Source organism: Prosopis cineraria, unplaced genomic scaffold, assembly GCF_029017545.1.
Source record: "Prosopis cineraria cultivar Desert tree isolate PC_DT_omini unplaced genomic scaffold, ASM2901754v1 PC2, whole genome shotgun sequence".
Taxonomy (NCBI): domain Eukaryota; kingdom Viridiplantae; phylum Streptophyta; class Magnoliopsida; order Fabales; family Fabaceae; genus Prosopis; species Prosopis cineraria.
Genome location: NW_026555333.1, coordinates 6999160 through 7143338, shown reverse-complemented (window position 1 = coordinate 7143338; position 144179 = coordinate 6999160). Strand labels below are relative to the sequence as shown.

At 34.7% G+C, this 144179-nt stretch overlaps 9 protein-coding genes across 19 annotated transcripts; 2 read left to right on the top strand and 7 right to left on the bottom strand.

Annotated features, from left to right (window-relative positions):
- Positions 1-1421: 1421 nt before the first annotated feature.
- LOC129303777 (gibberellin 3-beta-dioxygenase 2-like) lies at positions 1422-3604 on the bottom strand. Its single transcript, XM_054943294.1, has 2 exons — positions 3071-3604; positions 1422-2288 (listed from the first exon to the last, which is right to left on the bottom strand). The coding sequence occupies exons 1-2, from the start codon at positions 3568-3570 to the stop codon at positions 1784-1786; spliced, it is 1005 nt and encodes a 334-aa protein (XP_054799269.1). The 5' UTR covers positions 3571-3604; the 3' UTR covers positions 1422-1783.
- Positions 3605-8222: 4618 nt separating this feature from the next.
- LOC129303094 (protein TIFY 8-like) lies at positions 8223-14394 on the bottom strand. 2 transcript variants are annotated; one of them, XM_054942133.1, is made up of 6 exons: positions 13982-14394; positions 12987-13174; positions 12429-12871; positions 12242-12329; positions 8757-8985; positions 8223-8671 (listed from the first exon to the last, which is right to left on the bottom strand). In XM_054942133.1, exons 1-6 carry the CDS (start codon positions 14220-14222, stop codon positions 8574-8576), a joined length of 1287 nt encoding a protein of 428 aa, XP_054798108.1. In that variant the 5' UTR covers positions 14223-14394; the 3' UTR covers positions 8223-8573. The 2 variants fall into 2 exon arrangements, with proteins under 2 accessions (XP_054798108.1, XP_054798110.1); XM_054942135.1 differs by having other exon boundaries at positions 12429-12799; positions 13982-14392.
- Positions 14395-18929: 4535 nt separating this feature from the next.
- LOC129302374 (pentatricopeptide repeat-containing protein At5g11310, mitochondrial) lies at positions 18930-23115 on the bottom strand. Of its 3 annotated transcripts, none has more exons than XM_054941201.1 (4): positions 21784-23115; positions 20112-21443; positions 19725-20024; positions 18930-19436 (listed from the first exon to the last, which is right to left on the bottom strand). In XM_054941201.1, exons 1-2 carry the CDS (start codon positions 22367-22369, stop codon positions 20215-20217), a joined length of 1815 nt encoding a protein of 604 aa, XP_054797176.1. In that variant the 5' UTR covers positions 22370-23115; the 3' UTR covers positions 18930-19436; positions 19725-20024; positions 20112-20214. The 3 variants fall into 3 exon arrangements, with proteins under 3 accessions (XP_054797176.1, XP_054797177.1, XP_054797175.1); XM_054941202.1 differs by having other exon boundaries at positions 19725-19850; XM_054941200.1 differs by having other exon boundaries at positions 19725-21443.
- Positions 23116-23259: 144 nt separating this feature from the next.
- On the bottom strand, positions 23260-26926 carry LOC129302375 (serine/threonine protein phosphatase 2A 57 kDa regulatory subunit B' kappa isoform-like). Its single transcript, XM_054941203.1, has 2 exons — positions 25184-26926; positions 23260-24127 (listed from the first exon to the last, which is right to left on the bottom strand). Exons 1-2 carry the CDS (start codon positions 26363-26365, stop codon positions 23792-23794), a joined length of 1518 nt encoding a protein of 505 aa, XP_054797178.1. The 5' UTR covers positions 26366-26926; the 3' UTR covers positions 23260-23791.
- A 14778-nt stretch (positions 26927-41704) lies between these two features.
- LOC129302441 (E3 ubiquitin-protein ligase At1g12760-like) lies at positions 41705-50749 on the top strand. Of its 5 annotated transcripts, XM_054941332.1 has the most exons (7): positions 41705-42022; positions 43151-43275; positions 43356-44001; positions 46257-46382; positions 47371-47650; positions 49071-49146; positions 49930-50099. In XM_054941332.1, exons 2-7 carry the CDS (start codon positions 43152-43154, stop codon positions 49956-49958), a joined length of 1281 nt encoding a protein of 426 aa, XP_054797307.1. In that variant the 5' UTR covers positions 41705-42022; position 43151; the 3' UTR covers positions 49959-50099. The 5 variants fall into 5 exon arrangements, with proteins under 5 accessions (XP_054797307.1, XP_054797308.1, XP_054797304.1 ...); XM_054941333.1 differs by lacking the exon at positions 49071-49146 and having other exon boundaries at positions 41706-42022; positions 47371-47654; XM_054941329.1 differs by lacking the exon at positions 49071-49146 and having other exon boundaries at positions 41710-42022; positions 43081-43275; positions 49930-50749.
- Positions 50750-55810: 5061 nt separating this feature from the next.
- On the top strand, positions 55811-62647 carry LOC129302436 (uncharacterized). The gene is given in 6 exon segments (XM_054941321.1): positions 55811-55948; positions 56748-57800; positions 57803-59147; positions 60785-60905; positions 61464-61523; positions 61599-62647. Coding segments are annotated over 5 exon segments (3420 nt in total). The 5' UTR covers positions 55811-55948; positions 56748-56809; the 3' UTR covers positions 62502-62647.
- A 1529-nt stretch (positions 62648-64176) lies between these two features.
- Positions 64177-119068, bottom strand: LOC129303448 (protein TIC236, chloroplastic-like). 4 transcript variants are annotated; one of them, XM_054942768.1, is made up of 24 exons: positions 118595-119067; positions 116507-118522; positions 115849-116047; positions 115690-115749; positions 101654-101758; positions 101350-101490; positions 100894-100956; positions 100247-100477; positions 100069-100152; positions 99520-99677; positions 98852-99359; positions 94894-95064; positions 94698-94757; positions 88094-88216; positions 84097-84366; positions 76191-76256; positions 75771-75899; positions 74871-75686; positions 74456-74736; positions 71497-71750; positions 69856-70094; positions 69538-69729; positions 64767-65039; positions 64177-64632 (listed from the first exon to the last, which is right to left on the bottom strand). In XM_054942768.1, exons 2-24 carry the CDS (start codon positions 118405-118407, stop codon positions 64492-64494), a joined length of 6465 nt encoding a protein of 2154 aa, XP_054798743.1. In that variant the 5' UTR covers positions 118408-118522; positions 118595-119067; the 3' UTR covers positions 64177-64491. The 4 variants fall into 4 exon arrangements, with proteins under 4 accessions (XP_054798743.1, XP_054798744.1, XP_054798746.1 ...); XM_054942769.1 differs by having other exon boundaries at positions 101350-101487; positions 116507-119068; XM_054942771.1 differs by lacking the exon at positions 84097-84366 and having other exon boundaries at positions 116507-119067.
- A 1483-nt stretch (positions 119069-120551) lies between these two features.
- LOC129297916 (uncharacterized) lies at positions 120552-123474 on the bottom strand. Its single transcript, XM_054936263.1, has 3 exons — positions 122648-123474; positions 121434-121689; positions 120552-121148 (listed from the first exon to the last, which is right to left on the bottom strand). Exons 1-3 carry the CDS (start codon positions 122960-122962, stop codon positions 120760-120762), a joined length of 960 nt encoding a protein of 319 aa, XP_054792238.1. The 5' UTR covers positions 122963-123474; the 3' UTR covers positions 120552-120759.
- Positions 123475-129779: 6305 nt separating this feature from the next.
- LOC129304131 (syntaxin-32-like) lies at positions 129780-134645 on the bottom strand. Its single transcript, XM_054943791.1, is given in 6 exon segments — positions 129780-130115; positions 130118-130137; positions 132595-132783; positions 133112-133278; positions 133459-133709; positions 134049-134645. Coding segments are annotated over 6 exon segments (1002 nt in total). The 5' UTR covers positions 134287-134645; the 3' UTR covers positions 129780-129978.
- Positions 134646-144179: the final 9534 nt, after the last annotated feature.

Here is a 144179-nt window from a genome sequence, read left to right as displayed (position 1 = left end):
AGTTGAATTGATCACGCAATATTATGGAGCCAGCGAAATGTACTTCATCACATGCCATTAATTCAACCTTTCTTTTCTTTTTCTTTTTGTATGAGAATGTGGCTTTTAGATCATGATTACAAGCAAATGTACGCTAATTCATCGTCAGCATACCATTTCAAATATACCTATGTGCATGGAGTTTTATTTCCATCAGGCTATAATCACAAATATTGAGTCAGGGCCCAGGGGCTACAATTACAAGGATAAATGAGCATGCTTTAATTTACTGGAATCGGGAATGTTTAACTATGCCCAGTGGTTTTAAAAGGCTTATATGGTAAGTTATTACTTCGCATATATCGGAGAATTACCTAGGTTGGTTATTAATAATATTCATAATAAAAATTTATCATAAAATAAATAATTTATAAATAATACACTTGTTTTGATTTAATAGAAAATAAATATTTTGAGTCCATGCAAGACTAAATATATAAGTTTTTTTCTTTTTATTTTAAATGTAAGGCATTAATTCATTTTATTTTATCTATTTAATTTTTGTCAAATTATTCCTATCAATCGAAACTCCCTCAAAACAATAATGAAACACAATAACAATAATTCATTTTATTTTAAGATGAGAAGGAGTATTATTTTAAACTAGGAGTTTCAAATTCGGAGTGTGTATACACACACACGCACGCACACAGAGGTCGGTTGTGGCTAAGAACACAACCCGGAACTTTTTAACTCGCACAGGTATATGATTCTTGCAAAACAATATCACGTAATTGAGCAAACTATGATGGTTCTAAAAAAAATAAATATAATTCATTTCCAATGTTTTTGTAAGGTTAAAATCGCGCGCGCGCGCATGCATAGCATGTATGTTATGTACAAATCATGAGTTAATTGCAGTACTTGTGAATTGTGATAATGCATGTATGCCTTTTGAAATAATGAACACGTCCTAAATAATTATCTGCAGCCCTTAATTATCACTTGCGTCGTCAGTGCGCCCCTATTTAATTTTTACTCAAACAAGGAATGTAGCTGCCAACACAAATGAGAGAAACTAAGGTGTGAATTTATAATAAGCAGGAGACATGCAAAGATGACAAGGGTAATTTAAATAAAGAAAAGAAAAGTAATAATTATAATGCGAATATAAATAAATTTAGAAATATTTTATGCTGGAGAATATTATTCGTCATCATAACTTTCAACGAAAAGCAGCAAAAATAAAGGGGGAACGTGCTGGGAGGTCATTCAAATGTACGATGAAATTATTAAACAAAACAAAAGCTAAACTTTATTATTTCATATCATACAATAATTCTTTTTAATTTAAAAACACCCACCTCAGTGCTAGCTAGTGGCTACCGAATTAATCCTGTAACTAAAGCTTTTCTACTTTTTGGTCCACAAGAAGAAGATCAAAAACTGAAAAAACCATATAGTACTCCTTGTGTATAAAAGCTGAGCTGTGATGACCACAAAGGATAACCTTATCCATTTGACCTTAATCAAATTAATGTCTATGGCATATTAATTATTACCCGCTAATATAACTTGAGAAGATAGAAAATCTAACTCATTGTATCTTGATGAACAAATTAAAGAGTCCGAGTCAAATGGATATAACTAAAAGAGAGACAGCAAAGAAAAGGAGCTAAAGGGAAGAAAAAGCAGTGAAGGGGACGAGATCAAGAAATAAGTAAAGAAGATGATGAGACGATTATTAGTTTAATTTAATTAATTTGTGCTAATCAAGGAGAGTGCTTTCCCTAGATTATTGGCCTTAATCCCGATATACTCTTTCACTGTGACGCCCACGAAAACGTGCTTGCTCGGCCAAAGGCGATAGTAAAACGTAATCCAGAGGTGGCCCGTAGAAATAAGCCACCGAGTACCGGTGCTGAACCCTATCCACTGTTACTCTGTGAAGCACGCAAGGGAACCTCGCGTTTGATATTATGTGAAGCAGATCGCCGACGTTCACCACGAGCGCACGCGGGTCCGGGTGCACCGGAACCCAACCCACTCGGTCCTTGAAGATCTGCAGGCCCTTGGTCTGGCTCTGGTGGAGTATGGTCAGGACCGATGTGTCCGTGTGAGGGGCCAGACCCATGGCCCGGTTCGGTTCGGGACACTGCGGGTAGTAGTTCAGCTGAACCGCTCCTGTGCTGCCACTTGACCCCACCCACTTGGCTTCTTCCTCCGAAATCCCCACGAATCCCAACATCATGCGTGTTAGCTTCTCCGCCAGCACCTTCAGTTGCTTCTGATAATTTTCCATCAATTCACTGCCAACAAACACTTCATTACTGTCTAATGATGGTTTTATCATGTAGTATTGAAATCCGAGTGATTAAAATGCTTTGTTCATGAATTTCAAATTAGCTTTTGAACTGATTTTTAGTTCATATTCGTTTTTGTTAATTATGGTGAAGTCTTTCTTGGGAGAGATTAATATTAACTAATACATACAAGAGAGAATTGTTTGAGGGGCCATGCCTCAGCTTCTCTCTAGCATGCATGTGGGGTGTGGATGGTTTTAGAAGATGTTTAACTTGGCTACTTAACATTCATTAATTTTTCAAGGACAACGGCTCAAGCTAAATATCCTAACAATATCTATCCTCAACTCTCACCATATATATATATTCAGGAGGTTACGTCGATATGCGCAACAGTTCAACAGAAAAATATTGCGTATAAGGACAAAACGAATGAGTCTTCTTTTTTCTTCTCTTCTTCATTTCATTCATATATATTAACTTGGTGAGATCACTGGTGAGTATAGCATTTGTTTAGTATGTAAAGACACTGTCCAATGCAAACAAAATTCATTTTTTTAAAAAGATTAGTCTCTGCCCACATGCATCTGATCGATCCAAACACCCGAGTTAAAAGCCCCGGTACGTCATAGAAAAACAAAACTCAGAAAACAACTCTCCCAAAAACATAAACTTAAGCCTATATATATAACATATAAAAACTTAAGATAGTATTAAAAAGAATTACTCAAGCTTAATTCATGAATATAATCAACCTACGTGCATGAAAGTGCATGAGAAGAACATACCAAAACGGTGCGCAGTGATCAGGCCAAATCTCGTTGGCATCGTGGAAAGGAGAGCCCATGATTGTAAATCCTTCATGCCACATATACTTAGGGAAGAAAGGCGATATTCTTGCTCGACCATACCCGGTGGCTCCGTCCGGCGATCTCAAGGCCTTTAGCTTTTGATTCGCCGGCAGGGCAAAGAGTCGCTTTGCCTCTGCCTCTACCTCTTCCAGAAGACTCAACCCTACCCCATGGTTCTTCAATTGGAAGACACCCCACTCCTCACATGCGAACCCTATCTGCTCCACGGCATTCGGATCCATCAGATCGATCACGGGTATCGACAACCCGGATCCTTCCTCATCGTCGTCATCCGCCGAGCAACGGCCAGCACCGTCCATAGTTTGAGGCCATGCATGGGAATCGGGTAGGCTCCGGACTGAAGAAAAGTCTATGGGTATAATATGATGAAGATATTGCGGGTGGTCTCTATACGCTTCAGACAGAGTACTAGCCATCTTTCTAGCTTGGCTAGATTGATAGATTAATTGATTAGAGCTTCAAGTACGATATAATATATTTATATGTGCGTTTATTGATTAAACATGTATGTATGTATGTATGTATGTATGTATGGAGGGGGGGATTAGGTTAAAATGATATCGTTGGGTGAGGTTGGCTATTTGGAATTTGTGGTGTCGGTTTATGGTTTTGGAAGAGAGCAAAGTTTGAATAAGACAAAAGCACGAACAAACGATTCAGAAAAGTTGTGTGGCATCTCAAAGACTTGTTTCTTTTTTCCATGATGAGGGCTTTCGGGGCAACAAAAGAAAATGATATGGGATCGCTTTTGTTTTTCTTTTCGCTTTTGCGGACACAATGCAATTTGGCCGAGCTTTGTCTTCTAGCAGAGAGAAAATAAAAAAATAGGTGAGGGATGGTATCGAAGGAAGATTAATTAATAGGTTAATTAGATTTAGAGTACAGCCTGATCCATGAGATCAGTCTATATGGGACAGAAAACTTACAAGTGTTCGATGTTAAAAAAATCCATTTGTTCTTCCCATATGCTAACCTGTAACGCACGCGAGGTCACGATCTCTGGACATGTGCTAAAACTCAAAATTTTGGAAGGATTTGTTCCGTGTATATATTTTTGAACAATTTGATGATCATGGATCTGTGCTTGGAAAAGTCACAGAGATCTGGGGAAATCTTGGAAAATTATGTGAGTGGACCATATTTTTTATATAATTGAATATATTATTGAAGGCTGCCTCTGGCAGAGAAGATTTTTTGCATGAGATAGTCTTAAAAAGACTGGTAAAAAGTTGAAGTGGAAATGCTTTAAGGGGTTATATTATATTTATATCATATCAATATGTAACATGTAATATTAAATTTATTAAAAATTCGATATTATTTATGAGTTATGAATAATGAATAATGAATAATGTGATTATTATAGTCTTTTCTTGTATGCATAATGGGTATGAAAACGTGTGTGATAATAACATAAAATGACAGACATTTGTGGTTGAATAATGTGTAGGAGTTTCAGGTCGACAAGATTTGTGCAGAGCTTTTTCTGCAGGTCTAAAAGATGGAAAGCGAAATTATTTGAACGAGGGAAATATATATACGTCGTGAGACTCTAGTCAAGTAATGAATGATGGATCGAGACAAAGAATTTCAAATTATTGTTCAAAGTTGTGCATTATGAATTAAAATATTAAGCATTAATCGCACTCTCATTTTCCATGTTTGACTAGTTTTCCATGTTTGACTAAAACTAGATAGATTTTCCCCCCTTTTATTTCCAGCTTCATTCTTTCGTGTAATTTTAATATTCTAATTAAAGTATCCTTTACCAATTTAAAGACTACATTGTTTCATACAAATGAAAATAAAAATGCAAAGTTTAATAAGACAGATGTAGTATTTAATATAAGATAGTTATATAAAAATAATTTGTTTTCGTTACATTAAATTATGCTTTAATTTATTCATTATTTATTCATGAACAAATACAATGGCAAATTTTTCTTCACCTAAATATTAGGATATTTTATCAGCAGCTCTATTGAAGGAAGGCGTTTTAATTTTGAAAATTATAAATTAGACCAATACGCAATGTAACTTCTAGTTTAAAAAGAGATCGAAAGATATATATTTCAAAAAATTATATATATATATATATAAGAAAAAAGAAGTACAAGCGGAGGAACCTAATATGATAATTCCGTAACCTATCAAAGTTGACCATTATCGTGGAAATGCGAGGAAAGATGATTCCTTTTTGTGGCAGATCATATGTTTTCACATGTATGAAACGCATCAAAGATGTTCCTTTAATTAGACTCTGAATGTAGAAATTAGGAGGTGCTCTATGATTACAAGACTGAATTTTTTTGATATATACAACTGCCTGAAAGTTTGAAATTGAGATTGCATGGGCACAGAATATATATATATATATATATATTGAAAAGTTTATAGATAGCTTTTTGAATATATTGACGTGATTCTGTAAGAAAATTCTACATGAAAAAATTAATAAATAAGCACATGAATAATAAAACACAACTTTGTTTTGGTCCAACACAACCACTAAAAATACTCCAGTACTTCGTAGAACTATAAATTTACCGACTTAATTTTGTCAACCCAAACCCTTAGGAGATGCTATTGCCTTTCAAAAAGATGAAATAATAATTAAAAAAAATAGGCTAAATCAGTGGCACCCACATTGTATTTTTTTAAAACTTCTTTCCACTGATTGTAGTGGTTTGAAGTGGTATTTTTTTTATTTACACAAAAATCAAGATGTAAGTATTTATCATATTTTATTATTTAACAGTAATTATTTTTGTTATTTCACCAACAAAATCACTGTTTCTTTCTTTTTCTCTGTTTTTTTCCCCCATTATTTGATGTCACTCTAGGCACAAATAATTAAACGTAATGAGAATGTAAGAGCAAATGGGGAATGCTGGGAGTGTAAAACGCAAACGATAGTCGGTGGTTCCTGAAAGAATTATATTTAAATGAATGAAAGCAATTACAAAGTCAAATAAAATTCATTATCAAAATCATCAATGGTGTGCATATTTTAAGCTTAAATTCAAAGTCATAAGGAAAGTAGAAGTACGTCGGTACCGACTCTCTGTTCCTCTCCTTCACATAAAATGGAATCTCAACTTCATAAATCCAAGGTCTTAGCATGTGTTTAGATTAGAATTTGTAAACTTAATTTTAAAGCTATTATATTTCACTAAATGTGGAATGGAGAAGCAAAGCCCATGATGATTGGATTTGAATTTAATGACGGTACTTAGGTATTAAACACCTGTATCATTTGAGTTGTTAAAATTCAGATTAACAATTTAAATAAATTAACTCATTAATTAATCTCAAATAGAATATAAATTTAGAACTATTAATTTAAATTTTAACAGTTCATGATGAATATTTGGCTATTAAATACAGTTATTGAATTTAAATTAATAATTTGGCAAAGAGAATCAAAGATTAAATATGTTTAAATATGTCAATTATATTTAATTATATAAAAGGCGAAGTTCATATTTAATTATGTCGACACCCACTGTCTTCTCTTCCGTCTTTCCATCACGGAACCAAATACTACAATATCCAATAATAAAGGGGAAAGGATCAACATGACCATGTTATCATAGAATTTAATAATAAACACTTAATTATGCTCAGGTTTGTCCAGAGAGAGCTTCAGCCGGCATTCGAGCTACATGAGCTTGCATCAATAATGGTCAATGGACATGGAAATGTCAAGAATAAAATTTAAGCAAGTTCTTTTTAAAGGGTATTAGGATTTTTTTAATCAAAATAAGACTGAAAATAAAAATTATATCCAATATGTTTTTTTTTTCCTTTTTGAGTGACCTAAGAAATTTTTTAAAATGGTTATTAGATGTTGGTAACAGAAATTTAAACTTCAAAATAAATGACAAATCAAGTTAAAAAAAAATACTACAAATGTTGGCGACGGCTTCAAAATAAAAATTTAAGCAACCTCCAAAGTCATTGCAAATAGATGACATCAAGATAAGAAATTTTTCAAAATGACTATTAGATGTTGGTACCCAAAATTTAGGCTTACCACATGACGGAAGAGCTAAAATTGATATTAACCCCTAATAACAAAATTCGTTAATCCATTGCATGCAATTGTAAATGCAATATATACAAATTTATTAGATAACTTACTAAACAATACATACTTCAATGAGAGAGCAATGCTTGCACTTACTATTCAAACAATTAATAACATGAATATTATCTATGTTCTTTGTTACCTGATAAACCAACTGAATTCTTGAGTTGTGATATAATTTACAAATCAACACAAAATGTAAATAGCTTTGATGACTTGTATTTTACTAAATTTTTAAATACCATTATAAGGGCAAGGTTACCTTTACACAAGTTAATCTTGAAAATTGATACACCAATAATTCTTTAAAAAAAAAAACGTTGACCAAACTTCGAGATGACACAATAGTAGGTCAAGGATAACTAGATTTGGGACAAGTGTCATTAAAGCCATAACATATGAAAAAAAATACTCATGCATCGAATAGATATGAATCCTTCCAAAAATAGGCAGTCATTTCGAATGCAAATAAGACAATTCCTTATTAATTTTTTATTTGCCATGACAATTAACAAGAGTTAAGGTCAATCTCTTCATCATGTAAGTCTATACATGCCAAAACCAATATTCACATATGAGCAATTATATGTTGCAATTTCTTGAGTTAGGAGCATCGAAAGCTTGAAGATTTTGACACACGACAAGTACAACTTGCCCAAGTCTACAACCTCAAATGTTGTGTACAAGGAGATATTTCATGAATTAGATTGAAACTGAATCCCCAACTTGCACCTTCATGTACCGCATCTTTAGTCTGCCATTGAATTCTTTGAATATCGTGTATGGGATGATTTACTTAATGACACTTAATGGGAATCAATGCCAATACATGAGTTATGGTTGCAAACTTAAAGTAGGCTATTGCTTATGAAATGGTGATTACAACCTGGCTTTGAGAATATGCATCGTGCTCAATTCCTAAAGCACCATGCTTCCCGTGCGTCAGAAGGGGAGTAAATGCTAGTTGGATTAAACATGAGAACATAACCTATGAATAGTATAACTTAATATACTTTTATATAACTATTGACTGCACCAATTTTTCACAGCAATGGAAAAATGGCAAAGGAGGTCTTGGGAACCTCAAGATTCAGATATCATCGACTACGTAAGTTTTACCTGAGAGTGAATCTGATATGGCTGTTGAGCCCATTTAAACTATCATTGGATTGCCATCGTACTCTCGCCGATCAATATACTAAACCAACATTTCAGAGTAAGAGCAGTCTAACAAAATCAAGACAGTATTCAGAATACGAGCAATCTCTGTTCTCCTCAGGGCTTATAATCAATGGGTACCGACAACAGTTACAGAGTATAGACTCAGATTCAATGTGATTGCGTCCTTTTGTCCTCACAACGGGGATCTGCTGCTTTAACTGAATTCCTGACATCTTCATTGGCTGCAACGCTTCCCTGACGTGCCCCTACAACCATTTTTTACCAATCACAAACAAATTGGACAGTTTAAAAGGCAAAAGACAAGAAGAAAGATTGTGTTTGAAGAGTTACCTGCTTGAGTAGACAATCGATCGCCAGATTTGATGGCAAGACTAGAAGCACCCGCGAAAGATATTCTGCCATGAGGCTCCTGTGGGGGTGTGATCTTACTCACTGTACCAGTTTCACTATCCCCACACAACCTGTTACTGTCATTAGTGAGCTTCACAGCAGGTTTTGGGGAGTATGTTGTGGACCAACATCCCCCATTTGACCCAGCTAAAGCCATTATAATTTCTGCCTGCACAAGTCATACAATATGAACACGCAACAATTCTGCCTATCTGGGAAGGACTAAATTCATTAAATGCTGTTACGTTTAAACTTTTATGCTGAAATTTTGAAGGCTCGACTAACACGAGTGAAAGGCCAAGTGAGATGAATGATATCAACAAAAATGGCTAAGTACACAGGGAGATAATGGGTATCAAGTAAAATTACCCAAGACTTCCTGTAAAGCAGAATAATTTACCAAAAACGGGTCGCATAATGGACCATAATTATATATAAATTGCAATTTTTAATACATTTAAACAAATACATACAAAGTCCAAGAACTTTTAAACAATGAACATAAAATTATGATTATGCATCGCAAAAGCTCAAGATAAGGAGCCAATCAAAACCTTCTGCAACTGCCTTTACCAGACATCAAAGGGCAAAAGGAATCAATTCACAAAATTCGAGCGCGAGAACTATTGCAAAGTCAAGTCAATTCAAGAATCGGCAACACATGGGCATGGTTAACAGTTGACATTTCAGAGTTATTAAGCAGTGCCAAAGAAAATACAATCAGCATTTCAATGCATTGCAAGCAGATTTCTACAGAAATCCCTATAATCAGGGACTAGTCACCTCTAATTATATCAGGATCCCAGCATTGTGCTGATCTGATGTATTGGATTATATTGCTGATTATTAAGGGATTTAGCCACTGATTTTTTGTTCTCTCGGTGTATATATGTGAATCCCTGTGTCCAGTGGAATACATAAAGAATAAAGATTCATCTTCCAACTCTATAAACCCACATGGCATTAGAGAACAGATCCAACTAGAATCACGCTCACTGAAAATGGGGGATACATCTGATAGCAAGTTGATTAAGGAGTCAAGTGCGAGGCCAACTGAAACCATATACACTCTGGGTTCCGGTCTGGACAGCTCCACCTTCCAACTTGCAGCCAAGAAGTTAGACGAGAAGAAATGTTGTGAATGGGTTCGAGCCAAGAGGCTTGCCATCAAAGGCAGGGATAAGATGGGATACCTTACCAGCAAAGCTCAAGCAGCCAGAATGACTGACTGAGTCACGCTGCTGCCTATCTGTGTTGGCAAACAGGAGAACTTGCCGGTTGCATCATGGTTTGCAAATTTAATGGTACCTTCAATCTATCACACCTTCATGTTCCTGGCACCACAGAAGATGTCTGGGCATCTGTGTGTAAAGCTTTTTCTGATGGAGACAACACCTCACAAGTCTTCAAAAACAACACTAAGTTGTTGTGGCAAATGAAACAAGGTGAGAGATGTGAATGACTATTATGTGGAAATGAAGGCTTGGCTGGAACCTGAGGCAAACTATGAGGAGTGGAAAGTTCATGAATGTTGTATTCCTTCCAAGATAGGGATGGAGAAAGAAAAAAAGGTATGAATTTCGGGTTGGCTTGAATAAGTCTCAATGATGTTAGTGGAAGGATACTAGCTCAAAATACCATTCCTTCAACCATTGAAGCCTTCACTTAAGTGAGGCATGAAGAAGCAAGGCAAAAGGTGATGTTGAAGAAAGAAACAAATGCTACTCCAGATATCTCTGTCAAAGATGTCACGAAATTCTGTCAGTGAACTAAATATTGAGCAGCAGAAAAATCATCTGTGGTGCATGCGTTGCAAGAAACAGTGCGTTCTGCTGATACTTGTCGGGAGATACACAGCAAGCCTATGCATTGGAAATATTGAAACAATACAAAAAATCATGGGTATCAAACTGCCACTAAGAAATCCACAGAAAAATAGGAGGAAGGTAATAAAGCTGCCTTAATGTAGCCATGATCAATTGGGAAAAATTTGGAGCCACAAACCTCTGATCAGTTATCCAAAATTGTTCCCAATAGTTCATTATCCCAAAAAGGTAACTTTCTTCAAGCTCTAAAAACTTCCTGAACTAACAATTTCTTTTTCTTTTGGACAAGCAAGCAGACCTTATTTCTAGTTTTTAACTGAATTTGCTACTAGAGAGAAAGAATGATGGAGGTTCAGCAAACAAATTTTTCTTTTTCCCCTACTTACAGTATGCTTTGCATCCAAGCATCTTGGTACAGCATATAACACCTGCTACTACCTTCATAAATTACCTTATGCGATTCCAAACTGTGAGATATATCTTGCCTAAATTAACATGGTGCCAAATTTATAATTCTCGCCTGTTTAAACACGCGACAACAACTATGGTCTAATATCCTTAAAAGTCAATGCAAGTGAACAGACATGCCATGTCACAAGTCCGTAGCAATGTCCAAACAGATCTATGGTGAAACAACTAAATAAAAGGTAGCACTCCAGAACACCTTATGCTGCCAAATCAGTAAACACATTGACGTCAATGACAAAATGTAAATGAAAAGACATGACCAACATACAAAAAGCTAAACATAATTTAAGCAAAATCACCAAACATTTGATATCTGTTAGCTTATCATTTCAGGAGAATGAGCATATAAACGCTCACCCATCTCTCACTAAGAATTATCACCAAAATCCAGATACAGAGACCACTGGACTTTCTCCAATTCACATAGTACATCTATGCTTCAGCCATAATAAAATAGCATAAGGACTTAAATGCTTTAACTTCTTTTTGGAAGATCAGCTTCGAGTCCAACTACAGTCAAAACTAGGCCCCAAAGTTCTCTTGACAACTTAAAGTTTGTTGCAAACAGCTTGAGAAATCAAGTCCATTTGCAAAAGTTCTGCTCCATTCAAATAAGTGAATTTGTTCTTATTGTCCTAGGCCAGAAGGACATTTTCTGTATGCAAGTGTACGGCAAGACATATATTCAGTTGCTTTTTAAAAAAAAAAATCACCTAATGCAGGTGGTAACCAAAAATATGTAATGAGTTAAATAACAATTTATAATGGTAATATTAAATTGGTATGAAATACTAAGCAAGTGCAATATCAGGTGCCCTATCTTCCTTAAGCAGCAGTTGTATACTCAGCACAGGCATCATGGTGCATAAATTAGCTAAGTATAGTCATGTCAACAATACCATGACACCAGTTTCCTCACAGAGCTCAAACCTTTTCATGCTTTGGTGCTCAAAAGATACTGTTGCCTTCAATATTTCACTAATAGAGGAAAAAACGCTCACAGAGATGGATCTGAGTAAATTACAAAGCACATTTTTCCTATTACGATTAAAATTATAAACCTTTTCATAGATCATGTAACATTAAATGCAGTAAGTATATATATATATTGCTAACAACAAAATACCTAACCTTATTGGGGTGTACATTATCAAAAACGTGAGCTTGACCTCCATAAAAAATAGTCATCTGGCAGCTGGCAGATGCTAACCCTTGTTGACTGCAATCAATACCAGAAAACACATAAACATCCAGCCTCCTTTTTAAAGTAAATAGGAGGAAAGTGCAGAGGGCATAAACAGTTGTTTATAAAAGCTACCTTGGAGGCATGGAAGATTCTGGGTCTATTAAACCAGTCACTGGCTTTGACCTGCTTCTGCCAGGTGCAGACAGAGTTTTCTCGTAAGCAGCAGTGGTGGTGTTCATAGAGCTCAAGATCCCAGGGCTCTTCATTCCTGTCCTAGATCCCTCATCAGCAGCAGATTGAGAAATAAACGAAGGACCAGTATTAGCATCCCTGCTCTTGTTAGAAGGTATCTGGTGCACAAAAGATGCTAATTGACCCCCATGTGGGGGATGTTGCATGGAAGAGCCAGTATTCATGAGAATAGATCGGTCCCATTTATTGACATCAGTCTTGCTGCCCATGGAAGGCTGATATATGTGAGAAGCAACAGTTGGCTTCCTTGACTGCATACCAAGAAACACATAATCATCATTAGACCTTCTAAGCTGCTCTCCTCCAGCTGCATTCCGGAGGATCTGTATATAATAAGCAGAACTAAAAAATAATTAAAAGGAGAGATAAGAGCAAAACAATTTTTCAGCTGTCATAAAATGTGATTATAGGAGAACAGGACCATCTGATAGTTCACACCTTCATCAAATGCAAATTTTGAAGAGAGTCAGGAACCATTTGGAAGGCATCTCTGGAGGAACTCATAAAACTGGAATCAGAATTACTTCTCTTGTTTCCTACTATTCTGTTACTAATCTCAGTGCCAGAAAGATCGCTCCTCGGGCAATAGAATGGGACTCCCTCGAGGTGATTTCCTAACTGTCTTTCTATCAAATGGAAGAGGGAAATTAAGCATTGAAGTCAATGTCGACACATGTAAGACCCATACAAGACACAGAAGCTTCCGAAAATACTTCGCACAACTAAGCACTAAGAGCGTCCATTTTGCACAATGAAAAACCAGTGCAAAAGACGATCTAATGACACAAAAATCAGGGGGATTAAATATCATCATTAACAAATGCGCAGGCATTGGAAAGCATGTCAATGACCAAAAAACCAGTTCAAGTCATAGAGATTCTACATAAGCATTCAATTTCTGACTTTCCGCTATCCTCAATAGGTAAACAAAAAAGTGATTGAATTGAAGAGTCTCTAACCATCTGCAGTGAATGCAGCTCCGACAGTGTATTTACAAGTAAGTTATCCTACTAACTAAAATAGTAGATAAATGATTGAGAATGAAAAAAGTAAGAATATACTGTTTAAGAAAAGAAAGTAAAGCTAGATGAAACACAAAAAGAGGGGAATGCAGAGTTGACGAAAACCAACCGAACCCACCTAACCTAATAATATTTATCTCGCTAAACAAATCAACCAGAAGATAAACCACAACGAAATAGTGCGAGAGAGAGCAGGGGCAGAGAGTACAGTCCATCAGTGGAGGAGAGTCGATACAGAAAACAAATCTCAAGTGCCCAGCGCTTCTACTGAAATTTCAAGCAGAGTCCGCCCTTCAAAATGCTTGAGAAAGAGTAAATGCATGTAGTACGTGGGTATAATTTAGCATGCCAATGGGCCATTTTTTTTTTTTTTCTTTTACAAGGCCAGACGAAGATCGCATGTTCACTCACCGGAAGCGATATCGGAGGTGGTTGATAGGGGACCACGAGCACCACCGGAAGAGGCGCCAACAGAGACCGATACCGACGATGGCGACGCCTCCGACGGATTCGCACCAGCGGTTTTAGGGGCCGCAACGATGGGAGAATCAGTGGGCTTCATGCCCATAAAGTCATGAAAGACTGCTTTTACTGACTGTTGGCTCGAACTGTGATTGCCATTGTTATGCTGTGCCATTCTCAGCATGGCCATCCGGTACCCATCTTGCTCAGCATAGCTAAGATGCTGCTACTCCACACCCACACTCACACACATACGGGAAGAGTGAGAGCAAAGCAGAGCAGAGCACGATCTCTACGAAAGGTAAAAGAAAGGGGCAAAATAAAAGGAGGAATCAGGGTCCCCTTGAGGTAGAGAATGAAAGCAATAAAAGCAAAAAGTCGTCTGTCCATTTCATCCGCTTTGTTTAATAGACTGTTCTCTGTATTCTGAATTCTGTATTTACCCTATCATATCGCAGTAGTAAATGTTATGGCAGATTGAATAACTTCGCGTAATGTGGCTCCGGCAAATTTTCTTGTCACTTCTTCTTACCAGGGGTGAAAGATAAACAATACTTCTAAATTTTTTTTATGAATTATTTTTATCAATTTTATTAATATTAATATAAAAAATAAAAGTATATAAATTTTAAATATATCTTTATATAATAAATTTAAAAAGTAATATCATATTATTTTTTTTATTTCATTAAAAATAATTTTAAAAATATATATCAAATATTCTTAAAAAATTATATTATAATTTATAAATGAGATCAAATAAATAATTTAAAATTTAATTTAAAAACGAGATAAAAGGAAATACTTTAATAAAAATAAAAGATAAATACTTCATGAGTTATATAGACGAATTAAATTATTCCTTCTTGATTTAAAATAATATGCATGATTCATCACCATTCTCATGTTTATTTTAAAAAGTTACTCCCTCTTGTCTAAAATATTAGCATTTTTTAAATAATTTTAATTCAAAATATAAATAATTTAATACATGTAAAAAATTTCTCAATTTTATCATCTGTACTTTTTAATCTAAATATCTGTATAAAATTATCTCTTTCTTCTCATGAAATGCATTGATGATTGAAACTAAGAGTAAAAAATAATAATATATATTTTCATGAGAATTGAAACTATGTTGACCAGTTAATTTTTTTTAAACTACTTATATTTTGAATTGAGAGAATATATATAATTATACTCCTTCTATTTTTAAATATAAGAAAAAAATAAATTTATACTGATTAGAGAGATTGGTTAACTATCATAGTTGTGTTTAAAATTAAAAAAATTGAACTAAACTATCTCTATAATAAATTAAATAAATTGGTCTAATGAGAATATATATTGAGTTTGTGATGAACAACTTCAAAAAAAAGTAATAAATGCTTCTTAAAATTCATAATCTTATTTATAAATAAAAATAAAAAATACATGATAATTTTTCTCATATTTAAAATAATAGGAGGTGCATTGTTATTTTTCATTGCCTGGCGGTAAATATATCTATGAGCATTTAAAACTGTGTCACAATTATTAAAAAAGTTATTTCTTATTATTAACTATATTTGAAATTGATTATTTTTCAAATAGCCCTGTAAGTTATAATCATTTTGTTAGAATTACACAATTAAAGTATAGTTTTAATCTTTTAATTTTATATAAATTTTTAATTTAATCGTTTAATTTTATAAAATATTTTTTTAGTTCTTCAATCATAATATCGTTAGTGTCAAATGATTCTTTTTTGCATCAATTATTGTTACTTTGAAAAAAGTAAACTTAATATATCAGTATTTAATATTATTGTTAATATTTAAAAGTTTAATGTAAAAATTTTTTGGGATAAAATTAACTTTACAAAGTTAAAAGAGTAAAATCAAATGTTGTATGAAGCTAAAAGATTAAGTATATATTTTAACTATTACTATTTTGAATTTTGAATGAGGGGCAAAAATGAAAATGTCATCAAGTGCATATAAATTTGGGTAGTTCTGTTTATAATTAAGATGAAGGAAATTTGATTTTTTTTTTGCTTATAATTGAGATTAAAAAAATTATTTATTTAACTTGGTGTGTGTTTAGATTAAAAAATTTATAATTGATTTATTAAAAAAATTGTAACTAAAATTAACAAACTAAAGTTAAAAAAATATGTGATTTTAACATAATTTATATTTAAATATCTTTTCTTTTAAAAGTTATTTAGGCAAACTAAAACTTATTTAAATAATTTAAATTAAAAGCTAACTGAGATATATAATGATAAAAATAAATATGAGTTTTCTTGTATACATTTTCGTGACTAATTTGACATTTTTAGGGGAAAATATTAATCTAAAAGTTACAATTTTTTAAAAAAGAAGTTACAAATATAAGAAAATATAATTAACATTTATTTAGATAAATTGATTCAAAAATCAATTTAAATGTATACTGATAAAAAAAAGAAAATGAATTTTATGATATATATTTTTAATATTTTTTTGAAAGAAAATAAACTCTCATGTATAATGTATAAAAGAGCATGAATTTTTTGAAAAATATTTTTTTAATAAATTAGTACCTTTTTAAAAATATTGAAATTTAAGTTATAATTTTTTAAAAAAGAATCTATATTTTCATCAAGCTTATTTTGATATTTTCTATAAACTATTTCCAAAAAAAAAGTTCTTCTTTTACATTTTCGTGCTTTCTTGCCAATCATATACTAGTTAGAATCTTTAAACATTGAAAACTATCGAAAAAATATGTTTTTTGAAAGCTTTTGTTTTCGGCTAGGTGTCTAGTTTAAATGTTTTGTTTTTTTTAATAAAAAATAAAGTTAACAGCTTCAATTGGTCCCCAGTGAATCAAATCAAGGTATATTTTCTCTCTTGGCAAGAGAAAAATAAAAAAAAAACGGAAGAAAAATTAGGAGCATGTTTATTTTCTATTTTTAAAAACTGTTTTTTGTTTTTGAAAATAAAAAAATTTTAAAAATTTGTTTGATTAAGTGTTTTCTATTTGCATGTTTGCAAAACTGTTTTCATTTTTTGGTTTTAAAAATCAAAAAAATAAAAAAAAATTTAAATTGTTTTTGTTTTATTTTTTAATTTTTTTTAAATATATTACATTTGATTATTGAAATGTATAATTATGCTGATCAATTTTTATCATAAATCATCATCATTAACCACCTATAATCATCACTATCAATTTATTCTTTAATTCTAAAACTCTTTTAAATTAATATAATCAAATGAATTTTTATTTTGTTTTGTTTTAAAAAATAATTTTAAAAGCTATATTATAAAACATTTTTTAAAAATAAAAAATAAGAACAAAAACCAAACAAGTCCTAAACAGTTAGACTCAAGAATTCATCCCCTTCCTCCTCTCTCTACTCTATCCAACGAAAAACATCCGGCGAAAACGAGCAAATTTGGCAACCAGAAGAATGCAAATTTGGCTACACAATCTCAAAGCAAGAAGAAGGACAGTGTAGTCTGGATGGCAAGCAACACTGACCAAGGAAGATGAGCGACGAAGTCTGGACTGGTGCACGCTTGAAGTGAAGACAATGCAAAGAGTAACAAGTATTGGGTGAGGTGAGAGAATAAAGGAAAGAGAGAGTCTAGCATTGCGTTAAAAAGCTCCAAGACTTGACTTCTTGAAAATGTTCTTTTGGCCCAATGCCCGTCCACTTTTTTTTTTTTAATCTAAACAAGAATTTTAATTTTGCAATGGACTTTAAACATTTGAACTATCCGAAACTCAGTTAAAATATAATCCAAACATGTTATTAATCAATTTCAGGTACATAAATTTTCTTGTAGACTTTTTTATTTTACAATGAGCTCTTTTCATTAATATTATTAACATTTTAAAAGTCATTTGTTTTAATTTGATTGAACAAAAACTTATTAAATATAGAAAATTAAGTATACAAGTCTTCTTTAAAAGGTATCACTTATAACAATCTAGAAGCTTGAGAGCAATGATTAAAAAATTAAATCGAACTGGATGGTTATTTCGACCTTTGTAAAAATTATTTTAGTAGTTGAGCTGGGTTGGGTTGTTTTACATCAATAGTTAGATCAAAAATTGAAATCAAGTTGAGAACTGAATCTGATTTTGAAAAGCTAGACTGTTCAAATTTTTTTTGTTTTTAATCAAATTTTTTTAAAAGAATGACAAATTTGTTTAATCATTTGATGTTATGTTATATCATATGATTTGTTAAATCATGATAAACTTAAAATATTTTATTTTATTTTTAAATTATATAATAATTTCATATTTATTTCTTATATTTAAATTATTATATATATATATATATAATTTTTTAATTTAATTATTACATGGTTTGACTATTGATCCAACTCAGTTAAACCATATGATCCGTGACTTGCTTACCTTCCTAATTTAATATCCAATCTAGTTTTAAAAACATTGCTTGAGAGTATGATTTGATAAGAAATTCTTAAATAGATCAAATACACCGTGTCATTTATAATTTATCCAATAAAAACATAACATTTATATTGTATTAAATATAAATTAATTTTAATATTAATGATAGTAAATAGAGATAAGACAAGAAATTAATTTTGCTTTACGTTATAAGAATAAAATCAATTAAAAAAGTCTCGTACAAGATTTTATTCAGATTATTTAAAATATTTTAATTAAATGTACTACAATTTCCCAAATTCAACAAACATCCCATTCCTAGGTTGACTTATTGCCACCAAATGCTTTCCTAAATTTATAATCTCAATCATTTATTTTTTAAAAGAAAAAAATATTCTTGGTGGTTGGTCCAAAAAAAAAAAAAGTTACACATAAGTCACGGTCCCCAAGCATAACATCGATATTAATATTGTTGTTCTATGCAAAAAAGATATTGATAATGTTGTTGGTAAAAAAATCAATATTAATAATGAAAAGCCATTTCATGACTCAATGTAGATGGCGATATAGACACCAACGGCCCGCTAATTTGTAGTAATTCGTGCTTTGCCAAAAATACATCTAGAACATAGATGGCCTCTCTAGGTTATAGCCGATTAATAGAACCCGCTATGACAAAGAAGGATTATTCTTCGAACAAAATAAATTAATAATAGAGGCTCCAAGCACTCTTCCCCACGAAAATCACATAAAAAACTTCACCAAATTGCTCTGCACTAGGACCGCCCCAGTTATGTAATAAGATAAATAAAAAATAAATTCAAAATAATTAAATTTAATTGCTGTTTAGTTGTCCCGACCTGAATAAACTATATGCCATCATCCCTCACTGAGCAGACCATGGGAGACCAATGGTGCAGCGACTTTCCTCCAAATAGAGAGCTTCACTTGTTGGTCCGCCCCAAAGCTGAAAGCAACTGTTCCGGCTCAATAAAAAATTCCCAAACCCCTGAATATATTAAAATAACTGATCATGATTCACAAAGTCCATCCGCCTAATATAATTTTGCACTGGAATAAGAATATACCAAAAGGGAAAAAACCAGAAGTTTATAATGTGATTCTCCATTTCCATTTTAAAAAAAAAAGAAAGAAAAAAAGAAATCAGCATTTAACATGAAGGGGCACATAAAATAGCCAATACATTACTTAGAGAGCCTTCTCCATTGATCCATCAAAAGATTACTGGCATTTTAGTCAACCTTAAAATGAAACACAAGTAAGCGAAGCAACTTACCGCGAACTCCGATGACGAACTCCAACGTACTGTGAAATCTGGAGAAAACTGACCAGCAATTATCCGTCCGGATGATGTTGAGCTCTCCCAACTCCAGCTCCAGTCTCAGGCCCAGCAGCAAATTACCTACATTTGTTGAAAGAAAAACCAGGAAGATCGCCCTATCAGGATAATCCATCGCTCTAAATCCTGACCCGTTTAACTTCATTCTCTGCCAAATCCGCCAGTAAACTGACACTATTTAGCTCCCATTAAACTCTGTGCCGCGCATAGACCACTGAGTTTGCATTTTTGCACATGCTGTTGTTAACAAATAGCATGAAACGGTTTATTGACCCACTGACTAACAACAGGATGGCTAGAGTAGAACATATATTGAGAAGGTACCTAATTCTCTTGTGTGGAATAAATGTGAACTGATTCACAAATATTCAAACTGTCTGTTACTGTTACTGCTCCTGCTGGTAATCAGATAGCAGAAAATAACCCTTCATGGCTTCTTTATCCTCTTCTTAATATTATCCATCAAACATTCAGCGCTGCAGACAGCATTTTCTGATGAGCTTCCACATTGGGCAAGTTCTCTGGGGTCCTTGATGTTTTTCAGCATATCAGAAAATGCTTTGGCTTTCTGCATTATAGATTGTCTCCGGGCATGTGCTTCATCTATGTCTTCAACATATGAGTTTGGCAAATTAGTAGAATGAGGGACAGAAGACATCAAGCTGCATAGTTTCCGTGCCATTTCAATCATCCCTCGCTTCTTTAATGCATTGTTCATTCTCTGAAATGTGAGATACTGTGGAACTATACCCCTCCGTATCATGTTCTCAAACTCTGCAAAAGCCTCTTCCAACCTATGCATTTTGCAAAGCAAATGAACCAACATAGTACATGTGGCGAGGTCCATGTCATATCCCTTGTGCCTCATTTCCTTACTGACTTGAACTGCTAAGTTCAGCTTCCCCTCTTCACATAACATCTTCAGTAAAAGATGATAAGTAAGCCGATCAGGGGTATAACCAGATTCAATCATCTTGGTATAAAGGTTCATACCCTCATCAACTTTCCCACATCTTGAGAAGTACCTAAAGAAGTAGTTATAGGTGGTGGGACTGGGCATGAAATCCCTACTTATCATCATCTTAAGAATCTTACTGGCACCAACAAGATCTCCTGCCTTGCAAAATCCCTTCACCAAAGAATTGTAAGTTGAGCTAGTTGGGCCAGTTTCTAAAACAAGAAAGCGCTCCAGCATCCCCAAAGCCTCTCTGAATCTCCCAGCCTCTGCTAATGCATCGATTATTGGATTATAAACAATTGCATTTGGTTCAATTCCTTGTTTGGTCATAGAACTAACCAATTCAATGGCCTTTTCAAGACGACGCATCCGGCAATATCCTTCCACAAGGGTGCCATAAGTCACCACACTTGGTCTTACATTCTCCTTCTTCATCTCTGCCCAAAATCTCTCTGCATGTTTGAGTTTCCTTGATCTAAACCATCCATTTAGCATAATATTATATATCCGAACTGATGGGACCCATAATGGGTCCATCTTCTTCCTCCGTAGGAAATACTCTGAAGCTGCTCTGACAGACCCTTCTTTACAAAGGGAATCCAACAATATCTCAAACAATCTCATTTCTGAGTTCGAATCCAGAATTGGCTTTAAATTTCTAGCATACTCAAATGTTCGAATTGCAGATTGTGACATGCCTGAAATATGTCGTTAAATATGGAATTCTAATTAATCAAACTTATGCTGGATCAAGCAACAATAGAGCACTCTCATCATCCAATTTCCCCACACAGACAAGTGACAACATGAAGAAGAATAATTTGGAAAATACAAACTATTTTAAAAACTAGATTATGCTTCGCAATGAAGATATAGATTACAGGCATATTCGAATTCGAATTTTCTAAGAACACGTGTAAAAGAAAAATGCAAGACTACAAAGTCAGTTGCAACTTAAATCGATGACACAAAAACACGATAGTAAACGTCCGATACGGCCTAAATTTACATTTGAACAATTCTGAAATGGAATGTTACCTGCAAGTGCGTAACGTCTGATCATTATAGCAAAGGTATCTCCGGAAACGAAGATGGCTTCCTCGTGGCTATCAATCCGTTCAAGAAGCAAAATCCAAGCGGAATCAAACTCCCTCGATTTGGCAAGAACGTTGATCATAGAGTTGAAAAGCGTCACACTGGGCTGGAACTCTGGTCGCTTCTGAGCCCAAAGAAACAGCGTGTGGAGTAACTTGGGGGAAGAATCGAAATGATTGATTACCGCTTGCAGCAGAGTCGGATCCGGCTCAATTCCTGCCCGATCAAGTGCATTATCCAGAGCTGGACCCGGAGAGATAGAAGGATCGGCAAAGAGAGTGGCAATGGTGGAAAAATCATCCCGCGAGAAGTTAGAGCCTGCATTCGATTTCGGGTTCGGGTCAGGGTTGCGTTCTTGGATTGGTAGTGACGGCCAATCGATGATAGAGTTACCCGGCATAGATAGCCATGATTGTGCCGAATGGGAAAAGAAGCGTTGTGTTCGAACTCTAAGGAATGGAAGAAGCTTTGACCTTTGCAACAGAGGACGAACTAGGAAGACCAAATGACGAGGGTTATGGAAAAGCATTTGAGCTCAGAAGGAGAGAAGCCGATAGAAGCAGAAATTGTAGGGAACAGATGAACGATGCCAACGCAACAGTCTCGTAAAACCCGGCACCCAAACGACATGTCGTTTCATTGAGTGAAGCCCTGAAATGCTGTTTGCTTTCCGCCTTCCGCCTTCCGCCTTCCAGAGTGGTTTCCATGGAAGGCCAAATTCAAAGGTGTATTAAAAAGTACAAATATAATGACTAAAATTAACGGAGTGGAAGATAGGGAAGAAATGACTTTGATTAGAGTTGAACATGATATAAATAACAAGAAGCCTTATGCTAGAGTTCAGTTATGCAGATTATAGTCTATTATTAACTGAGTTTTTAGAATATTGTTAATCAAAAACTCTCATTTAACAGTTTTTATAAGCATTTTTTTTTTATCTTTCTTAACCTCCTTTATCTCTCTTTACGGAATTCAAGATTTGAACATATCATAAAAAAGAATGAAAAAAACAACATAACCTAAGCCATAACAGAAAACGACTAGCCTCGACTATAAAGATGAAGGATCACCAAAGTCGACCATCTGAACTGCGCTTAAGTGTGCACAAAATGTAATACTAAGCCTATTTAAACTGGCCAGATATTTAAATGACAGTGAATTTTGCTTCCTTTCAACACTGTCTCCAAAATGGGTACTGCTGCTCCAACTCTTCCAGGTTTAGGCGGAAACGATTCAACTCTAAGTGATAGGGATATCACTGGTTACTATACCGTTAAAGTTGTTTTAATAGATCATTATTTATTTATATTTTATTTATTCATTTATAAAAGGCCTTTTTTTTTCACCCTGATCAGAATGCTAATATAGACATCCACACAAAAGAAAAACAAGGACAAGGAGAACCACTATATTTTCACATGTGTGGAAAAGGCACAGTAGAAGGGTCTTCGTTTCTTTGGTCAAAACTCAACCGTTAGAGAATATCAATTAGGTTTGGCCGGGGAAAAAAAACAGAGAGAGAGAGAGAGAGTATCAATTAGGAGTGTTAGATAGTCGAGGAAGCACTATACATATTTAATGAAAGATCAAGTGATCAACTAAGCTGCAAATCCGCCTTCTCACCTACTGCCATAGCCTTGGCTTCGGATGCTCGCACGCACAGCAAGTTGAGAAGATTTTGGAAACTAGCTTATACAGAAGAAAATCATTCCATCCACTACAGCATGATCCTTTTCATCACTTACAGGAGGAGGACGCAAATTGTATCTCTCTGTCACAATCAAAACCATGTTACAACATCAGGCTGAAAGCCAGATTGCAGAAGGCATATAATGCAGGGGAAAAGAAATGGCAGGCCCAACAACAGCCATTCCCACATTCATCGCGGAGAATTTTTCCTCCATACAGGAAGAAAGTGAAAAGGACTGGGAAATCATGAAACCCTGGTTATTTAAGGAGAGACCAACACTGCAGTATTTCCAATTACAGGCTGCAGACTGGCTGCATGCTCTAATCTTTTCCATGCTTCCTTTCGCTGCTCAGCTGCTAAGCTTAGAGTTGCCTCTTCCTCCTTAAAGCTAGAATGACAGGACATGAAGAGCTTCTCATCCATCTCCAAGAACATCTTTCTAATATTAAGGGTTAAATTGAGCACTGCATGATTCCAGTGGTTCTGAGAGTTCCTCTCTAAAGCTGGAAATATGATAGGAAGGATCACCTGACGATTATGTGCAATCAAGTTGATGATATGGTCGTTATTCCATAAGAAAAGGGCTCTTTCAGCTACCTGCAACACTCCAAGTTAAAAAGAAAATTTATAACCTTTAGAAGGTTACCTAGGACAGAGTGCCAGAAGCATGTCGAATGAAACAACTGAACCTCAATATTGTTGAAGTTACAGTGTAAAGGGAGCAAAAAAGCAACAGACATGTAAAGTAGAGAACAAATTGAAATCAGGAAGCACAACCAACAAGGAAATTGACAAGTTACTTTTTCCAAAGGGAAAAAAAAAGATATGGAAAGCTCTGAATCAATTGCGGTGTAACATTATTTTCACATTCAATTGGGGGAACAAGGCCAATAGTCTCGGTCTAACAGAACGCATGCACAGAAGTATCTCCTGAGAGTTCCAATAGATTTGACTTTGAACCTGAAGCAACATGTCAATTCAAAAAGACCCCTTCTAGTTAATGGAAATCTGTTGAGATGTTAAAAAAACACTTGCCCAGATGCAAATTAAAATCTGGTGCGTGACCAACCAAACACCAAGCTTTTGTGACCACCATGCAACCAATTAATAATCAACCTATGATAAGCACCGATTAGACTTCCAGTGACCAGTGACCACCATGCAAATTCCATCCATGTATCAAATTCACCACACGTAACAAAACTATTTCCCAAAAACATCAAGCCTGAGAAAATTTGATCAATAGTAAAACAACTCATCGAAATTGGAAAACCATATCATCTCTTATTTAACACAGTCCTCCTCAATTTGCCAAAATTGTGATGTAGGTATATCATGATAGCAAGCATATCCTAAGCATCATAAAGCAGCAAATCAAGCCCCCTTGTCAAGAATCTTTGCCTATAACGTGGACATCCAATGTAAATGACACATAGCAATGATGGAAGAATGGTTCATTAGCATGAGAAAAAGGCTCGTGATCTGGGATTAATTAAAGACTTTTAATTGCTGATTTTATCATGCACGTGAAAGCCAATAACTGAAATGTGAGCACTTCTGTCAAAAAAAAAAACAAGTACAGAAAGTAACCAACTAATCATGGGGTTAATTCTTTAAACTAGCGCAGGAGTATGTAAATTACGAAGATTGTACCTGAAAGTGCAAGCTGTTAATACAGCACCCAATCCGCCAAAACAATGGAACCATGACCCTTTGGAACTCGATCATGTTGATTGCCTCCAAAATCTCTTCCAATTCGCTCAAGAACATCACCTCTTTCTGACTATTTGTTATTGGCCAATATTTTAATAAACCTCTTATCACAGTGCTTGCTAACTTCGGCTCCTTCTCCATAAACTGTGTGACGCAGTAGGACAATTGCTGAAAATAAAGCCCCACGGATTTTGGCTTGTGCAAGGGGATCAAAACCCTCCACAAGAAAATCTTGTGTTCCTCTTTCAAAGGTAAAGCAAAGCCACTAATTATGCTCCCAAAAATCTCCAACAACTCAGAAATTCCATTGTGTTTTTCCGTCTCAAACACAAACCGATAGAAGATATTGTTAAAAGATTTTCGAATATAGGGCCTATGCACCATGAACTTCCCATAAACCCTATGCAGAATTGTCTTTAAGCAATCTCTTTCCCTTGGATCCTCTGAGTCGAACAAGTCAAGCAACTTCGAAATAAATGAATGGTCGAAGTATTTCTTCGCTACCTTAGCATCAAGGCAAGAAGAAGTAATAAATTTAAGTAGCAAGTCATACAAAATCTGTAAATGTGGCCAAGCAGGATCGAATGTTGGCTCATCATCATCATTCTCGCCACCCGCACTACGCTTCCCATTTGACCGACAATTAGGCGGGAAAACTCTAAAGAGATTAATGGCACACATTTTGCACATAGCAAAGATAGCATGTTCACTAAACTTCATCGACCCAGAATCCACAAAATCGACAAGTTCGAGCAAAGTTTTCCTCTTGACATCTTTCTCAACGGTATTTGTAACAGGGTCTGTAAAATCAAAAGTAACACAACAAAGGCTCAATTTGCTCACAAACAGGTTCATCTTCTCCGCATTGGGTACATCTTTGAAAGGAACTAAGGGTTCGATCCCAGACACGATGCTCGCTGGAAAAACTGCCGACGAAGAAGTGCGTTTGGCAGTGTTGTATCGACCGGAAGAACTCCCACCGTTTGATCGATTACTCCTCCCGGAAATGCGTGCTGAAGTGTCCAGCGAGGGGCTCGAATGAGAAGAATCACCACGATTTGACTCGTTGGAGTCGGATTTGGATGACTTCCGAGGAAGCCTGCTGAGAAATTGCTTCAGCATAGCGATGAGTAGCTAAAATCTATACAAGCTTGTTTAGATTGAACCCATAAAGAATTAACCTAGCCCTTGGGACAAAACTCTGCACAAGCCAGAAAAGGGGAAGCAAGCTGCTGGATTAGAAACCCTAAATCTCACTCACGGAAGCAAGCACAAACTTTTTACAATGTGGGATCCGCATCACAAAAGAAGAATGGGTTCGGGAAATTTTTGCGAGATTGCAAGGTGCATTGATGAAAAATCAAAGCTCCAATGAGGGGGTTGCAGCAATGAATGCTGAAACTTCAATGCAGATGAATGGAAGAAAATTTGTTCCAGGAGGAGCGAATAATTACAAGGAAAAGCCCCCCATTTCTATCTTTCTCGGGAATATAATCGAAAATTAGGTTGAGCTAACAAAAAGAATTTCCAGGGCCAAGAAAATGAAAGAGAAGTTGATAATTTTTTGCAGATCAGGGAGCTCTTTTAAAACGTTGGTTCATGATGAAACCTGAGCTGTCCGTACCTCTTGTTAGTGCTCGATCTCCATGAAGCTGAAAATACGACACAGGCTATCAGGCTATGGCCGGCCTTTCATTTGTTTTGTGGCTTTGTCTTGTAATTTTTTTTTTAAAAAAAAAATCCTTTGTCCAATGGAAGTTGGCTTTTCAGCTTTGAGAAAAACCTCATCTACCTCTCCTTTAAACAGAGGTTAAATTTAAACGATTTAAATTTATTATTTTTATTTTTATTTTTATTTTTTTTTATATTTTTAAATTAAAAAATGTATAAAAATTCTAAAAAAATTTTAATAAATATATTTATTAATTTGAAAATTCAAATTTGATATAAATGATCTAAAATTAATCTTAAATTATTTTAATATATTTACACTGTCCAGAATATATTTAAAAAGTTAATTTAAATTTTTTATATTAAATTTAAAGCATCTATATTAAATATGAACTTTCAGATTGATTAATATATTTATTAAAAAAAATTTAAAATTTTTATACATTTTTAATTTAAAAATATAAATAAAAAATAAGAATAATAATAATAATAAATCTGAACGGTCCAGATTTTTCTTTGCCTCAAAGGAGAGGCAGAGGAGCCTTCTCTCAAAGGAGAGAAGCCGACTCCAGTGCAATGTGTGGGTGTGAGAGAGAGCTTTTCTTTTCTTGTTAATTTGGTTTATAAGACAAACAAGAAAAACTGTCAGGTGAGCATTGACCACAGGGTAATCACTAATCACTCAATATAAAAGTATTAATATATCAATATTTATATATATAATTTATAAATTAGAAATAGAGTACTTTACTATTCACCATCATAGAGTACTTTATTATTAATTTGTATTAATTGTTTAATTATTTTCTTATGAGGAAAATTGTTTAATTGTTTGTATTGATGCGTAATGATGATTGATATTATTATTATGTCTCATTATTAAATAGATAAGGAAAAAAAAAAAAGAAGGACTTTGTATTTTAGAATATGGACTAAGGGTACACATGGGTTAGATTGGGTAGGCAGGACTCTGCTTGATGCCCAACCCGAAGAATGAATGGGCTGTAAAATGCAGCCTGATGCCCAGCCCTACCCACAAAATGTCCTATTAGTTTGGGCTGAGTGGGGTTGGTTGGGCAGCTTTAGGCCGCTTAGCCTATCAAATAATTGCCTTGCCCATAAAATCACAACCTTCTCATCATTTCAAAATAAAACTATCACAAATAAACAATAATAACTCTATATATCAACTCAAAATAGCATTCATAAAGTTATAAATTATAAATTTACAATAACAACCATAATATCTAGTTATTCTTAATTCAACATCTAACTTGAAATATAAAACTACCACAAGTTTTGGCACAATATCAAATTATTCATAATTCAATCCAAAATAATAGTTATAATCTAAAATAACAAAAGCTCGGAGCATTATATGAGAAACAGCAATTTCAAAGAGTAGGCTCCAACTCACAAAAAGTCTCTTCCTAATTTCCAACTTGCATGAATGGAAGAGAAAAAATATGTCATAACTAGACAAAAAAAAATGCAAGAACAAACATGAAAACTTGAAGAAAAATGGGAACCAAAATATAAGAAATTTAACAACAATAATATATAAGTTTATTGAAAAATTGGCAAGAAATCATAGAAAAGTTAGCAAGAAAATAACAGAAAAATTACCAAAAAATCTACTTTTAAAGAAACATTTCAATCAGCACTAGCAGCTGCATTCTCCCTTCTAAGTGTAGTATCTAAAGACAAAAAAAAAACTAAAGTAAAAGGTGTACATGTGCATATGTGGATTATTAAACTTTAGAAAAAAAAATATTACTTGTAAGCTGAATGATATTTTTTGTCTCATTGAAGTTATCAAACTCTTGAGCTTATCAACCAACTCAGAGAGCGATTGCCCATTTTGCAACCAATTTTACCCACAAATTAGTGCTTCTATCATTTTAAAGGATAAAGAACTCCTATATAAATCAACTACACGCCTACTCGTACTAAGTGCAGACTTAGAAGCCACTGTAAAAACTAGCATAGCTAATATATCTCATGCCATGTGGGAGAAAATTTTATATTTTTTAGAGTTTGCTTTCCACCATGATAATATGTCAAACTCATAACTAGATGATAAGATTTCAGCTTTAGAATGAGTTACAAGATATCTATCCAACTCACTTTGTGAATCTATTAAAGTTCTTTATTTTAAAGACTCTAACCACATTGCACCTGGATCTTTAATGTCATCATCATCAAGAGAGGGCAGTGAAGTTGTAGATGCATTACTAGCATGGGTAAGCCCTGATTCAATAGAAACCCTAATAGAATACTCATCAAACAATCGATACAAACAAGTTTTGACCTTATCCATCATCAATGCACATTCTTCAGGGTTATTGAAGATGAGTTCAAATATGTGATTTGCATAAATTAATTTGAACCGAGGATCCAAAATCACAGCCACAATCAACAATAGATTCATATTATCTTCTTGACCCTAGCACTTGTCAAGCTTTGTATGCATCTTAAAGCTTATATCTCCTAAAAAAGTATTACCATTGTTTCCAATATGTTTCTGCAACATCTGCTGAACACGAGCAATTTGGTGAAAACAATCATTTGATGTTATAACAAGAAAGCTTGAAAATTTTAATGTTATATCATAAAAGACCTTTGAGAATTTGATGAAGATTTTAGCATGTTTTCAATCATCAAGAATAAGGCCAGATAAAACACCTCCCTCTTGTCTAAATCTAAAGAATGCAATATAGTCATCATCTTTATCACACATTCGCTCAAACATCTTTTGAAACTTCATTGCAGCTTCCAACATCAAATATGTCAAATTCCATCAAGTGCTAACATCAAGGCAAACAAGGCTCTTAGTTTCTATTTTTTAAGATTCAACCTAATTTTTAAACTTTAGAAACCGTGAAAGAGAAGATCAAACATATCTCACAGTACTTTAAGTAGCTTCAAAACTATCTTTCATGTGTTTGGTGCCTTTATTAACCACCAAATTAAGAATATGTGCATTGCATCTTAATCGTAGATTGTCTCCTCCACAAATTGAGCCCTTCCAACTTCTTAACCTCCTTTTAAGATATCCCAAAGCTGTGTTATTCGATGAAGTATTATCTGTAGTTATTCTAAACACCTTATCAATACTCCAATCTAATAAGCATTTCTCAATGATCTTCCTTATAATCTTGCCTTTATTATTTTCAATCATAACAAAACTTAGAATCCTCTTATGAAGCTTCCATTCATTGTTAATAAAATGTGTCATCAAACACAAGTAATTGAAACTTTAGTTTGATATCCAGCAATCTATCACAAGACAAACACGCTTAGAACATTACTTCAAGATCTTCTTTAGCACTTTACTTCACCAAGATATAGCTGCCACACATCCCTTGCAATTGTTGTTCTTGAAAGGATTGGAAAGTGAGGTTCAAACTCATTCAACAATTTCTTAATTGCAGGCTTCTCAACAATTCTGAACGACTACTCATCACAAATAATAAATTCAGCAAGAACTCTTCTATACCTCTTCTTATAATATAAGTAAGTAACTAAAGATCTTCCTTGCCCATTATCCCACCAGATAACAAATTATCATTTCTTGTTTCTTATCTTTAGTGGCATTGTGAGGGTTCTTTGGACACTTTAGGATGTGTCTTAACAAAGAATGTGTCCTATGGCGTGATGGATTAGAAGCATAAGTTGTGTGGCAATACTTGCATGCTGCTCTATGCTCCCCATTAGTTTCTTCTATAAGCACCCTAATAAAGTAACCCCACACCTCCGATACATGCATGGGTTCATTTTCTTTCTTTTTTGACCCCTTCTCTCAGCATCTGTCACTTGCGTGACATGTTTTATGAGTGTTTAGGTAGGAGAAGCATGGGATCAAGTGACTCAATGGTACTGGGGTTGGCCACAACTTTATTAAGGTAGAAGAGATTGGGGGCTTGATCCCTAAAAAGGTTCCAAAATACCTCTTTAGTGGGGTGAGGAATAACTTATGTATTACCATGAGGAAAGTCGCATGTGAGCCCGTAAGGGAACACATGCTAGCACCGCATTCGCCAGCATAAGGGGCTGGGAGTCATGCTGTTACATTATCTATAATAATTGCTTTATGGTTTGTAATGCTCTAAAATTTTGCCTCAATTTTTCATGAAAATACAATTAGTTAATCAAACATTAATCATTAAACACCTACCATGGTAGAAAAGTATTGCCATAGTAATAAAGAATAAAACCATATTTTTCGAGATACTAACATGGTAATAAAGGTTTACCACATTAAAAAGAGCTTTTCTTACAATAAAATATTTCACGAAATAAACAACTATGATAGAAAAAGATCTACTAATAATAGAAAAGGTTTAAACATTACAAAATAAGCCTACTATAATAATTTAGGAACTAAATAAGGTAATTAAATAGATACCAATGAAATCAATATTAAATAAAGGGTACCAAATGGGATCATATTGAAGGCAAATATTTAAAATCTAATGTTTTGCTAAAATTCACAAGCACAAGAGAAGCATGTTTTCCAAGGATAATTTTAAGTAAAATGCCATTTTTGTCACTCACAAATAGATAGCAAGGTAATACCAGTGTTCACCTAAACTAATTATGTTGAACTCTAGTAGGTTGAACAATATGTCCCAAACACAATCTCAATAATCAACCTAAAAATAGGTCCGAACATCACTTTTCACAAACTATTAACATATTCTAACCAAAGCCCACATAATGGTCTACAGTTGACTACAACACAACCAAACCTACATTACTTCGCAAACACATTTTAAGCATGAATAAACAAAGCTATAGTTAGGCTACTACCATCTAACAGAGTTGTGCAATCCTAATTAGTTAATCAACATTCAAAGTTATATCATTTCATAATGTTCTAGATAATTAATAAGGGCTATGAGGGACAGACAGAATCTTCATTGTAATATGTGAAAAGTTAACCAAAACATGGAGTCTACAAACTTAAGGTATTTAAGAATCACCCTAGGTTAGCCAATATACACTAAATTTAAGCCTTCAGCAGGACCTATTCTTATAAAAATATTAACCATAGAGAATGAGATTCAAAGGTCCCAATAACTAATACTAAAATGCTACAATGCATGTAATGCAATTAATCATGTGATTACTGAGTGAGCAACAAGATAATTTTTTCATACATATAATGTCTATACAATATGAACCGAAATAAATGTGCATGATGACACCTTATATCGATTCGTATATCGTGCCCAACACTAAGTCACTAGATAAAAGGTGAGTCAATATAAGCTACTAAACATTCATTAGGTCTAATGATGGCCTACCACATGATATGTAACATTGTGAATTCTTAATCAAAAAACTAATAGCTAATTAAAGGTAAATTAGTAGATTAATTAAATAATCAAGATTTGGGATGGTGAATTAACTTTTTGAGTTAATAACCGATATTATGATCAGGATTGAGTGGATGAATTGTGGTTTAGGGTGAAAAAGGTGTGTTATAATGAGATTTTTCTCATTGTTCCAAGCACTGTGACGCATGGAGCATCTACCGCAGATGTGACACAAAAATTTAAACCTAAATGCATGGACCAACTCATGGCTTCAAAGGGAAAGGGGAAAACACATGAAAGAAAAGGAGAAGAATATCTGCTCTACCAGGGCATCAAGTTATGAAGCATCAAGGGTTGGTTCTAACTTGTTACTTATCAGGTAAGTTTCATTACTTCATACTCTCCTATTATGTCCTAATTTCTCTTAGTTTGAAATATAAAGAAATTGAATTGGGGAGTTTTAATAGGTTATTTTCTTATCCTTTAGCTATAAAAAGATTATTGAAAATTAAACTAAGGGTTCATGACTTGTTTGATAGTTAATTGTTGAATTTAAGGTTACAAGCTCAATTTAATCTAAATTGAGAAGTTTAAAATAGTAGAAAATATTTCATGGTTTGTGTGGTGTAACACCCTCAACTTTAAATCAAGATTAATTAAGTTTAAATAGACTAATTAAGTAGATCTGTGAGGTGTGTAGCCAAAAAGGCCTAACAGGCGTGTTTAGTCTCAATTTTAGTTCTAAACACAAGTTTGAAGAAGAATCGGGTCGCCCGGAAATGGAAGAGGAATAATTTCTAAAGAAATTGATTCTATACCACGCGCCACAACTTGCGGTTAGTTCACCACAGTGCATACATGACAACATGCCTGGAAGAGGCTTTATGTGCCATGCGCCGTGATGCATTGTGCATTCATCGTGACGCATAGTCAAAATTTTGCAATATTAAGTTACGAACTAGAAAGAAGAGAAGGGAAAAACAAAAGGAACTAAGAGAGTAACGAAAGAGATGAGCCAAGACTTGAAAAAATTGATTATTGGGAATAAATTTGAGCTCATAAACACCAAAGATAAGAGTTCTTGCTTAAATCCTCTCTCTTCTTTCATTTTCTTGATAGTAGAGGTTAGGGTTTGATTGTTATTGGTAATTTTTTATCTATAAAAGTTATGAGTCTAAACCCACTAATCTAAATAGAATTAATAGAAGTAGATTGAGAAATAAACTTAATATTTATGATTTTATAATAACTGATGGTTTGAGGACATTAAATGTCCGAAATTCCCATAAATTTAGTGGTTGGAAAATAATGTAGTTGCATTAATATCCATTTAAGAGCTCAATATTATTAATAAGAATTAAAGGAAGATAAGAAGCCTTATAGGTACTTTTACATGAGTTAACAATAAATTTTGAGTATTAATAAATGATGAAATGTTAGTGAAAAATAGCTTAAAAATGAATATTGATATTTTATATGGTAAATGCTTGTAGTATAACTATCATTGGCACCATTCAAACTTCTTGGAAGCCTTATGAGTGAGTGGTTGAGGGGTAAAACCTTTGACCTCTCAAAAGTTTGAGATAATTGAGAGAATTCTATCTTATACTTGTGTGTGTTTATTAGTTTATTGATTTATGATTTATCATTAAAATGTGTAAAATAAAATAAATGCAAGTGTGGCTTAATTTGTTAGGAAATGTACTAGATCAAATTTATGAGTTCTATGCCTTGGGTTGTAAAATTTCCTTAAAAATAATAGTGGTGGATTTTTATATTTATGTTTATTAGGAGTTCAATGATTTTGCAAATTGAGAAATAACATGAATCTTGTTTAAGAGAAGTTTAATTATGTTTTAAAACGGTGGAGTTCAATAATTTTAGAAGTGTGAAATACAATAATTGTGAAGTTGGAGTTTAACGACTTATTTGTTTTAAAGTTTCATGAAATGTGATTAAGAAGTTCAATGATTGTGTAATGATGAAGTTTAATAAAAATTGATATGTGAAGTTTTATGAACTGTATATGTACTAGTTATGGCATGAATGTACATTGGATGATCTTGAGAGGTGGGAGTTCGCCTTAGAAATGGAATAGATGATGAAATCCATGTGGTAAGGCCCATCCGTGTGATGATTTACCTGGATTGATTCTATCCATATTGTCTCACTTGTTCAATAAAGGACTATCCTACTAGTTCAACGAGAAACTCGAACTTAACTAGCTATCCGTCGATTCAATGAGGAGGCTAGTCTAGGGTGTATGACACCCCATGGTGTGAGAAATAGGGAAAACAGTGATCCATAAGTAAGTTGGGTATGTCTTGGTTAGGTAATCTCCTTACAAGTATTTAGGCTAGGGAAGTTAAAGAATATAGACAATCCCATTAAGTTATAGCCTACAGTTTCATGTCAAGGGAATAAGAAAGATATAAGGTGTGATTATGCATATAGTGAGTAAAGGCATTTGTTATCTATATTGAGTCCATAATGATGACATCTTGAGTTGAGTCTTAATTTTTGTCATTATGTTTGTCAATGATTTGTATGACCAACTTGCTTATATAAAAAGTGCTAAAAGCATTGCTTGACAAGTAAATGCTACTATGTGAGCTGAATTGTGAATATCTAATTTTAATTATTTCACATGGGTTGAAGCATTAATATGAATTGCCATTTACATTTAAACTAATTGACATGCATTAGTATGAGTTAATCGGACCTTGGTTATTGAGTTGCTGTATTTACCCCGTCATCTTCAATATTATAGAGAATAGCTTAAGAGGTGTGGACAGAGAAAATCACCTAGATGCTTAGGATCACGATTCCTTGTAGTAGGCCTCCTTATTTTGAGTAAACTTATGTGTATGACAATTTTAATTACCAACTAGGACTTTTTTATTACTTGCTTGCATTATGTGAAATGTAAATTGTAATGGTATTTTGGGCCCTGGAGAAGGAGTTGATGATTTTGTGTTATGGTGATAGGGCCAAAATACTAATGTAAGTGAGAGTAGAGAATATTATGTGATGATCTGGGAGAACTTGATTAAAATTATGGTAAATTTTCCCTTTCTATGTTTTTGAGTTTAAGGGATGGAGTAGTGAAAATTTGATCTAAAAATATTCCTTGTGTTATGGTGCATTGCACGAGTTAGTTTTAATGATTTGTATGTGATCATATTGGTGTGAGTGACTATTGGTCCTTAGTATTTAGTTTGGACACTTGAAGTTGTGAAATCTGTTGCAAAAGTTAAGTTTTGAAAAGAGTGTCCAATTTTTATTTTAAGAACAATTTGAATTTAAAACTAATATCATTAGTTAGAGCCCGAAAAGAGTTTTCTGTAGACACCTAATTTGCTTTATTTAGATGTCAGACGGAGATTTAAGACACATCGAAAGTTAGCCTTAATCTGTCAAAATTGACAGCAAAATTTACTATCAAAATTCATGCAATTGTGCCACGGCGCATGGTGTCATGTGTCATGGCGCTTGTCACAGATGTGAATACGCCACGGCGCGTGCCTCAAAATTTTTCAAAATTTCTTTTGTTTCAAATTCTTAAATTAATGCACTCACTTACGCAATGATTTCTTGCTTTCGCGTAATTGCGAATTTTGATTTGTGTGATTGCAAGACTTGAAAATAATTTTAGTTTTATAAACTTGAAGTCCCTATTTTATTAACCAATGAGAATTATGTATTTTGAAGATTATTATAATTCCATTTCCTAACTATTTTGGGACTTGGATTTAATTTTGGGATTAGAAAGAGGAGGATATTACATGTGGAAGCTAATAAAAGTCATAACAAGATTATGGAGGATGGTTAGGACTTCAAGTTGCTAAGTGAAAGTTATTAAGTGGTTAATTGAGCTTGATTGTGTTAATTAGCAATTGTGGTCAATTTGGTAATTGACTTATAGTATTAAATTGTGTAGATTAATATGCTCATAAGTTATTATAAGTAGTTGATACATAACAATGTAAAAAGTACCACGGGTAACTTTTTAAAAAAATAGATGTATCAAAACAACTGAATAATTTATTCCATTTATTAGCTAGTTTAACTATTTATAAGTAAAGTTTTGTAGTGTAACCTTTATGTGATAATTCACTTGCATGATTTTGAAAAATCAAACTAGCTTTAAAATAATATGTGCATATTTAAAGAAATTGTTTAAGGGATTAAATGTGAAAGATATATGACATTATACGGTGATTATGACTATATATGTAAGAAAGGCATGACCATGATAGAGGGTGAGAATTTACCCTAAGTAGAGTAGTGTAAAAGTCCATATGACGGTGTTATATTCTCCTTAGTGCCCTAAAGAGTGCGGTGTTGGATGATTCATCTCCTTAATGCCAATACAGCTATGGTGTTAAAGATTATGTTCCTTAACATCTGTGGGATGCGATGCTAAAGTAACGACACTCTGATTCTATGTGATTTATAATGTTAAAAATTTAATCTCTAATTATTTATACTTTTTTAATTTATAATTTTAAAAATATGATAAAGATTTATAATTTTTATTATACATTAATGCTAGAAATTAATATGATTAATTATTCAATTTATAGTTTATAATGATCAAAACTTGATATCTAATAATTATTATTATTGAAATGATAATTATATTTATAATTAATTAAATATTTTTTAAATAAAAGTATAAGAAATTAAACTTAGAGTAATATAGTTAAATAATACCTCACTTTTCAATTTCATTTTTCAAAAGCTACAAAATGCAGCTTTCTATTTTTCACATTTGAACTTTGTTAGGAAGTGCTTTCTGAAAGCACATTTAATCTAATAAAATGATACCAAATAACTTTTCACATCCCAAAAGTAGAAAAGCACTGTTGGGATGTGAAAAGTAGATAAACCAAATGATGCCTTAATTATTTTATTGTAATTTTAGCTTTTGATATTTTTTAATAAATAGAGAGTAACAAATTATTTGAAAAAGAAAAACATTTTAAAGATGATACATTTAAGAGAGAAGTATATATAAGCCCCACACAATACATTTAAATACACAAGGTATATTGATAACTTAATAAAGAAAATGACAGCACATTTAGTTATTAATTTCCTTTGTTCAATTTTCAATAAATCTTATAATATTTAATTGTGTTGTTGAGAATTTTAAAGTAATTTTCCTTGCATTTAACAAGACTAAAATTTTGGCCCAAAAAACAAGGCTAAATTGAATCTTCTTCTTAAACAACAACAATAATTTAACAATCTCTTTTTAATTTTTGTGAAATAACAAGAAGCAAGAATATGAGGGAAAATAACATACACCCTCTATTTAATATTATAAATATTTTTAACTTAATTATATTATCAATGAATTAGTTAATTATTTTTAAAATTATAAACAATTTACATGTTTAACTTTATTTAATATGGTGCCTCAATTAAAAAAATTCATTAATTAATTAAATTCCTTAATGAAGGATATTTTTCAAAAAATATCATTAATTGTACTTTGAAAAACTTAAAAGTTTTTATATTTGTGAATATCTTAATTCAAAAAAAATATCTTACATTTTTGAATGTATGAAGTAATTTGAAAACTTTAAGATACTTTTTTAAAAAATTAGAATATATATAAATTAATTATAATTATTTTTTAGAAAAAATTAGTGAAAAGAACCAGGTTATAAGCTAAATTATGCCTAAAGACCAAAGTACATTGAAGAACCAATCTTATTATTTTATTTAGAAAAGTATGAAGGTAATGGATGAAGATGCCATTTGTTATTAGGAAAAAATGTTCTAGTAAGTCGGAGACGATTTTCAATAACACTGCTCTTCTAAGCCATCGTCTTCCTTGCTTTGCCATTTTCCTTCCATCCCTGTTAATGACTCTTGAGCCCATATTGCATTGTTTAAAGAAAAAAATTCCTCTCTAAATCCGCATTTCCCCTTTGCCATTCGCTCTCTTGTAGTAGCATAACTTTGTGTGTGGTTGGAGATTCATGTGCTACCCATTGCTTCTCTACCGCCACTTTCGATATCCAACCCCAATCCAATAGCAACACCACAGCTTCTTAATCTCAACCTCCAATTGCTATGCTTTCCTCTCGATCCTTCATTGCATGCCTCTCCTCTTCTGTCTGCTAAGGATTCTCCTAGCACTGCTTTTGGTTAAAGCTCATCGATAAAACTATAAGTCCTGACCAGATTCTCTTTTAGAAGCATATTCTCAAAGCTACAAGAACTTCTCTTACTTTCGCGTCAACTACATAACCATACTTGCCCTCGTATTAACTATCTCTCTCATCTCCCACCCGCTCTCGCTCCTTGTTTTCTTTGGCCTCTTCAGCTCATGGGACTTTCTATACCTCTTTTGGCAATATGTGAATATTTACTGATTTATGTTTAAATGACATTGCATGTGCAAAAGAATGTGCCACGATTAGAAAAGCTAAGAGTTTATCCTCCTTTGAAGCTTACAAGACAAAAGTTTCTTACAATACTAATATGGTGAAACTTCAAGCTCTTTATCTCTTTCCAGAGGTCTATAATGCCATTTGACACTTTTTGCTTCTAGTCTTGTTCTATTACTCCAGCACCTTATATTTGGTTAGCTATTATCATAGTGCAATTGATAGAGTTTTGACTATCTATTATTTTCCTTTAGTATTCATTTTCCCATTTTATGTCTCTCTTGGGTAAATGATTTCTAATCTTATACACAAAGTGATATCTACTTCTTAGTCTGCCAATTTCAGCTCGATAGTTCATATGTTGAAGTTAGTTGGTGGTCTAGTCTTAATTTTCATAAATTAAAGGAGAGAGAAAGCATATGTAAACATTTGCATTGATTGATGTTTTTTTTAATCTTGACTGATAATGATCTAATTTCTTTTCTTATGAAAATGAAAATTGTCATTCAAATGATATTCAAGATGATGCCTTTATTTGCCTTACTCCTTACATGTTATATTTAAATAATGGTTGTAATGGATTGATGTAGGGCCAACTAGTGAAAATGAGATGTTTTCTTATAATATATGCTTCAAAATAAAGTGCTTGAATATGAAAATTTAGAGGTCCTAAAGACCTATAAAGGAATGCAACAGAAGCAATTTTCAACATCTTTATCTTTTGTTTAATCTAAGTAAGATGATGTAATGAGCAATTTTTCTTTATTTCCCTCCTTAAATGTTAAGTATGTTTTTATTACAGTGTTTGATATTACATTACTTTATAGCATCATTTGTGTTGATATTCATTTTACCTTTTTATTATAGAGAGTATATTGCTGGAAGAAGGGCTGCACCCTTGTAGAAGTACCCTGATTACTAAACCCATGTCATTTTGAATAAACATCTTATACCTAAATGTAGTACGGCATGAATGACCCATTTGTGATGGCCACTAATTTTTATTTCAAGCATAATATTTTAGACGCACTGAAGCATAAGGTTTTATATGAAGATGAGAAAAAACAAGTTCAGGTTAAGAAGCTTTGGAAAATTCAACTTACGCATATCATAACTTAAGTAAACTACAAGGAAATGCTGATTAAGAGATTTTCCTGATAGATTGAATATAATTGTGATTGTACTTTGAAGTATACTTATGACTATCTCCCTTATTTGTTTTTTTCTTTGTATAGGATAAGATGTAGTTTAACATGGGTATAATGTTATTTTTAAGCCCTATGGTATATTTTTTTGATATGAAGCACTTTAGAGTCTTTATTTATCATTTTGATCGTACTTGACAAAAAGATAAGCCAAACATAATGGAATTAATATTCTTTAATTAAAATTATTATTGTTCATTCTCGCTTTTCACATTTTAATGTTATTTCACATTCTTAATGTTACATTATTGAATCCACATCTTTTACAAGTTAATGTGGCTTGCTATACAATGTATAATACTTAAAAAAGAGGGAATCTATTGTGAGTGTTCTCTTATTTATTTTTTATATAGGATATGATGTAGTTTAACATGGACATGATGGTATTGTTACTCCCCATAATATATTTTTTGATTCAGGGTACTAAAATCAAAGGGTGCAAGGATTTTAGCTTAAAGTACAAGGGTTTTGGCTTGGGCGCATAAGGTATGGCTTGGGTACAAGGTTTCTGACTTGAGGTGCATGTGTTATAGCTTAGGGTATAAGGGGTATGACTTGGGTGCAAGAGATTTGGTTTAGGGTGCAAAGCTTTTGGTTTAGTCATTTTCATGTAATTTAAGGGCACTGACAGTGATATGCTTTCTATGTGTTTGATTTACATGTAAGTCGCTAGATATTACATGTAAATCATTTCTTAGTCATACTCATGAGTTTTTTCACATATTGATTTACATATAATTCATAGTCATTTTCATGTAATTTTGGAGAATTGATAGGGGTGTACTCTTTGTGTGTTCGATTCACATGTAATCCTTTAAAATTACATGTAAATTATTCCTCAGGCATGCTCGTGAATTTTTTCCCATATTGATTTACATGTAATCAATGGTAGTTTACATGTAAATCCAAGGTACTAATAAAGGCATCGTTTTTGTGTGATTGATTTATATGTAATCTGCTGGAGATTATATGTAAATTTTTCCTCAGGCATGCTAACGAATTTTTCCCTATATCAAGTTACAAGTAATTAATAGTAGTTTACATGTAAATTTGAGGCACTAATAAAGGAATCCTCTCTGTGTGATTGATTTACATGTAATTCGCTAGAGATTACATGTAAATTATTCCTTAAGAATGCTCGTAAATTTTTTTCATATTGATTTACATGCAATCCTTAGTCATTTTCATGTAATTTTGGAGGATTAACAGGAGTGTGTTTTCTGTATAGTTGATTTACATGTAATCCAGCAGATATTACATGTAATTATTTATGTTAGAAGCTTTGTACCCTAAGTTAGAACAATTGCATCTTAAGCCAGATCCCTTGCATCCTAAGCTAGATCATTTGCACTCAAATCAGAAACCTTTCACCCCAAGCTAAAAGCCTTTGCACCCTAAGCCAAAAGCTTTGCACTTCAAACCAGAAACCTTGCACCTATGTCATAACCTTTTTATCTCAAGCTAGAAGTGTTGCACCAAGCCAAATCCCTTGCATCTTAAGTCAAAATCCTTGCACCTTCTAGTTATTGTGTTTACATATAATCCTTGATGTTTACATGTAATCAATAAGTGTTGACACTTTCTAATGACCTACCTATCAGAGCTCCGTCAAGTGCACTGTTACCTATAGGAACTTCAGTGACCAGAGCTCTGACGAATGTATTTTGTGCCTTTTTTGGATAAAAATTAATTAACACGTAGAGGCATTTTGATCATTTACTTAAATTATTTAATAAATAAAATATTAACCTTGTTCTTTCAACTGTATTTGTTTCTTAGGATTAATTTTTCTTTCAATAATATCCTGTTCACCAATTTTCTTTCTCTCTCTCTCTCTCTCTTTTTTTTTGTGAGCGAAAGCGCTCGCTCAAATTTGGAGCCCAACCTGGGGCGTAAACTTCAACGAGAGAAAAGGGCACAAAGGGAATAAAGAAAATGCTAATATGGAAAAAGAAAATTCAAAATTCGTTTTCAGGCAGGCTTCACCAAAATCTGCAAAGCTGTGGAGGGGAAATTGAAAGCAGTCTGACCGCATTCTTCCCTCCGTCACCCAGAGACCCCCGACGGCCCGACCATTCAACAAGCGAGCAACAGCGGCTTGCATACGGCGCCGTTTGGTATTTTTCTGCGGCTTGCCGAATTATTGCTTCAGTCGGGCTTATCTCTGGTTTCTACTTGGTATCGTCCTTCCTCCTTTTGTCTTAGCTCTCAATGCATACCTGTATTTGTATCTGTTATAAGGTCCTTAGCGTTTCTCATTTCGCTGGAGACTTTGTTCGCTTTGCGGTTTTTTTGGCCGATTGTTGGTTTTATGGGTTGAGTTGGATCGTTTGTAGAATTCAATTTAACGTTTCTTTTGTTTTCTGTGCACGTCGTTTCGGGATTTATATTCTGAGCATGAGGGGATTTTTTTATGCCAGTCAACGCTTGGATTCATGTTACAAAAATGCTCAATTCAATCTTCTGGATTTTCATGTAGAGAGAAATTGAGCTGAAGAAAACGAGAGGAGTAGATAATCCAAATTCTAAATTGATCCGTGAATTCCTTCTCTCGGTTCTGATTTTTTGAAATGGGGTCAGGAAAATATCCTTACAATTGCAGGCGGTGCTGGTTATATATATATATATATATATATATATTTTTTTTTTTTTCTATTTTTTAAGGATGAAACCAGGGAAACAGCTTTTTGTCATTTACTGTACTGAATTGCCAGTTTTTGGGATTCGCAGGTTTTCAAGTCGTCCATCCGTAGCTTTATTATAAATTTATAATTTGTCATGGACGAGAGACGTAAATTGCAGTTTACGTCATCTTTTTCATCTCAAGAGTTGAGTCAGTTCTGTCCGCTGTTTTCTTGTTATTAGCTGGCATACATAGTATTGATATTGTAGATGTTTTTCGTCTGTTGTGATTAAGGTAACATATAGAACCTAGACAAGTGTTTCCGACATCTCTGCATTATACGGAGGCTACAGTAGGACTAGTGCAAAGAAATGGCAGTTTCAATTTAATGATTACGAAAATATTATCCAATGTAGACCCCCCCCCCAAAAAAAAAGAAAAGAAAAAAAGAAAAACAAATGCATATGGGGGATATTTTCAAATTTATCGGTGGTATCCTGTTAACTAAGTCACTTATAAGCAGCAGCTAAGGCTCTCGCGTAGAGTGACTTCAATTTTATCAACTTATGACTTCTGGTATTGGCATAAGCAGTTTATTTCCCTGAATTGGCAGCTCAAATCAGTTCTAATTTCTTAGCATGGAAGTCAGAAAATCTGACTTTGAAGGTATTGCTTCTTCACAGAATGAAAGTTGCTTATTTTGCTGCATCCCTGTTTCCAAGTATACAAATAAAATACCACACAGTTGAGATACCTGAGGCACTGGAGTATTATTCATTTTGGCACCACTCAGGAGCTGTATCTAAAGGTGGTATACATTTTCTCCAATTCTATGATTACTTCCTGATCAGTTGTGTTGGTGGACTTAGATGGATGCTCTCTCACCAGAACTATATCTTAAAGGTCCATCCTACACTTGTCTATTGTTGATGGAGCAGACAGGGCACTTGAACTGTAGTCAGCACGTCATTGACATCCCTGGGAGCATTGATTCTTCACCATCTACTTCACCTCATGATAGATATTTTAGTAGCATAGACACATCCGAGCATGGAGAAGGCCCCACAAGTGCAGGATTCCCTGTTTCTCAGCAATCAGTTCCTCTCTCTAGTGTATCCAATGGATCAAATTCCAGGAATTCTTCATCAATGAGGCAGGAGGAAACCCGTCGACTCAGGAACCCATTGAATTCTGGCTTTTGGATATCAATTGAGCTATTCCTCACTGTAAGCCAGATTGTCGCATCTATTATTGTTTTATCTTTGTCAAGGCATGAGCATCCAAGCACTCCACTGTTTGCATGGATCATTGGTTATGCCAGTGGTTATGTTGTTCTCCTTCCTCTACTCTATTGGCGGTATTATCATGGCAACCAGATTCAAGAGCAAGATTCATCTCATCTGGGTGAGACTTCTCAGATGAATGTTTCTTCAAGGACCTACCACTCTGTTGCTAGAACCAGTGGACAAGAGGATGATCAGGCTACTGCTGCATCATCCATAAGCAATCAAGGTTCAAGTTTGATGAATACAAGGTATTGATTTTTAGTTATTATTCTTAAACAGGTCATGTCTTGATAAAATGGTTTTCCCTGTATTCCTTTTAATGTTAGAATCACACTTTACGCCTTGTGCGCAAGATTTTAGGTGCCATTTCAACAGCTTGCTAGCTTAAATAAAGAGGGAAAAATGTGAAACTAGGTTTTGTAAATGGTCGTTTCCCTATGCTCTGGCCAGAAAAGTAGTTTTAGTGTAGGGCAATATGGATATTATTTTGCAAATTTTGAAGCATTTAGCTGAAAGAATGATGTTATGCGCATTCAGTCATTTGGAGTATTTATTGCTTTTAATCAAAGGCCTTTTGATCCTTATATTTGATACACGAAAAACATGAATACTAGTATTCAACACATTAGACACATGAACATTCGCATACCCTCCTATTTACATTAATACAGGTTTGTATAGTTTCCTAACAACCCAACCCCCTTACTTAACTCCCTTAATCACCATTATTTCCATGTAACAATACTCACCCCAAATTAATCCTTGTCCTCTAGGATCATTACAACTGCAAATTTAAAAAAAAAAAAAATTTAGGGCATTACAAATGGTTTTCCTTGGACCTTAATTGCCTAAAACTGAAACAATTTGGGTTTGCACATTTAGCTATTGGCTAATTGAAGGGGAAAATTTATATAGTTCGGTCTTGTAATCATGATTTGAACTTGCTTGATGCTTCTGGCATGTAAGGTGCCTAATAAACTTAAAGGAAAGTTTTATCGCACTGCTATCAGACTGGCAATGTTATATAGTAGTGAATGCTGGGATCTAACGGGACAGCAAGAGCATAAAGTTGGAGTAGCAGAGATGAGAATGTTACGATGGATGTGCGGACATACACGTAAAGATAAAATTCGAAATGAGCACGTATGCGAAAAAGTGAGGGTGGCACCTATTGAGGAAAAAATGGTAGAAAATCGGTTGAGATGGTTTGGGCATGTACAAAGAAGACCAAGGGAGGCACCAGTGAGAAGAGTAGAACATATAACTTTGAGTCCGATTAAGAGAGGTAGAGGAAGGCTTAAGAGAACACTCTTGGAAGTTGTTGAGCGCGATCTCTTAATTAATAATATTCTAAAAGCTTGATAAATGATAGAGCACAATGGCGTCTTGCAATCCATGTAGCCGACCCCACCTAGTGGGATAAAGGCTTGTTGTTGTTGTTGATGCTTCTGGCATGTGAATCTGCCCAATTTTTACCCATATACTAAAATAACTGAGTTAAGACATGGAATTTATACCATCTTAGTGAACAATGGAACTCAATCCTTGCAAATCTTGGCTAGGGTTGATTTTCCTTCAAAATTTGATACGTCCCCAAAGAACACAGATAGGAATGGAAGCTTTGGTGACAAATTCTTCCACGCAAGAGAACTTAGAAATTGTCAGTTTCTCTTTAATTCCTGTGGAAATTGGTTTGAAAGCCTAGGACTTATTCAGATATTTGAACACTGTAGTCGTACAGGCTTTGAGCTGATGTTGACATTATTTTACTGCACTTTCTCTCTCGTATAACCAAGTTGATCTACATAAATTCTACCAAGAGATTTTGCCAGCATCCATATCCTTTCCCTTGAGGAATTGTTTCCTTAAGCCTTTAAGCTGATCAACTATGAGAATGAATGATTTCTTTGAGCTTGTACTCCAATCATTACTACTATGTTCTCAATGGAAAATAATATAATTTGTTCATCCTTTAATAAGCGGATAACTTGTGATGACTGTAAGTGATTTGTCTGAGAAAATTCAAGTTTTGAAGAGTTTTACAATGACTATATTATTTATAGATTAATAAATATGTTATCTATGGCTCATGCGACCATTTAATTTGCTTCCCAGAACAATACAGTCCATGATATAAGCAGGAACAGGAAACTCTAGCTGAGTTTTAATTGGTACAAACTGACAGAATATACTCTATTTTCTCCAAATTTAAAGTTACATCAAGTCAAGAAGATTTTAAGCATGAAAGGATACCGCTTTATGTTATTTATTCTAAATCCTAATGATAAGCACTACAGTTATCTGGTAGGTTTATGAAGAAGTTATGATGGAGACGTCTATGTATAATTTATCTAGAAACCTTTTTCAGTGGAATGCATTTTCCACCATTTGGCCTATTTATCTATACAATTGAGTTCTTGATGTGTTGTTTGATGGTTATAAACATGGGAATTTACAACTTGTTTATGAAGCGGCTAACTGCATGTGCATGCCTGCTAAACAGACTGAAGAAACTAATGGAGTACTTCAAAATGGCCTTGGATTGCTATTTTGCCGTGTGGTTTGTTGTTGGCATTGTATGGATCTATGGGGCACAATCGTCTGCTGATGAAGCTCCTAACTTGTATAGGTAAACTCTTGCAGCAGCGCTGGCTTTTAACCTTTTGCTTGTTTATTTTTTTTTTTTAAATCCCCATAATTGTATCTAGGGGTGTTTATGGGACGGGACGAGATCGGGACACTCCAGTCCCGTGTCCTGTCCCGAAAAAAAGATCGGGACTGAATTTTGGTCCCGTATCCCGTCCCGTCCCGAAAGTCGTCCCGTCCCATTAAGAGTCGGGACGGGACCGGGACAAGATCGGGACGTCCCGTCGTCCCGATAAATAGAATAATGTCAAAAAAAGATTTGGACAATAACGTTCATTAAAATTTTAAATCATATAATTTGTTAAGTTTAAAATCAAAACAACACAAGCACATAAATAACAATAATTTAAAATTAGTTATTGAATTATATTAATCACAACTACATATTATAATAACAAATATAAGTGATCTTTATGCTATAAGATTAGCAACAATAGGCAAGTCAAATACAATATCAAATCATTGTTCTTCTACTTTAATGAAGATGTACTAAGCTAATTACTCTTCTAAAAATAAGCAAGAAATATGTTATAAATAAAAGTCATTAAATAGATAGATATAAGAATAAATTATATTAATATAATTAATATATTATAAAAAAGATATCGCCATGTTTACTCCATGCCATTAAAATTATCAATATAAAAAAACTTTAGTTTTAAATAAGAATTGTAAGTATTAAAATTATAATTGATATAATTAATATAAGTATAAATTATATTAATATAATCAATATATTTAAAATAAAAAATAATATATATAATATTCGGGACGGGACGGGACGTCCCGATGGTAATCTCGTGTCCCGTCCCGTTTCGAACCCCTTTCCTGTCCCGTCCCGTAAAGTCCCGTCCCGATTATTTTCGGGCCGGGACAAGACCCGTCCCGATATGATCGGGACGATATCGGGCCAGTCGGGACGGGTTCAGACTGAACACCCCTAATTGTATCTTCTTCCCTTTGCTTGGCAGGTTAACTATAGTGTTTCTCATCTTCAGCTGTATCGGTTATGCTATGCCCTTCCTTGTATGTGCGACAATATGTTGTTGTCTACCTTGTATAATTTCCATAGTTGGTTTTAGAGAAGATCAGATACAAACCAGAGGGGCAACCACCGAATCCATTAATGCGTTGCCAACGTACAAGTTTAAAATGAAAAGTAAAATCAATTCTACTAACTCTGCTATTAGTGAAGGTGGAATTGTGGCTGCAGGAACTGAAAAGGAGCGTCTCATCTCTGGAGAGGATGCGGTAGGTTAAGTATCATCTTATTTTTTGTTTGTTAGATGCTTCATTACAAGTTTAGAACATCCAAGTTTTTTTTTTTTCGTCTGCTTATACTATGACCATTTTTGCTTTCATCAATCTAAATTTTCTTGTTTCCTAATTCCCAGGCGCCGAAAATGCAATAAAATTTTCCCCCCATAGAAAAACATGTATCTAAGAGTTAGTGATATTTGCTAAAAAAAGAGAGTTAGCTATTAACAGAGTATAATGGCATTATGTGATCCATGTAACCAACCTCACTTAATGGATTTAGTATGTGTTTGGATTTAAAAATCTGTAACTGAGTTTGAGAATCAATTGAGGTTAGAAAAAAAGTTTGTGATTATGATGTGATTTATGCTTGGGTACTTTTTTTTTTAGAAGCTAGTTGAGCATACTGAAAGTTGTTTGAATGATTTGATTCAAAAGCCTGTTAAGATGTAGAATGACAAAAACCAACATGATTTTTCTTATATATATTTTTGTTACTAATTTGATATTTTTTTTAAAAAATATTAAACTTAAAAATTACAATTTTTTAAAAATAGATTAGAAATATAAAATACAATGATAAATCAAAAATCTTAATTTTTAAAAAGGTGGAATTAAATTATAAAATTCAAAATATTCATTTAACAAAATCTATTATTATAATGACAAAAAAGATATGAATTTTTTGGCAAATATTTTTGTGACTAATTTGATATTTTTAGAAAAAAATATTAAATATTCAATTACAGTTTTATTTTTAAATGGTAGAATTGAACAATTTAAAATAATTTGATAGATTAAAAAACTTAAATTTTATAAATATGTTGCCTGGATTTTAAAAAAATAAATTACATTGCTACTAACTTATAAAATTATGATTTTTTGATTATTTTTTTATTAGGCATTAATATATATGTATTGATTTTACTGATGTTAATGCATTAATTTATTATTGTTTTTATTATGAATATTTTATGATGAGAGATGATAGATGAGAGATCAGGGAAGCTTCACGCCTGTCACGAGCCAAATTGGAGAGGGCGAGGATAAGAGAGAGAAAAGCCTCATAAAATTTAAAAATATCAAATGCGGACTTCACTTTTTTCAACGAGCGTTACTTTATAAACTTCTTTTTTCGGTTTCAGTTTTAACGCATGTTCTTTTTAAAAGCTCTTTTCATTGTGTCCAAACAAAATTTGAAGTCCTCTAATGAGCTTTTTTATCCTTAATTGAGGTTGGAGTCCCCTCAAACCTCAGTTAAAGGGTAATCCAAACATGCGCTTAGGCTTGTTATCGTTGTCATTAGAAAGATGCATCTAACGCATTTTCGTTACTCTTGTTTACGGAAGGAACCATTTTAGGTTTGTAGATTGTAGTTCACTGCCCTTATTAATGCATCATAATCACATTGCAGCTTCTTGTGATTACTGTTCCTGTATCTCGAGAGCTCTCTGTCATAGACATAGCATCCATGCAATCAATTAATAAAGGTTTGATTAAATATAGTGTTTTCTGTCTCATCTTGAACCTCTTTTAAAAATTACAGTGCAAAATTTTCGATCACCCGCTTTCTTTTAGTTAGTTGATACCAGATTTTTTTCTTTTGTGATCTTAGTTTCATGGTTAATGAAAACATCTTAAAAAGCCCTATTTGTGTTATTTTCTTTGGCCGGGCAACTTTTTACTATATTATCTCCTATTTTTCTGGAATTCAAGTAATCAATGAATATTAATCTATATATTGTCAGGGAGCTCAGATTGCGAGCTCCTAGCTTTCAGTTGATGGCTATTTCAGAATGATAGGTACCTATGTGGATGACAATCATTATTCCAATAATTAGTTGTTGAGTTGTGAGAACTAACGTCTCAACGGTTGCACTCCATGAGGCTTAATTCAGCCTCTTGTTGGCCAAAACCTCCGCTTTGGGACCTCCAATAACTTAACCTTGATACCAATTGATAGATACCTAAGTCAGATAGGAAACCTTACTTCAGAAGTTAGTGATTGTGGTGAGAAAATCAATCAACATAAATACTCTATTGAGCATCCCACACTATTCAAAATGGAAGTTAGTATCCTATGCTATCAAGTTTCTATCACGGAATCTTAAAATTATCAACTTGCGCAGCCAAAGCCATTAAAATGATCCTGCATCACAGTTTTCCATTCTCATTTTAACCAGGACTTCCGTTATTTAATTTCTTTTGTTGGATAAGTTTGGCTGTTAGCCTGGCCATGGCTTTGTTGGTGATTGTATGATGGTTATGGGCAGGCTTGCTGCATCTGCTTGACAATGTATGAAGACAACGATGAGTTGAGAGAATTGGCTTGTTCTCATCTTTTTCACAAAGACTGTGTGGACAAGTGGTTGAAGATAAATGCGTTATGCCCTCTTTGCAAGGGTGAGGTCGGTGAGGTCGAGGATGCAAGAGGATCATCAGGCTTCGTAGAAGATGCAGGCCAGCGAGTTGAAAATATATAGTTCCTTCCTCTCTACAAAGGGTGAGGTTGGTTGAGATTTAGAACACATGAGGATAATTAGGCTCCGTAGAAGATGGAGGCCAATGAGTTGAAAATGTATAGTTCCTCGCGTATACATGTACGTAGAAGGAGGAAAAAATTTTCCTGCTTAAACTTATATATCGAACATACTCTTTTTCAATCAAATTAAGATAGGTGGATTATTTTTTCACTTTACACTTTATTTACCCTATCATTGACTCTCCTCGTCAATATTTTTTTAATTTATTTTTAAATTTAAAATCCACCTATTTTTATTTGATTGAAAAAAAAAATGCATTTTTGAATGAGTTAAAAGTGCTAAAGTTTTCTTCTTCGAACGATTCTACTCTTGCAAAAAGTTACCCCCCAAGGCCCCCCCCCCTTCTTCCTTTCCGGAAGGATGGTTGATTTCTGAGTTCATCCTTTCCATTTTAATTTGTTGATATTTCCCCCTAAGTTGGCTGGTTGGAGTTAACCAGGTGCAAATTCGTGTTGCATACTATAGCTAGGCATTACAGTTTGCCGATGGATCGGAATTTCTTTAAGCTGTAGTTTTTATTAATTGGGATGTTCATTTCTGCGAGATTTCATTAATTCATTGTTCTTGGTGGGTGAAGTGAAGGCATGTACAGAAGTGCTATGTATTCACAAGCATCTGTCCGTTACGTACGGAAGACGTTTTGTTTTGTTTTGCTTTTTTAATAAATAAATTCAACGACTTGAAGCAGACCAAAAAGGCCATGGCAATTGGGAACATAAGCAGTGCTATGACTTCAATAAGAACTAAAAATAAATTAATAGCTTTTAACGTAAGAAAAAAATAACATTTATGAGATGTACTTTATTAACAAAACTATATTTTTAATAAAAAGTAATGTGATCTTTAAAAGTTTTATAATTTTCAGAGAAGAATAATTATGCAATTACAAATCTTAAAAAAAAATCTAAGTAAATGGTTGATTTTATTATTTCTAACATATATTGATCATTACGATATGGAATCTTTTGATATTTAGTTTCAAGCCTGGCATGCATTATTTTTTCAGTCATTGTTATGATACGGGAATGGGAGTCACCACTACTTCGTTTATATTATATGAAGCAAGATAATATATATACTTATGACAAAAAAAAAAAGAAAATATATATACTTCAAGTAAAAAAAATATTAACAAGTTTATTAATTTTTTTAATCATGAAATTAGTTTAAATTTTAAAAAATTGATATGAACTATTCCTTATATTCTCCATTGTCCTTGCTAATTGTCTTTAAAAGTTACGCTATATATGTAACGAAACACATATAGTGTATCCTTTCCTAATAATTTTAATGTAGTCATACATATTATAATTTCACTGAAAAATATATATTGCTATTAAAAAATTATTAAAAATGTGTGTTTTTTTAAAAGTATTCTCTTAATCTATTTTAATTTTTTAAATGAAAATAACTTTTTATGAACTAGAGGACAACAAACTAAGAATTTTTATTCGAACCATCTCTCCCCAAAAAGGGACAATTGCACCTAGGGCACCTAGAGCAGAAAAAAATTACACTTAAAGCCTAGTGCATTTTAAAATTATTCTGCAAGCCTAGGCTTTTTCGCAAATATGTTTTAGAAAAAAGAGATACAATTGCCCTTATAATGTTTATATACTCACAACTTTATGATGAGATATTAATAAGCATTAATTGTTTATTGGTAGTGAAATTCTTGTTTAGAATTAGCAAGTTTGTATTGATCAAGTTCACAAATTTACAATTTAAGGTTCGAATATTTATAAATATGTGTTCATTTATTCACAATTGAGAGTTTATAATTTATGATTTCATATATTTTAAATTGATGTTCATTGTGATAATAAGTTCAGATTTTTACAAATACATGTTCACAAATTTGTAACGTTAGGTTTCCATGTTAATTAATTGCCCATTGATAATGAAGTTCTTGTCTAGAGTTGCAAGTTTGTCATGATGAATTTCATAAATTTACAACTTAAAATTCACATTTTCATAAATTTAGGTTTATTTATTCACAAGTCAAAATTCATAATTTAAGACCTCATATATTTTGAATTAAGATTCATCATGACTACGGGTTCAAATTTTTACAACTAGATGTTCATAAATTTATAATTTTAAGTTCACATGTTAATAAATAATTGTTCATTAGTGGTAAACCTAAAGTTCTTTTTTTCCCACTAAGGACGATTGTGTTTTGATCCCTAAAATATATTTACAAAAAGGACCTTGAATATGGAGGATAATTTCAAAATGTATTAGGTTTTAAATGCAGTCCTAAATGCTATTTTTTCCAAAAACAGGGAAGGGCCTAAAATATTGGGTGAGGCTTGACTTCATTGCTAAATTTTAGTTCTAGTGAGGATTAAAGTGAAAAAGCTAATAACGTTAATTGCCCGTTCACATGCCCAATCTCAATCTCAATCTTATTTCCAAACTTTTAAAATTCAGTACTCTTTATCAAACAGGGTCTTGAGGGAGAACTTGTAAATACGTGCTGAACCCACACCAATTTTTGTACTGAATTCTAATAATTATTTTTTAAATAATTAAAATAAAATAGAAAACAACAAATTTTACCTTACAAATTTTTAATAACTGAAATTCAAGTATTATAAATATTAATGATTATTTTAATTTAAATAATAATTAATTTTCTTCTAATAATAATTAAAATAAAACAAGTAATTACAACTTTTTTCTTACAAAATTTTCATTAAAGTTCCGGTGTTATAAATATAAATGATTATTTTTGTTTAAGTAATGATTATTTTTTTTAATAATAACTAAAATGGGATAGAAAATACTCCCTTCGTTTAAAAATGTAAGGTATTTTTTAAGGAGTTAGATGTTTAAAAATATAAGACTTTTAGTCTTTTGAGGTATAATCATTGCCTTTTTTTAAAAGTACTCTTATTGATAATGACTTTATATTTATTATAGAGTGTTTAATAGGGGTGGATATATTTCAGTTAAAAAAAAGGGGTGGATATAAAAAGATAGAGTTAGTTTGAAAGTAGGTAACTACTTTATTAGGGAGTGAGATTCGGTTAAAAATTGTAACACCTTCAAATTTGCAAACCGATTTTTCACAAATTATTAATTTAATAAATCATTTTTTTATTGAACCCGTATCATACCCTTATCATGATAGAAGAATTTATACCATGATACATCTAAGACAATATACCACAGGTCTCAAAATATTTCAAAAAGCAATTAGAACCATAAGGGACAGACAGGATCCTCATGGCACGATATTTAAATTAAGTCATGAATCAAGAGGGACAAACATAATCTTCTTGGTCATATAATTGCATTTAATAAAAAGGATTAGAGTTTACATGTTGTCAAAATAAGAAATATCTTAGGTTGGCACAAGATACATTGTATAATTTAAAATAAGAGGCAACGTAAAAGATTGTGTCTCATACACCATAGTTACACCTCTGATGCTTTCTCGGGCAGACTCGCTCCTGTAAAAATATTAACTACGGGGAATGAGACTTAAAAGTCCCAGTAATCAAAAATTAATATGTAATAATGTATGCGGTTGTAACTAATCATGCGATTGCTAGGTGGATACATAAAACATTTAACCGAACAATATTTTCAAACAGACCGAACAAGTTTTTAATTTGCATGACTGCACCTTATATCCTCCTTTCGTCATGCTCGGACGCCAAATCACCCAGCCAAAGGTGAGTTGAATCAAGCGACACGTCACTCATTGGGTCCAATGAGGGCTTACCACATGGTAATAATTAACCGAACAGAAATTTTCATTAACACCATACATTAAAATACCCTGACAAGTCATGCATCATTCAAATATCCAAACAGAAATATATTTGAACAATAATATCTCATCATGATAAACAAAAATAAATTTTTAACCCACTTGGCAATAATTTCAAACAAGTATATACAGTATTTATTTTTAATAATTCATATTTTTTTCAAACAATAAAACAACACATAACCATTCACAAACACACCCATCACAACACATTAATAATGGTTACCTTGTGTCTTGAATAACAAGTTTCCCTTCACAACTCCTCTTTCACCACTATCCTTGTCAATATAATCTACATAATTATTTCACAATACTATATATTAATTTTACATTAAAATAAATAACTCTAATTTAAAGAGTTAGAAAGTCTTAAATCTAAAATTCATATTGACCCTAATTTAAGATTTATGCCTCATTTAATTTTTAAGTTCTTTTTTAAAATTCTTGTACCCTAATAAACTATTTTTAAGCCTCAAATCACTTCTAGTATCATAATTTCATCCATTTATATTCTAAAAATTCGTTCAAAAATACATTAAAAATTTTAAAATTATCCTGAGGCCTCAAATCAACTTTCTATAACCTCAAAAATACCTATTCATACTTAAATAAATATTTAATAATTAGAGGTTCATCCCTACATCTCATATTCAACATAAATTCAACATATAGATCTAGAGCTTAACTCAAAAATTCTTAAAAATGAGTTTTAACCTTAAGATAATATTCTATAATATTTATTACATCCCTAAGAGCTTTAACTTATATTTTTAATCCATCATATCATCATATTAACTATCCTATAGAAAAATTCTAATCAGAATATTTACTTTATTTTACAAAATAATCATATCAATAGAAAGCTAATATTATTTAGAAAATAACTATAAAATTAATTTTGTACTTAAATAATTTTTTAATTGCTAATCTAAATAAGAAAATTAGAACATACCTAAAGAAAAAGAAAATAATCCCTCCTTACGAGAAGACGCCAAGCAACGAGAGAGGAAGAGAGAAAAATAATATAAAAATAAGATTTTAGGTTCCACAATTATATTAAAAAAAAGCTATAGATCTGAATTTAATCATTTAAACTTTTGGGTCATTACTTATAATTTTCACAAATTGTACCTTGAACCATTAGTTACAATTTTCACAAATTGCAAAAATATTTTTTTTTTACTTCCTTCTGTGTCTCCTCGCCTGTGCCTCCTCCTTTTATATGTGAGGAGGCACTTCACCTTCCCACATCTAATCGATGTGGAACTTCTACAGTGCCCCTCCCTTTTTTTTTAACTCACACACACATAATTTTTTTTATTTATTTTAAATCTTAAAATTATATCTTAACAAAATATTTTTTATATAATTTTAAACCTAAGTTTTTAATTCATAATTAAATTTTTAACCATATTATTATTTCTGAATAATTTCAAATAATATAAATTCCTATTATTATCATTTTTTTTAAAATCAGGATGTTACAAAAATACCTTACATTTTTAAATAAAGAAAAAAATAAATTTCTGTCTAGCCATTTATTATTTTAAATTGGGGGCATTATAATTATTTTATAAAAAAAGCAATGTTAAAAAGGTTTTAAAAAACTTGAGAAAATAATATCTCATTTTATAAAACTTTATTATCATTTATATATTTTATGATTTTTTTTAATATTTTTTAAAGTAAGTTAAAAATTAAAAATTGACGTAATTCAGCGAGAAAAAATTCCGGATGCAAATGACCCCCTCCACGTGTCAGGCAGCCTACGTGGCTCTCTAGATAGCTCTGCGCTCTTCTGCTGTGATTCGATTATAGTTAATGTTATCCGTTCAAGTTAGGGTTTATGGATGCAATTTCGTCCGGAGAAGGCCACGGAAGCTCGTTTCTTAGTTGAAGCTTTATTGCTCAGCTTCACTTCAGGTTTGGCTATTCAGCTATATCTCGGATATCGTGACTCTCCTCGAGGTACTAGTCGGTATGTCCCTATCGAATTTTTCGTGTGAAAGGCGATGTGTGGCGTCCCCGATAATATCAATAGTTAATACGATTTTGCGTTGTTTCTTTGAATTCTTTGCCTTGATTCGGATTTCTAAATATTTGTGGTTCTATGTTGTAAATACGAGTTGGTGGTTTTAGTTGCGTCTAAATGCTTTTCGATTGTTCTTTCTTGACACAAAATTCGCCGGTTACAAATTGAGCAGCCTAACACTGTATACTGCAATTTAACGAAATAATAAAGGCTTAGTAAAAAAATCTACTCTCGTCAGTCGTGCTCCCATCTTATCTGCATCTTTTTCCTCTGGCATGCACTTAATATTTTAGGTATTAGAATTAACGCTGTTTAGCTCTGTAATGCTATTGATGAATTCATTGATGTGTATGATTATTGAACATTCTTTGTGTGGCGTGCCTATGGATTTTTTGGTGCCCTATACAAAGATCGATTTGTGGAATAATTAGTAGGCGTCATTCTCCTTGCTTTTAGTCCAGGCGGGATTTTAATTTAATTTCAACTCAGCTATGGGCTGGTTTGTGTGGTAATTTCCGTTGCTTCGTTTTAAAACAGTCAGTATTAGACGATTCCCCCCTCCTGAATGTATATGCATGATTTGCTGAATGAGCTTTGGCTGGTTTGCTGATTCTTTGCATTGTTTTCTGTTAAAGTATTCAGTATGAGTCAATTACTTTTCCATATGATACAGATTATTATGCATTATGATAAATCTTGAAGATGAGGCTGATAACATACTATGAGTTGTTTCAGGTCAGGAAATAATCTTGGGTCACCCTGCATATGTGTTCTACTGGTAAGACTGTTACCTTAGAATGTCAAACAACTTGATTTCACATCAGTTGCCAATTTCAAGCATGCAAATGAGTCAGCTGGATCCCATTGTGAGCCAAGTTGACTCATTAGGGAGAGACTCACAGATTGGACTTGTAGGCCCTGGATCCAGTAACTCTATGTCTCAGCATCAGGAAACACCGGATAATTGTGTTGGATTATTGAGAGCCATTCCTGGTGATCCTGGATCGCAGGGATTGTCACTGCCAATAGTGCAGAGTGGGCAGATAGATTCACATGCACGTATTCCAGGCATGCATCAGCTCATTGCACCCATTGAACAATCTATGCAAACGGAGATGAGGCTGAACAGTATGGGGCCAAAGCAGCTGTCAACAATGCCCAAGCGAAAGGCGGCTACAGAACCATTGTCTGTTAGCTCAGTGACATCTAATAAGCGTGCTGCTCAAATGGATAGACCTTGGTTACAGCATGTGCCTAATAATTCACATAAAGGTTCTGTGCTGATGCATCCTCTGCCAAATGCCCCTGGGCTGCAGAATCTGCCAGCATCTAGTAAGAGAAAAACACAGATGGAATCCAGTAAATTGGGGACACCGCGGTCAACGGAATCCAGTAAATTGGGGACACCCAGGTCTTTAAGTTCTAGAAGTCAGAATGCTCAGGTGCAACAATCATCCAAGAGTCAAACTGAATCATCAGAATCAATTAGGTCCAAGATGAGGGAGTCATTAGCTGCTGCTCTGGCCGTGGTTTCTCAGCGCAGTAGACTTCAGGATGAAAAGAATAACACATCAAATGAGACTGGTAATTCCCAGATTAATCTAGATAATAGTTCTCAGTGTTCTTCTTTTGCCAATGATGCTGCTCAGGGGCAAACGCAGGAGGTTTCTCGATCTGTTGAGTCCTATTCTGCAGTTATTGATTCATTTGACAATATAACCAAAGATCACCCACAGGCTTCTGCCTCCAGTGAAATTTATCCTGAAAAATACATGCAAAATGAAATTGGATCACAAAGACGTTGAATTTTCCCCATGTGTCAAACTGTGATAAGCAAGACTTCCAGTCAAGTTACACTTTGACAACTGATGATGTTCCCTTCAGTGACACCTTTTTTGTCAAAGATGAGCTTCTGCAGGGAAATGGTCTTTCTTGGGTATTGGACTCTGATATGGTGGACATGTCCATCGAAGAGGAAATCCAAACAAATGAGGACCAGAGATTGGAAGCTGATGATGTAGGCAGTAGTGTTAGGACACAAATTATTAACTCACCTGAATTTTTGGCATCAGAGATAGAATCAGAACTATTCAAACTATTTGGAGGTGTGAATAAGAAGTACAAAGAGAAGGGGAGGTCGCTTTTATTCAACTTGAAAGACCGTAATAATCCTGAATTGAGAGAAAGGGTTATGTCTGGTGAGATTCCCCCTGAGCGCTTATGTTCCATGACTGCAGAGGAGCTTGCTTCAAAGGAACTTTCTCAGTGGCGGATAGCTAAAGCTGAGGAGTTTGCTCAAATGGTGGTTTTACCTGATTCAGATGTTGATATTAGGCGATTGGTCAAGAAAACACATAAGGGGGAATTTCAAGTGGAAGTTGAACATGAAGACAACCTCTCAGTAGAGGTGTCTGGTGGTAAAACATTGGTTTCTCGAAATCAGACAGAAAGGAAGGATGTGGAAGGGCCCCCTTCTAAAGAAAATGGGATCAAACATGATGTGAGCGCTGATGCTGGAAAGAGTAATTTAAAAAAAGAAAATTTGTTAACTGTTTCTGTTCCTTCCAGTGATGGGACTGTTACACAAGGGCTTATTGCGGATGATGCATTAAAGGATGCAGACTTCCTTCCTCCAATTGTCTCTCTTGATGAGTTCATGGAATCCCAGCATTCTAAGTTATCTGTTGAAAATTCAGTTGTTGAACCTGGAAAAGTGGCACCAACCGCAGAGAAGGATCATCCTGTGGTTGGCACTGTTCCGAAGTCTTCTGATTTGACCCCAAGAAGTGGTGATACTGGTAGTGCCCCTAAGAAATCTGATCGAGATCATAAAGCATGTTCTAGTGTGGATGCAGTCCTAGAAAAAGAGGTTGATGCAAGGAGCAGTCAGAGTCATGCTGGCGTGAAGCCAAGTGATGCTCATCCTGAGATAAGGTTGACTGCAAACAAGAAATCTACGTCCACTCTTGTTGAGTTGAAAACGAGTCAGTTTCTTGGTGAAGAGAAATCTGGTGCCAGTCAAGTGCATTCCAAGACTGCAGTTTCAACTATTATATCCAAGAGTGAATTCACTTGGCAGGGCATGCTTCAGCTGAATATTTCGACCACGCATTCAGTTATAAGCGTCTTTAAAAGGTAGTATACAAAGCATTTAAGCTCATTACTGTTTGTTACTTTGTGAACTTTTGTGCAAGATTATATTTAGATTTGCTTGTTTTCCTTCAGTAGTTTCTTTTCATCTAGTATATGTTGGAATGAGGAGACACATCTGATCAGTTGTTATTGGATAGGTTGTTAGATTTTGAACCCTGTTACTAAAAGTAGAACAACTTTGTACTCTTGGAAAGAAAAGGTCATGAATGTTATGGAAGCTATGAGTCCATTATGTCTTCATTTTTATTATTAATTTATTATTGTTATACATCCACGCTTTTTTTTGACTTCTGCCTATAAATATATTTGTTTAAGCTTAGCACTGAATGTAATTTTGCTTAGATTTTGTCGTCCCTTTTCCATGTGATGCCTTGTCCTTCTATCCTTGTCAAATTTCAACTGTCAGTTGAACTTCAGGCCAATTAACTATAACTTAATTTAGACTTGCTCTCACATGCCTATCTGGTTCTGCTTTGCTAGTCTTAACTGTTTCCTATTGCACAAGGCTTGCTTTAGCTGGTTTTTGGGGGGGGGGGATACTCAATGGCCAATACATCAAGATTATGATTCCTATGAACAGCATATTCATGGCTTCTGTAGTACATCAATTAATGATTGGGCTTATTTTCATATTGCCTGTAAAAGTCATCCATCCAGCTGACTGGTTTTCCATGTTTGCTTCCTTTGACGCAGTATTAGGCTCTTTGGCAGCTTGTCCTGGCAAATGTCTGATAGGCTTTAGCAGTGACGAAAGTTAGTCACCCCTAGAAAATTATCATATTGTTTATTAATATAACTATTTCTACCTGTAGCTATTGTGAGTAGGCATGTTAACTTTTGTGTAATCATCTTGGCTTATTGTATTTTGAAGGCTTTTGGATGCATTGGGAAGTGTCAAATATTTAGTACTTAAATGTTTCTCTGGAATTGTTCTAAAAAGTTGGGAGACTTAGAACTAGGTGCTTCAGTTGGATGGAGTGCTTGTTTCCACATTCTCCTCCTCTCTTTTGTTTGGAAAAGCACAGGATTGCCTTTTTTGTGCTTTGAATAATGAATTGAGGAATATGGACGTAATTGGACAAATTTTCCCGTGTATTTACATGGTGTCCAATGAACGTTATCGTTTATGGCATGTGAACAGTGCAGTTTGTAATGCACACAAGAACACTATGTTTGATGCACAAGAAAGATAATGATAATGATTCAAGATTTATTGAAAATTGTATTTATCTTTCTAATAGTTAAACCCTATTGAAATATTTAGAGAAATATCTCAGGAAAAAGGTAGTATGGAGCCCAATGAAACGTGGAGAAAAATTAATAGAATAAAAAAATCTGCTTGAATTTTGAGAGAAGCCATATTCTGACCCCACATACTGGGATGAGGTTTGTTGTCATTGTTTGAGAGAAGCCATATTGTTAATGGCTTGTGAATAATGTGGTTCCCTGTAATATTTTATATTGATATTGATATTGATATTGGTTTGGGTTATTTGCAATGATCCTACACCAGTTTTGCTTTGCTTTTTTGGCTAAATTATTTTGCAACCACTTTTATACCTATCTGAAGGGAATTGATATTATTTGATTTGCTTGCTGATCTGATATATCCTGTGCAGTGGTGAGAAAACTTCTATGAAAGACTGGCCTGGCTTTCTGGAGATTAAAGGAAGGGTTAGACTCGATGCATTTGAAAAGTTTCTGCAAGAGCTTCCTATGTCCAGAACTCGAGCCATCATGGTATCTTAAGTTCCTTGAATTTCTGCGTTATTTGTTTAGCGGACCATGCTTGTAGAAAGGAGCAATGAACCCCCTGCCGCCCCCCACCCAAAAAAAAAAAAGAAAGAAAAAAAGAAAGGGAAAAGAAAGGAAAAGAGAACAATCTTCACGCGCACTAGTTAGATAAAAAGTAGCATCTCCTATTACACTTGGAAGCTTATTCTTTCTTCTCCTGTTAGTTGTATTGTAGCCTTATGAGTTATGTGATTTTTTTTTTTTTTCTGTTTCCCCTTGTTGAGAGAATATATGAAGGAGGCAGTGAAGTGGCTGGTGGCTGTGTGATGACATCATGTTCTATTTGGTAAAGTAATACAGACAGAAGCATTTGTGGTAGATAAAGAAAGTGAAATTTTGTGGTTATTAAACCATATTGCTAATCAATTTGTTATAAAATCGAGCATTTTTAGCGAAGCTTATCATGACTACGTTTGAGGACTTGAATTTAAGTTTCCTCTTGTTAGCGTCCGTCCTTTTTTTTGGTGAATTATTCACAGTTCTCTCTTAAATTTTTTATTGCAGGTTTTGCATTTTGTTTCCAAGGAGGAGTGTCCCGAAGATGAGAAACCAATCCTTCGTGAGGTTATAATCTTTAAGATTGTGTCTCATCCACCGTCAACTACGTATGTTACTGATATTTGATGTTTCCGTGTGCAGGTTGCGGATTCATACATTTTGGACGAGAGAGTGGGTTTTGCTGAGCCTGTGCCTGGAGTTGAACTTTACTTTTGCCCACCTCATAAAAAAACAGTTGAAATGCTCAGCAAGATACTTCCAATGGAACAAATTGAGGCAGTTAATTATATTGATTATGGCTTAATTGGTATTAATGTATGGAGAAAGACTCATTCAACTTCCACAATATCACCCACTTCATCGCACCACAAACATAGCTCTAAAAAGCAGTATTTATCTACATCTACTAGGAGACAGCAAGATACAAATGTAAATGCCAATCTCGCCCCTAAAGCAGAGCCCCCTATGGGCTTTGCAGACACACGGACTGGACCCCCATCTGATGATGATATTCCTCCTGGTTTCGGGCCAGCAGCAGCCCGAGACGAGGATGACCTTCCGGAGTTCAATTTCTCCGGCCGTTCAGATCTATCACACTTGGTCCAAAAACCTTTTATGCGACCAGTTGCTCCCCCATTCCACACGATTAACCAAACATCACGCCCTGTGGAACAAATGAGGGAACTTGTACAAAAGTATGGTCAAAGCCAGGTGAATGCTGCTTCAGGAAGCTGGCATGATAAGTTTGGGGCGACAATTCAGCCCTGGAATGACGAGGATGACGATATACCTGAATGGCAGCCCCAAACGTCCCAGGCTCAGTTCCACCCTCAACAGTCCATGCACAACCTTCAGCCACGATCTCAGATGTTGAATCATTCATATGGCATTTCCCAGTCATTTGTGCAAGCCCCAATGGGTATGACGCCAGACCAACCCAATTCTAGGCCTGCGTTAGTTCCTCCTCCTCAGAGAGGCCACACTTATTCTCTTGCGCAGGGTCGTTCCTGGCATCAAAATGTTCCTAGGAGTAGGGGCTTCTAGTTTCTTAATGGTCATTTTATTTATTTAACATTTTGTATTTGTTCCTTGATGTATGTAGCCTTGTAATCATAAATCCTTTCAAGATGTTCCTGTAGAATCAGTAGTTTCATAGCAAACGTAAGATGATTACATGTTTTTCTTTTTAATTTTGCAGACTGTAGGTTTGTCTGTTTTTTTTTTTTTTGGGATTAAAATTGGACATAATTTTGCTTGAAGCCGATCCTTGCTTTTACTGGAACGCCCTTCAAAGGCTCCTGCAAATCTTGTTTAACGTTGGAACAGGATTCATGTTGCGTTGTTCATTTGTTAATTTTTGTACTTTTAATCATCCACCACCTTGCATTAGGGGGGTGGATGGTGAAAGGAACACTAGTGTCTATAGGGACTTGATTTGTAAATCTTTCGCTGTTTTCATAATTTTATTTCAGTGAAAAAATGTCAATGGCCGATCCGGCCTTGTTTGACGAACCAGGGGTCAAACTAATGCTTTTTTGACCACCATGTTGGCGTTTGTTGAGTGGGTCCGGCCATATCATAATAAATCCACTTCTATTGTTGAAATTCTCGTTTTTGGAAGAGCATTTATGCTTTATCATACATGTAATTTGAAATAAGTCTTCTACTTATGCCATAGTAAATAAATAAGACAGACAAGATCGGGGTTACTATCGTTTTGTTTTCAGTTCCCTTTATTTGGGAAAGTAATCTTTTATTCCTTTCGGCCATCAGGGCTCACCAACTATGTTTATAATCCTTGTTTCTACACATGCCTCCTGTATTATTTATTCACACATAAACAATGAAATCCCAATGGCCTTGTAATTTAGAGGTATGAAAGTTCTTGTAAATGAGAGGTTGCATACTCATTTTACTTGTAATTTCAGGCCGTTGGTGCCTATTCCTTTAAATCAGGGGGCAAAAAAAGAAAGGATCAAAGAAGGTTAGGAGACTACACAATGCTTTATTGAGATTCTTCTATGAATTTTTTTTGACAAGTACCAGGACTAGCAATAGTTTAGAGAGGACACTACACAGTTCAGAGTTAACAATAAAATATCTTGCATTGATGACGCATAACATGGATTAATCTCTATGGAGGATAATGCCTCCATTCTCTAACTTAATTTCATCGTCTGATCCATCACGGCATCTTAAGCCTGACTATTTAAAGGCCAATCATATGGTTAACAATACATGCAACGAAAATAATAAAAGACGGGACTTTAATCTATTTTCATTACTCAATCCCCAAGGGTCATAAACCATTCAAATTTGTACTCTTTAAAGTAGCCCAACTTGGGGATTTAGCAACTGATTATTTAAGCAATAAACATAGTTCAACATCAAAACATCAAATCAAAAGTGAAGGAAAAGATAAAATGAAAATTGATTGACGGGAATTGTATTTTTCTGTTGATCTCTCCCTCATTCGCCTTTTCGCTCCAAGAATGACTCCAATGGTGTACGAAATCATGTGAAATACCCTTAAAATGGTAACAATAAGAGTGTTTGTAGGTATTGCATTCACCACACACGTCAATTTCAGCATCACTTAAAAAAATCCACTTAATCCACTAATTTACACTGCTTTATATTGAAAAAAAGCTAAAGCGAAAACATCCATTAACACTGGAACTGTTTGTCGCCCAGAGCTTAACTTCATCTAACATCAATATCTACAAAAACTATATTTCCTTTCATTAAAATGAGTTTCTGTACAAAATTAAGACACTGCACTCAAGACACATCGATTCTTTTATCTGCCTGTCAACAAGCTCAATCTGAGCAAAAGAATCATCAACTACTCTACTTTTGATATGCCTAAAAGGCCCCATGACCCCTCTGTTTTAACAATATGTGAACGTAAATCTGAAGTTAGAATAGAATTTATTCGATCTGCAGCATCCTGCCAACTGGCAAGTGCAGTAATTCAACTTAAATTGGTAGCTTTCTTTTAAAAAGCTATATGGAAGCTAAACAATTAATCCTGTTATATAGCAGAAGAATACTCAAAAAGAAGACGCTTGGATGGAGCAGATTGTAGCAGCAATCTCAAGCGATTTGTAAGCTGATAGCTCAGGGTCCCCTGCACTGCCATCTGCGACTCTTTCATTTGCCTAACAATTGTGGCCTGGGGGAAAAAAATACAAATAGCTTCAATTTTGATTTGACACATTCCTTGGTGAAAGCCAGAGAAAAAGGAAACTAAGACTATGATGTTCATTTTAAAAAAGAAAGGCTACCAAAATGGCATGATCAGAGTACCTGAAGACGTTTCCCTAGCTGGACTTCAACTTCTGTACCGAAGGATATAGTATTGGCAAGTAACTTGAGAGGATCCACTGTAGGATCAACAGACATCAAACTAGGGATCTGAGGCGCATACACTATTCTCCACCTTGCTTGCCCGTATTCACCCTTCCCTTCGATTCTTGGCATCAAATTTTTGAGAGTTTCAGTTGCCAGCTTGTTGATTTCAAGCCGACCGTCTTTTCCCATAATGGATTCTGGCAAATGACTCTCAAGCTTCCTAACAGCCTGCATGAACATGAACAATTAAAGTTGATTGGAGGTCCAATTTCCACACGCTATAGCTTGGGAGATGCAATCCACTGATTTTTCTCGGGAACAAGAGAGAGAGAATTTGTTAAAGTCAGCACATAATCCACTCTCATTGTAGTAATAATATAAAAGGAGTTTATAGAAGTACAAAGAAATAATTACGATGAAATAAAAAATGATTTAGAGAATTAGACCCCATGGCATGTGATTAGCGTATTAAGGATGATTGCCACAATTCTGTCAAGCCTACTCAGCTTCCTGAATCTGATCTTGTTCGGCCTGAAACTATAGTCCTATGTCTAATTCAGCTTAGTTTTGAACAAGGGATTAGTGTTTTGAGGTCTAGATTCATATGACCAACTCACACAAGATAAGAACAAGTTTTTTCGAAGTATAAAAAAAGAAGGAAACACAGAAGAAAGGGTCGAGGAGGAATCAAAAATTAGCACCAATCTTGGACAGAATATTTCACGTTGATTTATATTGAGAAGAAATACTCTCTCAATATATTATCATTATCTTACTATTTGTTTATAGGAGACTGAATATATACAAGTTAAAAGAGAAAGGGTTACAAATGCTAAAACTCCTAACTCCCAACTAACACCTATACTAATTACATAATATTTTACACCTTAATATTTTACCGCTCCCTCTCAAGTTGGAACGTAGATATTGGTCATGCCCAACTTGTTACAAAGATATTTAACTCAGGCTCCATTAAGAGCTTTTGTAAACAAATCACCAAGTTGTTCTCCATTGCGCACTTGTCTAGTAGAGATGAAGTTTTCTAGAATCTAATCTTGAACAAAGTGATTATCAATCTCGATGTGCTTTGTACGCTCACGGAACATTGGATTAGATGCTACATGTAGTGCTGTTTTGTTGTCACACCATAACTTTGCTACTAATGTGGTTTTGAGACTAACTTCCTTCAATAACTAACATATCCACACTACTCCACACGCAGATTGAGCCATGGCTTTGAATTCTGATTTTGCACTAGACCGGGATACCACATCTTGCTTCTTGCTTCTGCAGGACACCAAACTTCCATCCATAGATATACAATATCCAATAGTAGATCGTCTAGTAGCTTTAGACCCCCCAAGATCTGCATCGCAGAAACACTTAATATCTGCATGCCCATGATTACTATATAGTATCCCTAGTCCAGGAGCTCCCTTTAAGTAATGCAGAACATTGTCACAACCTATGTTCAGATAGAAGAGAACCTGCACGGTTGTGGAGTTTTTGGAAACCTCCAGGATAACGGAGAGAATTCCAAGAAGGATCCAATATGCTCTAGAATGTTCTAGAAGCATCTAGAACAGTCTAGAATTATCTAGAAAGATCTAGAAGTTTCGAGAAGATTCTAGAAATTTATGGAGGAATGAAGATGTCTAGAATATTCTAGAATATTCTAGAATATTCCATACATATCTTGAAGGTTAATCTCCAAAAGCATCCTTGTAAATATTTAGATATTTGTTGTAGATATTTTTATGAAACACTTTAGAGGATGAATGTAAACTGTAGGATTGGATTGATCTCCACCTCCATTAAGGAGGTGGGAGAACTCTAGAATAAGGAGGAAGTCTATAAATACCCCTTCACCCCTCATTTGCAAAGAACAAGCAAAGCAAGCATATCAATTTCTCTCATCCAAGCTCTCTTCTCTCTTGTGTTCGAGTTTCCTAATTTCTTTACCTACATTTTGAGGGTTCGGCTGACTTAGCCAGAATCAAGAGGTTGATCATACTAAAGCCGGCACGGTTTAAGGATAGGGAAGTTCCAAGACCATGACAACATGCTCTAAAGTTTCCCACTGATTAGCCGTAAGTGAGGCCATAGATTGACTGAGAACACTTACCAGATAAGCAATACTATGACAACTCATCGTGAGATAATTCAATTTCCCAATCAATCTTCTGTACCTTTTAGGTTTGTCAACTAATGCACTCTTATCATCATCGAGATTAGGATTAGGAATCATGAGATATTTGTATGGTCGAGTTGCCAATTTTCTTGTTTCCTTTAACAAATCATGTTCACCTAATTATGTGTCGCTCAACTTGATTGAGCTCATTTAGTCCTTTATTTGATCATTGTTTTTAAACAAATCCTCAAGGGAATAATACTTTACTTTCATTATATTACTTATTACGACCCGTGTACTTGTGGTAAGCAACAAGTTTTTGGTGCCGTTGCCGAGATTTGGCATTGAAAATATTTTGGTCAACCTTAGACTAGCGATAGTAAATTTTGCTTGAACATTATAAATTTCATTAGTTGTGTGTTTTTGTTTCCTCTTCTTCCTTGTTGTTTTCTTGTATTCTTGTCATATTTGTTCTTTTTGTGTTTTCTTGTTATTTGTCTTATGCTTTCCTTGCACCAAGAATTAGTTTGTGTTTTTGTTCTCTTGGTGTATGGATTATTCTTGATGGACTAATGGGGCAAGTGAAGGATATGAGTATGATGTTCATATAAATTCTAGCTATGCCACTAATGCTTGTGAATCCCAATTTGATTATATTGGTTGTAATTATTGTAGGGATGGTCGCTATAATGAGCAATGCCCCTATGTCTTACCTTTGAATTATATAAAGGAAGATAACATTAGGGCCCAAACTACCTTCCATGATAATACTCTTGACCCTAGATGGAGTCATGAACAAACATTGTCTTGGGATTTTACTCATTCTCTTTACTCATATGCATTACATCCTCATACACCACACAATACTCATGTAGATGAAAGCACCCACATTCATAAGGAGAAGTCAACAATAGAGGATGTGCTTCAACGTATCCTAGATAATCAAAATGAAATGAGAGCTTGGCAAGAAAAGAAAATTAATGAACATGCATTGGCTCTTCAAAATTTAACACTCCAAGTAAGTAAAATGGCTTCTACCTTTGACTCTTTGATTCAACAAGGTTTTTTTAATGATATATCGAATGATCCTTCTATAAAAGATAAGGACTCAAGTGAACAAATGACCGTGAGGTGTATACAAGTGTTTCCAATAGCTAGCGATGATTTTGAGTGTAATTGTGAGTTGGAAGCTAATGAGGAAGGGAACAAAGAGTGTTTGGTTGATGCTTCAATTGTGAAGCCTTTATCTATTAGATTTTGAAGAAAAGAAAAGAGAGAAAATTCTAAGAGTTTATATACTTGATCCTTCTAAAGATGTTTTGACTCTTACTAATAAGAGTCAAGTGAATTTCATTGGGTGTTCAAAATACTTGGGGGGTCTTGAATGATATTTGTGAAAAAATTGCATTAGAGCCTATCAATGGTCTTCTTAAATCATGTACCTTGAAATCAACTTTGATTAAGGGAACATATGATGAATGCCCATTCTTGTTGAAGCCTTGTCATATGAAGAGAAATGAGGACAATGTGATATTAGTCTTTGATACCTATGATTAGTATTTGTGTTGAAGAGTCAGGCTAGAGGACTATAAGCAAAGTGCTACTTGGGAGGCAACCCAAGCTCTAAACCTTATCTTTTGATTTTTCCTTTGTAGTTTAGTTGTTTTGGTGAAGTGATGTGTGATCTTGTGTCTTTTATAGGTTAACATGGAGATATGAGGAAGTGTGAGCCTTTGGAGAAGCAAGAAATGTGGCAAAAAACTAAAAGATTCCAAGAGATCTAGATGAAGGAGACAAATGATCATAGGAAACAAAAGTGGAAATGGGATAAGTACAAGTACTTTTAGCTTTGTGAAGTTTGATCAGTAGATCAAGATTAGTGATACTCTCAAGGTCATTATTAGGCTAAGTATAGGATAACTCTCCGAGTTGCTCAATACAGGATCATACGACAAAGTAGATACTGGAGGGTTTGTAGGTGAACTGGCGGAAGTAGCTTCCTTAGAACGTTTGGTGTAAACATGAACAAGTGGATGAGCTGGCGCTGGAGCAAGTGTTTGAATAATAGGATATACCAGAAACTCATAATGTCCTTCTGTTTGAATAATAGTGAAATAGAGGCCTTACGAGAGCAACACAAGGCTGAACTCAAAGACCTAGGCCTAAACCACCAGTAGATAGCTAGAAATGAGGAGTCGACTATGACAGAGAAGATAGCTGCCAGAAACACTGTGACATATGCCCTCACGTGCCGACTTGTGATATACCAATTGGAAGGTGGAGGATCTTCCTATCTAGGTGGTTACGCTCAAAACAACCCAAAATGGAAACCCTAAAACTCACTCCCTCCATCACTTTACTGTGTAGATGAATGGACAGAGAAAAAAGTAGCAAAGAGTGGCTTTGATACCATGTGGGTGAATAATATTCTCTATATTCAATATATATTCACTATCATCTGTTTACAAGGGCTTATATATACACAAGGAAAAGAGGGTAAAGTAATAAATGCTAAACTCCTAATGTCCAACCATCACCTATGCTAATTGCATAATATTTACATATTAATATATTAACAGTTATCATATCTTTTACCTCAATAAATGAGAGTGCATCCTGTTCCCCAGGGTGAGCTAAAGTCACCGTAAGGTTTTCTTGCCAATTGCTTGCTCGACCGTGAATTCTGAATTGCCATCCAGACCCAACCAATGCTAAATCTAACATTGGCTCTAGTCCAAATTCAGGCTCAAATTTCGCAATATTTATATGATCTAGCTTTAACCTCACCTACAATTGAATGCATGATATCGCACATAAAATGAATCCAGGAAGTTACAAGCCAAACCAAACCATAAGTAGCCTAAAGAAAAAGTTAAAGCTTTGAAAAGTTATGGAATAAAGCATTAAACAAACCTGCGTGGCACCAAGACCAACTTCACCATTTTCTAATACCAGGATGCCTTTAGGTTTTATGAATTTTGGATGGGCTAGGCCATTTAACTCAAGGTCTCCACTAACGGTGAAATCAAGAATCAAAGGATATATTATCTTCAACTCGGGTCCAAGTGTGAGTTTCAAGTCTCTAAGACATATATCCTTGTTTGGTTCGATTTGCAATTGCTCCATGTCCCTTTCAACTTGAGTTAACTTGACTGCAATTATTATTTTAAGGTCATAATATACAGCAAGACAGCCACTAAACAAACATAGCTTGAAGAATTAAGGGAAATAACCAGATCACAATTGCAGAATAGCAAGCAAGAAACCACAAGTCGTGGAGAAACAAAAAGCATAAGTTGGATAGAAAAACAATGGTATTGATGATGTTACCATCTAGTTTCAGATAATATCCACAATCTTACTAAAAATGACTACTTACAATACTTCTAAGCAAGGAGAGTATGATCAAAAGGGCCAGTATGAAGGTGCCCCATGTATTCATGTAGTCATAAATTGAGCAATCATGACATTTGCTTATATATTTTTTGTATTTCCAAATAATTTCAATTTGATACAATATAACAAACTAGATTCACAAGTAGCGCATGTACATATGCTGTTGCCTGTAGGCATGCATGGAATACTTCCTTTCCATAGCATTACTACTAATAATCATAAACTGAAATGGTGGCGGAAAAAATTGGTTCTTGAAGGACGAGGAAACATGTTAGGAGAGAAGCAAAGGATCAACTACACCAAAGGAGGAGTGTAATTACCATATAGCAAGAATTTGTGCCTGGACGATTGAGAAGAAAAATGACTACAAGATTACCAGCATGAATATGAGAGGAAGATTTAAAGGAAAATATTCCCCTAAAGAAGCTGAATAAACGAAAAAAAATGGCACTTGGTGCATTGCCCTAGTGGCAAAGTGATCCCTTGTATAGGGGAGGTGGTGGGTTCAATCCCCTACAGGGCTAGTTTGCCTCATTCCAATTCAAAAAAAAACAAAAAAAATTGTACACTGTATGAGTTACTTTACAACAATGGTTCCTGAAGATGTCCTGTCGAAATCCAACAACATAAGGTGTGTATTTAGTGGGGATGACTATAATGAAGGATAAAAATCTCAGCCTAAACCTTCCCTTGATTGGATACTGGAAACCAAAAATGGCTTTTCAAAGAAATATTTTTGGACAGGATTCCAAACATTTAGAAGGATACAAAAGAAAACTATGATATCAAAGATAGTTCATATCAGTAAAAATTCGTTTTTTTTTTAAAGAGGATAATGTCTCGCAGGTTAAGAAAAAATATCTAGCTCACATACATAAACTCTTCAAAAGGATACATTATTGCGTAGAAAGTCCTTGACTTACATGGCATACATAAAGTACATTGAAGCTGAACTTTAAGATTCAATAGATACAAATATTAGCACATAAAGACTACCGAGTATAAGCTTTTAGTTTCCAATTCCTAGAAGGGGGTCAATTCTAATTACAAAAAGTCAGCAGCAGATTTCAAGGTAGAAGGACTATATAATGTGCTAAACTGATGAGCATGTAAAGTACTATCAGAAGTTTCTCAACCAAAAAGAGAAAAAAGTATTACCAGAGGATTGGGAAAGTTTGTTCCCTGAGGCAGCATGTTCAGAGTTGAAATACCGTGAAACATATCTTGAAGCGACAACTCGGCTGATTCCACTAGCAGGAAGCATAGACTGATTTGATGGGAATCTAGTAGAAGCAATAACAGCACTCCTATCATGAGGCAAATTTACCACTCCATGACTGATTTGAATATTCCCAGATACATTTGGTTGCAATATGGAACCGGTTATTTGCACCTGAGAGTCCACCTGACCACTGACAAAAGTACAACATATGCTTTAAAGAAACACATAAAAAAGCAAAGAGAGAGAAGAAAAGGATTTGGGGAGAAGGGTTTACACGTTTCCAATGCTATGTGTCAAATATTAAGAGAATTACATGTTAAGAACTTCTGTCAACAACGCTTCAAGCTTAGAAACAATGAACCAGTCAAATCATATCAATGTTTAGAGAGTAGTTACAGGTTAACCAAAGATTGACATAGCATAACTAGCTAAAGAGTTTGATAGGTACTGAAGCGGAATGGGAATGATGAGAGAACTACCCCTCTTAAATACCCCATAAAGCATTTCATAATACTTAATGTGGTACTTAAGAATCCCACACTATCTAAGTCTCTATTAATTGACCCTCTTAGAGAGTCGAAGTCCTGGTGGTTACGAAGCAATGAAGCTGTCAGAGTGTTATATATTATTTACAAAAGGGTATACAAAATATTTATAGAGAGGAGGGGATGCTGAATCCCACGATCCTAGGAGAAGAATCAGGAAAAATAATAAATCATAACATCCACATAATCAGCCCATGATATCCTCTCCCAAAATAAGAAATAATATAAAAACTTTCCTATTTAACTTTTACGTAAATCTCTTTGGTCAATCATACTCCCCGTTAAGTTAGATCATAAATGCTAATCATATCCAACTTGTTTATGCAGCTTTCAAAAGTAGGTCCGTGTTGGTCAGCACATCTACAGCCTGAAGTTTGATAGGAATATATGCTAAACATATAATTCCTTCCTCCACTTTTTTCTCCAATAAAGTGTCTATCCACCTCCACATGTTCCAACCGTTCATGCTGAACAGGATTTAGCACCATGCTAATAGCAGCTTTATTGTCACAATAAAGTTTCAGTGGTAAATCTACTCTGACTTGTATCTCATCCATTACTCACTTCAACCACAGTTCTTCCATAATTCCTTAAGCCAAAGCTCTCAATTTTGATTCAGCACTACTCTTGGATACAACTCTTGTTTTTGGCTTTCCCAAGTGACCAGATTTCTCCACACATATGAACAATAGCCGGAGGTTGACCTCTTGTCTTTATAAGTTTCACCTAAATCAGCATCAATATAAATCTCTATGGATCTTTGTTCTTGCTTCTTGAATAGCAACCCTCTTCCAAGTGTACCTTTTAGATATCTCAAAATCCTATACATTGCTTCTAGTTGCTTCTTGGTTGGACAACTCATATATTGGCTTGCCACACCGACTGCAAAAGCTATGTCAAGTCTAGAGTGTGAGAGATAGATTAATTTTCCCACAAGTTTTTGGTATCTTTCATTATCAACTGTCTCCTGTTTTTCTTTCTCTCCTTCCTCTTCACTTTCCTCTTCCTCTTTGGACTCTCCAACATCCTTATGCCTCTTCTTTGTCATCTTGCTTTTCTTGACAACAATAGGAGTCTCAACAGATTTGCACACAAGTAACCTTATTTCCTTGAGTAAATCAAGTATATATATATATATATATTTTTTTTTTTTATTTGTGAGACATATATCCCCTTCTTTGACCTTGCACCTTCCATTCCAAGAAAATACTTCAAGTTCCTAAGATCTTTGACTTTAAACTTTTCCTATAATGGGTTTTACATGGCTCGTTTCCTCAACATAATCACCATAAAAAATTATGTCATCAACATATACAATTACACGCATCATTTACCTCCCTCGAACTTGACAAACATGGTGTGATGAGATAGCCCTTTATCTGTATCCAACTGTTTTCAGAGCCTATGAGAATTTGTCAAACCATGCTCTCGGAGATTGCTTCAAGCCATATAATGACTTCTTCAACTTGCCCACTTGATTGTTTCTACCTTTGCGAAAACCTGGAGGTAAAATCATATATACTTCTTTAAGATCTTCATTCAAGGATGCGTTCTTGATATTGAGTTACTGCAATGGCCAATCTAGGCTGGTTGCCATGGAGAGCAAGACTTCGATGATATTCAACTTTGCTACAAGTGCAAATGTCTCCTTGTAGTCCAACCCATATGTTTGAGTAAAGCCCCTTCTCACAAGGTGAGCTTTATACCTATCAAGACTTCCATTTAAATCATACTTTAGGGTGAACACCCATTTACAACTTAAGGTCTTCTTTCCTTTAGGCAATTCAACCACTTCACAAGTTTCATTTTTCTCCAATGCTCTCATTTCCTCCAATACTGTAATCCTCCATTCCGGTGTACTTAGTGCTTCATATAAATCATAATACCCACATAATCAGCCCATGATATCCTCTCCTAAAATAAGAAATAATATAAAAACTCTTCTATTTAAGTTTTACATAAATCTCTTCGGTCAACCTCAGGTTATACTTTGCAACATTTCTCTCAGAAGCTAGCTATAAAGCATCTCATATTATGGAACCTAGGCATATCATACTATCTAAGTCTCTCTCCCCTTGTGTGCATGTGTTTTGCCTCTTGTTTCTTTACTTTTCAATGAGGAGGATCTCTTGTCCCCTATTTTTGTCCTGTTCTATCTTATCATCAATGAACTTCCTTTTCTACAAAAGAAAATATTTACTAAAATGAATTTTTTGAGGAATCACAAAATTGCAATTCTAGCTAATATGAATTATTCATTGATTATATAAGCCACATAGATTGATAAATAAGTTGAGAGATAACTAGAGAACCCTTTTGCCAAAAAGTTGAGAGAAATAAAGAAAGCAACCTAAAATTTTTTGCCTTCACTTCCAAAACTTCACACTTCAACTCAATCTTGTCATTATTGGCTGGTTCACCACTAGTTCTGAGGGGAAGGTTCCCTTTTACACGCAGTTTTCCTTTTTTGCTTATCCTACTCTCCATTGAAGTGATGCATAATGTGTTTGATTTTATGTGAATAGTTCCACCAAAGTTGGTCAGTGGCTTTTTGAGCACCGGAGAAGATATCAATGCCCTGTGGAATGATGCATATCCATTTAGAATTGGTTGATCAACTGTACCTCTGCACTGTTAAATTGAGACATGACAAGAATTAAAGCAGGTACAGATAAATTATTTGAATAAGAAACAAATCATATAAAATTAAAACACTAAGTTCATGTGTAACAAAAATGTAAGAAGCCATTATTAACGTTGCCCACCTCAAGCATGATATCAGCATTGCCATCAAGCCAACTGGCATAAGGAGTTAAAGCTGTTAACAACATCATTCCCCCATCAATTATGTCGACATCAACCTTGACTTCTTCAACATCCAAAATTTTCCAGTGTATACCTTTAAGACTTTCTTCTAATTGAGTACTCCAACCCTCATTTCTATCTCTAGAAGCTTTCTTGTCACTAGCATCCTCAGTCATCATTTTATTCTTCTCCATCCATCGTACAGGCCCAGTAACCAGATTTTTATCAAATCCTACATCTTCATTTGATATGTTACTTTGCACAAAAGAAACAGGGATACTTCCTTGAATGTGTACATGCCCATCTTGGATTATAGGTTCAAATTTTGCATTGAAAACAAAGTGACTGGCTGAAGTTAAAGAAGCAACAACTTCTGCTCGTCTAAGATCAACTCCACCAATTGCACCATCCAAGAGCCTTACTTGCAAATCACATTCTGGCTTTGCTAAAGTGCCTCTAAGATCTCCTTCCATATGCAATATACCCCTAATTGGTGCCAATAATTGCTGCAAAGAATGAATGGCATCTGTTGTTGTAGATTCAATGACCTGAATTAGAGTTGGGACCAGACTAACTGGAAAATTTAAGACAGCAAAATGAAGGTTGGTTTTAGGCCCCAACAAAGTCCCATCTGCATGGATGGTGGCATTATCCTTCTGGATAAAAATTTTCTCAAGGTGAAGACCAGCATCATTACTATAAGCACCAGCAGCCCAGAGGCGCTGAGATTTGTAGTCTCCCCACTCCCAGTTCTCACCTTGAAAGTTGAATTCAGCCTGAAATGTGATAGAATAAGACAGCCAAATTTCAAAAAAGATGATCATGCTAACTTCAAAGGACATAAACAATAAAAAATTTACCAAGGTATCTCCATGTCCACCACCACTAGCATCAAGTGAGGCACACCAGTGACCTTTGAGTTCAGATAAACCAGGTAGGTTCAAATCTTCAAGAACATCATTCATAGAAGCCTGGTGCTCCCTAATCATCTGCAAGGGATATATATATACATCAATATATCAATCAATATCAATATCAATATAGGATATAAAATCTATAGGCAACCATACTATTCATAAGTTATGAATAGTGCAATTGACTTAAACTTCGTAAAAAGCACAAGATCTACAGTTTAATTATTTATTAACGAGCAAGAGGCACTCAGATGCCTATAATGGGATTCGTAGTTATTAACTTCATGATGCGTTTCTGAGCATAAACTCACAGGCAATGGGTAGTACTTTTGAATGGAATACAGCATAATGACTCCTTGACAATACCTCAAGCAGTTCTTGAAGGTTTTCAGCATATAATCCCACTGACTGCAAACTTTGAATGAATAGATCCTGTATATATGACAAAGCATAATGCAAAATCAGTTTTTTTTTTTTTTTTTTCAATGAAAGAATCTATATGGGATAAACTATGCAAGTGCTGTGAAGGAAGCAGCAAAACCATTACATTATTCTTAAATTCATTGTATGTAGCAAAAAAGCATAGATAATTCAGCAGACAACAACCAACCAGTTTGCACATATAGCCCACACAGTGAAATAATATTTTTTAGATATAATTATACAGAAAAGGTTGATAAAATTATGATTTTTTTAAAAATAGCATATTAAAGAATTAATCACTAAGAAACTTTTGAGAGTTAATTTTGTAGAGCACAGTACCAAGCTAGGTCTTCTAAATATCTACGGCCAAACTTAAGAAGTGCTGGAGCATGCAACCTTGAGTCACAAGTCTAAAATGAGTACCCTAGCCAGTTGGCTATTTGGGAATTTTTTTTAATTTAAAATCTTTTATTATTTCTGAGTGCCATGCTTATTTCCTTTTTTAAATGATTTTTGTTTCCTTATTGGCTTGGATTTGAATAGTAGAATTGTTACTACCTGACAGGAACCAGAGTGAAAATGGCAAATTTGGCTGTGAATTGTGTTATATATGCAGACAAAATAACCAGGAAAGCCCCCCATCAGTGTAAGAATAAATGTCTTAGCTCTGGTAATCACAGCAAAGTATGCACACTAGAAATACCAAAATGAAAAACAGAAGGCAAACATGAGAAAACACACTGTGCCTCACGTGTTAACATTTCAGAGGAGCACTCGCCATTACCAGTCCCGTCATGATCCTACACTCTCCCCTTCCCACTATACAAGTCAGAGTTCATTACAATTTGCTCCATCCTTGCCAGTTCATTCTTCTCGCTTATATTTTTCCTACTGTCATAGGATTGGATCAACTGGTATATATATCCTAGGATCATCACTACCTCCCAAGCAAGTCTCACCTTGTCTTCAAGGTGAAAATCAAGGAATTGGATGTTAACCAACTCATTCTTCCCAAGTACATTGCTGCAGGTAAATCATTCCATTAGATCAACACTTCCAGCTTATAATTGGTCATTTTCCTTGTTTTTAAAACAAGTTCAAGTTCAACTTTCATTTCCAAATCATCAACTAGAATCATTGGAATATATTGAGATGCTCTGCCTGGTTACTGAGAGATTTTTTGCCCCCAGGGAACATGGAATATTAGGTTTATTCTAGTAGTTGAGTGCAAATGTAGCTTCGTAAGCAACAACTCCAATTGTTTCCAACACATTGTAGAGAATGTATCTCCGGAAAGACCATTCTGTTTGTAAGGCCTGACTGACATATCTCTGTAATTCTTACAGAGATAGAAAGAGAGGGGGGAAGAGAGAGAAGAAATAGAAAGAGAGAGGGGGGAAGAGAGAGAAGAACAGAAGATAGAGAGAATTCAAAGAGACAGAGAAAAGAGAGAGAAACAGAGAAGGACTGAACAGTGCGATCATTATCATTAGAATAGCATAGGATACAAATGTGCCTCATAGTATTTAGGCTTCTAATCCCCTAACTATCCTAACGGCTATATTATTTAATCACGGACTAACAGTAACTAACCAATTAACAATAACAGCAGCTAATATTTCAATATTACAATTATATAACAATACCCTCCCCCCCTCCAAAGAGACCCTTGCCCTCAATGGTCAAGAACAACAAATTGAGGTAATTTTTGCTGAAATTGACAAAGATATTAAAATTCTAGAAGGTACTGTTCATTGTTGATGCTGGAATAAATGGAAACAACCATGACCATGCTTGAGCCCAAAAGCATGTTGAGTAATCTTCCTCTATACCATAGGAGAATAAATAAATAGGCACAGAGTAATTGAATGATGGAAGTCCAGTAAATAATTCCCTTCAGTGTTGGGCCCATGCAATTTATATTAATCCATTTACTTGACTTGTGAACCCATGTACTATTTATCGAAGATAGTTGGCATCCACTAACCCTAAACAAGCAACACCCATTTATGCTAGAGAGTAGTCGTCTTACACTCAGGCTTCCACATGTGCAGGCCCTACTTAAAATCTTCTTCCCAGTTGACACCTGCCCGTATGCCTTTATTTTTTGAGAATCCATGCTTTGACAAGTGCACAACATCATTAAGATAGCCATGCATGTTCCCTGCAGCTCCAAAAAGTCTTGGACTCTTGTCAACACACCATGTTGGAAGGAATTTAAGGTTTTAAGTTTGTCAATACAAACAGCTTGGTCACTCCCTAGCCGAACCGGCGTGGACACCCCCACAAAAACAAAAGACAGCAATGATAGTGAAGCATGCAGAGACAATGGCAAACAAAACCAAGAAGATAGCGGCAACGAGTTTAAGGAAACAAGATTAGAAGTGGGAAGATACCCACGTTAATGAGAGAACCATGACAAAGGGGTTTTGCAACATCAATAAACTGCTTTTTCGAGGTACTTGGAAGCCATATACCGGCCCTTGTTATGATGGGAAGAATTAAGGATAAAAATTGAGACAAAAGGGGATGAAGAACCCAAAACAGTTGGCAACAATGACTCTTCTATCAACCTTCAATTTCCATCATGCAAGCACGCAAGCTGGATTGTCCTTTGCAAGTCATATTGAAAAGAGTCGAGGCATTTCCTATCATTTTCCCCTGTATCTTTATCTTTACCTTTGATGCTTGGGGTAGCTTTAGTCATCTGAGTAGTATTTTTGACCTCCTTCGATGTAACTTGCTCTAAGTTCTTGGAACCATCTTTGCATTCTTCTAGTAAAGATGACAAGAAAAACCCACTGTCAATTGCTAAATTGTCCTGCCTTTCATTCTTGGAATCCCTGTTGATTTTAGTAGTGTTCTCATTGCTGTTTGATATATCTTGCACTGTTGACTTAATCTTATCCTTCTCCAAGTTAATTTCTTAGAGTTTGGCAAGGCTTCTTGCGTCCTATAATTTAGCGAGATTGAATAACTGCACCATATCTTTGATTTCTTACTAAAGATCCAATATGTATGCATTGACAAGATAGTCTTCAGTTAGCTTATGCTTGTAGGTGATTCTGTTGAAATCAAAATTGCATTCAGCCATACTGCTATCCTATCTAACCAACGTTGAGCTTTCTTATACACTTCTTGAACATCCACCACTGTTTTACTTGCTTCTAAATGCACATATTGGGTAATTTGTTTGGATATCTGGATGAGAGATTGTTGAATGTCATCCAAAGTTTGTTCATCCATATTGTCGAGAATGACTGGCTTTGGATACCACTAATATATCCTTGTAATTTTGACACAGAGAGAGAGAGAGAGGGAGAGGGAGGGAGGGAGGGAAAGAGAGAGAAGAATAGAGGAGAGAAGAATAGATGGTAGAGAGAATTCAGAGAAAGGGAGAGAGAGAAACAGAGAAGGATTGAATAGTGCTGTCGTTATCATTAGAACAACAAAGGATACAAATGTGTCTTGTAGTATTTATAGGCTTCTAATCCCTTAACTATCTTAACGGCTATATTATTTAATCACGGACTAACAAAAAACTAACCAACTAATAATAACAACTAATATTTCAAAATTACAAATTATATAACACTGACCCATACATACACCAAATCTCCATTCTCATAATTCACTTCTTTTAATATCCGCCAAACATTTTATACAATTCTATGATTTTTCCAGTTGGTGCTTCAGCTCCGTCCATTACTGAACTTCTCTCCTTCAACTGCAGATTTACCACTTTCACGGCAAAGGTCTCACCACCTCACCTGAATATAGAAATCTCCCATATACTTCCTTAAAATGAGTAATTCATGTTCATTCTCTTTGGTAGAACTTCTGGAAGATTCACCACTTCTTGATGTAAAACAAGGAGGGGAAAAGGGGCAGAGGGAGAAGGAAGGAGAGATAGAAAGAAAGGAGGGAAAAACAAAGAAATTGAAGGAGAAAAGAACTTGAGTGATAGAGAGAGAGACAGTGAACACAAAATTCTCAACTCAATTCATTTCATCAAATATAATCAAATAACTGAGGAGAGCTTAGAACTATTTATAGAGCCCTAGGTACAATGATTTAAAATAATAAAATATAATCTAAATAAAATAAATCTTAAAAGATAGCATGAAGATAGATAATAAAAAATAAAATTATCCTAGAAGATAGGATAATAGGATAAATCCTGACAAAATTTACTTATAAGATAATATAAATCCTAAGAACTTAAAATAAAGATAACATAAAATTAATTTAATATCTTAAGGAATCTTACTCCTAGTAGGAGTCTTTCATCTTCCATTATTCTTTCCCACTTGAAAGAACTCTTCTCCAGAGGGCAAAGCTGCTAATACTTCATGTTAGTTGGATAATGGAGGGATCTTCTTCAATGATCAAAGTCACATATACTTCATTCAATCAATAGTTAGTACCGACGAAGATTCTTGCTATGGGAGGATCAAATACCAAGAGCTGTGTAGAACTAAAATACATGGTGCAGGTTATGGTGAGTTTTCCATTTGGCCACCAGTTCAAGTATAGTAGCCAAAACTAAAATTGAGAGTAGTTCTTAAACTTTCGAAAAAGTTCCATCCAAAAATGGATAATAAAGACTTCATCCTTGCCAGAAACTATGGATTTTGGGAATCCATGTAGCTTCACCACCTCCCTAATGAAAATTTCTGCAATCCTCTTTGCTGAAAAAGAATTGGATAGGGCAACAAAGATGTATTTTGAAAGCTGGCCGCTATTGCTGCCATTATTGAGTCAAAACCGTGAGCAAGATTAGATTTGGAAACTAAATGGCTCGATGAAAAAGCCAAGGATATTCAAGGTTTCAAACTTTGGTATATAGGAAAAGTAAGCACACGAAATAGGGTGGATGTCATTGTTGATAAGGAGTGGAAGAAGAATGTGGTAGAAGTTATCAAAATTGGGGATAGAATTGTTTCTTTAAAAATGATTATTGGAAGCGAGATTGTTAATATTATTAGCGCTTATGCACATCAAGCCTGGAAAGAAGTCGATCTTAATGAATTGTGATAGAGGTAGAAGAGAAAGAGGGAGAGAGAGAGAGGAGAGGCAGAAGGAGAATAGAGAGAAACAGAGAGATTAATTTCATTCATAATTTCCCATTACAACCTAAAGACCTATTTATAGAGGATATATCTAAATACCCAAACTACCCTTATATTCTTAATTCCCTTAATTACCCCTATTATTCCCAATTCCCATGTATCAATACTCCCTCCAACAAGAGTTGGCTTCTGATATCCAGTAGAGTTGCAATCAACATCATCGTTGACCTTATAGCAGCCAGGCTCCAATCTAGACGTGTCGATTTTAACAACGCTGTCGCACCAGTGACATGAGGACAAGCCATTGAAGTGGGAATGTCTGGAAAAATTTGTGAGCCATCGCCATCACTATCGAAGTTCTCGTCAAGCTTCAAGGTTTTGAGCATTCTATCGAATTCCTCTTCATCTATAGTCAGGCTGGCAACTTCATTCTGCATCACTTCTGTAGTCCTCCGCTCTTGATTTGCTTCAATCTTGATGTCATCCTCAAGTTTTTCTTCATCTTCGGCAATATCATTCAACTCCCCCATTGTTTCTGTGTCTATGTTACTGTTTTGTTGTTGGTGCTTGAACTCGAGCACAGTTGAAACATGGTTCAGCGTGTTAAACAGTTCACCCATAATGACCACAGGAGAGTACAAGCGCTGCTCGGTAAGCATCGAAAGCTTAGCCGAGATTTTGTGCATTTGTTGAGAAATGTGAGACATGGTTTACTTGATCTCACTGAAGTTGTGAGTCTGCTGGCGTAATATCTACTGGTTGCATTGAAGCCAAGCTGATTGCATCTCTAAATGATATTCGAGAACACTAAAGCATTCGTTGGATCAGCTCTCCGGTAGAGCCATGGCCAGAGAGGAGACTCTGATACCTTTTATAGAGGTAGAAGAGAAAGAGGGAGAAAGAAAGGAGAGGCAGAAGGAGAATAGAGAGAAACAGAGAGATTAATTTTATTCATAATTTCCCATTACAACCTAGAGACCTATTTATAGAGGATATATCTAAATACCCATACTACCCTTATATTCTTAATTCCCCTAATTACCCCTATTATTCCCAATTCCCATGTATCAAATTGTTTTGGGAAGACTTGAAGGGGTTGATTAAATGCACATCACAAAGTGAAAAGATCTTTATTGAAAGAGATTTTAATGGTCATGTTGGGAAGGAGGCAGGCAATTATGCGAGGATGCATGGTGATTTTTGTTTTAGAGAGCTAAACAATGAAAGACAATCTATACTTGATTTCTCTTTGGCATATGATTTCAAGATTGCCAATGCTTGTTTCAAGAATAGGGATGAACATCTTATCACTCACAAAAGTGGAGCCTCAAGGTTAAAGAAAACACTTATGGAAGTTATTGATCAAGACCTCTCAATCAACAACATTTCTAAAAATTTGGTAAATGATAGAGCATAATAGCATCATACAATTGATGTAGCTGACCTCATCTAGTAGGATAAGGCTTGTTGTTGTTGTTGATAAATTACATGCTAATAGTTTCCCATATTTGTTGAGGAATGGCAAGAGGTTGCAATAAACCAGTAGGTGACAAAGCTTCATATTTGTTTCTTTGACAAAATCTCACCTCACTACAAAATCATGTGCATCTCATTTCATTTCTTCTTAGTAAAGCACCTCTTAGAGTCTTTTGTGAGTCCTTAAGTATCTTGAATGGCTTCCTGACGGTCAGCTGTGACATGCTTCAATAAATTCAGTCACTCAAGCGGAAAATTTAGGAACTATGAGGTTGGTATTATAGGTTAAACACCCTCTTTGTAAACTGTAACCTTGAGGATTTTCTCCAGCAATCAATTTTGGAATTATTTTCGCTAATACTCGGTCTTGCTTCTTTTCTTTGTCTATTTCTTCCACACACTTAAATTGCCAAACTGAGAGGGCTGAAAGTTCAAACTGCCCAGCCTTTCTTGACAATGCATTAGCCACTTTATTAGTTCTTCCAAACTTGTAGTGTATTTCAAATTGATAACCCATGAAGTTTATCACCTAACCTTGCTGATCTGGATCAATCATCTTTCGTTCCAGCAAGAATCCAAGTGCCTTGTGATCAGTACTGATGATGAACTTATGCCCCATCAAGTAGTGTCACCATTTCTTCATTGCTAACACTATAGCAACGAGCTCTCTTTCATACAACAAGCTTTTCCTGTGCTTAGCTGAAAGAAATTGACTGAAACAGGTGATTGACCTATTGTTTTGCCTCAACGCTACCCCCTCTGCTAAGCCAGAAGCATCAGCTTCGACAATAAATGGAATAGTAAAAGCTGGTATGGCTGCACAGGGATTTTGTCATAACCTCCTTCAAGATTTGAAAAGCAACTTAAGCTTCTTCACTCTTTTTGAAAGAATCTATCCTAAGAAGTGTAATCAATGGAGCTGCTATTCAGCCATATAATCTTTCACAAACTTCCTATAGTACCCTGTGAAACCCAAGAATTGTCTTGAAGTTTTCAGATCCTTAAAAGGAGCATTAGTTAAGACCCAAAGGGCATGACTAGGCTTAGCAATTTTCCTCACAATGTTTCTCACGTTTTTTAAAACCTTTTGCGGGTGAAGGAAGAAGATGGCACAAATTCATATAAACTTCTGAATGCACAAAATCAGAAGAAAAAAATTTGACACTTAAGGGAACCAACTAGAAGTTGTAATTAGACAACTAGACATGAATAAAGCATCTTAATCAACAGAGCTACATTAGTCAGATGACTATTTTTGTGTGCGTGTGTGTGACTCCCAAAGACAGAGAGCATAAGACAACCTTTGATCTTGAACAGACAGCAGGGTCCATACTTCGAGAAAAAAGCCTTGCAAGAGGAAGCACCTCTGCAACCTCAGCTCTAGGAACCTCAAGTCTCATTCTCCACCTGCCCATTGAGGATATAACACTACTAAGAGGCACCGACATTTGCTTTTTAAGATAGTCACCCCCTTTTCCATCAACAGGGTAAGGAGCGCCATGCAAAACATATTCACCTTGAACTCCATAACGGCTGTAGTTTTGTTCCAAGACAGCTTTTTCTAAGGTGATCTGAACAAGAGCACATCAGCATACAGTTAGCGTCAAACACAAACATTATGCTTGCTACATTTGCCCAAAAGTAAATCATATAAATTCTATTGAAATACCGATGAAATTGAATGATTCAAGAAAATAATAAAAGACATCATTAGAGACAATTTCTTCACAGCTAGTATGACATTATGATGATAAAAAAAGTTGATCCCATTGCATATAAATCATAACAGAATATCTAAAACCTAATGTCTACAAGCTTAAGATCAATCAAAGTGAAGCCATCAGACAGCACAGTAAACTGAACACAATTTTTGTAAAGAGTAAGCACCTGTTAGGATCAGCTTTTTTTTTTTCCCACAAAGAGTGCATTTTTTAAAGATAAATCGCTTCCAAAAAAAGCTAAAACTTTTAACATGAAATTGAAAACAGCACCAAAAAAGCAGTTCAATATTTTTCTGCAAAGTTGAAATTTTTTACCTTTATGGAAGACTTTCTTGACAACCAAAAAATTAGTTTTGTAATAAAATAATAAACTCATCTTAGCAGACATAAAAAAGATATAAATAGACATTTTAAGTACTTAACAATTACAGAACTATATGGGTTGAATATATAAGCTAATTCTACTCCTTACATGTCAGGTTTATTTACAGGTGAAGTAGAATTTAGTACAAGAGAAGTGCAATGAACCTAGATACTTAAATGTACATTATCAATAAAGACACTACAAGATACACTTTCTATGGGAATATTTTATATTTATTGTAAATATTGTCCCTAGTGTATAGCATTTATTAGTATTTATTAGGCTTGATTAGACTTTACTAGTAATTATTTTCCCTCCTATATTATATAGTCAATATGTGACTCAGAATTATCAATGTGACATATTCTATTATCCTAAATTTTCACATGGTATTAGAGCCTTGGGCTTTGTGTGTTTAGGGCTTTTGGGTTTATTGGGTGAAGCTTTGCATGATGACTTTGTTCAGGTGCCTCTGGCCATTGTTTCTTGTGATGGTCAAGAGCTTTCTAGATCTCACTGTCGGCATAGGGAGCAGCACCAAGGTCTGATCAATGGAACCCTAAAAAACGATGGTGATTGTGGCATGTCTATCTCACAAGCACTGACTGAAGATTCTGCACTAGAAGATGTGGCATGTGTCAGTGCGTGAGAGGCCTAGGCCGATGGCAACTTCCTTTTCTGGCATTGGTGTGATGATTCCAGCCATTTCCCAGAGTTTCCCAGGTTTCAGGTTGCCTTTTTTGCAGGTTCACTTGTTCGGTGTACCTATGTTTGCAGTGTAGCTTTCTGTGTTGGGGGCTATGGCAGCTGATCCCCATCTGTTTTAAGGCAGTCTTCGTGGCTGAGGTCATAGGAGTGATAATGTGGATACTCCTAGCACCCAAAAACATATCGCCAAATCTGTACCTTTAGCATTAGCAGTAAAAAAGGGCACTTTTCTTCAAGCACTAAAGACATCCCAAGATTCAACAATATGGATTATGGACTCAGGAAGCATATGACCATATGATCAGTTGTCATCAATTATTTAGTACTCACATCCCATATGCTAGCTTCTTAGCACCTGTAGCAAGAAAAGAGAATATTCGGATCTCAGAATCTATAGAATTAGAATTTGCTCTTAATGTACCCAAGCTCGATTGCAATGTACTTTCAATCAGTCAATCAACCAAGCAATCAAATTGTCATGTTAAATTCCTCCCATCCCATTGCGTGCTTCAAGATCTATCATCTGAAGCGACAATTGGAAGTGCTACGAAGTATAAGGAGCTCTACTATTTTGAAGACACCACTCGAGTGAGTCACTCACTAGTTGTTAGTAATTCTACATCTACTTGTAAAGTTAATGGCCTTATGTTGTGGCATAAGCATATAAGCCACCATAATTTTCATTACCTTCAACGATTGTTCCCAACTCTATGCTCAAACCTGAATATTAATGAAATTTATTGTGAAGTGTGTGAACTTGCCAAACACCACAAAACTTCCTTACCTAGAGCTCCATACACACTAACCAAACCTTTCACAACCATTCATAATAACTTATGGGGACCACCTCATACTCCCAATCATACTAAAACATGGTTCATTTCTTTCATTGATGACCATATCCATGTTTGTTGGGTTTATCTTTTAAGAAATAAGTCTGAGGAAGCATCCACCTTCATGAATTTCTTCACTATGGTCAAAACTCAGTTCAACACCACCATCTACATCTTACACATTGACAATGGGATTGAGTACTTTAACCAATCTTTGAGTGCTTTCCTCTAAATGCATGGTATTGTCTATACTAATTCCTGTGCTCATACACCCCAACAAAATGGGGCTACAGAAAGGAAAAATCACCATATACTTGACATTACAAGAGCACTCATGTTTATTTGCAATGTGCCCAAGTTTTATTGGGAGGATACCATTTCGACCGCAACCTACCTTATTAACCATATGCCAAGTCAAATCTTACCCTTTGAAACCCCTTTCCACAAATTGCAAAGTGTTTTTTCCACATTCCATATTGAAAGCAATTTTTTGATTCCTGTTTGGTTGCTTAGCCTTTATCCTTAACAACCAAAGCTCTAAACTTAAACTTGAGCTATCAAATGTAGATTTCTTGGTTATTTTGCTACTCAGAAAAGATACAAATGCTTTGTCCCCATCTCAAAACACACTTTTGTCAACCTTGATGTCATCATTCATGAAGAGACTCCATTATATCCCAATCCTTGATTCAGGGGGAGAGCATAGGAAAATCTCAATCTTAGGAATAAGAACCTAACAGAGAACTAGTTCTTCCTGGGCCATGTTTTACGCCAACTGAGCCATTACTACCACTAACCCCCTGAGCCATTACCTTCATCTACCCTACCACACTCTTAGAAGGAAACACGTGATCTAATGCCATAAAGAATAGGACAGAACTTAAAGGGGGTTGAATCTGGAAAATGACTATACGCACATTTTATCTTATTTATGGGTTAAAATAGAATGTAATACAAAGAAGTACAGCTAACCTTGACGTGAAACAGGGAGGGGAAAGGGGAAGAGAGGGGGAAGAAGAAGAGAAAACACAATGCAAAGTCTCCATGGTTTTATTCAAGCAGCAAAAAGTGTATCTAATGAGAAACTTGGATATTTATGGATCCCGAGTTTAAAATAATAAAAAAAACAAAATAATCAACTGAGAATCTAACCCGAACCATATTTTAAAAACATGACCTAAATATCTTATTTTATTAAAATAATCTAAGGATATAACAAAATATCTAAAGATAATGAAAATATAAAAGAAAGTAATTGAACTAAATCTTCAAACTAAATCTTGAAATTTCTCAAGATTTCCATCAAACCTACACAGTACTACTATACTATGTACATCCTAAGTAAAGACACCATCATGTACACTATTCTAAGATATGTAATAGTTGAAAAATGCAGTTCCTCAAATGATAATGAGAACAGAACTGATCAATAAGTACACAATTAGATGGTAGCAAGTTGTGTCAATTGACTTTCAAAAAGAAGAAATACAGACTGGTCAATAGAGTTAGTCTGAAAAAACAGATACACATGCATATAAATTCAACATCAACTCCAAGCCATGCTGAATAAGTGTCTTTATTTAATTTACTAAGGAAAAAAATAGCTATAAGTTTACCAAAGGCAACTCAAGTATAGGTGCAAACATATAAAAGGCTGGGCTTAGGATCTCACAACATCTCCACTCCATCTTGCTGCCACATCTAGGGCTTCACCAAGCACACCACTGAATTTTGGCTTAAGCACAGATAGGACACTATGTCCTCTTCTTTTCTGAAAATTAAGCTGAATTTCCGCCTGAAAATCAAACATGCAACATTCTGAAATCATCATTTACTTCATTTCATGACCTTCTTGTTAAACAATATCCAGGCAGAACTGAACAGCAGATAGGAGGAGAAAAGAGGAGACAAGCCAAGAAAGCTAAAACATCATATCTTGTACAATAAATAAAAAAGATTATCTCAAAATTTCCCACTTTCTATGCTACATATGTAACATAATTCAACTCAGTAGCCCATTATACTTTTTTTTTGGCCAAACATTAATGGCTGCAAAGAGGTCCTCATCAAAATGAATTGATTTAGCCAACACCAAGAGTTCCATCAAGTTAACAGGAGCACACTTAAAATTTCAATATGAATAACTCTAAGTGTCTCTCATGAAAAATTTAATAAATAGGGGATTGTTATAGATTTATAATTACAACATGATTAGTTATAGTTTTATGGGTCGGTTATGCGTGTCTCATTTAAACAGTTGGTTAGTGAAAATATAGCCGTTAGGAGGGAATAACTTAAGCCTATATATACTGAAGCATTTGAGTTGTAACCTTATCTTTGATGATCAAATAAAGAGTACTCCTTATGTTCCTCAAATTCTCTTCATCTCTTCTCCTAAATCTCTCTCATTTCTCCCTGCTCCTACCTACCTTCACTGTTCTTCTCTCATATTTCCCTATACCTCTCTAATTCCTGTCAGTCCAGAACATTCTTACCTATCAAGAACCACCATTAGATATGAGTGAACTCTCTCTCACTTACTATGTAATTAACTTCAAGGAAAGAAGAGGTGCAAAATTATGCCCATTGGTGATTTTAGAAAAACAATAATCTTGCTTACAAGGCCTATATTGCAAGTCACCAAAAAAATTAATTCAAAAGGCAAGATAGCCAAGTTCACACCCAAACAAATAATGAAAGGCTGATTTTGACATTTTAGAGATACGACAGTCTTCATTATGATTCAAATATCCATGAAATAATACATACAAAGAAGGGCAGGAAAGTAGATGTTATAGTGCACATTATTATATTTAGTGAATTAGTTTATTAGGTATTAGCTGTAATCTTCATTACTCCTTATTTTTCAACAGTTGTATTTCTAGTACTGCAAGCTTTACATAACCTATAGGACTATAAGACAAGTATAGCTAACAAAATGTGATGTAAGGGACTACTCATGAAGGGTTCTCTCTCTCTCTCTCTATATATATATATATGTTCTGTTTAGTGGAAACATCATCAAGTTGCTAGCTAGAAATGGTGTCTTACCTTGTGGGAATATTGAGTAATTATCATACATTATTAGTCTTTATTAGGCTAAATTATTAGGTAATGTTTGACAGTTTTTTTTTAAGATGAGATGAAATGTAATGGGATGGCTAGAAGCCTTGTACTATTGATTGGGAGAATTCTTTAAAAGATAGCGGAATGGCTTGGGGTGGTCTTCCAAGCCATACCTTGCCATCCTAAGCCCATTTTTCTATAAAATGATATAATATAAATAATATTATTATAAAATTACCCTCATCCTTTTCAACCCTTCTCACTCTTTCACTCCTCCTCATTGTAAAACTGAAAAATATAATTATATCTTATTCAAATATAATTATAACTAATAATTGAATAAAATCATTTATTCCTTCAATAAAACTCCCAAACAATGGAATATTCCATTTTGTTCCACTCTGTCCCACTTTGTCACACTCTATTCCATTAATGACCATTCCTTTCTATTGCATCATATACTTTCAAACATATCCTTAGTCTTTATTAGGCTTTTATAAGTATTTATTCTATTGTCTTCTCTCATATTGTATATATGTACATGGTTGTATCTCAGTATAAATACAAGAAATATATTCTCTCATCTAAAATTTGCATGGTATCAGAGCATCTTAGTTTTATCATAGTTTTTTAAGGCTCTTAGGTTATGGGTTGCAGAAAGTCTCTTGTACAGTACTTTAGGGTGTTCCCATGTGTGATAGTGAAGGCTCTGTTGACTCTTACTACTAACCCCATATAGAAGAGAAAATCTCGGTTGGCCATCCCTTAGAGAACCACCACAAACAGCAGCGTGTGAATTTGATAGGTACCTAAATGGGATGGGGAACTTTACTCCAAAAGCTAGTTGTTAAAGTGGGAGAACCAACCTACTCATATACACTATTTAGCATCCCATACTACTCAATGTGGGACTTGGTATCTAATATTACCACGTCTCCATCAATTAGTCCCCCATGAAAAGTCGATGTCCCGACGGCTACACTCCACAGCACTTAACTCAATCTCCTTCTAGTCAAAACCCTGTATGGGTAGCCCTCTCTGAAACCGCTGATAGTGAGGCTCTAATACCAATTGATGGTACCTAAGTAAGATGGAGAACCAAATCCCAAAAGCTAACTGTTGAAACGAGAGAACCAACCCACTTATATACCCCATTGAGTATCTCATATTACTCAATGTGGGACTTGGCATCCCATACTACCAAGTCTCCATCAGAATCACACATGGTTGCATAGTGTTTTGTGCTAATGAGCCTCCAATGGTGTGTGAGAGCGTGTGAGAGGTCTAATGAGGCTTTGGCAACTCTTGGCGTCGACTTGATAATTTTGGCGAGATTTTGATGTCTTCCACGCATGGGTCTTCTTTTCTTGCGACTTATCAGTCTACACAGTACATGTTAGGCTCTGTGCGAAGCTTTTTGGATTTCATAAGGGTTGTGGCTACTAACTCTTGTTTCTTATAGGAGTTTTTACTCATAAGAAGCCCTTATAGTGGCTATATGGATGTTGCTACATCTCCTGCCTATGTGGTTGGATCTAAGTAGCTTATCATATCAGTGGCAAAGCCAGGAATCTTTTTTTCATTTTTAACAACCTCTCAGAATGTGATAGTCTGAATTGTTAATTTGGGAGCTTCTAACCACATGACATGTTGTCATCAATTGTTTGACACTTATACTTCTTGTGTTGGGAATGTTAAAGTGAAGATATTGGATGGTTCCTTAGCTCCTGTAACGGAAAATGATGTATTCGTCTCTCAAATTCTCTAGTTTTGGAATTTATTCTGCATGTGCCTAAACTTGATTGCAATTTACTTTCGGTTAGTCAATTGACCAAGCAATCAAATTGTTTTGCTAAAATTTCTCTTGTCTCATTGTATTTTTCAGGATTTATCATCTAGCATGACAATTGGCAGTGCTACGGAGTAGGGACTTTGCTCTTTGGAGGTCACCTATTTGAGTAATGTACATTCACCTACTGTAGGTAATTCTTTATCTACATCCAAAGTTGATGATTTTATGTTATGGCATGAGAGGTTGGGTAATCCTAATTTTCATTACCACCAATGCTTGTCTCTAAACTTATGCCCAAATCAAATTCTTGTTGAACTCAAATGTGACGTGTGTAGACTTGCTAAACACCACTGAACTTCATTTCCCAAAACCAAATATATATCTGCCAAACCTTGCACTAAAATTCATGGTGACTTGTGCGGGCCATCTCATGTTACAAACTGCACCAATAAAAAGTGGTTCATTACTTTTATCAATGACCATACTCGTCTCAATTAGGTTTACTGTTTAAAGGAAAAGTCTAAAGTTTCATTTGTATTCCCTACCTTTTACTCCATGATTAAGAACCAATTCGAAACCAACATTCAAACTTTACATATCGATAACAAGGCTGAATATTTCAATCAATCTCTAGGAACATTCCTTTGTGAACATGGCATTATCCACCAAAGTACTTGTATTCATACCCCCCAACAAAATGTCATGGCTAAGAGGAAAAATAGACATATACTAAAGGTTGCTCAAGCCCTCATGTTCACTTGTCATATTCCAAAATATTTTTAAGGAGACACAATTCTCACTACAACATATCTCATAAATAGAATGTCGAGTCAGGTTTTGTCATGTGAATCACCACTTAAAAAATTAGAAAATGTTTACCTTACATCTCATGTTAAGACCAATCTTTCACTACGTATCTTTGCTTGTACATCATTTGTCCACCTCCACCAAAGTTCCAAGCGTAAACCACAGGCTGTTAAATTACTCTTCTTAGGTTATTCATCTACTTAAAAGGGGTACAAGTGTTTTGACCCTGTTTCTAAATGCCTTTTTGTGAGCCTTGATGTGATCTTTTTCGAAGATACCCCATTTTATTCCAAGCTTTCAATTTAGGGGGAGAATTTGGGTGCATTTCAGTCTTGGGAAAGTGAGAAATCTAATCAAAATCCCACTTCAAACTTACCTCCTTTATTAGAAATTATACCACCACACTTGTGCCTGATCCACTTCCAGAACTTGATCCCAACCTTCCTTCACCAATCCATTCTCTTAAGCCAAAAACTAAGGAAAACAGGAAAGCAAGGGGATATGCAAAAATTCCAAAAAAAAAGTTTAAGAGTACCCGTTTACACTCGAAAGAAGAAATCAAAAAATAGTGAGCAATTAGTATCTAAAGCACCAAAAGAGTCAACCCCTGAGGTAACTCCTAAAGTTGAAGGATCAGGTGGTTTATTACCTTATGTTGTTTCTGATCTCCCAGAGGCTAATTCATCTAATAGGCCAGATGATTTGAGCCAAGAAGATGAATCTAATGATCTTGATCTACCCATTGCTTTTAGAAAACAACTTCTATCTTGTACTTGGCATCCAATATAGAAGCATTTGTCATATAAGGCTCTATCCCTTAGTTATTGGGCCTTTATCACTAATGTGGATAAAGTTGACGTTCCCAACAGCATTAATAAGGCATTGAAGCAACCAGCCTGGTGAAATGTAGTTATGGAGGAAATGAAAGCTTTAGAGAAGAATGGCACAGGGGAGATTGTTGAGAGGCCCAGAGGCAAGAAACTTGTTAACTGTAAATGGGTTTTTACTCCAAAATACAAGGCTCATGGTACTCTTGACAGGTTAAAGGCACAACTAGTAACAAGAGGTTTACCTAGACATATGGTTTAGACTACAATGAAACTTCTGCATCAATGGTGAAATTGTACACCATCAGGATTCTATTGTCTATGGCAGCCAATTTGGAATGGCTACTTCATCAACTTGATATCAAGAATGCCTTTCTTAATGGAGAGCTAGAAAAAAGAGTCTACATAGCTCTACCTCCAGAATTTGATGAAGGAAAAATTGACCAAGTTTCCAGGCTCAAAAATCATTATATGGCTTGAAACAGTCTCCCAGGGCATGGTTTGACAAGTTTTCAAAGGTTCTGAAGTCAAAAGGCTATAAACAGGGACTGTTAGACCACACCATGTTTGCTAAGGCAAAAGGAGAGAAGAAGTGCATTCTGATCATGTATTTTGATGATATAATTCCTACAAAAGATCATGTTGAGGAAATAGCAAGAAAAAAGGTTGCTCTTTAAAAAGAATTTAAGGATCTTGGGAGCTTGAAATACTTCCTTGGGATGGAAGTTGCAAGATCAAAATGAGGTATCTATGTATCTCAAAGGAAGTATATACTTGATCTTTTAAAAGAGACAAGCACGCTAGGTTGTAAACCTGAGGAAACTCCTATTACAGTCTCCAAAAAAGAAGAAACTGAAGTCTAAGAAGAATAGTGAGAGTTAAAAGGAGAGGAAGATAACTCCGATGATAAAGCTGAAGAAGTGGAAAATGAGAAGGAAGAGGCTGCTGATAATGAAAGATATCAGAGACTTGTTGGAAAATTGATTTATCTCTCTCAAACAAGGCCTGATATAGCTTTTGTAGTAAGCAACACCAATCAATACATGAGTGAGCCAAGGAAGAAGCATATGGAGACAGCTTATAGAATTTTGAGGTAGTTGAAATATACTCCTGGTAGAGGATTATTCCTCAAGAAATAGGAATGAAGAACCATAAAGGTGTAGATGGATGCAGATTAGGGAGGGACCTATCTTAATCGAAGATCAACCTCTAGTTATAGCTCCTTTATATAGGGAATCTAGTTACTTGACAAAGTCAAAAACAAAGCCGTGTCTACGAGTAATACTGAATCTGAATTGAGGGCATTAGCTCAAGGAATAATGGAAGAGTTGTAGTTGAAATGAGTCTTGAATGAGATACAAGTTAGAGTTGATTTGCCTTTAAAACTCTATTATGACAATAAGGCAGCTATAAACATGGCCTTAAATCCTATTCAGCGTGAAAGATCTAAACATGTGAAGGTAGATAGGCATTTTATCATAGAAAAAGTAGAAGGGATCATATGTTTGACTTATCTGCCTACTAATCTTCAAGCTGCAGATGTATTAACAAAAGGACTCCTTAAACCTACTTTTGAGAGTTATATAAACAAGTTAAACATGATTAACATCTATGATCCAACTTGAGAGGGAGTGTGGGAATATTGAATAATTATTGAACATTATTAGTCTTTATTATGCTTTTATTAACATTTATTCTATTGTCTTCTCTCATATTGTATATATGTACACGGTTATATCTCAATATCAATACAAGAGAAATATTCTCATCCAAAATCCACATACCTTTTGTATGATTCCCCGGAGAGAAGCAAGCTCTAACTCATCAAGTGGAAAATGCCGTACCTACAAGTATGCCCAAAAAAATTGGGAAAGAGGAAAGATTCTGAATGCCAGACCTTGTTCCATGATAGTGTGACCCAAAATTTTCATGCAAGGAAATAAGAATTTGGATCCAAGCACTAGACGCCAAATACTCTACCTCTAAGTTAGCTAATTGAAGTGGCTGAAAACAAATGTTAGTCTTCAATTGCCCTTTTTGAAGGGAAATGGACAACAGTTTTCCAATATGTAGACCATCTTCATGACTGACCTGCAATGGCCCAACAAACTCCACTTCCAGACTTTCATCAGGCCTACCAGAAGTCTCCAACTGTTTTCCAAGAAGAATTGTAAGCTAAAACAGATTTATACATTATAAACAATCAAACAATTTTAATCAGGAGCATTAAAGAAATCAACATGTCATCTGATCTTGTAAAGCCAGTCACCAATACAGTTGGTTCATTCATACACAGTTAGAAGTGAAAGAAGAAGAGGGAAACAACAGTATAACAATTGACACCACCTCCATCAGGCTCACAATTGAATGGTTCTATTATTTAATAAGAAAACTAAGAAAAAGTTTTCTGTGGAGAATTGGTGCATATCAAGTTACACCCTTTAATAAGGAACCTTTTTAACAACTCATCACTTCATAAACTAGATGCTCAATACTTTGGGATTCAAAGGATGGGAAAAGAGGCATATAAGCTTGATGTATCAGTGAATTCAAGAGGCATACAGTCTTACATGTTTGTTTCTTAAAGAAACATGAAGTGACGACTTTCCAGTCAATTCAACCTTTCCTTATGTAGACAGCCAGGGTCAGTTTTAGAACCAAAGGGATTCTAGCAAGGAAAGTAGTGAAAATGGGCAAGTAACATAAAAGGGTGCCAAGTGGGAAGTTGTACCAGGCATACGAGAGAAATTCCCTGATTTTTCAATGCAGTACACAGAACCAATCCTTGAGGACAAAGATTCCTTGAATAAGGGGAAGGCAATTTATATGGGGGAAGCAGGAGATAGAAATTAACAATAGTTACTAGTTAGGAAGGACTCCAAGTCATATGGCAACAAGAGGCTTGCCAAGGTAATAGGAAAAGCAACTAACCAATGTAAAGGTAATTACGAAATGGTAATTCCCTGATTATGGATCACACAAATTGGGAGAATTGTCATTGAGGTTATCAACTTGAATGGATCAAACCAAGATCAGAAAGTCTTAATCCATAGAATCGACATGAACCTTTCAAAAAGTATACTTTTATATGGAATGCAAAGAAAACAATTTCCAATCGTTGTTTCTTTTGCAATGAATCAATGACCATAAACAAAAGTCAAAGCCAATCAATACATAATGTGGGATTATTTCCATCAAGGCATATCTTCACCTATGGTCGGTTGATGTTGCTCTCTCAAGAGTTAGGAGTATAGAAGATCTAAAGATTCTAATCCAAGGTGGTGACAATAAACAAAAATCAAGCAATATCACTTGTGTGTAGAGAAATCTTCCAAAGTTGCAGCCACTGGCTGACTTAATCCATTAATTCAAAAAAGGTGCATTATAGACACTGCTATTTATTTAATGCATTGAAAATGTTATCTTTTAACTATTTCTGATGCACTTACTTACAATTTTTTTTACTTTGCATGCAGGTTTATATTTTCCGATGTTAAAGAGGAAACGAATGTTTGATCAATATATACGAGGGCAGAATTACAGAAATCACTGTAAATATACTTTCCTTTTCTTTTTATGCCTTTTAAAAGCTGGACCTTCTTATAATGTATGATTGGCTGAAGATAATATTATTTCTTCACTTGTCTTTAAGGGAGAAAACTCGCTCAACATTTAAGTATAGAAATTTTTAATGTCACTGTGCATTGCATGGGGAGTAAAATGTAGTTCCTCTGACATCAGAATATGTCTATAAATAGGAATGGCTCATGTACAGAACTTCTTCGTGAATGAAAGAATTGAAAAGTATGCACTGTATTACCTAATTATACAACAAAAACAACAAGCCTTTATCCTACTAAGTGGGGTCGGCTACATGGATTACAAGATGTCATTGTGCTCTATCATTTATCAAGCTTTTAGGAATATTATTAATTAAGAGATCGCGTTCAACAACTTCCAAGAGTGTTCTCTTAGACCTTCCTCTACCTTTCTTAATAGGGCTCAAAGTTATATGTTCCACTCTTCCCATTGGTGCCTCCCGCAGTCTTCTTTGTTCATGCCCAAACCATTTCAAACAATTTTCTACTATTTTTTCCTCAATAGGTGCTACCCTTACTTTTTTATGTACGTGTTCATTTCAAATTTTATCTTTACGTGCATGTCCGCACATCCATCGTAACATTCTAATCTCTGTTACTCCAACTTTATGCTCCTGCTGTCCCATTAGAGCCCAGCATTTACTACTATATAATATAGCCGGTCTGATAGCAATACGATAAAACTTTTCTTTAAGTTTATCAGGCACCTTACGGTCGCAAATAATTCCTTTAGCTTTTCTTCAAATAATATCCCCATTGATTTCGCCATCATTTTAAATAATGGCTCCCAAATATCTAAACTTTTCCACTTGAGGTATGATTTGATCTCCCAATTTCACTTTCAAATTATTGTCGACTAATCTCTTACCAAATTTACAATATAAATATTTCATTTTATTCCTACTCAGACGGAAACCTTTCAACTCCAATGTCCTCCTCTATAACTCAAGTTTACAATTAACCTCTTCTCTTATCTCTGCTATAAGAACGATATCATCCGCGAAGAGCATACATTTGGGAATTTCCCCTTGAATATGTTCCGTCAAAACATTTAGAATCAAGTTAAACAGATAAGGACTTAAGGATGATCCCTGATATAGTCCAATCTTTATAGGGAAGTCCTTTGTTTAACCACTAGACGTTCTTATACTAGTTTTTACCCCTTCATACATATCTTGTGTGACTTTAATATAAGCAATTCATACTCCCTTCTTTTCCAAGGCATTCCAAAGCACTTCTCTTAGTATACAGTCATAAGCTTTTTCCAAATTAATAAAAACCATGTGTAAATTTTTATCTTTGCAACGACACTTTTTCATTAATTCTCTTAGTAGATAAATCGCCTCTGTCGTCGATCTACCTGGCATAAAACCAAACTAATTCTCAGAAATACTTGTCTTCAATCTCAACCTGTACTCAATTACTTTCTCCCACAATTTCATTGTGTGGCTCATGAGTTTAATTCCTCTATAGTTAGTATAATTCTAAATATCCTTTTTATTTTTATAAATAGGAATTAATATACTTCTCTTCCACTTGTCAGGCATTTTCTTAGACTGTAAAATCACATTAAATAACTTAGTTAACCATCTCACCCCTTCTTCACCTAAACATTTTCACACTTCAATAGATATATAATTAGGTCCGTTGGCTCTACTATTTGTCATTTTCTTAAGAGCTTTCTTTACCTCCTTATCATGTATTATTCAATAGAATGACAAATTTTGTTCTCCTTCACGGGTTACTAAATCCTCCAAGTTATTAAATGAACCCTCTCCATCATTGAAAAGTTTGAAAAAGTAAGTCTCCGATCTATTTTTAATTTCATCATCTGTAACTAAAATTCTTCCCTCTTCATCCTTTATACACCTTACCTGCTCTAGATCTCTTGATTTTCTTTCCCTACTCTTAGCAATCTTATAAATGTTTCGTTCTCCTTCCTTCGTCTCAAAGCTCTTATAAAATTCTTCAAAAGTTTTAGAACGAGCTTCACTCACAGCTCTCTTAGTTTCCTTCTTAGTCATACGGTACCTCTTTTAATTTTCCTCATTGTTATACAAATGTATGGCTTTTCCATATTGTATTACCTAATTATAATTGATAAAATTTATACCATTATCATCTTGCAGTTTCCATATTCTCACACTTTCTCTTTAAACTCTTCAAAATCAAACTTCCCTTTCAGAAACCTCACCTACAACGTTACCTTTATTGTGAAAATATCAAGTATATTATATTTAATATCTATATATATGTACATTATATCTCAAGATAGGCAGCTATTGTTTTGGACCAAAAAAGATAAACACTACTTGAGAAAATAAGATTCGACGCATTACCTTGATATGTGTTGGAGAAATTCTCAAAAACCCAGATAACTGAGGTGCCAGCATTAATTGATTAAGCTTGAAACCAGATATTAAAACCTCACCAACAAGACTATCTTCACTTCCTGTCTCCAATACTAGCACTTGCCGCCCTTTCTTCACGGAAATTTGTCCAGGTTTTGAAACCCTTCCCTGAAACTTAATCTTTCCAGTTGTTTTCAAGTGCAAAGGCCTTGGAGCATCAAATGACAGAGTAGACCCTAAGCTGACTATTTCAAAATCACGCATACGCAAATCCAAGTCAACTCCATCAATATTAAATGGAATGGTTCTAGCTGCATAAAATTCATTTCTCTCAAGAGAAAAATCATCAACATCTGATGTGTGAACTCTCATGAACAAATCAAATGCAGCTGAAGAGGAATCAATAGTTACAGAATCATGTGATATAAAGATATCCCCTCTGGCATTGTTGAATGACCCCTCTGCTTTAGGTGCAGTCCATTTTATATCGAACTTTCTGCATTAAAAATAATTAAGAAAATAATTGACATATCCCAAGTTGAAGTGTAAGATACAAAGGTGAAAAGGCAAAAGCAGATGTTATTAAAGCAAACAATATTGCTGAATGGTAATCAATAAAAACTAATTACACAGAAGAGAAGAAGGATTAATCTTACGGTCTTAAAAGAGATCCTGACAATTTTGTTTCTCCATTTATATTGCCCAATTTGAGTGGGATCAAATGATGATAGCTAGGTATATAACGAAGCATAATTTTATCAAATGCCAAGCTTCCAGAGAAATTCACATCTATTGCGGCTTCATCCTCCCTACCCTAAAAGGAAAATTAGTATATACATTAAGAGAATTGAAATTTACACTCTGTATGGCCAAATGGCTGATGCCCCTAAATCCTCAGAAGTGTCAGAATCACTACATTTTTATCTGCGTCCATATATTACTTTCCTGTGCCATACAGCATCAACTAAGTCGTGTTAAGGATCACAAATTATAACAGATTTTCAAGATTCTAATTACAAAAAAAAAAACTTCAAGCGAGCATATATAACAACAATCCCACAGTAAACGAGGATAATCATGCTCCTGAATTGTTCCACATAAGCAAATGAAGAAACAAATGGGAAAAAAAAATTTGTGGGGTTAGTGGGGGGTGTTGGTCATGGCTAAGCAAAAATAGATAGGCTTTCCGCCAGCCGCCTGTTTACCTCAGGGCATATCCAAACATTCCCTGCACCACGAATTTCACCACCATCTAGAAGGCTTGCCCTCATTCCATATAAATCAGTAACCTGTTATTTACAGAGCAAGTATTAAAATATAACATGTCAATTCTCCAAGGAATCACTACTCTTAGGGTCATCATACTCATCCCTGTCAACTTACACAATTATCAGTGTTGAAAGTAAAATTGGCAGATACATGTGAAAATGGAATACGATCAAAAGCTGCAAATGCACCAGCTTCTTTACTGTTAGCAAGTGCTTCAGATGCTGCAGATGCAGGAGTTTCAACATTTATATGAGAGAAGGTCCTGGAAACCATTCCACTACCAACAAATACAGGAGCATACAGTGGGCCTTGACAATTGAAAACAGCAGTTACTGAACCAGCCAGCTGAAATCAATAAACCATTTATAAGAAAAGGAAACGTGGGAACTTATATTGATAAATGTAACAGTTTTTTGGGAGGGAAAAAGTAGAAATTGATATTAGAGTGTTGCCTTGCCTTAAATGCACAATTTCACTCTTATAAATATAACAAGTCATAAAGAGACAGCAAGAATGAAACATTCGAGCTGGTTTTTATATTAAAAAACAACTCAATTATTAGATATCAAGAATAGCCCAGTACCAAGAAAAGGAACCGCACTATCAAAATAAAAAACAGGAGAATAAAAAGAGTCTAGCTTACACATTGAAGATAAACTTGAAATATAGCAGATATTGAAGAGAATGAAGATGAAACTGATTTAATTTACTCAAAAACTTGATAATCTTAAAATTAATAAGCTAAATAAACAGAAACTTACCGGGAAAAAGAGAGGTCTCATCTTAAAAGTTCTCATCAAGGCATTTAGTTCAACAACAGGAACCTGGTCATTTTAAAATGTAAAGCATTAAAAGATAGAAGAAATTAAAACAACTCAGGCTATCAATCATGAATTGATGAAGGTAAGAAATATGAACCTAAAGGAGAGATAACACTGAAACAAATATACAAAGCAAATTTAACGAGTAATAAAGTTCAAAGAGCTTCAATTTTGGAGCTATACAAGAACATAGATTTCTTATATTTGAATAGTATTTGAAAATTAAATCTTTTAAGATTACAGGTTTACAGAGATTTTGGAATCATGAACGAAATATTATACCATAACATTTAACTTTGTACAAGTAAGTGTCAAGAGATGTCTGATAAACCAATGAACAGTGAGAAAAAGTAGAAATCATATTTTATCAAAGCACCTGTGCACAAGAAAAAGTACCTGACATATAAGATGAATTTCTCCTTCCTCAGGATGCATGCCAAAATCTCCTGATGCTTCTAGAGGAATGCTTCCAAACCATCCACTAGCATTGTGTAAAAATATTCTTTGACCACGAAAATGTAAACTTGCAGAAATCTTCTGCAAAAGAGATACAACACATAATAGACATGAACCTGAAAGACAAATGGATATTAAATCCAACTTTTTATAAAATCATCAGGTAAATTTTAAGTGAAAATTCAGATGTCAAAAAAGGAACGGATAGAGTAATGCATTCTAACACAATGAAAATAGGACATACAGAAAACCATGATGGAGCATCCAATAATTGGAAATCCACCCCCGTCAAATCAAGTTGTCCATAAAGATTTGTAAATGTTTCACCTCTCGACAAGCACAAGTGAACCTAAAACAATGACCAAAAGAAATATTTAACCTGTATTAGTCTGCATATAATAAATGGCAAAATCAATCTAAACATAAGATTTAGGCAGTTCCAAAATCTTGACTTAGTGTTTGTTCTTATGAGAGAACATATAAGCTTAGGCCACAATAATTGGCTACATGGTTGGATTTATTAATTAGCTGAAAAGGTATCATCATAAGTTCATAACCAAACCAAAACAACAATTCTACCTCCATGAGGTAAATATGCATTGCCGAAAATATAATCCATGAAACTCTAATGTAAAAAATTGAGAATCATTAAAGAAAGACATAATAACACAAAGTTCATTGCCAAAAAGCAGCGAGAGGATTGGATGATGAGGCTCCAAAGGGTTTTAACCATGTAGACAACAATTCCAAGCAAAACATAAGTACATATCTTCTAGTTTTTAGCATAACCTAATTGAATTAAAGTATCGTGATGGCGCCCACCAATTTATTCAAATATGACATTTTTGTTTGTGCATGGAAAGAATAAATTCATAGACGCATGAATAAAAAATATCACAATCATGCAAAACTTTGTCAATCCTATGTTTATAGTCAACCCCAAGTGCGGATAAAGAAAGAGGGTTGTGTTAGGCCATCAAGAGCCAATATAAAACTTTGTCAAATCTCACATGGATATGGTCAATAAATGTTTTTATGATAATGCTAGATCATTGCCCGTAAGTAACACACTGTATGACTTGAGTGCAATGACAAATGAGTTAGAGTCATTGCATCGGTACCCAGATGTAGTGCTAAATGAGCAAGGGTTTCTGCGTTATTCTGGATGAGTGCAGCTAAAGAAGTTAGTCTGTGTGAGCAAGATCAGATTTGGTACTTGGAATGTTGGGACCTCGTCTTGCAAAACTATAAAGGTGATGGGAGTTATGATTCATAGAAAAATTAACATCTTGTGCCTTCAAAAAAACTAAATGAGTTAATGAAAAAGCTAAGGAAATTGCAAGTTTCAAACTTTGGTATATAGAGGAAGTAAGCACACGAAATGCAATAGATATCATTGTTGATAAGGAATGGAGGAAAAATGTGACAAAAGTTAAAAGAACTGAGGACATAATTATTTCCTTAAGAATGATCTTTGGATAGGATACTATCAATATTATTAGTACGTATGCACTTCAAGTAGGAGCACAAACCTATCTTAGAGAATTGTTTTGGAAAAACTTGAAGGGGTTTATTCAAAGCATACCACAAAGTAAGAAAATCTTCATTAAAAGAGACTTTAATGGTCATGTCAGTATGTAGGCAAGTAACTATGTGAGGGCTCATGGTGGTTTTGATTTTAGGGAGCTTAATAATGAAGGGCAATCTATTCTTGATTTTTTTTTTTGGGTGTATACTCTCAAGATTGTCAACACTTGTTTCAAGAAGAGAAATGAACATCTTGTCAATTACAAAAGTAGAGCTTCAAGATCACAGATTGACTTTTTTTTTTTTGGTAAGAAACACGAATAGAAGACTTTGTAATAATTACAAAGTGATCTTTGGGGATGGCTTGACAACACAACATAAGATCCTTGTCCTTAATGTGCGTATTAAGAGAAAAAATCAAAAGCGCTAACAAGTATTAGACCCCAAGATTCGGTGGTGGCAATTAAAGGGTGAAAAGCAAGAAATTTTTAAAAGGAATCTTTTGGATGAAGGAATTTTGAAGTCTCAAGTAAATGCTAGCATTTTATGGAAGGATATGGCTAAGAAAGTGAGAAAGGTTGCCAAAGAAATTTTAGGAAAATCAAAAGGTTCTGGACCAAGGGATAAGAAGTCTTAGTGGCGAAATCAAAACGTAAAGGAGAGAGTCAAATATAAAAAAGAGTGCTTTAAAGCCATATACATTTATGAATAATGTTGAATATTGGGAAAAGTATCATATGGCTACGAAGGAAACCAAGAAAGCAATAAGTGAAGCATGTTCTAAAGCAATTGAAGAGTTTTACAAGGGTCTTGAGACAAAGAATAGAGAATGAAAAATTTACAAGATTGCAAAAAGTAGAAAAAGAAAATCAAAAAATTTAGAATAAGTAAGGCGTATAAAGGATGGTGAAGGAAAAATTTTGGTTACAAATAGTGATATTAAAGACAAATAGGAGGCATACTTTTACAAGCATCTCAATGATAGAGGTTACTTGTTTAGTAACTTGAAGGATTTAGTAACTCGAAAAGGAAAATAAATTTGATATTTTATCAAAGGATTCAAATTAACAAGGTTAAGGAAGCTCTTAAGAAAATAAAAAAATGGTAAAGCCATTAGACATGAAAGTATTTTGTGGAAATATATTATATTTAATGTAAATATCTGGTAGTTATCATAGGATCAGATATATTAGGAAAATCATTTATTTTATTCTCTCTATCCCTTATTCCTTGGCCTTATATCTCGGCTGGCATCATGGTGCGTTTTTGTATATATGTATGCGACACACCTACTAAATAAAATAATTCAGTTTTGCTTAGTAAATCTTCATGGTATCAGAGCACGAAGAAGAACGAGCAACTGAATCATCAGAGACAGACATGGACTCGAACTTTCAGCCTGAGACTCACCGAAATACAGAGTCGACTAGCTTGGAGGGTTCGTCCGGTGCGAGCTCGCGTCTAGTCGCACACCTCGTGACTAGCCAAGAGGGCTGCCTCATCTCTCTCGTCTCAAACAAGCTCACCGGCATCAACTACCAAGAATGGGCTTAGACGGTGCGACTCGCGGTAGAGGGTCATGGCAAATGGGGGTATGTTTCCGGCGAAACCCAATGTCCAGAGGCAATGAATGTCAAGGCTCCCAAGCTTTGGTAGACCGAAAACTCCATCGTATGCTCATGGCTGGTTAACTCGATGGCACCAACTATGAAGAAGAGTTTTTTATTTCTCCCAACAGCTCGAGAAATATGGGACGCTGTGAAGGAGGTATACTCGGATGGGGAGAACGCTTCTCAAGTGTTTGAGATTAAATCCAAGCTATGGCTTGTAAAGTAACGTAATCGTGACCCAAGTGAATATTACCTTGAAAAAACTACTTTATGGCAAGAACTTGATCTGATTACTACTGAGGAATGGACCAGTTCTAAGGATGCTGCTCGGTTCCGAAAATGACTTAAGAAAGAACGACTATATGAGCTGCTAGTTGGACTTAATTCAGACTTGGATGACATTCGTGGCAGGATTCTGAGTCTAGAACCTTTGCCTTCTGTCCATGAAGCTTTTGCAATGATCCGAAGGGAGTACTCATGAAGGAAGGTAATGTTGAAAGATGAACCCATTCCTCAAACTGGTAATTTCGAATCCTCTGCTCTTGCTGCCAAATCTAATGATCCTAGAAGCACTAAAGGTTGTCCCACGTGTGAACATTGTAAGAAAGTGGGCCACACAAAGGATAAATGCTGGGATCTCCATGGTAAGCCACCCGACTGGAAGCCAAGAAAGGGAAAAAGCCGGGGATATGTGGCTGAAAGCTCTATGGGAGATGATAATTCACAGCCCTCAAAATAATCAACTAAGTAAGATTATTGAAATGCTATTGACCCTACAAACTAATAGTAAGCAGCCTGTTGCTACTGTGGTACAAAGAGGTAATTTTTCTAAAGCCTTGGCTACTATTACACTGGAGACTGCTGGATAGTAGACTCAGGCGCGTCGGATCATATGACTGACAATATTAAATTATTTACGACCTATGTACCTTGCCAAAAGAACTTTACAGTTAAGATTGCCAATGCATCGGAGTCGGTTATCTCTGGTATAGGAAGTATACAACTCTCACCTATTCTAACCTTACATCACGTTCTTCATGTGCCTAATTTAAAGTGTAGCTTACTCTCAGTAAGTAAATTGGCAAGGAATGAGAAATGTCATGTTAATTTCTTTGCTACTTATTGTCTTTTTCAGGATTATTGACGGGGATGGCGATTGGCAGTGCTAAGGAATTTGATGGTCTTTACTACCTGGATGGAAATAAAGTCAGCAATGTTAGGTCATGCAATATAGTGTCTCTCCCTAAGACTAGTGAGTTGGAGCTGTGGCACAAACGTCTTGGTCATCCTAATTTCAATTATATGTCAAAAATGTTTCCTTCAATTTGCAATAAAAGTGATTATTCTCAGCTCTATTGTGATTCCTGTGAAAAAGCAAAATATCATCGTGTTTTCTTTCCTAATCAGCCATACGTTGCATCCAAACCTTTACTATCATTCATAGTGATCTATGGGGGCCCTCTCGGGTCCTTAATAGGACTCACTCAAAGTAGTTCATCAATTTTATTGATGACCATTCTCGCGTTACCTGGGTGTTCCTTCTAAAAGACAAATCTGATGTTTTTCAGGTATTCATTGATTTCTATCATATGGTCAAAAATCAATTTCACATGTCTATTCAAACGCATCACACTGATAATGGCACAGAATATTTCAACAAACATCTCTCTACTTTTTTACTTTCCAATGGAATTGTTCATAAAAATACCTATCCTTACAACCCTTAGCAGAATGGAATTGCTGAAAGGAAAAATAGACACATCCTTGAAACAGCCCGTGCACTTCTCTTTAGTAGCCATGTTCCTAAATATCACTAGGATGATGCTATCCTAACTGCAACTTTCCTTATTAATCGCCTTCCCAACCGCACCTTGTCATATAAAACTCCCATTGAAGTTCTACACCAAACTTACAATCTACCCTACTTGAAAAATACTTTACCCTTACGAGTATTTGAATGTACTACCTATGTTCATCTCCATCGCACAAACAAACTTGACCCCAAAGCTGTCCGATGTGTTTTTCTTGGTTACTCTGCCACTAAAAAAGGGTACAAGTGCTTTGATCCTACCACGAAACGTATCTTTACTACCTGTGATGTCACCTTTCACGAAACAGAATCCTTCTACTCACAATCTCCAATCCAGGGGGAGAATTGGAATGAATTGCAGATTGGCAAGTGTGAGAACACGAGTGAAATACCTGAAACACCCAACCCTATAGCTATACCTTATCATTTGTCTCTTGAACTCACTGATCCTAATTTGGACCTAGGAATTGAAAACACCAATACCACCACTTAGGCTAGAAGTGATATGCCAAATCCTAGTCTAAAAGAGACGTCCACGACAGGGGGAGACACCAGATTTGCACAAACCTATGCACAGAAAAACAAGACAGATAAACAGACTCATATTTCAAGCACTGACCAAGAGTCAGAACCAAATGTAGGTCCAAGAGAAGATAATGGAGGAAGTTTGGAAGAATCAAGTGGTAAGGATGATATTGACCTACCAATAGCTATGAGAAAGAAGCCAAGAGCCTGCACTAGGCATCCTATCGAGAGGTTTGTGTCTTATCAAGCATTATCTGCTAAATTTTCTGGATTTACTGCCCATTTGGATAGTATTACAGTACCAAAGAATATTGAAGAGGCCATGGCCGTACCTGAATGGAGACAAGCTGTAATGGAGGAAATGGAGTCATTGACAAACAACAATACTTGGGACGTGGTAGAATTACCTCCAGGAAAGAAAGCAGTTGGATGTAAGTGGGTCTTCACACCTAAATATAATGCTGATGGTAGTCTAAACAAACACAAAGGGAGACTCGTCGCTCAAGGGTTCTCCCAAGTGTATGGCATAGACTACACAGAGACATTCGCACCAGTAGCCAAACTCAATACTGTTAGAATAATTCTATCACTAGCAACCAACCTTGATTGGCCATTACATCAATTAGATGTAAACAACGCCTTCCTAAATGGTAAGTTGAAAGAGGAAGTGTATATGAAGTTACCGCCAGAGTTCCCAGGAAATAAACCGAATCAAGTGTGCAAATTGAAGAAGTCCTTATATGGACTAAAGCAGTCTCCGAGAGCATGGTTTGAGAGAGACACACAGGTACTAAAAGTGGCAAGGTTCAAACAAGGTCAAAGCAATCACATGATGTTCTTCAAACACCGAGGCACTAAAATTACTGTTTTGTTGGTTTATGTGGATGATATGGTCCTTACAGGCGATGATGCTGAGGAGATTGAAAATCTTCAAAGGGCACTAGCTCAAGAGTTTCAGATAAAAGATCTTGGAGAAATGAAGTATTTTCTGGGTATGGAAATGGCAAGATCCACGAAGGGAATATCTATTTCTCAAAGAAAATATGTGCTAGATCTCTTAAACGAGACTAGCATGCTTAGGTGTAGACCTAGCGATACACCCATCCAAGTTGACAAGATAAGCAATGAAGAGGATCTTGGCAAGTCTGTTGATATGGGCAGGTATTAGCGTATGGTGCAAAAATTAATCTATTTGTCACACACTAGGCCAGACATCGCCCTTGCAGTTAGCATGGTGAGTCAACATTCACATGACCCCAAGCAGAAACACTTGAATGAGGTCTACAGGATTCTCAGGCATTTGAAAGGTACTCCTGGAAAGGGTTTATGGTTTAAGAAATCTGAGACGCGCGGTGTGGAACTCTACACAAATGCAAATTGGGCAGGTGATCAAGAGGATAGAAAATCTACATCTGGATACTGCACCTTTGTTTGGGGAAACTTGGTTACTTGGAGAAGCAAGAAGCAAAGTGTAGTGGCCTGTAGTAGTGCAGAGGCAGAATTTCGAACTATTGCTTTAGGAATTTGTGAAGGTATATGGATAAAAAAGGTGATTGAGGAACTAAAACAGAATGTTAACCTACCTATCACTCTATATTCAGACAGTATGGCAGCAATCAGCATCTCACACAACCCAGTCCAACATGATAGAACCAAGCATGTTGAGATAGATAGACATTTTATCAGAAAGAAAATTGATACTGGCATAATCCAGATGAGACACATACCAACAAGGGAGCAAACAACAGATGTTCTCACCAAAGGCTTGAGTAGAGATAAGTTTGACTATTTTATCAGCAAGTTGGACGTGATTAACATCTATGGTCCAACTTGAGGAGGAATGTGGAAATATATTATATTTAATGTAAATATCTAGTAGTTGTTATAGGATCAGATATATTAGGAAAATCGTTTATTTTATTCTCTCTATCCCTTATTCCTTGGCCTCATATCTCGGCTAGCATCATGGTGCATTTCTGTTTATATGTATGCGACACACCCACTAATAAAATAATTCAGTTTTGCTCAGTAAATCTTCATATTTCTATTGAAGTATGAAAATGTTTAGGTAATTAGGGGGTGTTGTGGCTAACAAAGCTATTTAAAGAGATCTTACGATAAAGAAAATGACTAATGAATGGAGGAGAAGCACCTTAGTTCCTGTTAAAAGAGATATCCAAAACTATACGAACTACAGGGAGATTAAGTTCATGAGTCATACAATGAAATTATGCAAAAGAGTAATTTAACAAAGATTAAGGTTGAAGATGATATTTTTGAAAATCAATTTGTCGGATAAGGCTACCATAGAAGCAATTTATCTACTAAAGAAATTGGTGACGAAGCATCAAAGCAAAGGTAGAGACTTACATATAATTTTTATTAATTTAGAAAAACCTTATAATTATGTACCAAAAGAAGTACTTTAGAAAGCCTCGGAAAAGAAAGGAAGTCGGTTGCTTATACTAGAACTATTTAAGATATGTATGAGTGGGCAACAATTAGTATAAAAACATATAGTAGTAAGATGAAGGACTTTCCTATAAGGATTGGCCTACATCAAGAATCATCTTTAAGCCCTTACCTATTTAACCTAGTTCTGGATATTTTGATAGAGCATATTCAAAAGGAAAACCCCAATTGCATGCTTTTTGCAGATGATATAATTCTCATTGCTAAGTCAAGAGAAGAGATTAAATCCAAATATGAGTGATGGAGGAGGACCTTAGAGTCAAAGAGTTGCCACTTGAGTAAAAGTAAGATGGAATATACACATTGTATTTTTTATAAGAGGTCAATCAGTATTAATTTAGAAGTAAGATTGGGAGATTATACCACATGTATAAAAATTTAAATATTTAGAAAAATTATTCAAAATGATGGTGAAACCGATAGGGATGTTTCATACAGGATACAAACGGGGTAATTTAAATAGAGAAAGGCTACAAGAGTTATTTGTAATCAGAAAGTACCTTATAAATTTAAAAGAAAATTTCATCAAACTACTGTAAGACCAGTCATGTTATATGGTTGAAAGTTGGACTTTAAAGTGTCAATAAGTGCATAAAGTTGGCGTAGCAAAGAAAATGTTGAGATGAATGTGTGGACATACATGAAAAAATGAAATCCAAAATAAACATATATGAGAAAAAGTAGGCGTAGCATCGATCGAGAGAAAGATAATAGAAAATCATTTAAGATGGTTTAAACATGTATAAAGAAAGTCGTGGGAGGCATCAATGAGGAGAGTAATACGGATAATCTTGAGCCTTGTAAAAAAAAGGGCAAAAGAAGACTAAAGAGAATACTCATAGAAGTTATTGAATGAGATTTCTTAATTAATAATATTCTTAAATGCTTGGTTGATCATATAACCAACCCCGCTAGTAAGATAAGACTTTTTGTTATTGTTGTTGTTGTATTCATCAAAGTTATCAGGTCAGTTCTCTAACTCTAAATCATAATGAATTATGGTCCTAATTCAAGCAATTTTTTTATTTGTTTCTCTACTATTAATAGTTAGAGCAAGTGGGAATTTGTCATCTTCACTTTTTGACTATAACGTTCAACAACAATTCCACATTTTATTGTCACGTTGTCAAAGAAGTATCCTCATTCCAGTCATTATGAAATTAATTTTTTTGACAATTACATGCCACTGTTTGCCTGCCGATGCCCTTATCTTCACGTCTATTCCTCTTTTATCACATCCTCTCTTAACCTCATTATTTTGCATTGTTAGAAATTATTTTCTTAAGATACCAGAATTTTATAAAGAAAAGAGAGAGAAATTAAACACTATAATCCTCAAGCCAAATGCTACAAAAAGCTTAACTATCAAAAATCATCATTAAAACTATTCACTGGCCATTACCTACTAGCTTAAGCTTTTAGATTGAAATAATCCTAGACATGTGGCAATATTGGATGAAAAATTACATTTTTCATTTACTTGATTCATTCATATAGAGCATGGGTACATTTATACAGGCAAGGACATAATATACAATAAATGCAATACAACCAATGTCATGAATATGATAAAACTGATTCTGATTTTCATATCAGATGCAATCAAACTCAGATTCTCTACACTCCCCCTCAAGTTGATAGATATTGATCATATCCAACTTGCTTATCCATTCATCGAAGTTCTCCATTGGAAGGTCATTAGTGAGGACATCAGCAACTTGCTTCTTTGATGGAACATATATTAGGCACACTATTCCACTTTCAATCGTTTCTTTAACGAAGTGTCTATCTACTTCAATTTTTTTTTTTCAATCATGTTAAAATAGATTATGAGATATGCTTATTGCTGCCTTGCTATCAAAATAGAGCTTAATAGGCAATTCAACACCAATCTTCAGTTCTTTGAGAAGTATTTGCAACCACAAGCCCTCATATATATGTGCACTACAAATCTAAACCTAGCTTCTGTTGCACTCCTAGACACTATATTTTGTTTCTTGCTGCTCCATGATACTAGGTTGCCCCAAACAAAGGTACAATACCCAGATGTAGATCTTCTATCTTCTGAGGCAGCAGCCCAATCAACATTAGTGAAAATTTCTACCTTTGGTTGTTCACCTCTTTTGAAGAATAAGCCCTTTCTTGGGGTTCCTTTCAAGTATCTTAAAATTCTATACACAATCATAAGCGAATTTCCTTCGATAAGTGCATATGCTAGCTTACAAAACTCACAACAAAGGCAATATCAAGTATTGTATGTGATAGATACATCAACTTCCCTACCAAACTTTGATATCTCTCCTTGTCAACCAGTTAGCCTTCTTCTTCCTCCCCTTCATCTTCTTCCTCCTCAACCTTGCCATCTTCTTTCCTTTTCTTCTTCTTTTTAACTACTATAGGAGTATCAATTGACTTGCAACCAAGCATTCCAATTTCTGTCAAGAGATCAAGGACATATTTCCTTTGTGAGATGCCTATTTCTTTCTTCAACCTAGCTACTTCCATACTCAAGAAATAATGCATTTGGCCCAAATCTTTTACTTCAAATTCAAAAGCTAGGACTTTCTTCGGTCTCTATTTCCTCAAAGTCATCACCAGTTATGACTATATCATCTACATAAACAATAAGTATAGCCCTTTTTCCTTCCCTGTGTCTAACAAAGAGTGTATGATCAGATTAGCCCTGCTGATAGTACTCCTTTTTCAGTACCTTTAAGAATCTATCAAACCATGCTTTGGCAAATTGCTTCAACCCATAAAGAGATTTCCTTAACTTGCAAACCTTGTTTTTTCCTTGTTTTTCAAACCCAAGATGAATTGATCATGTAAACTTCAGCTAAGTCACCATTAAGAAAAACATTCTTAACATCCAGTTGATGAAGTGGCCAAACGAGATTTGCAAATAAAGATAATAATGCTCTGACTGTATTAAGCTTTACAATTGGAGCAAATGTCTCAATGTAGTCTATGCCATAGGTTTGAGTGAATTCTTTTGCAATAAGACGAGCTTTGTATTTCTCCAAGGAACTACCAGCATTATACTTTGGTGTAAAAACCCATTTGCAAGTGCTGTTCCTTTCCAGAGCTTTCATCTCTTCCACGATAGCCTTTCTCTATTCCGGTATTTCAAATGCGTCACAGATACTGTTAAAAATTTTTATCCTGTCAATATTAGTGGTGAAAGCATAGAGTCTTAGAGAAAGAGCCTTATAAGATACAAACATCTCTATCGGATGATGAGCACATGAGCGAGGTTGTTTCCTTTGAGCAATAGGAAGACTTGGATCAGTAGATTCATTTCTTTGTCTAGGACCATCTAACTTAATGGATGGATTAACATCTGGGATTTTAGGAATTTCCTCAGGTTCTGGGCCTCTTGGTGTCTCAGATTTGAGAGCTATCTCTGGTTCTGACTCTCTTGATGCTTTAGCTATGAATTGTTTGCCATTTTCCAATTTGTTTTTTTGAGTGTAAACAGACAACTCTCCCTTTTCCGGTTCTTCTGCATCTCCCCTTGTTTTCCTATATTCCTCAATTTCTGGCATAAGAAAAAGGGCTAGTGATGGTAGGGTAAGAAGTGGTTCAAGAGAATAGGGCTCAAGTGGTTCAAGCAATGTAGATGAGTTGGAAACATAATCTTCGTTGGATCTCTCACTTTTCCAAGTCTGAAATTCACCTATGATCTCCCCTTAAATTGAGGACTAGGGATAGAATTGAGTATTCTTAAAAAAGAGAGAGAAGAAGTAACATCAAGACTAACGAAGAGATATTTAGAGATAGGGTCATAACATTTAAAGCCCTTTTAGGTTGGTGAGTAGCCCAAAAAAATACACTTAAGTACATGAGGTTCAAGTTTAAGACTTCAGTGAATAGAAGAGGTACAACCAAAGACATAAAGTGGAAGATTGGTCTCAATATAGAAAGTAGGGTATACCTTGTGTAGTTTGTTTAGGGTAGATTCATAAGATAATACACAACTTGGCATTATGTTGATGAGATAAGTGGCAATGAGAATAGCATCCCCCCAAAAATATTTTGGAACATTACAAGTAAACATGAGGGCTCTTGCCACCTGTAAAATATATGTTTCTTTTTCCTCTTGGCTATCCCATTTTGTTAGGGGACATGCACCCAAGTACTTTGGTGGACGATGCCACTTTCTTGAAGAAACATGCTTCTAGATTGGTTTAAGTGTTCAGTGCCATTGTTGGTATGCAAAATTTGAATGCTGGATTGGAATCGATTCTTGATCATAGCATAGAAGGTAAGAAACACAGATGAAACTTCAGACTTGTTCGTTAACAAATAAACCCAACAAAGAGGAGTATGGTCATCTATGAAAGTAACGAACCACTTATTATTGGTGCAATTGGCAACATGGGATGGTCCCCACACATCACTATGTATAGTTGTGAAAGGTTTGGTGGGTGTATACTGAGCTCTAGGAAAGATGTTCGATAGTGTTTGGTGAGTTCACACACCTTAAACTAGATTCCACAAATAATCCGGTTTGGTTATAAATTCGGGAACAACCGTTAGAGGTAATGGAAATTAGGGTAACCCATCCTTTTATACCATAACATAAATTCAGTATTGTTTGAGGAAGATGCAAAGTTACCTACAATAAGTGAGTGTTGACTACTCACTCGAGTGATTTCAAAGTAGTATGACCCCTCATACACCAGAGCACTACCAATTGTCATACCAATTAATAAATCTTGAAACACATAATGTGACTAGAAAAATTTAGCAAAATAATTTGACTGAGTGGTCAATTGACTTATCGAAAGAAAATTAGAGTCAAGTTTGGGGACATGAAAGATAGATTCTAGGACTATAGAATCTAAGATACGTATACTCCCTTTTCATGCAACCAGGGCCAAGGAACTATCTACAATCTTCACTTTAACATTCTCAGCACAAGGAGTGAAAGTGGTAAACAACTGATGACAACTAATCATATGGTCAAATGTGCTTGAATCAACAATCCAGATCACGACTCTAGGTTCAAGTCTAGTCTCTTGCATCTCAATAGATAGGAGTACCCACATTATAACTCCTAAGAATGCAAAAAATTCCTCAAAACAGAGAGGAATAAAAAACCACAACCCCACACATAAAGAGCTGCAACACAGAATGAGGGCCTTATGACAATGCAAGGTCGGAGAAAAATTCCCTAGACTAAGGGAACTTCGAGATCAAGTTGGAAAAGTCACACCAACAACAGAGGAAGGCGTCAATGGTCGCCCAGGCATCTCACACTCGGCCACACACCACTAGGCAACCTCTGGTGCAGAATCTTCAGGCAGCACATGTAAGCTCCATGCCTTCATTTTTTGGGCTTTGGCCGATCAAACCTTAGTGCTCCTCCTTAGGCATGTGGTGAGATCTAAAAAGCTCTCTACCATCATGAGCATCAACGGCCAGAGACACTCTACAACAATCATCGTGTGAAACCACACCAAAAGATTGGACGCACAAACCCTAGGTGCATAAAACCTGAAGCTCTGATTTCATGTGGAAATATTGGAGGAAAAATTGCATTTTTCATTTACTTGATTTATTCGCATAGAGCAGGGGTACATTTATACAGTCAGGGACATAATATACAATGAATGCAATACAATCAATGTCATAAATATGGTAAAACTGATTCTGATTTTCATATCAGATGCAATCAACCTCAGATTTTCTGCAGGACATGGTGTCAAAGCCTGCACTATCTAGCTGTCAAGAATTTGATTCGTGCCAGTTCACAAGGCATTATAGAGTTGTGCCTTGTCCACACATTACACTGTAAGACTTCTGCATGATGTCAAAGATTATATTCATCGAATTTTACTTTATAATTTGATTTGTATATTGAAGTCATTCTTGACACACGTAAATAATATGCCAGGGCTCGTTTATTTGTGACCAGGGAAAAGCAACTAGCCACAAGTATCCTTGTGGAAAATCTACTTTATTATTGCATTTGATATGAAATATCAGAACTTTTCTGATATGAAACATCAGATCTGATATGAAATATCAAGACTTTATTGCATCAATTTTATTACATTTATTGTACGACATTTAATGTTCATCATCATTCCTAGTGTATAAATACACCCCTACTCTGTAAAAATCAAAATATGAATGAGAATACAGTTTTCAGTCCTCAAATCTGTCATTTACCCTCAATCCTACTAGCCAGTCCACACAAAAAGTGAATTCTGCATCAGTTATTAAACTGCCAAACTTCATTTTGTAGCAGCTATTTGGTCAAGAAATTTTTTTCAAAAGTACAACTCGATGCTATTTTACTGAACTTTGAAAGTAAAATTAGATAAGTACCTCACCGCTGGCCCTCCCCTTAGACCATGTGATTGGAATTTCCAGAATCCTTTCAAATAGCTGCCAATAAATCAAGCCAGGCACATTGATAAAAGCAATCCATATACTTAAATCACAAAGCAGAAACAGGTTCAAGTTTCATATTACTCTAAACCTTACCGAGACAAATAGATTATCAATTTTTACATTAGCATGCCATTTCTGTTCAGAAGTGTCCACAAAGATATTAGCAGACAACCAGCCACCATCTTCAGACATAATATCTGATCTCCATGTTTTACAATTACCATCAAGTTCAGCATGCACCCGGCTATAGCAGTTTTGGAACTTCACATGCCCATTGACATTTTCTATCTCCCTGAAAGTACAAAACAGAAGACATTTGAATTGAGGCAGACCAGCACTTTACTATATGAACTTTTCTTTTAAGTGTAAAGTATCCTTTTATTAAGTGAGCCACTACAGCTGCAACTAATAATATACCCTATAGTCTACAAAATCATACTTGGAAAACCATATCTACACCTATTATCTTACATTATTAAGTAGATCATATACTTTATAAGAAACTTTGAAAAATATACATGTTTGTTCCAATTAGGGCTCAGTGGCAGTTAAAAAACAGCAAGAGAATCTACTGCAAAAACATGATTGGCCTAAGATAAGAATGTTCCTGATGTGGTAAAGCCTACCTTTTAAGTGAAATATTTTGCAATTAAATTAACAGTAACTGCAGTCTGCAGCTATAGTTGTCATTTTTATAATAAAAAAGTTTAAAAAAAGAAAACTACTACATTTAATAAAAATTGGCCATCACCTAGCTTCCCCGTCACCATATGCAAGTAGCATCACTGTAGCATCTCTGATATGAACAGACTCAAGTGTAACTGGAAAAAACTTTGCGTCTTCAGAATGAAGAAAATCAGCCACACCAACATGCTCAGAAACGCTATCTTCAACTTGGAGACCCATGTAAGATTTGAATTTTTTAATAGAACCAGAAAGAAAGCAAAATAAGGTTGAGCCGAATTTTATAAAAAAGAGATCAATTGGAAATTGAAGATATGTTTCCAGATGAGGTCTAGGGTTCAAAAAGACTGAATCTGCCGGTGACAAATTTCTCTGGCCCTTGGACTTATTATCATCAATTTGACTATCAGCAACAAGGGGTCCCAACTTCTCTTTGGCTATGTAACTATCAGTATTTGCAGGTTCTGCAACATCCCCATGAGATTGTAAATTTTCACACTTACTAACTCCTGTCTGCAACATTGGATCCTGAAAACATTTTGAAGAATCTGAATGCACGTTAACACTTGCATTTAGAGGAGTCTTAACGCCATGATCTCTGACCTCTGTCACTCTTTTTCCACCATCATTTCTTGTTTCATTATCACCAATAACATATTTTGCATTATTGTCAACATTGCTCTTCACCAAAAAGGTATCCTGGTTCACAAAATCAAAACTATCAGATGGCAATATAGCCTCCCCATGCTCGTCATGCAATTGACCTTGAAAATAAGTATGAGCAGCTAGCGAACTATGCCCAAGAATTTTTACTTTCGTAGCAACAGCAGAGGCAGTGCTGCCACTCCCATTAACCTTACTCTTAAACTTGGGCTTTCTACGTCTTTTTATTCCCCTAGGCCAAACTTGAAGCCCTGAACCTGGAAATTTCACGCCAAATGATTTTTCCAAGTCAGCATGTTTCATGTCATAATCAATTCCTGAGTTCATGCAATGATGGCCATGCTTCCCCTCATTCAGGCAATAAAAGGATTCGGACTTAATTGATTCTGCTGATTGAGCAGCAATGTCCTCCAAAGCATCACCCTCGGATAGGGTAGCAGTCCTCTCAGAAACTACGTAACCCATCTCTGCAGCTTTTCTAGCTGCTTCATCCCTTTCTTTTGCCCAGCAAGCAGCTGCTTCCTCTCTCGCAAGCCTCCTAATTTTTGTACGATGATCAATCCCTTCCTCAGTTGAGAAGTGCCTCTTCATGCCACCTTCAGATGATGGAATTCCTAACCAAGTATAGTCCTTCTTTTGCACTACTAGGACACATGGGCGTGACAAAACTGCATCAATCACCAGCTCTCCCCTCCTTAGACTTGCAAAAGGATGAAGACGAAGCTTAACTGTGGGAGCCTCACCGCAAGAAAATTCTTCCTTTTGTGGCCCAAATGAACATGACTCCAATGTCATGCTGAATGGTGAGATTCTTCTAACCTTGCCAAACTCAAGCTTACGCTGAAAGTGTTCACTAAGTGCAGAGCAAACAGAAGGCAACAGCCTAGTTTCAATGAAACCCTTAGATTTACTCTGCCCATACCATGCCAATAGACACATCCCAAAGATAATTGCTGTATAAACAGAGGCTCTAATTAAAAGCAGCCCTTCATTCCACAAAGGGGTTAAATAGCTCTCCAGAGCCTTGCCTGGAGGAAATGGCTTCTTGAAGCATTTCCACCTCGACTGATTTTTTGAGACAAGGTTTCTCCTCAGTGACACCACATTTCCCCGACTAAAATGAGAGAACCTAAAAACTTGGTTCACCAAGTGTCTTTGTTTTGCAGATACAATGCATCTGGAAATATCCCTTTTCGGCAACAAAAATTTGTTTAAATTTAAAAGCTCCGAATTACTGCCGATGAGTTCCAAAGAGCCGTGAAGAGAAATCCCCAGAAAGAAGCTGTGAGTTTTCACGTTCATCATCTTCTCTTACATCCACCAAACTGTTTGTGGGTCATTTGTAAGGGACCAAGAAGCTGTTCTTCCCAGTCTTTTAATAGTTTAGAAGACCCCAGAGCATCCTAAACATTCAGAGCCTCTGGAAGCAACAACATGGATCGATTCAACCCATGCTCTTATATAAAATAAACAAATTTTAAAAATTCCTTACATTGAATGTAAACTGTCATGCGCGAATAGGAACAACGCGCTCGAGCCTGATGGACTGACCCCGAAGATACAAATGAAGTAGAGTGTGAGATTCTGTTTGTTGAGTTTCTCTCTTTGGGTGTCGGACTGTGATTCGGAGTCTCGACAAAAAGGAAGCAAAGTTCGGCTAGTTTCTTGCATTGTTTATTTGGCTCTAAAAAGGAAGAATAAAGTGGAAGCATATTTGATTACTTGGGTTACCGGAAATGCTTAAGTAGAACCTTCAAAATGACGATAATGAAGTTTCCTGCTGTCACGGCGGGTTGCCTGGATTCTAGCAACAACCTCTCCGTGGCAATTCGCGTTAGGCTTGCCCAGGATCTGTGCGCTCTTTACTAAACGCTCCGTTAGGTTTCACACGAAGCTACAGACGAGGGAGACTTTTTTGGGGGAAAAAGTCAAAAACTCTTCATGGCCTGTAGCTACTTGCCGACTTTTCTGAAGATCCACGACAATGACAGTTGGCTTTAGGCGCGCCCAAAAACTGCGCGCTTCTAAATGGACCGTTGCTGCTAACTGGTTAATTCCCTTCCGTTAAAAAATATAAAATATATTTAATTAAATTTTATTTTTTTAATAAAATAATTATTTATTTTTAAATTAATTTTATATTTTTATATTTATCTTTTTAAATATCTTACACTAAATATAAAATCATTTATTAATAATCATATTTTAAAAAATAATAATTATATTTTAAAAAATTAAAAATACCTTACATTTTTTTAAACATTCAACTCTTTAAAATTAAAAATATGACTTTTGTTAATTTCATTATGAAGTGACGGTCGAGTCTTGATGATTTTAAAATTTGAAAATATTGATTAAAAACCAATGTTATTTATTATTATCATTAAAATGCCCCCTACTCACTTGTAAAAATTTTAGTTGAAATTTATTCCAGTTGAGCTTTCATAATTTCCAACATGTATATAAAGTTTTTTGATAAAGCTTCCACCTTTTAATAATCAATAATTAATACAAAAAACATTTAATTTAAGACACTTCCAAATGAGTTTCCACAATTTTCAACATGTATGTATAAAGTTTTTCAGGTGAACCCGTGGCTTTTTAAAAGCTAAGGATCAATGTGGCAAAGATTTTTAACTGAAAACAATTTCAACTACTGGCAAAAAAAAAGGAGAACATTTTCAACTTGATTTCCACGACTACCAATACGTATAAAAATTCTGTCAATTGAACATTCTTCCTTTAAAAGCTAAGAATCATCAATATGACAAAATGCCTAATTAAAAACGCTTTCATCTAAAACTTCCACAAGTTTCAAATCATGAAATTAACAATTGGAAATGTTTTTTTTTTTTTTTGGGAATCTGGGCAGTTTTATATTTCGGAGCTTTTGACGGTCATTATCTTGATAAAAAAAAGTTCATAACTTTGACCGCGCCACGTGTGAATTACAACCTCCGCACTTTATTATTATTTGGGATTCAGAATATGAAGTGCCATACCTTCATATCCTACACTCTCTTAGAAAGTGATCCCGTCCCCTCGAAGCTTTGGCTACTGTTATCCATGCTTTGGGGTGCACATCACGGGGGCTATTTTTTGCAGGAACCTTTTAACCTTCTCTGCCACCAGCCACTTCCATATCACGCTCCACACACGCTCTGTTCGTTGGTCCCACGTCTTCCTTCTTCGTCAAGCCACTTGAATGCCGACTTCACTAACGCAGCATCGTTCTTCCTCTCCTCCATCCTCTTCACAAGGCCTGGCGAAGGATGCTCACTAAATAAAGAAACAATGGCTCAACAACAGCCTTGGCTACGTACGTGCATCGCACGGCTCTTCCAATCAAACACTACATCGACACGGTTTAAAAGATTGGGATAATTTACGAGGTTTACAGTACAACCCCTCTTAGTTAGAACCTAGAATGAAGTGATCAGTCACAAGGATGAACGAACTAAAAGTACAACTACATTTTTTGCGGCAAGGCATGTCCGTAACAGTAGAGCAACTGTAAAAAAAAAACAGAGGAATACTTCTCAGGTCCGTGGCAATACGAACGCAAGTCAAATAGAGCGTAGGGAGCCCATTGTTTATTCGGCCTCATCGTATGAACAACAATACACATTCTTGTATCAATGTAACAAACAGGGTTCTTTACCGCAGTGGTTGCTGATTATAATGGTTCTTCTCTTTTTTCTTAGCGGCAGCAAGCTTTGCGCTTCGTGCAGCAGCCTCTTGGGCGGCAGCCCTTGCGGCAGCATCCATTTCTTTGTTAGATTTCTTCTTCTTTGTAGAAGCAACTTTCTTGAGACGCTCTTTCACATCAACAGTGGACTTATCATCCCCAGCATTTTCAGTGCCCGCAGCATCATCAGGACCGTTATTTGTATCTGCCCCATTGAGATGATCCTGAGGTTCTTTCACCTCCTTGGAAGCTTTGTCCTTCTTTTTCTTTTTCTTGGCGCTTTTAGACTCTGCAGTGTTATTTTCCTTCTTCTCTCCATCTCCGACAGCCTCAGCATCTTCATTACTTTGTGAGGCACCTGCAAATGCAATATGACACATGTTGCTTGAGCCGAATTCTATTGTTTGCTTCTTTGACATTCATAGAACTTTTCTCCATGCTGGATGAGAAGTTTCAAAAGAAACACAATTTCTGGCTGAATTGAAACCCTAATAGGTTTCAAAAAATATAGAATAAGAAGGGGGATGCTTTGACCAAAAATGTTTTTGGCAGATGGAAGAAGCACAAATAAAAAAAGCATACCATAAATCTTTATAAAACATTCCCTAAGCTAAAAATTATGCCATAATTTTTTCAAGGTTACCTTGTGGCTCATTTTGACCGCTGCCTTCTTTTTGTGTGACTCCAAAATCAGCCAGAAGAGCCTCGAGCTCTGCAAGTTCCTTTTTCTTCCTTTCTTTTTTGGAAAGTTGCCGTTCTGCCTCCTTTGGTGCCACAGAAACTTGACTAGGCTTCCTAACCTCAGGTTCAGGGTTCAAGGACTGTTCTGGTTCATGATCATGCTCTTCCTCCACATCATCATCCCCTTCACCTAAAATATCTTCCTCACTCTCACTATCCTGCAATCATTCAAACAATTAGAGTATATCCCTTTTAAGCTTATTTTTGTTATCCGAGGGATCATTCTTTTACCCATACACATAAACATGGCAAATCAATAGCTGCTCGAAAATAAAATTTCTACTTTGTCCAATGATAAAGCACAGTTTAATTGTAAAATGACAGCAGCTCCAAAGAAACACAAGCATCGTAAAGCTTCAGGATTCATATGAGAAGGAAGACAAACTCAATCTCACTTCTTTCCCATGCCACATAATGGAAATAAATCCATTGTGTTATAGACCAGTACCAACTCCCTAGCAGGATTCAGTGCCTAACTCCAGGTATACAATACATGAAGTCAAAAGATAAATAAATTTGATTCGCATGGAATCAATTTCCATACTTAATGCTCAAAATCGCTTAAATTTCCCAAGCAACTCCCACTTCATTACATTTGTATTTAAGCTCCCACTGCATGCAGAGCTCTAAAGCCATAAAAAGGGATTGATCCAAGACTATGTCTCCCCCAAATATGAAAGCATGACATCCCTTGCCTGCTTCGTCCAAAGAAAACAAATTTCCATCAAAAGATGTTCTATAGATTCCCCCGTGTTCATAATTCCTTGATCCATCTTCCTTGACAAGCAAAAATGTAATAAAACAACTCAATCTACTTCTACTCTTGCTCTCGCCGTTTATTGCCAAACATGGGCTTCGTTGGCTGTAACAACTACACACTTGGATAGCGTATAATATCTCCAAAGCATTTAAAAAAGAGACGTGGGACAAACAATGACAACCTAAGGAATGAATCATATTTTGATAGAAAGTATCAATTACCGGCAATTTAAAGGTTTATTAAACTAAACAGGAACCGCATCAGTAACGTTACTCAATCACAACTTTTGTAACAAAGAGCATCACATTTTAACTACGATGACACCATGAACGGTAATAAAAACAATTAAATCCAACCTCGAAAACGCTTGGTTTCTCCTCACTCTGCTGTGGCTCAGAAACGCCCCAGACAGGCTGAAGCGGGGCAGTGGTGGAATAGTAGTCGTCGTCATCGTCGTCCACGTCAGCCCAAGATTTCGCATTCAGTGGAGCGGGAGCCCAGAACACCTGAGGTTCAGGTTCCTTAGATTGAACCTGAGATTTAGACGACCCTTTGCTCTTGTGCTCCTTATCGGATTTCTTCTTCTTTTTTAGAGTATCAAGTGCAGCAAAGACATTTGTGTTTTTTATCATCAACGAACCTTCGTCTCTCCTGCTTCCACCTCCTACCATTTGTCTCTATAGCCAGATCAACTACAAGCACACTGATGAAATATTGTCCGAAATAGCAAGAGATACGTATAATTCTTGAAACTAGGAGGTCCAAAATTCAAACTTGTCGCGGCTACCTCGAGAGTAGTCGTTTCAAATAGGAAAAAAATTCCTGAAAGCAACGTATTTTGTTGAAATAAGATCAAGCAACCAAATCGGAAATGCTAATACGCTATGAAAATCTGAAAAGCTTCGCTTGCACCAACAAAAATGCCGGTTTTTTTAATTAAGGGCTCTTATAGATCTGATATTCAGCGAGGGCGGCAATAATCCCGATAGAAACTGATTCGGATTAGGGCTACGGCTAACAAATTCAGAGGGATACACAGAACAAGTCGGAGATGAGAGATAGGGTTCAACTGTCTCTTAGAAAGGTGGCTACTGAAGAGGACGAGGGAGCCACGGGCAACGGAGAAACGGTGCAAATCCTTCCGGTTTCTGAGAACTAGGGTTAAATTGACGATAATGGAGAGCACAACACGGAAGAAAGGTTATATGGAAGAGGTCAGGGATTTTTGTCAAAAAAAAAAATGGAAAGCTAAAAATAACCCTGTGAATGTAAATTTTCTTTCTTTAATTCTTAACATAACATCTATCAAACCTTTTTCAATGATCTAACTAAACTGAATTTAACGCAATTTATTCAGTTAAACACTTTGAAAAACTAACATCCATATGGTAATTTAGGCTCTTCAGTTAAAAATAATAATTTGAATCAAATTTAATGAACAAATTCAAATAAGTCTAAAAAATTTTAAATTAAATTTGAAAATTTATAAATTCTTTTTTTTGTCTGAGCTTATTTAAGGTTGCTCAAATAAACCTAAAAAAATTTAAGGTAGAACCAAAACCTAAATGAGATTAAATCAAATATCTAAATTTATTTTTTATTAACAATAAAGTAATATAGAAATTACAAATATTAATTTTTTTGAAATGAAAATTAAAATTAGGTAAAGATAAAAAATAACATAATATAATATTTAATAATTTGGATATTTGAACCAACCTGAATAAGCCTAAACGCTCAAGAGATTAAGGTCAAACTCTGCTATATGAACTTTTTTATACGATAAGATATTTTAAATTCAACTCATCTGAATTATTGACTCCATCTTTTTCCATGTTAGTCAATTCAAATATAAAGTTTTTCTAATGAGTTTAAACAATAAGTTAAATTTAAATATAATTAGATATATTCAGACTCTCCAACCTTAAAACTTTTATATTTCATGTTAATTCAATTCAAATATAAAGTTTTTCTAGTGAGTTTAAACAATAAGTTAAATTTAGGTATAACTAGATATATTTTCTTCTCAGTATATATATATATATATATATTGTCCATGCTTCATATGTCCCACGAAGTCTGCAGAATAAGTCAATCAATCACGATTCATAAAAATTTTTTATGTGATTTAGTAAGAACATGACCTATATTTCAAAATTATTAATTATGTTAAATTCTGATTATGTTAAATTCTGAAAAATATATATATAGGTCATGTTCTTACTAAATCACATAAAAAATTTTGAAAAACTATATTTTAAATTTAAAAAAAAAAGTATAACGACTGCACAAGATTATAAAATATTTATGCAACCCTTCAAAAAAGGATATAGAACTTTGCTGGGTAGGTGGAAGATTAATCTCTTATATTCATCAATATTATCAACCGATATAAAATATAAAAGCTACAACTTGTTTTGATTTCACCAAAGTCAAATACATGAAATCCACTCTAATTACTCTCAAGTTGCATTCAACCTGTCTCATGCAAGGGGGGATTTCCCGCCATTTTTCTAGGTAATAGAATGAAATCTTAGCCTCAAAAAACAAAAATAGAATCTAAGACCACTAAAAACTAAAATTAGCCCCCACCATCATAAATGATGTAAAATATTATAATTTTAAAAACATTAATCTATTGCATATTACGACAATAATTTTTTTTTAATTTGTTAAACAGCATCTTCGACTTATACTATTTTCTTATTTATTTAATATTAGTTACTTATATATTATTTTAGAATGATTATATCATTCATTTAAAGCATGCAAATGTAATTATATAACAACTTTATACATTCTAATGTACAAGAGAATATACAAAAGAAATATGTCTCTCTTTTAATGAATGACAAAAGCCATAGTTAAAGAATTTTAATGGTGAGAAAATAAAGTAGAACAGTTTAAATTTTAACAGGCTTTTATTTTATTTATAAAAAATGTTAAATATTTAAGAAAATAAATTTTATATATTATTGATGTGAATTTGGTTTGTATGATGCCATATTGTCGAATTGATTACTTTTATCTCACATGCATCAAATCATTATTGTATAAAAGTTTGTATAATGGAAAAAACATGGAAAAAAAAAAGAAAGAAAGGAAGGGACAGGAGAGAGTTACCCAAATAACTCAGTATAATGAATGGGAGACATTAATGCTGCGTTTGGTGCAATGGAATTGGGACTAGATAAGTGAAAAGTGAAAGTAAAATTTAAAATTTAAATTGCTTGTTATATCTAAACCCACTATCATCAATTTTGATGGAATTATATCCCTTGCCTATATCCATAAAATTGAGATGATTTTTCAAGAATTGAAAATTTTTGGACAATAATATTCCAAGTTATGAATTTTATTGATAACACTACCTCTTCTGTAAATTAAAGCAAACCCTATCATACATGTTAGTTTGAGAAAAGTAGAGGGAGAAAGGAGAGATTTTAGATTGATTTAAAAATATAGGCAAATAGAATTATAACATTCTAATAGAGAGAAAATGAAAGAGAGAAAAAAAAAACTCAATTAAAAATTTCAACCATATTTCTCTATTTTTTAACATCAAACTCATCAAAATATAAATAATATAATATGCATATTAAAAAAATATTAGTAACAACTTGCAATTCAAAATTTCTTATCCCTTTCAAATTAAAAATATAATAAACAACTTATTTTATTTTGTAATTTGTTTATTCCAATACATGTTAAAATTATAAATAATACCTTATTGTATTCTGTAATCTTTCACCTCGCTCAATTTATAACTTAGTCTAAATAATAATGTAAAAAAATATTTAGTAATTTACTATTCATGAAAATTAAAAAATTTAACAATATATTATAGCTCATAATTTATTACCTCATGCGTAATGCATTGTTATAAGACTTTAAAAAATTTAAAATAAAAAGATAAATTAAAAATCTAAGAATTTCATAAAATTGAAAAAAATAAAAATATTAAGTGCAAAAGATGTGCAAATATTTTAACAATATTTTTTTAACAACATATTATAACTTAAAATTTACCAACCCATATATAATGTTTAGTTATAAGTCATTTAAAGAATGTAAAATAAAAAAATAAATTAAAAAATCTAAGAATTTTATAAAATTCAGAAAAATAAAAATATTAAAAACACTTTTTTATGTTGTTAATTTTTTAATAAATATGTGTTAATAATTTATTATTAAAAATATTTTTAAAAACAATTTAAAAGAATAAAAATATTAAATGTTGCTTTTTACTGTATATCTCAGTCAATGAATTTTTTTTCACTGTACATGTACGGTAAAGCAATTATCAGCATGAGAGACACGGGCGCACTGCATGAGCTCAGCAAGTATGAGGGGAAAAGGGGGGGCAATATTGGTAATTCACTGTTCATAGTTAGATTCAAAATTTATATAAATATAGACTAGAAAACTAGGCCTTATAGACGTTAATGACATCCTTCATCTTAGTCTTTCATTTCGTAGAATCTCTCAACAATTGTTAAAGCATTAGGAGGCAAAAAATTTTAAAAAGAGTACTGAACGTCTATACAATTTGGTTGAACAATTTTGCTTAGAAACTACTAAAAAAGAAGTAATTTTATCCTGCAATTATTAGACCGTTCGTTTGATATATTTTTTATTTAAAAAAAAAAACATCATCCCTACACTTTATTTATATTTTATTATAAATTTTTACACGTTTTTTTAATATTTTGAATCCTTATAATTTTTTTAATATTTTATGTTTATCTAAAATCTCTATATTTTTTTATTTAAAAATTTATAACATTAAAAAATAAAAATATGAGAATTTAAAATATTAAAAAAATAAAAAAATTATAATAAAATATAAATAAAGTGAAGGATCAAAATATGTTTTCTCTTCCTTAACACGTGGCTGCCACCCGGCATTTAAGAAAAAACAAAATGACTCACCTCTTTCCCTCCCCTTACGGCCTGCGCATCCTCTCCTCGCGCAGTCACTCAGCTCTTGGCTCTAAGCACTGCAGTGAGCTCTCGTCCGTTGTCCCTGGCCACCCACTAGCTCGTCGTCCGTTGTCCCAGACCTTCTTCTTCTCGGCCGAGCTTCTTCGCAGCCTCTGTTTGTTGCTTCCTCCCCAACGCACAGGGGAAGTGAGGACCAAACAAACGTGAGGTTTCTAGCTCCATCATAATGCTCGACGGGTTCCAGATCTGGGTCCATTTGCTCGACTGTTTACAAATTTGGTCCCCAACCTCGACGGTGTTCCAAATCTGGTCATCAAGACCCAAATCCCCAATCACCCTCTTTATCCTACTTTACTCTCTGCCTGCGCAGAGTGCCAAAAGGTTCATAATTGCTGACTAATTCACACCCTTGTTCGACGAATTTGGTGATTGTTCCTGTTTCGGTGGATAAGCGCAACGTTGGTTTTATCGGAACTGGTAAGATGGCAGAAAGTATAGCCAGAGGCGCCGTCCAATATGGCGTCTTACCCCTTCTCGAATTTGAACTACTCGCTCCAATCCTGCTCGTCGTGCCGCCTCCGAGTCCTTTGACGTTAATGTTGTCTTCTTCAATCTAGACGAGTTGCTATGGGGTGATTGGGAAACCCAAGACGCGATGGAGTTTGTTAAAGAAAAGGCTAATTGGGGTGTACCTGTCTTGTTCTTCCGATTTCGGGATCTCTTGTTACCGCTCTAACTTGCAGCCTCCCGATGTGTTTCTTTTTGTAGTTTTGTTGCCATGATCGTAAAGGTCGTTGACATGGGTCTCTTGATGCTACTGGTGGAGGAAATGGAGACAGTGTAGCAGAAATTGACTTTCATGGTGAGGACTTGGGAGTGGGGAGATTACAAAACAAAACCTGGGGGCCTTAGCAGTTGGTGCTTACAGTAATGAACTAATGATGATGGACTCCACCTGGAGATTTTTTTTTTTTTTTTCCGGGAATGGTAACGCCACCATTCATGCCAAAAGGTACATTGCACTTATCCACCGAAAAAGAGGAACAATCACCAAAATATTGTTGCTATGAGAATGTGTTCAAGAATGGATTTCTGAGATTGTTTTGTTTTCGGATTTTCCTCCTTCTTCCAGATGTACACATCCCTTGTGGATCCATGTGGCAACTTTTTGGATTTGTTTTTTCAATTTTTTTAAAAAATGTTAGGTGGTAGTGACCTGACAAAATTAAAAAAAAGTTGAAGTAATAGTCACTGTTTTGAAAACCGGACCGGACCGGCCGGTCGGACCGTCGACTGGTTTGATTTCCGGTCTAGTTCAAAAGAAAAAAACGTTTTAAGAGTTGATGTTTCGAACCGGCGATCGGATTGGGAACCAGAATCAAGCCGGGAACCGGATCCGGTTTTCAAAAACCGGAGTGTTCAAATTTTTTTTATTTTTTATCAAATTTTTTTAAAAAAATGACTAATTTTTTTAATCATTTGATATTATATTGTACCATATAGCTTTTTAAGTCATGATAAACTTAAAATATTTAATTTTTTTAAGTTAAATAGCAATTTCATATATATTTTTTATATTTAAATTATTATATACATATATAATTTTTTTAATTTAATTATTACGTCACCGGTTAAATCATTGGTCCAACCGATTGAATCATACGAACCGTGAATCGCTGACTTTTTCGGTTCAATGTCCGATCCGGTTCTGAAAACATTGGTAATAGTTAAACCAACAGTCTTACCTTACTAACAGCTAGGCAAAAGTGTTCCATTTTTTAAAGTTTTGGAATAAAATTACTTCAATTAAAAAATAAATATGTTTAGTGCTCCTTTCAAAAAAATTTTGAACATCTTTACCTGTTAACCGATCATTAAATTGTATACTCCCCACCGGAACAATTTATTTTTTTGGGCATAGAGAGAGGAAAAGAGATAACTTTTGGGTTCTCATTCGTGGGCATCAACATTAACATTCGTAACTACTAAGGCAATCCCGGACTCAGATGAATAATATACTTGCCATTCATTGAGTTGATTCTCTAGCATGCTTTCACTGGACCCAACAATAGAATTTTACAATTTTCAAAAGCCGAAGGACCGAAATGCTGGGTCACGCAAGCAGACACATTCTCTGCTACAAATAACAGTTTTGCTCTAAGTACGACTAAAAACAACTGAATCAGCAATGCAACCATTCTACAATTTTTAATTAAAAAAAAACTTTATCTTACAATTCATAATTAGCAAACCGATTAGCGATTCATTGCGTATTCATGTGACAAATATTCTTACGTGTAGCACAAGCTTCGCACCTTACAATAAAACGAACACTGAATTGAACCAAATTACAAGTGCTAAAGACATACAAATTTCAAATACAGCTCAAGAAATCTATCCCTTCCATTTTAATTAACTTCTCCTGTATTTAACTCACAATTCTTTACTCAGTTGATTTCTTTCCATATTTCCAAACATGGATATGAATATTACCAATCAACTTCATCAATAAAATAATTACAAGATCACAAAAGAACACATGGATTATACGCAATTCTTCTAATTTGTAACCTTCTTACATAAATCAATACATACAAGTATCAAATTTCACAGACCGGAGGGTAAAACTCTGCAGGCATGAATATAATATTTAACAAAAGAAATATTAATGAAAAGCAGAAGACTCATCACCAGTAAGTAAGGTCGTCGCACTGTCTTCATTTCTCTTGTATCTTTGGGATGACTATGCCACAAAAAATAGGAAAACCATAAGGAAAAATACTAATACAAAGAATATCTTGATCATCAGCCACCTATTAGAAGATATGTTGTTCAGATATTTTAGCAAAGCCCCCTGTGCCCCTTCTACATTTGCCAACGATCGTCCATGTTCTCATCAATCCTGTAATTAAGGACCTTAAACCCTTAGTCTAAATTCAACTGCCAGATTTAAAATAAATGAATAAATAATCATGTTAATGATAACAAATTCAACTGGTTGGCAATCAAATAAAAAAACACATATGCAACCATCTAAGAGTGAAGCACCAGTCTAAATGATTATAGGATAGGATTTCCCCTCCTAAGGAATCGCGCGTGCATTATGAAGGTTTACAGGTGACAAAGCTGCAATATTGCTATCTTCTCAAGATTGTAGTCAGGATTCTATCAAACAAATGGGGGGAAAATAGACAAAATAATGCGATCAAGAACAAGACCAGGCATTAGCCATTAGATAACACATGAATATACAGACATCAAGCTTTTAGGGCGTGCCTATAGAGCCTCACGAACTGAAATCGTCCAGCTTCCTCATAAAAAATTCATCGAAGCAACGAACTAATTATTTAACATCCCATCTCATCTATATCCAAATCCAAGATATCAATAAAAAAGGAAAAGAAAAAGGGGGGGGGGGAGAGGAGAGCTTCAAACAAAATTGACTCATAAATTTCAACTTTTCATCCAAAAAGAAATGGGGGGAAAGGGATAAAACATGATTTTAAAAAAAACCCTAAATCTGCAGTGGTAATGTTATCTGGCTAAATCTCTGCACCAACGAGCAGGCATAAAGAAAATTGTGCCACATCAGGAGGCAGACATGATCCTATGGCAAGCTTGCCACATTCAAAAGGAAGAAGTAAGATCATGGAGGAAGTAAAAATTCTCTAGAAAGGCTAAAACATGGCTTTCATGCATGTAACTTAAACCCACTCTAAAGTGCGAGGCACATATAGAGGGGGAAAAGTGCAGGTGAATGACCATTAATGAAGAAATCAAAGGTTTAGAAACTTTTTTTTTTTTTGGTATAAAGGTTTAGAAACTTTTCACTCTACAGGCACATGAGTATTCATACATATGGAGTTCCAAACGTTAGATGTTTTATTCAACAGTTATCAATATACACTTCACCCCAAAGCATATATGTTGAAAACAGACCATGAATGGCCAATGAAACAAAATTTCCCGCTCTTAATCCATCCAACAAGATCCCCGGTTCAATTACCAAGTGAAAAGTTGAACCAATGAGCCATTAGTAAATATAATATGCACCACATTTACAGAAATGAACAATCACAATGAAAATAGTGAAGTTGTATAATTTGTTTTGATGAGTTAATATATGGACTATGTATGGACTAATTAAATCTTATATTAAAAGGGGGGGACCTGCCCAGTCTGGTTAAACTAACATGATCAACAGTTCAACTGTCAGATCAATCTAGCACAACAGCAAAACAGTCTAATAATAGAACCAGACCAGTACCATGATCAGTTCGTTAGCTGAACCAGCCAAGTCACTCTGGTCCCCTCCCCTGAACTCTTCCAGCAATTTTATGCAAGTTAGAGTTGCCTGTAGTGATTTCGCACATCTCATGTTGATACTTTCCAAACCAATTAATACATATGAACCAAATCTCTTGGAATTGCAACAGTAATGAAATTTTAAAAATACCTTCCATTTTCTTGGTATCTAAACAAGTGTTCTCAAAGGTTATAATAGGATCCCAAATAGGTAAAGAGAAATAAGGAAGATCAATTTTTATTAAAATATGAAATTAGAATCTAACTTCATAAATTAAATAAAAATAAAAAGCAAGAATCTTAAACTCATACAACTAATAAAGCCAAAGATGAATCTCCACTTACAAAAAAAAATGATTCTATTTCCAAATGCTTTCCGCGTGATACATGCCTCAATATTTATAGACAAAAAAATAACTAATAATTCCTAAAAATACTCCCATTGATCCATAACTAAGATAATGGGGAATAATTACCTGAAAGATAAATAAAATATAAATTCTAACTTAATCTCCAAGTGCCATAACCCACTACTCCTAAACTTAAGGACCACTCAACAAAACAGAAAGATAATCTAAAAAATATTATTAAACAGATAATATCTAAAATAACTTGAAATAATAATTGTTCCTTCTATCTCTCTAACTCCCCCACATCACCGATTATCCCATACTACTCGGTACTCTATTGTATTACAATGGTTTACTCTAAAATTCATAAAACCAGCCATTCATATAGGAAGACAACAGGACCTAATAATCAATATGCCCTAAGCTGTAAAATTTCAATTATCTCTATCAGACAGGCACATCATTAAGCTATATTTCTCTGAAAGCCCGGAAATTTACATATACACCTCGCCATCTATATATAATGCAGCTTGCATCTAAGTTCACTTAATATGGCTTAGGCTCATTCCCTAATGCACATGATCACTGAATATTCAAGTAATATTAAAGGTTACAGTATCCCACTGTGTATATCATGCAAGAATACAAAGCGATGAAGAACAAATGGCATACATTTATATAGCATCCAAGTAAAGTGTAAAAACCTGATGGCAATTTCCCCTTGTTGGGAAACAAGTGTTGCTAATTGATTAAAAATGCTGCTCAACTCATGAATAGTGGACTCAACATTCTGAAGAGCTTCAGCTCTGCTTTGCATATATGAATCCTGCAATGGAACCAATTGCTGCTGCTGCTGCTGCAGTAATGGTTGACTCTCCCCATCCACTTGTTTCCTGTGATTTTTTTTTTTAAATCCTATTATTAATATTACTAACAGGTTGATCTTCGACAATGTAAGAATCCACATTATAATTCGACCCAGATTGGAACAAAATCAGTAGTCCGTGAAGCAGAAATCAGATTGTGCCAATGAACAAGCCAATTTTTCATTTCCATGAGATCTGAGATATGCCAGATAAAAATGTGATGGAAAAACATAGCAATTCAATTTCCCTTACAAAATCACTCAAATGAATAGCTGAAACCTAACAAAAAAATGTACAAACGTATTTTTAACTACAACCAATCAATATCAATAACCAATAAATAAGCGTAACTTACTTTGGAAACAACTGAGATGAAGATGTTGACCCACTAGCCCATGGGGGTGCAGGGGCATTGGCAACGGACTTTGCAGCCAAGGGACGTTGACGAACAAAAGGATTCGCAGCTTCCTTAGAACCAGTGGAAGAAAACAACTGTCTTCTATTCTCATGTACCTTCAAGTTCTTCAGAAAACAGCAAGATCAAATCATCAGTCAAAGCAGCAAAGATATAAAATGTGAATAACTTCAAAAAAATAAATAAAATAAAACTAAAACAACAATTAAAAAAATACATATCAAGATAAACTTGCGACTAACACTTTCTTCCAATTGACATCCAAGTGTATCAATATCATAAAATACCTCTGTTCGCATGGTGAGGACTTCTTTAAACTCTTTTGTGGTGCTCATCAATCGTGTTTTAAGGTCATCAACAACTGTGGTTGAGTGACTAGTTGTGTCACTAGAGATATTTCCACTATCATTTCTAGCGTTGCTGATTAGCTGCAGTTCTACAACAGCAGAGTTCAGTGCAGTGATATCTTGCTTAATAACTGCTGTGAGCTCTTGGATTTCCATGGTGGGGTCATCAAAAACCGAAGTCCTTTTTGCCACTACAAATTAAAATGAATGCAAAACAATTTGTCATCCTCGCGACGCTATTTGCTAAGATTGCTTAAAAGAGCACTCAAACCGACATTCTTCCCCTGAAATAGCAGAAACTATTCACACTCTTTTTCTTTTACTTCTTAAAGTTTTAACTAATGATCATCCAGCACAATCACAAATCTAAAAATACATTATGACAGTTTATTTATCGATTCAACTCCTTATACATTGAGAACGAGGCCGCAGTCCATGCGTCGGCGCGCAATCCATGGAGAGGAAAAATGCATGAAGGTATAAACAGCTTACAGTAAAAGTTTCCCTGGAAACTCAAATCAATTACTTACACTTGGCCAGCTTAGCAAGTTTCTGTGACGTCTGATGTATCCCATAACCAATCTTGGAAGCCCTCCGATTGAATTCTGACTGAATTGCAACTGCAGATCGCTGTTCCTCCGATCTTGAACTACTGCTGGGCCCGTTTGGCCCTGAACTGGACGAGACTGACTTCTTTAGCCTCTCAGCTATGCTCTGGAATTCCTGTGTCCGATCCCGAAACGATGATTGCGCCGATTTGACTGGCATTTTCCTTAGCCCACCGTTGCAATCGGGTACTTCACAGATGCAATCACCAATTAACTCTTAAAATCAGAGATCCGAAGACCCAGCAATGTTAAACCGAATTTAATCTGGCAGGGATCGAGGAATACTGATCAAAGGAAACCCTAGATCTGACTTAAAAGTGCTGACAATACAACAGCAACTGCAAATTGAAATGCGGTTGATTGTAGCTCAAGGCCAAATTGAAAGCAGATGACAGAAAGAACGAAGAAGTAGCATCTGCAACGGATCTGACGGGATGCGTTATTTATCCTGCGCCAGGAGAGAACATGGAACCGTTCTAGTATTGGACTTCACATTCAATTAAGCTAGATTTTACTACCCCCGACACGGGGATTATAATCAGGGAGAATTTCAATTTCAATAAGATCATGGGATTATTATTATTATTATTATTATTATTATTATTATTTAAATTTAAAACTCTTATGCCCCGTTTGGTATCCTTTAATTAAGAAAAGTAAAAATGGAATTGGTAATAGAAATGGAATTTTAGCTTGTTTGGTACAAAGAAAGCTAATTCTATGCGGAAATCTTTTCCATCAAAAATGATGGAATTGATTTCTATAACTAAACATCAGTTTTGCAATTCCATCTTTCATCTCCATCTACATCTCTAACTCCTTGATCGTTGTGCCCCTCCACTTTGGGAGTCCATTGCGGCAACAAGAAGGGCTAGTGGAGGTGATAGAGAGAAGACAGCAAGAAGACCTTCATTGCTTAACTAGTCAATCTCCATTGTCTACTCACTATCACTCGTCCAGGTTTCTATCTCTCTAGACCTTCACTTTTCACAGAGAGAAGAACTAGAGAAGATAGCGACTTGAATAGGAGATAGTGAACTCCATTAATGGCGATGGCAACGACAACTTCCTCAGCCACAATGAAGAAATAGTGATCTTTATTTTTAGTGTCGACGATGAGAGATGATAGCGATTTCTTCTCCTTTGCTTCACCACCTCTTCTTCATGATTTCTTCTTCAAATATCCAGCTTTCGTCTTCTTCTTTAGATCTCCAGACTCCAACTTCAATTTCTCTAGATCTTTGATTCTTCTTCATCTTCTCTACCATGTTTCAGATCTATCTTCTAATTGTGTCATTTTTTAGATCTATTTTGTTCTGTTGAATCTTTTAGTTGCTATCGCTAGTGGGGATGTGGGCGGGTGCCGTCAATTGTGGAGGCAAGTGTGTGTTCTACGTGTATTTTTTCTTTTAGCAAAGGGTATTTTGGTCTCTCACCACAACGAAGATACATTTCAATGAAAAATTATATCATAATTCTATGGACATACCAAACATGTTTTTAATTTTCATTTCCACTTTCATATCCATTTCTATTTCCATTTTTATTAAAATTATTTCCATTGTACCAAACGGGGCATTAAATTTTTTAAATTTTAATATAGTTTAGGATTTGATTTTATATTAAATTTTTAAAAGAAGTGATAAAATTATCCCTCATTTAAATTAATAGCAAAACTTCCCTACTTTAATTATTTATTACCCCAGTTCAATTGCTTACCCTACTTCACTTGTTAATTTACTTACGAAATATTATTCATTATCCCATTTGATTTATTTTCATTTTAAGTGTTAAAATCATATTAAGACAACTTGTTAGTTCCTATATTATATGTTGTTTATTTATTTACAAACTTTTATTTATTGCCCTCCCTCACTTGTTCATTACTAGACTTTCAGTTGATTTCATTCTAAAAAAATAAACAAGCAATATTATATGTGTATAGGGCAATCCTCTTTTTTAAAATTCAATTGTACACATTACTGCAACAAAGGATGAAGAATCCAACAACACAAATTACCAATAGTTATATATATATATATATATATATTGCCATCAAAAGGAGATTCTGCAAATAACAAGAGTCTCACAAAAACTAAAATCAAACAAAAAAAAACATTATCCAAAGTCTCTAAAAGAAAGACAATCATTCTCCAAAAGATTGAGTAAAAGAATTAGGGATCGCGCAACCTAATTTGAAGGACATTATTCCTTAAGTGAAGTTTTATAAATTCAACTTGTCACATGTTAGCTTCTCTAAGAACTCAAGCAAACAAGCAATTCCTTAAAAAATTCCTTTTAGAGAGGATATTCTTAAAAGAGTAGACACATTTCCAATTAGCAAGAGCCAAACTCGAATTTAAACAATTGATTAGATATTTAAATCAAACTTAAATCAAACATACTGCATATCCTTTCAAGTAGCAAAATCCATTGCACATTCCATGGCCAAAAATTCTAGTTCAAGAGTAGAGGAGGCAACACACACCTCAAATAAACCATCCACTATCCTTCTATTGCAATCCTTGACAACAAAAGCAACAACAACACTCTTTAAATTTTCCTTAAATGCACAATCAATATCAATTTTTAAAAGAGTGCCCTAAGGAGCAACCTAACAATAGTGAGAGCCAAAATTTGAATAATTAAGACCATAGTTGTCAACCTTAAACTTTCAAAATGTGATCGGTTGAAATACAAGAAAAACTCATATTCTATAAGATTAAACACATATAACATCTAACATTTTAATTATCCAATCTTATCATATAATCATCATTTGTATTAAGCAAATACTAATAGTAATAAAATATTGAAGCATTGCTGTAGAAATTTTGATAAAGTTTTCCCTATAAGTTATACTTCCTGAAATATCTACAACCTGTCAAAAAGAATATTCAAGTAGTAGTTAGAGTTATACTTTGATACAATATATATGCATACAAACCAAAATACTTTAAACAATGATTATGCCTATATGATTCATAGAGTGACTCTAAAACAAAAACAAAATACTCAAATATTTATATTAATCCACGATATAAACGAAGCAATAAAATACTTATTATCTCAAAGACCCCACAAGATCTGCTGAAGAGCAGGTCCACTGCTACTATCTAAATACCAAAAATTCTTTCAATAAATAACTTCTTAAAAAAATAATAATAATAAAAATGAAAGTATATCATAAATGATTGACAACCCTCTTTCACATATTTCTCTACCTATAAGGCTGACAAGAACTCAGGAGTCTCACAATCCACCACTAACAATGACTTATCAGGCTCAGGGGTATATAGTCATTGCTGTATAGACTAATAGGGAAATTGTTTTTCTATTATAGTCAAGTGTCACACCATTAGCAGACAACCAATCCATCCCTATCATCATATCAATGCCACTCAAAGGTAAGTAAATTAGGTCAATAACAGTTACTCTATCGTCAAACTTTAACTCTAGTTTCAAATAAGCCTGAATGGTTCTCACATATGCACTAGCCAGTGTAGATACCACCGTAAAAAATGGTGTTTCAAGCATATCCAATTTTAATCTTTGCACACATTCATCAGATATAAAAGAGTACGTGGTACCAGAATTAAATAAAGCATTTATTTGGCTACCACTGAGTAAAATTTTACCTCTAATCAGCTTCGATAAAGCCTCGGGCTCTTCTTTGGTCATAGCAAAGACTCACCTTAGGATAGCAGATCTTTAATCTAGAGCAGGTATGTTCTTCGAGCAATAATTGATTATATGCCTAACTTGTTGCATTAGTAATGGGTCTAGCACTGCCCTTGATGATGTCTCCCACATTTATTGCATTGCAGAGCTCTTACTGGTACAGTAGCACGTGGAGCTATAAATCCCTATTGGGATGTTTGATTTTGACCCTGCCCATGCTTAATGGGGGCATTGCTCCTTTAATTGGATCCTTTAGATTGGGACCCCTTCTGAAAGCTTTTTTTCTTGCTTCCCCCAACATTGTACCTCTCAGACACACTTAGGGTAAAACTTGACTTCTTACTCACTTCGCCCATAGGGCGTGTATGAGAAGAGAATCTCCCTTAACCATATCTCTTTTTCTCTTATATTGCTCTATTCCTTCTAGTGATAGCTCTGAATTTATTGCATATGACCTCAAAAGAGGTAATATTAAAAGTAGCCAACTGTGTATACAAAAAAAAGTAGCCAACTGTTGATTGAACTCAAGCCTCGTCTTATGAAGAAACTGCTCGGCCTTCCAATATTCATTGTCATGATGACTCAATTAATTGGAGTACTTGGATAGCTCATTGAATTTCTAATAATGATGGTAGTCATGTGTGATTTGTCACTTGTTAAGCAATCACAGTTTGTTTTGCTAGAGCCTATAGAATTCTGACTCTTTCTCTACTCTCAATAAGGCTGGAAAATAATGGGCAAAGAATCACCTCTTGAACTCCTTCCACGTCAGCTGTGAGCTGTCCATCAGCCTTACACTTTTCCACTACTTCTTTGCTGTGTCTTCAAGTATAAAAGTGGCAAGAAGTACCCTCTACTCTGTAGTGCAAGACATGATTGAGAAGATGATCTCAAGTTTGTTAATCTACTTCTCAGTTACTCTGCCCTCCATTGAACTCTCAAAAGATGGAGGATTTAACCTTATGAATCTCTTCAATGCTAGATCAATGGAGCCTTCTAACTCACTCCTCCTAAGTTGTACCAATTGCATCGGCCTCTCAGGCATGCTTTCCTTATAGTACTCTTCTTCCTCTTGCCCATACATCTTAGCGTGCATATCATTTCATACTTCCTCATAATCAACCCCAACTCTCTCTACCTTCTTATTGCTCTCCCCAGGTCTCTTTTTAAGGATCTTATCATACCCGTCCATTCTTCTCTGAATGTTTCTCATTATTTGCCTTTAGTTCTTCTAAGGCCTCATTTTTGTTAGCTTGTTGAGGCTCTAGTTGCTGTTCTGAATTCACCAGTAATGGACCACCTTCATTTGGTCTTTATACATTTTCCAAAGCATTTCTAGTGTTAGTATCTCTTATTTGCATTATATTCTACCCTTCTAAGAATGGAAGCAATCCAAAAAAAAGGGAGCTAACACTAGCTTAATGAGAGAAAACAACATGTGTAATAGAATATTGCCAATTATTTATATGCAATGTATATACACATCTCAACTACAACTCACACAAATCACATACCAATTCTCAAAATAATAGAAATTGATACCAAATTGTAAAATCTCCCTTATATAATCACAATTTAAACTATAATATATGGTAATTAAGGGATTAACCCATAAAGAAATTATCAAGTTTATAATTAAAATAATGGGATCCCAAATTTTCATAGTTTTAAAATACCTTGGAAACCATTTATTAACTTATAATTTGAGTAAAATGGTGTTATAGAAGCCTGGGATACCTTAGAAGAGCGAAAGGAATTGAAAAATCTCAAGGTGCTGAAAATAGAGCATTGTGCTATGGCTCATGCACTTTATGCTTTAGCTTGTCACTCTCTATGCAGCACACCGTGGCACAAGCACTAACGTCGCAATGTGTTGCACGCCTATGATAACAATTTTGCTTTTGCTTGATAGCAAAATCTAGACAACTTTTGATGTGCCCCATTTCTCTATTCAACATCCGAATGAGACGATCTAGGTATTTACGAAAAGTTTTTACTATAAACTAGCTAATGACATAGGTTTTACTTTCAAAATAAGTCACACCAAGAAATCGGACACTCAAACACATTTTCTTAACTTTCATAACAAAAAGGGTGTCCAAAACCCTTTACAAGTGCCAACAACAATTCATAACAACCAAACCATATTTATTAGAAGTAGGACTACCAGTACAACACACCACATACATAAATATACCCTTATATTAAAATTTTACTCCTCAACTCCTTTAATGCCAAAAATAGAAGGGGGTATTTTAGCATTGCATTTCGAAATAAAATTCACCATTGTAATCAAATGAACATTCATATACTTGTACTTATATTTTAGCCTTATCAACTTTTACAATTTATCATAAACAAATCTCAGGGCCTAAAATACAAACCAAACATTACAGACAGCTATATAGGGCAAGTGTATACAAAATGCATTTTAAATTGGCAATATTTAGTTTATTACACAAAATAAATAAATCATAGAGGCATTACACTATGAATACCTAGATTCCTAAGCCTTTAGAGCTTTCTTCCTCTCTATACTAGAGCTAGAACCTATAAAATGTTAAAGTAGAGGGGTGAGTATAACTACTCAGTAACCAAGGTATGCCTACTCCATGCAATTATATATTAATTGAATAAATACACAAAATGAGTATGATTTTCTCGAAGTATACATACATATACATGTACACAATTTATCATTTCTTAATTGGACTCATTTTCATAATTCTTATCTCATTCTTACCTTAATCACACGGTACGTTGCCATGAGACAGACAAATATGTGACAATGACCTAATTCATTAACACGACTTGCCATAAATTTAAACAACCATGTGACACATCATATTATCACATATGCACGATCAAACCATCTTTATACCCTTATTATTTCTTTCGACTAAAACCATGGGTTATCATAATTGAATGGGGCTTCATCTGTGTGACTGAACTATCCAAACTCACTAATTGTGAGATGAGAGTCGGCCAAAGATCACAGGACTTACTCTTGGACCATAGTTTTTGCCACTCTCAAATCTATGTGGTATTGCATACCCTAAACTAATTCCTAGATAACTAGCAGAGATAGATAGGTTTTAGTCTCTTAAGAAACTATGAGACAATTCCTCAACAAACTATGGGGTAAGGTTATACCCTCGTGTACTGAAAGGTAGTGAAAATACTGTATGGATTTTAAACTACTCCTCTCCCTAAGTAAACTCCTACCAACTGATCATGTAATGTACAATGCCCACTCATTTTACATAATATCATTTTCAACATTAACATATTGAGCTCATGACTATGCGTTATCCAAGTGAGCAATAATTCTCATTTTCTCATTCATCACATAAATCTATCATTTTCAATTTCAACATAATTATTTTTATCATACCTATCATCAACTACTCATTTCAATATTATATTGTAAACTTGAAACTCATTTAAACATCACTTTTACATTTTTAGTTTAAATCAAGCAAATATACTTTAACAAGTTTCATAACATGTGTACCCATTCACAAATCACAATTATACATGCTAACAAACAACTATCCAATATAAGGTTTCCTTAATTACCTTAAACCTTTAAAAGGTTAAAGGTCTACCCCTCAATATTTTAGCTTTTAAGCTTGACTTCCCAAGCCAAAATGGTACCCAAATGCTCAATCTATAATTAACTAATTCTAAACTTCATTAATAATGTCAAACATCTATTTATCACTCTCATACTTTCACTTTTATAACACCCAACACCCTTACTTCTCACCCTTAGGTTTATCTATTAGATTTACTAACTCTTTTTAGTTCCCTTTAACATTATTAATTATTTTCAATGTCATTAATGTCCCAATAAGCCCCATTAATCCCCATTAAATGCTCATTTTCTAGTATTAATGAGGCTTACTAACCATAGATGACAAAACTTATTATCTTTAGGTTTAACTACTTTAAACAACTCTATTTGAGTCAATAGTTTCAGACCTATAACTTATATGGACTTAAAATCATCTTTTATTATCAAACCATAATTAAAAACTTTAAGAGAATGGAAGATTATGGTGTAGGGTACATACCTTATGTGTTCTCTAACACTAAAATACTCCCAAACCACCAATGTGGCAAAACTTATCAAAGCTTCTTACTTGTTCTTTGTTTCCTCCCTTTTCTCTTCTTCTATTTTCTATCTGTTCGTAACTCAATTTTGTAGAAAAAGGGCTATACGTCACAGGGCATACATCATGTGCCACGGCTCATGGCACAGAGAGACCCTCTCCCTTTAGTTGTCGTCTATGCATTACAATAGACGTGTTACACGCCGCGATATAGGGCACAAAGACACTTCCTCTATGTTTTCTCCGTCTTTTAATGCCTGAATGGTTTGACTTCATTTCAAACCCATAATCAAGGCTGAAACAGAACCAAATACATTTATTGGATCTCTCTGGCCACATACCACATCAAAACACTCAATTACTATAATTAAATTTGATTAATTTCTTAATAATTCAAGGATTAAAATTTGGGATGTTTCAACGGCTAAATAATATTTTTAATTTAAAAAGAAGATCTGAAAGTTGGGATCCTAAAATCATTTAATATGAAATAACATAACTTGATAATAATAACTTGATAGAATACTCGACTTAACATTTAGAAAAGGGACAAGAAGGACAAAATAGTCATTTTAGAAGAAATGCACTATACTTATTGCGGCTAAGGGTACTTTTTGATGTGGCCAACTACACATTAACTTACTCTCCACCGTGTAAGATACAGAGGCCAACTCACCAACAACCTACGGCCTTACCCGCCATGGCTAACTCACTTTTACAAACTTACTGTGGTGAACCCACATTAATAACACAGTAAACAACAAGCATCAATTATCTTTAAATTCACATAATTAATTATTTGAACCTTTGGTTAAGGTGATCCAGGTGCCTATATATATATATAATTAAATTATCTAACTATTGATACCCTCTATGACATAACTTGGCACTAAATAAGGATCCTAAAACATTAAGTGTCAATGTGAGCATTTATGCTCAAAGCACCAAGGGCAAGTGTATCCTCTCTTAGGCCATTATCATTATAACCCTTATCATGTAATAAGTATAAACATACTAAACATGTATAATAATTAACTCACATTCATGAGCTGTACACATTTAAGTCTCCCCTCTCAGGGCTTTCTATCAACTAGAAAGTTACAAAAACTAGAGGTAAATAACCATCCAAATAGATTTGAACTAAATCTTGGATAGAAATAAATTAAATAATTATTTCTAAAAGGAGCAGAGATTGAGGTCAAGAATAATAAAAAAGAAATTGAACAAATAAGCCTTCTTTCCTTAACCATGATAAATTTGCTTTGTAAAACAACTTATCTAAATTTTTATAATTATCAAAATCGGGGTTCAATACTATGATCATGCAATATACTCATGTTTTTCAATGACATGCCGTAATTGCAAACTTAATTAACTTATCTCATAATCAAGAGCATATTGTCAAGCTAAGAATAAATAACCGATAATTAAATTTCATATCAATGTTATAAGCTCATACTCATTGACATGTTATCAACATATACATTGACAACTTGTCCATGCAAATATCACCCTATCAAGTCTTGTATTCATACTTAATTCTTAGCATCATACCATAAACATTCAATCACTTAACTATATAACCATATCCTCATACACATGCCATAATCAATAGTAATTAAGATCCACTAGTCATAATGTCATCTTCATATCATGCTTAATGTAAGGTTACCCTTACTAACCACTAATTAACTCCGTAATTTAAGGGATAATCCCAAAGTACAATTACTAAGTTTGTAAAAATTATACTTTATGATCCCAAGTTTTTAAAATTTAAAACTCTCCAAATATGTTTGCAAGTCAAAAATTAGAGTTTACTATGTAGAAGCATGATATCTCATAAAGAATTAAACATTTGTATAAAAGTTGAAAATAGTAAATCAGTACAAAATAGAGGCATGCCTCGTGACTTGTCAAACTTATGCTGCGGCTTATAAGCCTTTGTGCCATATAATGCGGTATATTGCATAAATTTGACAACATTTTGGTGTCAAATGACAACACCCAGGACAAACTTCCAATGTATCTCATTTCTCTATCTGACATCCGATTGAGGTGATCTAGGTGTATACAGAGAGCTTTCTCCTATCTTTAGCTATTAGCTTTAGTTTTACAATCAAATCATTTTTCAATCAAGATTTAGACACTCATTTCACAATTCACTCCTTTTCACTATCTATATATATCTTGGGTGTCCAAAACTCATACCAAGAGCTAAAAGCCTCAAATATGTCATAGACCACACTCAATAGACTAT

Bases quoted from the DNA above. Each gene is read 5' to 3' on its own strand.
- LOC129303777 (XM_054943294.1), bottom strand. From the start codon at position 3,570: ATGGCTAGTACTCTGTCTGAAGCGTATAGAGACCACCCGCAATATCTT. The intron at 2,289-3,070 runs GTATGTTCTTCT...GTTTGTTGGCAG, and splicing joins GATCACTGCGCACCGTTTTG to TGAATTGATGGAAAATTATC.
- LOC129303094 (XM_054942133.1), bottom strand. From the start codon at position 14,222: ATGGCCATGCTGAGAATGGCACAGCATAACAATGGCAATCACAGTTCG. The intron at 12,872-12,986 runs GTGTGAACTATC...TATTATATACAG, and splicing joins AAAATTTGCATTTGATGAAG to ATCCTCCGGAATGCAGCTGG. The intron at 12,330-12,428 runs GTAGCTTTTATA...TATTGATTGCAG, and splicing joins GAATCTTCCATGCCTCCAAG to TCAACAAGGGTTAGCATCTG.
- LOC129302374 (XM_054941200.1), bottom strand. From the start codon at position 22,369: ATGCTTTTCCATAACCCTCGTCATTTGGTCTTCCTAGTTCGTCCTCTG. The intron at 21,444-21,783 runs GTAACATTCCAT...GACATATTTCAG, and splicing joins CAGACGTTACGCACTTGCAG to GCATGTCACAATCTGCAATT.
- LOC129302375 (XM_054941203.1), bottom strand. From the start codon at position 26,365: ATGCTGAAGCAATTTCTCAGCAGGCTTCCTCGGAAGTCATCCAAATCC. The intron at 24,128-25,183 runs GTACAATCTTCG...GGAGTGTTGCAG, and splicing joins TTAACAGCTTGCACTTTCAG to GTAGCTGAAAGAGCCCTTTT.
- LOC129302441 (XM_054941329.1), top strand. From the start codon at position 43,152: ATGAAAGTTGCTTATTTTGCTGCATCCCTGTTTCCAAGTATACAAATA. The intron at 44,002-46,256 runs GTATTGATTTTT...CCTGCTAAACAG, and splicing joins TCAAGTTTGATGAATACAAG to ACTGAAGAAACTAATGGAGT. The intron at 47,651-49,929 runs GTAGGTTAAGTA...GGTTATGGGCAG, and splicing joins TCATCTCTGGAGAGGATGCG to GCTTGCTGCATCTGCTTGAC.
- LOC129303448 (XM_054942768.1), bottom strand. From the start codon at position 118,407: ATGATGAACGTGAAAACTCACAGCTTCTTTCTGGGGATTTCTCTTCAC. The intron at 99,678-100,068 runs GTAAACAGGCGG...TTTTCCTTTTAG, and splicing joins ATGTTTGGATATGCCCTGAG to GGTAGGGAGGATGAAGCCGC. The intron at 69,730-69,855 runs GTTTGTTTAATG...ATTCAATTGTAG, and splicing joins TTGGTCTTGGTGCCACGCAG to GTGAGGTTAAAGCTAGATCA.
- LOC129297916 (XM_054936263.1), bottom strand. From the start codon at position 122,962: ATGGTAGGAGGTGGAAGCAGGAGAGACGAAGGTTCGTTGATGATAAAA. The intron at 121,690-122,647 runs GTTGGATTTAAT...GAATGATTGCAG, and splicing joins AGAAACCAAGCGTTTTCGAG to GATAGTGAGAGTGAGGAAGA. The intron at 121,149-121,433 runs GTAACCTTGAAA...TTGCATTTGCAG, and splicing joins CGGTCAAAATGAGCCACAAG to GTGCCTCACAAAGTAATGAA.